The 125,673-nt window shown below is 44.7% G+C and overlaps 4 protein-coding genes and 5 non-coding genes across 18 annotated transcripts in view; 2 read left to right on the top strand and 7 right to left on the bottom strand.

The window, feature by feature from the left end:
• The first annotated feature begins 18,370 nt into the window (after positions 1-18,370).
• Positions 18,371-23,401, top strand: IDH3B (isocitrate dehydrogenase (NAD(+)) 3 non-catalytic subunit beta). 3 transcript variants are annotated; one of them, XM_033094817.1, is made up of 12 exons: positions 18,371-18,506; positions 18,646-18,726; positions 18,850-18,948; positions 19,048-19,168; positions 20,819-20,879; positions 20,956-21,088; positions 21,196-21,329; positions 21,420-21,522; positions 21,605-21,751; positions 21,992-22,086; positions 22,208-22,268; positions 23,270-23,401. In XM_033094817.1, the coding sequence occupies exons 1-12, from the start codon at positions 18,471-18,473 to the stop codon at positions 23,348-23,350; spliced, it is 1,152 nt and encodes a 383-aa protein (XP_032950708.1). In that variant the 5' UTR covers positions 18,371-18,470; the 3' UTR covers positions 23,351-23,401. The 3 variants fall into 3 exon arrangements, with proteins under 3 accessions (XP_032950708.1, XP_032950707.1, XP_032950709.1); XM_033094816.1 differs by having other exon boundaries at positions 22,969-23,401; XM_033094818.1 differs by lacking the exon at positions 23,270-23,401 and adding an exon at positions 22,449-22,538.
• On the bottom strand, positions 23,396-28,950 carry NOP56 (NOP56 ribonucleoprotein). The gene is made up of 12 exons (XM_033094815.1): positions 28,840-28,950; positions 28,596-28,685; positions 28,131-28,245; positions 27,200-27,361; positions 26,828-27,026; positions 26,266-26,453; positions 26,032-26,183; positions 25,740-25,840; positions 25,225-25,373; positions 24,873-24,994; positions 24,552-24,686; positions 23,396-23,866 (listed from the first exon to the last, which is right to left on the bottom strand). The coding sequence occupies exons 1-12, from the start codon at positions 28,840-28,842 to the stop codon at positions 23,492-23,494; spliced, it is 1,791 nt and encodes a 596-aa protein (XP_032950706.1). The 5' UTR covers positions 28,843-28,950; the 3' UTR covers positions 23,396-23,491.
• On the bottom strand, positions 24,757-24,826 carry LOC117016371 (small nucleolar RNA SNORD57). The gene has a single exon (XR_004421894.1). It is a non-coding gene; the product is annotated as a small nucleolar RNA SNORD57 (small nucleolar RNA).
• LOC117016372 (small nucleolar RNA SNORD56) lies at positions 25,085-25,155 on the bottom strand. The gene has a single exon (XR_004421895.1). It is a non-coding gene; the product is annotated as a small nucleolar RNA SNORD56 (small nucleolar RNA).
• On the bottom strand, positions 25,592-25,677 carry LOC117016381 (small nucleolar RNA SNORD86). The gene has a single exon (XR_004421904.1). It is a non-coding gene; the product is annotated as a small nucleolar RNA SNORD86 (small nucleolar RNA).
• LOC117016376 (small nucleolar RNA SNORA51) lies at positions 26,587-26,718 on the bottom strand. Its single transcript, XR_004421899.1, has one exon. It is a non-coding gene; the product is annotated as a small nucleolar RNA SNORA51 (small nucleolar RNA).
• LOC117016382 (small nucleolar RNA SNORD110) lies at positions 27,521-27,588 on the bottom strand. The gene has a single exon (XR_004421905.1). It is a non-coding gene; the product is annotated as a small nucleolar RNA SNORD110 (small nucleolar RNA).
• A 5,737-nt stretch (positions 28,951-34,687) lies between the features above and the next one.
• Positions 34,688-93,195, bottom strand: TMC2 (transmembrane channel like 2). 4 transcript variants are annotated; one of them, XM_033094951.1, is made up of 20 exons: positions 92,994-93,195; positions 92,356-92,403; positions 86,255-86,570; positions 83,694-83,846; positions 76,416-76,506; positions 73,248-73,329; positions 72,802-72,908; positions 65,896-65,994; positions 63,736-63,878; positions 61,811-61,958; positions 58,930-59,118; positions 55,851-56,030; positions 54,261-54,410; positions 52,107-52,235; positions 49,747-49,814; positions 48,671-48,910; positions 41,619-41,744; positions 37,992-38,070; positions 37,036-37,153; positions 34,688-36,164 (listed from the first exon to the last, which is right to left on the bottom strand). In XM_033094951.1, exons 1-20 carry the CDS (start codon positions 93,025-93,027, stop codon positions 35,947-35,949), a joined length of 2,718 nt encoding a protein of 905 aa, XP_032950842.1. In that variant the 5' UTR covers positions 93,028-93,195; the 3' UTR covers positions 34,688-35,946. The 4 variants fall into 4 exon arrangements, with proteins under 4 accessions (XP_032950842.1, XP_032950844.1, XP_032950843.1 ...); XM_033094953.1 differs by having other exon boundaries at positions 92,362-92,403; XM_033094952.1 differs by having other exon boundaries at positions 92,356-92,400.
• A 17,094-nt stretch (positions 93,196-110,289) lies between these two features.
• Positions 110,290-125,673, top strand: part of ZNF343 (zinc finger protein 343) — a 22,426-nt gene continuing 7,042 nt past the window's right edge. Inside the window, exons 1-6 of one of the 5 annotated variants that reach the window (XM_033094227.1) lie at positions 110,290-110,323; positions 114,493-114,618; positions 116,607-116,871; positions 117,042-117,100; positions 120,484-120,610; positions 123,775-125,673. The exon at positions 123,775-125,673 is cut by the window's right edge and continues 1,119 nt beyond it. In XM_033094227.1, coding sequence (XP_032950118.1) covers positions 116,754-116,871; positions 117,042-117,100; positions 120,484-120,610; positions 123,775-125,609 — 2,139 coding nt within the window. In that variant the 5' untranslated portion in view covers positions 110,290-110,323; positions 114,493-114,618; positions 116,607-116,753 and the 3' untranslated portion in view covers positions 125,610-125,673. Of the gene's footprint in view, positions 110,324-114,399; positions 114,619-116,606; positions 116,872-117,041; positions 117,101-120,483; positions 120,611-123,774 lie in introns of those variants that run through there. The other 4 variants (XM_033094228.1, XM_033094232.1, XM_033094229.1 and 1 more) reach the window with 4 other exon arrangements.

The following is a 125,673-nucleotide window of genomic DNA, read 5'->3' as shown; positions in this document are numbered from 1 at the left end:
CTGAGGCCAGAGGAAGTGCAGGCGGGACCAGCCGGGCAAGGGAGGCCCAGGCAGGGAGCAGACGGGGTTGCGCGGTGGGGGAGCACGGCCGGAGGCGCAGGAGCCTGCCACGCTGCGCTCAGAAACCTCCACCACCTCGGGGTCGCCCCAGGACGTAGCTCCTGTTTCTCCACCTCATCTCCCTCTCCTAGGTACCCGCCGTGCTCTTCACTGGTCCTGCACTTGCTGCTTATTTTGAAGCCTCCAGCTTTTACTTTTGATGTTCTCTGCTCGCCCGGCTGTCTTTCCCGCATTTCCCTGGTGAAACTGACCTCGGTTTAACCTCAGCCCAAGACTCAAACCTCTGTCTCTTAGACTGGGCCCCAGAGGCGCTGATCAGCTTCCTTGTACCCTTCATCATCCCTAGTCCCTGTCCCTGGGTTGCCTAAACCTAAAACATTTTGTTTCCAACCTGCGCCTTTCAGAAACCTCTTGATGTTTGATTGCAAGTTGGAGACTTAGGGCTGGGAGTTGGGACACAGAGCCAACTCATTTCCTCTTTTTCCTTAGAGAATCTTTCTTCTCAAATTTAATTCCTCCTTTATTAGTTCCTGGCACAGAAATCATCTTGCCCTTGACCCGGGGGCAGAGCCATTTCTGCCCCTCTCCCCACATTCTGTCCTGGCGAGTTGTGGTCAGGCTTTGTACAAACCCAGAATGAGTCCAGCATTTTCCTACAGAATAGCATGGGGTGGTCTGCCTTGCCTGCTGTGCCACTCTCAGACACCCCTGGAATATCACTTTCCAGCCCCAGCTGACTCCTATCCTCTTTATGGGGGGGAGCCCTCCAAGTGTGTAGCTAGTGGTCTGCCCCACATGGACCCAGATGAGGGGGTCCCAGGGGCACTGTTGGGCCTCCTACCACTGGAGAGGCTTCTCATCTCCTCTCGGGCCTTTTTACCATCCCTTCCTCTCGACGCCTCCACCCTTTACCTGCAGGGTCTGTCACTCCCTCCCAGACTTCTCAAGGCCTCAGCTTTTATCCCAGGTGAGATTGTCAAAGGTAGGTTTCTCCTCAAGGTGAATTCTTTTGCAGGTCTCTTTCTCCTTATCTGGCTCTAAATCCTTGCTCCTCCCAGTGTGGTCCCTGGGCCAGCACCATCAGCATTACATAGGAGCTTGTTAGAAATGCAGAATCTTAGACCTTGCCTTGACTGGCTGAATCAGAACCTGCCTTTCAACAAGATCTCAGGTGATTTGTATACACATTACATTTGGACAGCATTGCACTAGAGAAACCCTCAAAGCTGTTCCATGTGTTCACCCCTTTCTCCAACCGTCAAACCTGCTTCTGGCTTTAAAAATTTCTAGCAGACACTACTTCTTACTTAATGGAGAAGACACTGGGAATCTTGGCAGAATCCTGCTGTCTCTCCGCTGTCCATCTTGTTTGTCCTTTCTCAGTCTCTTCATCCATTCTCTCCTCTCCTTGCACCCCTGAGAAGCATGTGGACTCTGGGACCTCTTTGCTCAGTTTCATCTTCTGCATCTCCTGATGTTGCCCCCTCTGATCTGTTCTTTTCTTGATCCTCCTTTCTTCTGCTCAGACCTCCCCATTTTTAAAAGAACCCTCCCCTTGTTTTTCACCTCCTCCTCCAACTTGTGCCCCTCCTGTTTCTGAGAAAGTCCACAGGTGCACTTCCCCCAAGGATGCCTTGCCAGCCCCCAGCAAGCCACTCCGGAACCCTGATGGTCTGGTTCTCTCCCAGCTCTGCCTTGTGGTCTGGCTCCCTCCCAGCTCTGCCACTGTTTGCTCTTCACTCAGCCTCAGGCCTCTGATCCCACTGCAGCATTGGGCTCCCCACCCACTTGGGAATGCCATCCTGATGACCAGAGCACTCTGTCTCTCCTCATACCCCTTTGGGTGCCCCAGTCTGCTGTGCTTTGCTCTCTTCTCCTAGTCTTCCTCAGAGAACTTAACCTCTTCCACAGTCTCAGAGACCATCTTTGGGAAAATGATCTAGTGTGGGCCTCCATCCTGCTTCTGTCCTGAACAGCAGCTGGTGAGGACAGAGCTGGGCTTGATTCTCTGGAAGGAGGGGGGCACCTGCCTCCATGGAGGGTCCCTATCACAATAGCTCTGCCCCTGGGCCGGGGCTGGAGCTGCTTCATCTCCATATGCTCAGATCACATTGCCCATTCCCTACATACCAGCTCTTCCTCTTGGCTCCCCTGTGTTTGCCCATGGCACCTCCTCCTGATGCCTACCAAGCTTGGGGCTCAGAAGCTCCTCTCTGATACTTTCTTCACCCTGCCCACAGCCACCTCTTTGTCAGGTCTTAAGGATTGTCCCTCCATGTCCTTCTCCTTACCCCAGTGCCCACAGTCTTTAACTATGACACTTACTTGTCCTCCCCTGCAACCTCCCTGGCTTGGAGGAGAAATCTGCCCCAGTCTGATGACAGCTTCCTTTGCTATCTCCGTGACCCCAGCTGCCCGCCCCCAACCACCCTTCATCCTCCTGTCAGTTTTTAAAAGCATGCCATCAACCTACTTAGAAACTCCCAAATGCCTCTTGTGGCTCCCTAGGTAGACATTTAGGGATATTCTTGGCCCGTTGATGCCTGATCCAAATGTCCCTTGCCAGCCTTGCCTCCATTTCCTTGCTGTGGGACCCTTACTTGCCTGATAAGGAAGATCTTGCTAATTCTCAAATACAGGTCCCATACTCTCAGCTCCATGCCTTTACTCTGGTTGTCCCTTATACTTGCAATGCCCTCACTTTTGCAACACTTTTCTTATCTGGGAGGCAACAAGGTCCACATTCCTTTTCATGATGGTTGAAAGGCTTTGGTGTTGCAGACCTTTATGGTTCTAGAAGACTCTTTCCAAGGTAGATTTGGGAGATAGGGGCAGAAAGGCGAATCAGTCAACCCAGGAAAGTGGTACTGAGCTAGAGCCCGTCTGGACATGCTACTGACTTATGTGGGCTTCTAGCCTATTTTAAACACACAGACTAGAAAGAAACCAACCAGGATAGTGTTTGAGGCTTCTCAGGGTGTTAGAGCCACTGAACCAAGGGGCAAGACCTCTGGGTGATGAGGGTATCAACTGGGCCAGCTGGTGGAAGGCCAGTGAGCAAATTCTGGGTCAGCTTTTGGGGTCAGAGATAAGCATCTCTGCTTTAGATCCAGCAAGTCGGTTTCTTGGAACTCTACATGTGTTTTTATTTTGCATTATTATCCTAGTTCCTTTGGCAAATTTCTCCTCTCAAACTGCTGCAGCTTCTCTCTAAGAAAGGGATTTGGGGGCTGCTGTGGTCACAGAAAGCTAGAGGGGTGGTGATGACAGATTAAGGAGGTCGAGTCCAAGCCCGCAGAAAATGCCAGTCCTTTCTGGCCCAGGCAGAGGCTCTTCCCAGACTACCAGCCGAGAGCCTCTGACCTCATCCTCCCCTGTCATGGACATTGTGCTCACATCCATGGGAAGGACTTTTGTCATGTGCCCAGTGCTAGAAAATAAGCAACGACTAAGATACAGGCTGTGCCTTTATGGGCACCACAGTGTGGTAGTGGGGGACTTGTAAATAATCAGTGTGTCTCCAGAGTGACCTGGGCTGTTAAAGATGCAGGGGCAAGTATGGGGACCAGCAGAAGAGCCTGAGCCCGAGAGGAGGCGAAGGGGGTCTTGAGCAGAAGGATCAGCATGCGTAAGACTAGGAGAGCTCAATGAGTGCGTTTGCTGCACTTGCTTTAAGGTAGAAGCTTTTATAACAGCACCTGGAGCATCACGCTCATGCCTAGGATGCCACGCTGAGGAGCTTGGGATTTTTCCTGTACACCTGGGACTAAAACAATATTTAAAAAATCGGTAGAACTCTTCTCTCCCTCCCTCTTTCTTTTTCTACAGAAGGGGGTGCAACACCATGGGAGAGAGATCCAAAGTGGTGCGTCAGGGACAAGTTCCCTTGGACAGGCTATGTGTTGGGCCGTAGCGCCCCCTGGAGGTCGCAGAGTGTCAGTCCGGCACTTGGATTCACTTCATGTCAAGTTCCCTGATGGGAATAAAAATACACAAAGAATAAAAAAGTGAAAGCATGCACTAAATATGGCTGTTCACATAGTTCCATGAAGAAAACAAAAATGGCTAGGGCCATTCCAGAGGTTTCCAGGTGGGTATGCCGAGGTCTTAGCCTTCCTCTCTGTTGACTCCTGAGGTCTCTTCAAAATTTTCAGCACAAAGTCCGCACTACAGGTGTTAGTCTTGCTTTAGGATCCATCCCATTCCCCGCATCTAGGCCGAGTTATTCAATCTTGAATAATAACACAATGAGAGCTATAAAGGTGGATGCTTTGGCGGGGAAGTAGCGCTGCCATCTCCAGTCTCCTGGCTGGAGCAAAGGCTGCATGTCCCCTGAATTTTCCTGCTTTTCCACACCCCTACCAATCACAAACCAGCTCAAGGACAACCAGTCTCAAGCCCCGTTGAGGAATATGAAGGGAAATGTTTTTCCTGGTACAGCAAGATCTGCTCAAGGCTGGCCCCTTTCTTCATCCTCCAGCTTTCAGAGAGAGTCCAGGACCTGCAGGTTCCTAACCTAAAGCTGTATCAGCACCCAGAACTATCCCCGGAGGGCGGCCCCTTAGCTACCCACAGGCAGTGGCAGGAATCTAAAATAAAAGTATATATATAATTTTTACTTATGGGCCAAGATCAACTTCCTTTTCTGAGTGCTGTGGGCTCAATAGGAAAGGAACCTATCACCTCTGAAATGGAGCAGGGTAGGGTAGGGGGTGAGGGGAGTGGAGGGGAAAGGTGGGAGGAACTACTGTTCACATTATCCTGGGTGAAGTGGGGACAGGACCTGGCAGAGGCCGATTATCCAGGAAGCTTATGCTTCAGGGACCCTCATTCATACAGGTCCCTTCCAAGGCCCTTCCAGAGCTCCTTGCAATGTATTTCCATGGTCCTATATTGTGTGTGCATAATGTTTTTATATTTCTATAACATTTTTCTTCTTAAAAAGTCACACCCCAATGTATAAGCTTTAGGACAACTCCCACCCCAATTTAGATCTTCCAATAGGAAGGACCTGGAGTTGGGTAGGAACAGTTCAGGTCAGAGATGATAAAGACCTACATTAAGGCAGGTTAAGCAAAGAGTGAAAGGAACAGAAGATAGAAATGTCTTAATAGAAAAGGGCTGTCACTTACTGGCCTGCAGCTCTTGCAGAAGGTTTTTTTTTTCTTTTCTTCTCTTCCATATCCATAGTGTTCAGAACAGTGCCTAGCACACAAATATTTGTGGAATTAGTACTTGTCTAGGAGGTGTAGGTGAGGAACTCATGACTGATTGGGTATGTGAGCTCCCACAGGGTGACGCAAATAGTTGGGCTTAGCACACCTACTACCTGTCACCTAGCCCTGCTCTGCTTTGTCACCCAGGCCCACTCCTGGGATAGAGAGCGTCAAGGGCTCTCCCTCTTAACCTTCAGTGGCCACTTGACCCGTTGGAGCCAGGTCCTTGGAATGCACCACCTGATGAGAAGGATTTGGGGTCTGGAGCCTTGAGTAGGCAATGTTATTGCCTAATTATTATTATATTTAATATAATCAAATATTATCACCTAATTATCCTCAGCTTCAGTTGCTTCCTGCATAAGCCTGGGGTACTAAGGGTCCAGTGGTATGAGGGTAAGTGTTTAACAACTGCCTCTCAAAAAATAAACCCGATGTGTAGCATTCACTGATTTTCAGGATGTATGTGTTTCCCGCCACGGCTGATTTCAAACTATGTACCAACATGATATCACTGAGCACGTTGGGAAGAGATGGGCAGAATAGGTTCTCCAGAGCCTGTGCAAGCTGACTCTAGCACACCCCAGTGAGGGCCCCAATGACAGAAGTCGCCCCTTATTTGAGCAAGAGTGAAGGATGAAGGGGCCTCGTTCTATGCCAGTCTGTATGTGCGCAGTTCTTTTTACTAGCAAGATCATTTTATGTAGGTGAAATGTAGAGTATGTGATGATCAATCTGATCCAATGCCCAACTTTTGTTTTTTTAATGTTTTTTTTTATTATGACAACACAGTAAATTGCACATGTATATCTTGATAAAATTTTACACACCTATATATCCATATAACCACTGCCCAGATTCAGACACAAGTCATTTCCAACATGCTACCTCTAATACTTCTTTGCAGTCAATTCCTGCCTCTCAGAGGTAACTCCTCTCCTGACTTCCAGCACTGTAAACTGGTTTTCCCCATTCTTGGGGTTCATATAAATGATATCACATACTATGCATTTTTTTTGTGTCTGGCTTATGCTCATCATTATATCTGTGTGATTTATCTAGGTGGTGTGTAAGAGTAGCTCATTTATTTTCATTTCTGTCTAGTATTCCTAGTGAAGACATTTAATAACCTTAACTTAGTAGAAGTTTGTTTTTGTGCTTCTCATGCCTGTTTTTGTCACTCACCTATGAAACTGTGGATCCCAAAGGTTGGCCCTCCTGGCCACATACTCAGTCCCATAAGGCTCTGTTTATTCCTGGCCCTGACTTCCTCTCCCAAAACTTCTGCCATACCCTTCAGAATCCCTTCTCATTATTAGCCAACTTCCTCATATTCTCGACATTTCTTCTAAAGCTTTCTTTCACCCCCAGCCTTAACTGAAACCTGGACGACACCTGTTGTGGACTGAATGTTTATGTCCCCCTGAAATTCATATGTTGAAGCCCCAACAAAACCATTACCGAGTTATCTGAGTCAAGCTGCAGCTGGCAACCTGGCCACTCTGGGTTGGTCATCCTGTCCTCATGCTATAGAAACAGAAGAACTCATGTGGGTGTGGCCATTCCTGAACTATTTGTGCCCTTTGCCATCAATGGCAGCTCTTGAATATGGAACGTCACCCACCCCCATACTTGTATAAACACACCATCCCGCACAACCTTGTTTCAATCTGACCGGCACAAATGCATGTGCTTTTCCTGTCACCTGAATGGCCTTGGTTCATACATGGCAAGCAAGGCTGCAACTGTTTGGTAGCACTGTCCATGTGGCTTAGCCAAACCAGTGTAATGGTGATACAAATCAGATTTAACACCAGATCTTGAACCCCAGTGTGCCTGTGTTTGGAGGTAGGGCCTATGAGGAGGTGATAAAGATTAAATGAGGTCATGAGGACGAGGCCCTAATCTGACAGGGCTAGTGCTCCTGTAAGAAGAGAAAGACGAGAGCGAGCTATCTCTCTCTCTCTCTCTCTCTCTCTCTCTCTCTCTCTCTCTCCACCATGTGAGGACACGGCAAGAAGATGGCCATCTACAAACAGGGAAGAGAGTCCTTACCAGGAACTGAACCATTGGTACCTTGATCTTGGACTTCCAGCCTCCAGCCCTGTAAGAAAATAAATGTTTGTTGTGTAAGCCCCCCAGTCTGTGGCATTTTGTTCTGGCAGCCTGAGCAGACTAAGACAACACCCAAGGACAGCCTTTCTCCTAAGGCCCTTTCTAGCAGTTACCGTTTATTTTCTTTCATCCCACTACATAGAAGTGTTCGGGATTTGATTTTGCCCTGCTTTCAAGCTAATAAATTAACTTGTTATTGTTTCATGGATGTTGGCAGAAGACGTGAGATTCCTGAAACAGAGACAAAGAAGTTTATTACTCACAGCACAGCAAGTAGCAAAAGCATCATGTCTTATGGCCCCACCTTCCCAAGTCCCACAGCGGCAATGTGGAAGAGCCCTGTAGGTGCTGTGCATACAGCGAGTTTATGCTGCATCTGAGTAACACAAGCACTGGGGAACCCACCTCTTTTATAGAAGGCAATAAGCACGGTCTTTGTCCTGGAGAGAGACATTACATCATTCTTCAAGGCTGCTTGCTGCACGCACAACCTTGAGAAGTAGTCCAAACAACAAACAAAACAGAAAGAATCTCATAGATACAGAGAACAAATTGACGGTTACCAAATGGGAAGGAGATTGGGGGCTTAGTGCAAAAGATGAAGGGATTAAGAAGTACAAATTGGCAGTTATAAAAAATAATCATTGGGATGTAAAGTACAGCATAGGGAATATAGTCAGTAATATTGTAATAACTATGTATGGTGTCAGATGTGTACTAGACTTATAGGGGTGGTCACTCTGCAAATTATATAAATATCTAATCACTATGTTGTGTTCTGGAAACTAACAGAATATTGTGTATCAACTGTAGTTGAACATTTTTTTTAATTACAGAAAAAGAAATAGTCCAGGCAGAGTGGTCAGGGCTCTATGATCTCGGCACTCCCAGTAAAACTGAGCAGTAATGCACAGGGCCTATGGCAGCTTGCCTCTCCCAACAATTGGCCCTACATATTCTTGGCTGAACTTGAATATTCACATGGGTAAGTCACTCTATCTGCCACTCTGATTTATCTGATCACCAGAGGCTGAGACCAAATCTGTTCAATCTGTCTCATACAGAATTTAATTAAGGCTACTATCAATAGAACTTCAAGCAGCAAAATGAGGCCAACCTCAAGTGTTGACTTCAACTATGCCACCCAGGGTACCACACAGTCACCTGTGAATAAGTTCCAAAGGGATCAGTAAATCTTATTTCATACAGCCAGGATATAGTCTAAAGCCAGGTTATTTATTATCCATTAAAATTCTCACAAGTGAATTTTAGAGTACTCTGCTGATCTTTGCTGTCATTGCCAATAATTATAGGAGGCAACAGATGGGCCAAAAAGCAATCCCCATCCTTAATGGAGAGACATTTCACGGCCCACATGCAAATAGACACTCTGAAAGGTCACGTACAAACACACTTGTCATTCCAGTTCAAGATCTGGTGTTAAATCTGATTTGTATCACCATTACACTGGTTTGGCTAAGCCACATGGACAGTGTTATCAAACAGTTGCAGCCTTGCTTGCCATATATGAACCAAGGTCATTCAGGTGACAGGAAAAGTACATGCATTTGTACTGGTCAGATTGAAACAAGGTTGTGCTGGATGGTGTGTTTATACAAGTATGGGGGTGGGTGACGTTCCATATTCAAGAGCTGCCATTGATGGCAAAGGGCGCAAATAGTTCAGGAATGGCCATATCCACATGAGTTCTTCTGTTTCTATAGTATGAGGACAGGATGACCAACCCAGAGTGGCCAGGTTGCCAGCTGTAGCTTGATTCAGATGAACTCGGTGATGATTTTGTTGACTATGGTGCTGGATCTGGGGGACAAAGAACATTAACCATCTTCCCTTACTGCACCAACTGGCATCTAAGGTGTGTTCTCACCAGGCCTACACATCCACAAAAGCAGTATATCCCATTCCAGTAGCTATAACTTCACCTTTTCGCCAGCCTTTTCCTAACTCATATCCTGATTTTTCATCTGGAGGGACCAGGTATGAGTGGGACAAAATTTACAGAGACCCATCATATCTCCCACCTTGGCCTGTGTGGACCTGGCAAGCAGTGTGCTCATCCAAGGGCTCATAATTTTATGACCTAGAATCATGTAAATCCATCAGGAGAATCCAGGGGACCAAACCAGAATTAAGTTTGAACCCCGAAGGCTCCCTTTGCCGGGCTAAACCCTGGAGGGTGTACCAACTTGGCTGGCCTGGGGTTATTGTTCGGGTGGAAGAAGTATCATCTCAGAAATAGTCAAAATCCTAAATCTTCAAAATAAATCTCTATACCCTTCCACTTCTTTTGTCCTGATAATTACTCAGGAAATTGCTGAGAGGAGATGATTCTTGTTTGAGGACAGCTGCATTCAATGACCACACTGCCTCACTTGGTGTGTGGATCAAAAGGAGATAAGGAAACTTTTTGAATTTATTTTTGAAGAGGCCATGCCAGTGATCAATAATATGGGATGCCTGGGAGCATGGCACGGCCACCAAATACCTTGACTATTAGCTCATTGTTGGGTGAACTCGGTGATGGTTTTTGCAACAAAGATTACATCATTGTCAGACTGTAGATGGCCTGAAATGCCAAAATCTTGACATGGCTTAGTTACAAGGGCGAAAATGGTGTGGCCAGAGTATCCTGATCAGACTAGTATATAACATTATAACTTGAAAATGTGCTTCCAGCAGTGAGGCACCAATGACAGTCCAAAGAGGGCGTTAAAGGACTGAGGTAGCCAATCATCCAGGAGCAGGTGGGAGCAATGCCTGTGCAATGTGGCCTTTTTAATGTAAGACAAACAGTTCAACTCTCAGGAGGAGTCACAAGTCTGGTATGTAGTGGTAGCTTCTGCACCAGAAACATACAGTTCTTTACTTTGTGCCTAGTCCTTCACGGTGGATGTGTTGCCATGACCAGTGCAATGATCCAGTGGTGGTGGTTATATGGGTGGTGCAGGCTGGATCAGAAGCTTGATTCCAGTTGGTCTTATTAGATGGGATTTTACCACAAGCATCTCCATGAATGACACAGGCTGTCTGATTGGCAGCTGAATTTGTTTCCACAGTTTGCAGCTCCCAAGAAGAATGTCTGCCAACCTTGCAGACAAGACAGATAGGCTATTAAAAACAGCACAAAAGGCAGTAAAAATGTACCAGGTTTCATCAGGGGAAGTGTTGGCCAGGACTATCGGCACTGCCTTGAGTTCTACCCCGTAAGCAGAATGACCATACCTGTTTTTTTGATTCTTCATAGCTGGCGCTGAAGTTGAACGTGGATACCATCGAGTGTCAGCATGGTATCAGGTAGCGAACCAGGCAGGCACACTTACGGGACGCTCTGTAAATTGAGGGCCCCACTGAGCTAGCAGTTTTGCTTCAGGTAATAAAGTGAAGGAATGAAGTTTTCCCCAAATGGATTGCTGCCACTCTTTCTTGTAAGACCCAGATGTTAGGGCTAGGCCAGCTGTGCTCTTGAACATAGCATTTCCATCTGACTAGTAAGGCCTTTTGTACCCTTCCATTGATAACCACCAAATCCAAAATGGGGATGTCAGTTTGAAGAGTCACAGGACCTCCATACGTCAGTAACAAGTTAGGTTCCTTTTAAAAAGGGATGTACTTGGTAACTGTGTCCGGCAGGTGGCGCTGTTGTGCAGGAAAACGGCTTCTGAGTAATTGCGGGCCTTGGAGTCTATCCCTTTTACGTCTCTCCTCTTGCAAGCCTATACGGTTCCTTCTGGACCTTCCCAGAGGGTTCAGGAATCACCTCTGTACACACAGCAGTCTCTGACTGGGCGAATCCCCTCTGACATTTATGGGCATTCACAGTACAAGCCTGTACAAAAACATCAATACCAGTTATGCTTTCAGCAGTGGCAGCCCCAATGACAATACAGTATATTGAATTGGCCCAAAGGACCCACTTACAGGGCCTCTTTCATTTCCCTTTCCCACTGCAAAGTTTGCTCAAAGACCATCAGTTGAAATTGGGTGATTTTCTTACCTTACGGGAAAACACACCAAGGAATTTAGTGTACGCAAATCAGGAGTCATGGCAACAGCTGCAGGAGATCATGCTATTGCGGAGAGGAGAGCAGGGAGAGCTGGGTGGTGGGGGAGGCTAGCTCGCGGGGAGCAGCTGGAAGGCTTTTATTTTCTCTTGGCCTCTGGCTTCAGGGTTGGCATGCCGCTGCTTCCTCCCCTGTGTGCCTCCAGCGTCAGTCCAGACAGCACCCGAGCCCAGGGCTACTGCATTCCTTGATGCCTTCAGCCACCCCTGCCTGAGTCCATCCACAGGACTAGGTAAGATGGTGACATGGGCATTTGGGTCCTACACAGCTATAAACGTTTGAAGCCCTCACCTCCACGAAGTTCCCAGCACACTCCGCTTTTTCATCAAAGCAGCTGAGGGGCGGGGGGGTGGGTGGGGGGGGGTGGGGGGGGTGGGGGGTGGGGGGGGTGGGGGGGGCCGGGGGGCATACGTAGGATGGGGAGATAGAGGGAGAGACCAGGTCTGTGACAGTAAGCAAAGCTTTCGTTCACTTTGGGTTTGAATGGCCAACTGTGGGGCTCAACCCAATAGACTGGGAATGTTTTTGGTTCACCTAAAGCTCTATTTCAAACATCCTGTCTGATACCATTTATTTTAGCTTTCGGGACCCTTTGATTCGGCAGCCACATTCACACGGCCTTTTGGGTGGGGCTGTGGGCCTTGCTGCCTCATTGTCACAGCATCCCGTCCATCTCCTGCACGGAGGAGTGAGCAGGAACAAAGCACCATTCAGGTGGTTTGTTTTCATCCTGCCTCTCACTGCTTGGCCGCGTTAACAGTAGGACAGTGTGAGACCCTCCCACTAGCCACCCTTGCCCTGACACCCACCATTTGGTTGAGAGGTTTCACTAACATGTGCTAGGAATCTTTTCATGTCCCCTGATCTGGCCTACAGGGTCCTGTCCTTCCTCTTCCAGAAAGTCATGTCTCTGTCAGCATCCCGTCCTCATTGCCAAAACTATTAGGGTCTGGCGTTTGAATGTACCCTGCTGACAAGCCTCTTACTATTTCATGGATACTGGCCAAGATGAGACTCCTGGGTCAGAGACAAAGGACTTTTTCCTCACGGCACAGCAAGCAGCATAATGTTTACATTGGCTCCCTTCCCCTCAAGTCCCACAGAAGGCCCAGGAGATGCTGTGCAGGTGGTAGGTTCATGTTGCATCTGAGGAACATGGAGTTTGGAGAACCCGCCTCTTTATAGTAGGAAATAAGCAAGCTTGCTCTTTGTCCTAGAGGGAGATATTACCTCATCCCTCAAGGTTAGTCACTGCAAATACAAGTCTGAGAAATGGTGTGGGCAAAGAGAAGCTAGGGCCTTGCATTCTTGGCACATCCAACAAACCAAATAAATACATAATATGATATCTAGTAGTGACAAATATCATTGAGAAAATAAAAAGCTGGGTGAGTATTATGCTAAGCAAAATAAGTCAGACAGAAAAAGTCGAGAGCCATATGATTTCACTGATGTGTGGTATATAAAACTGAAAACAACAAAAGAACAAGACAAACAAATGAGGAAAAAAACCTCATAGACACAGACAATAGTTTAGTGATTAACAGAGAGTAAGGAGGGAGGTGGGTGGGAGATGAGGGTAAAGGAGATCCAATGTATTGTGATGGAAAGAGAACTGACTCTGGGTGGTGAACCATAATGTGATATATAGATGATGTGATACAGAATTGTACACCTGAAACCTATGTAACTTTGCTAACAATTGTCACCCCTATAAACTTTAATTAAAAAAATAAAAATAAAAAGCTGGGTGAGGTGATATATATCAGCAGTTTCACATGGTTTGATCTAATAAATACATGAGAATTTAATATTTGCTAAAGGTAGAATTTCTTATCTGGGCATAAGATAATAAATGATACTGCAGCAATTAGCTAAGCTTTTGAAAAAATAAAGTTAGGTATTTATCTTTCCCCTTTTACAAAAAACTAAACTATGTCTCATATATATTAATGGCCTAAACCATACAAACACACAAAACCATTAGAAAAATATATTGGAGAATATGCTTATCATCTTAAGGGAGAGGAGGCCTTCTAAAAAGAGAGCTAGAGCTTTGAATAAAAAGGTTGACATATTTCTGTATCACATGGGATGTAAGCAGAAATGGTGTGTGTAACTTCCAGGAAGTGCCATTAAAGGGCTGAGGGCCTCTGCTCTTTTCCTTCCCTGTCCTTCTTGCTGGTTGGAATACATATACGATGGCTGGAACTGGAACACCTGTCTTCGATCTTGAATGAACTTGGGAATGGAGGCTTTGCAAGGTAGACCAGCAAGATAACAGAATCTGAGCCTCTGACACTGGAGGACCAGTCCAGCCCTGAGCTGACTATCACTGAACTTTTATGTGAGCAGGAAATGAATCCCTCTCGTTAGGTCTGTGGTTATGTTGTACGGTGTCACTCACCAATCCTAACTGATACACCTGCGCAGCTGCAGGTGAAGGATTATGATTGGTATACGCTACTGGTTCTCACTTTCAGAGTCGTCCAGGGAGCTTTTAAAGAACACTAGTATCTGGGCCCACCCCAGACAAATCACATAAAAAATCAAAATCTCTGGTGGTAGGGGCCATACCTATGTATTTTTAAAAACTCCCCAAGTGAACCTAATGTGCAGCCAGAGTATGAAGAATTAGTTTAAGCCAATCAAGACAAACCTCTTCCCATCTTTTCCAGTTTCCCTTATGGTAGGAGTGGTCATGGACCTATTTCTGGTCGGTGACACCTAAGTGGAAATCTGCTGAGAGTGTTTCTGAGAAAGTTTTTACATTTCTGATAAGAAGGAGCAGATGTGGCTGGGCTGTTCTTTCTCTCCCTTTCCAGTTCTCAATGCAGAAGTGATATCCAGACCTGCAGCAGCCACATGGTGCATAGGAGGCACCAAGGATGGGGATCTCAGACCACACGCTAAGGCTGGCAGAATGGAAAGTTAGAGAGCATCTCAGGAGGCATCTCCAAGCATCTAAGCCAATCCCAGTAACTCCTTACCTTCGGGAGTGAGGGAAAAAAACTTAACAACCCTTATTGGTTTAATGATTTTTCTGTTTATTGCAGCAGAACACATTCATAACTGAAATACACACATGAGCACAGGTTCTTTGGGGGCATTTTTTAACATGTATCTTGTGTACAAAGAAAATCGCACAAGGATATACACAGCAATATTGCTGGGAATGACCCAAACTAGAACCCACCTAAGTATCCATCCACGTGAGAGAGGCTCAATAAATTCATCAAAGTCACATTATAAAGTACTATGCAGCAAAATAAAACAACGAGTCTGCTCATTCTTTAAGACAGGGTATCTTAGATCTCTAAGACAGTGTTGAGTGAAAAAATTATAGAACAGTAAGTATATAGAGTATGAAACTATATATTCTGAAGCACATACCCACACACTAAAAATAATATTATATATTCTGTTTGTGTGTGTGTGTGTGTGGGGGGGTGTACACGCATAGCATAGAGTTTTTGAAGGAGACAACTCCTCTGGGACTGCCTCTGGGGCTTGGGAGCTGTGGTTGGGGTGGTAAGAAACCGTGGCCTTATTTATAATATATAGCATTTTTTAAAAAAGAGGAATGTAATCACTTACTTACTGTCTAATTAAAAATACCCAAGCAAAATTTTATATTCAAACTAGCAGAAAAGGGAGGTTCTACTTTTGGGGGGCTCCTCCCAGTCACGGGTATCACCTTTCTCAATCTCTGAGCTCCTGGTCTCTCCTGCTCACCGAGAGAAGGATCCTAGCCCTGGATGTAAGCCTGGCACCTGGATCCTAGCCTTTCTTCTGCCTCAGCTGATGACACTATCTTTGGTGACTCCCATGGTGACACATTTGTGACCCATCTAATACTGTGGGTCTGAGTCCTCCTCTGCAGGTGTCTCCTCGAGGTCTCTTTGGCACCCACTCTCATAGCCCCATTTGGGGCTTCATCATCATTGGCCTCCACAACTGCTGGTGGAGACACCCTCCTCTCCTTCTATCTTACTTGCTCAATGGATCCCACGAGCACTACTCTTTGAATACTTTGGGACCTTTGAGCCTTTTCTCACCTGCCTACCCATCTCTTCTGACTGCCTTCACTTCCCTCCCGATCCCATTTTGCCAACACTTTCACCTCTCTCTAGCAAAATACTACTTTTGGATGAACCCAAGTGTTGGCTTTTCCCATAAAATCACATACAATTACATCATGACAACCATCCCAACAGGGTCCTTAGTATTGCTCTGCTCATAAATCCCTCTCCATTTCTCTCAGTCCTAGAACTTGCACCAGTCTTACTCACTACTCCTCACTGTACCTCACCTTCTCAAATACACCTGCTCTCCTCACTGTGTCCCAGTACACCATGTTCCTTCTCACCTCCACAGGGTAGTAGCTGCCTCAGCCACACGCTCTTTGCCAGCTGGTGCATCCATTCCCCCAACTGCTTCAGGTGTTGGTTAATTGTTCAGTCACCCACTTCTCTGCAGGATTGTCCATGGCCAGATGGAGCCTCCAAGAGCCAGAGATGCCTGGAAGATTAGACCATGCAGGGCTGAAGCAAGGTTATTAAATCTTGCCTCAAATTGAGACAACCCTGAGACGGCATTCATGCTCCAGAGCTCCCCAGATAAAGCTGAGGCCAAATCTTGCCGAGTTCCTTTCCCTGTCCTCTTCTTAGGAAAGGCTTTTAAATGCATAAAATAAAACAAATAGTATTATAAAGGAAACTCATTATATTGACATATAATACTAATAAGTAACCTTGTAACGTAGTACTATGTGTGCTGCTTTGTTAATGCATTAAATAACAAAATCTAGCATTGGGTCAAACAATATCAAAGTGGGGATGAGAGTAAATGACATTTCAGGATATCTGCCTAAACTGAAATGTGGTATGAAATATTATTTCTATTGTGACAAAGTCAAGGGTACTACAGGTAGCACTGTAATTTCATTCTACATTTATAATGAAAGGAAAGGCTAAATTTCAGTTAGAAGTTAGTGAGAATAAAGATACAGCTTTTGAATATTTTCATTCAAATCATGATACTGATTTTGTATTTATGGACACCTGGAAGCTCTGTGGACCCCAAGTTAGGACTCCTGTACTAGAGGATTTGTAGGCCTCGGACACTGACATTCAATCCACTCAGCCTGACACTGAACACTCATATATGCTCCACAACAGTTAGAAGGAACAAAATGGTTTAACCTCCCTCCCCTGCCCAAGAGACTGATTAAAGAACTTCCCCATTCTCAGGCAGTATCAGTGAGAGATGCTTTCATGGGAGCTCAAAGGCCAGGAGAGCTCGCCAAGCTCGCAGGGATAACACAATGGCCTTCAGACAACAATGGTGTCATCTTTTCGGCTTGAGTCAATTAGCCCCCTTTATTAGTTCTGAACGGTGAACATACTGATGAGAGCTACAAACCATTACATCAGTTAGCAGATATTGTTTGTCATCTGTACATAGGTCTGTGCCGAGTTTCAGTATAGAAATAGTGTTGTAGTTACCCTCAAGAAAATTAACATTTTCTGGTATAAAATTAGATTATTACCAAAGAATGGATTAAGGTGGCACATCTCTTTTCATTCCCACTCTAAATTTCCTAAAGTAACAGAAAATATAGTCTTTAAAAAGAATAAATTTCCCACTTTTTCTTCATCAGACCGAGTGATATTTGGAGGAGAAAAATGGTGGACGGCAATAATACTGTGGAAGTTGGGACTAGGGAATCTATGGAAACAAGATGATGATACTCTCTGGTTTTGATTTGTTTCATGGGCTATATGAGTGGAGATGGAGGAGTATGTTATATTAATATTATACATTAATAAATTATATTAACTATAATATTTATAATAGCCTTACAGTTACACAACACTCCTTATTTGTTCAAGACTCTTACAAATTTATTATCTAATCTTTAAATCTAGAAATCTCTCCATTCCACTAATGTAGAGAATACCCTGCCTAAAGGAATGCAGAGACAGAGGCACAAAGCCGGTGCTTGGGTCCCCAAGATTAGAACCACTGCATTCTCTCCCTTGGGCTGGGAGAGTGCCCTGCACCTTTTTGAGTGAATGAGATATACAAATCAGAGAACCTAGCTAGTGGTTCTTAAATTTCAATGTGTTATCATCTGGGGGAGCCCATTAAATATGTATTTTATGGGGCCCCTATCCTGAGATTCAGATTTGGGGTGGGACTTAAGCCTGGGGTGGGACTCTTAAGTCTGCATTTTTAAACAAGTTCCCGTGGTCCAAAACCATACTTCCAGAATACTGGCTTAGGCAAATCCTCCTGTCATTTTGTTTTTAGGCGTGTCACTTATAAACAGCATGTGACTAGAATTTTAGAAACCAGTCTGAAATTCTCCTTTAGTCACACTTACATGCTGGAAGTAAGTTCTGTCTCCATTTATGGTCCTTGCTCAGGGGAGTTCAAGCCTGGGACACTGTCTTAAGAGAAACAAGTGTCCGAGCAAAAAACAAGAGCACACAGGAAAAAACAATGAGGAAACTTGAATAATACTGAGTAACTGGCAGGGCTAGATTGAAGGAGAAACCAGGCACACACCTTCTTCCATTGACTGTGTTCATTAACACCTTTAAAGCCTGCAATATGGTCAGCGAGTACTGGTTGAAAGAAAAACATGTAGACACAGAAACATTAAGATAAATTCCCCAGTTTGTGTCTCAATTGTTATTACACTCAGGTCTTCGTCTGATAAACATGAAATCTCATATTCTCCTTTACTGTTATTTTGAAATTTCAACATAAATTAAATATGGTGACTGTAAAGAAAGCAACAGACAAAATGGTTGTATGTCCCGTGAGCCGCCAGGGTGAATAGAAGAGGTTGAAAGAGAAGGAGGAAGAGCAGTGGGCGCGGGTGTTGGTTGAAAGAAGAGAACCATCCTGCATCCCAGGAAGGACCGGAAGTCAGGGTGCCGGCTGCTCGGCCTCAGCGTCACTTCCCTCGCGACTTCCTGCGGAGAACATGGCGGCTCTCAGCTGTACCCGCTGGTTGACCCGAGTGAGGCCCGGGGGCAGGCCAGGCCGGGCCGGGCCGGGGGCGGGCAGGGGAGCAGCGGGTTTGTACCGGGCTCGCTGTAGTATTTGGGGTCTGGAGATTCCAGACCCGACCTCACAGGCTTGTGTGTCTCCTGCCGCAGGCGCTGGTCACCGCCCCGAACCCCAGGGCATGGAGGAGCCTTTGTACCTCGGCGGTGGCGCACGCCGCCCCGCGGAACCAGGTAAGTAAGCGCAAGCTCGCTGGAGTCTCACCCACCCCCCATTTCCCTTCTCCCCCACCCGTCGCCGGACCCCCAAGACCCCTGCGTCCACCCCAGCTCTAGCTCTAACGGCTCCGGTCACAGGCCGAGGACGTGCCGGTGGAGGGCGCCTTTCCTGTGACCATGCTGCCAGGAGACGGCGTGGGACCTGAGCTGATGCACGCTGTCAAAGAGGTGTTCAAGGCAAGTGGCCTGGGGGAACCAGCCAGCAGGGACGATGGGGTGGGTTGGAAAGGCCTTACTTGATCCTGACCATATAATTTTTTGGACCTGTCCCTGAAGGCTGCCAGTGTCCCAGTGGAGTTCCAGGAGCATTACTTGAGCGAGGTGCAGAATATGGCCTCTGAGGAGAAGTTGGAGCAAGTGCTGAGTTCCATGAAGGAGAATAAGGTGGCCATCATTGGTATGTGTGCCCCCTTGCTACCCTGCCCATGTGTCATTTAAAATTAAATGAACAAATGTTCATTAAACTTCCCTTCACACATACTAACATATTAACTCCCCCAAGCTCCCCCCAGATTCATAGCCATTTGTTCCTTCCGGTTGGGACCACTAGTTGAGAGATCATGTGAGCTGTCTGCCGGAAGGCTCCCAGGGTTTGAAGTCTGTCATGGGGCTACACCAGGTCATCAAGTCTTATTAATTGTGTTTCTAGAATGCCACTTCTAGCCGCCTCTTTTCTGTCTACCCTCTGCTTTCCTACTTGACTATCCTCATTTGATTTTTTGGCTTTCAGTTCTGCCCCCGCAGTCCATCGTCTACATCTCTTCTCTTGGAAAGACCAGCATGACTTTGCTTTAGCATAGGAAAGTAAGTTCTTTCTATGGTGACCCTCAGCTTTTCTGCCTTTGTTTTTACAACACTTGTTCTGTGCTTTGGTCACACTAGGCTATGTTAGTTTTCAAATACATGTACTACTATCTTGACTTACGCTGTTCCTTCTGCCCAGAATGTTCTGATGCTACCTGTCAGAATCCTCCTCACTCACTGTATTAGTTTCCTAGGGCTGCTGTAACCAGTTAACATACACTGGTGGCTTAAAATAACAGAAATTTATTCTTTCAGTTCTGGAGGCCAGAATTTCGAAATTAAGGTGTTGGCAGGGCTCCTTCTGAAAGCTTAGGGGAGAAACTTTCCTTGGCTCTTCCAGCTACTAGTGGTTCCTGGCGGCTCCCGTCATTCCGTGGTGTTTCTTGGCTTGTAGATGCATCACTCCAATCTCTGCCTCTGTCTTCACATGGCTTTCTCCTCTCTGTGCCTGTGTATCTGTTTCTTCTTTTCTTGTATGAGTACTTGGATTTTGGGACTACCCTAATCCAGGTTGATTTCAGCTCAAGATCCTTAATTATATCTGCAAACACTAGTTTCCTAAATAAGATTACATTTACATGTTCTGGGGTTTAGGGCATGGACATATAATTTTAAGGGTCACTGTTCAACCTCCTACACTCACTAAACCTAAGATCTGGCTGAATGTCAGCTGTTCAGACATTTCCTGATATTACCAGAGGGAATTTCCTTTCTGTGTTTTTATGTATGTCATTAATCATGTATTTTATATTATCTGTTTATCCCACTGCATTATTTGCCCCTTAGGAACAGGAGTTGTGTGTGGTGTTTTTGGTTGGTATCTCTAGTACCTTACACATGGTTGATATTCAGTAATTGTTGGTTGAAAAAATGTCACATACATAGACACACAGAAATATCAAGAAAGGTCACAGATCCCCTAGTGTTGTTTCTCAACATATTAGACCCAGGCTCTTTGATACCGTGAAAAGAATCTTCTGTCCTCCTTTTAGCTCATGTTGAGGTTTCAACATAAATTAAATATGGTGACTAAAAATAAAAACAGTAGACAAAACGTCTCTGGTTTTAACTGCATTGTTCTTTGCCCCCTGCCTCCAGAGGAATTTAAGGGTCACTGATTTGGGAGTTGGAGATGGGAGTCTGGGTTGCGTTATGTCACTGAGGGGATTAGACACCGATTTGGGTTTCTTTGGGCTTGGCCTGTGCCTGACATTTCCCTGCCCCTGCAACTTTGTTTATGCAGGAAAGATCCACACTCCGATGGAGTATAAGGGGGAACTAGCCTCCTACGATATGCGACTGAGGTAGGTGGTGAGGGTCTTGGGTCAGAGGGGTACGGGGGCACCAGGCACAGTTCCGATGGCTCTGCTCCACCCCTAGGCGTAAGTTGGACTTGTTTGCCAATGTAGTCCATGTGAAGTCACTTCCTGGGTACATGACTCGACACAACAATCTAGATCTGGTGATCATTCGAGAACAGACAGAAGGGGAGTACAGCTCTCTGGAACATGAGGTGAGGCCCTAGAAATTGAGGAGGGCAAGGGTGAAGGTGGGAGAGAGACATAGCTCCTTCTTCCCTTCTTTCTAGTGTCACTCAGCTGTTTCTCTTTTCTTACCCAGAGTGCGAGGGGCGTGATTGAGTGCTTGAAGATTGTCACTCGAACCAAATCTCAGCGGATTGCAAAGTTCGCCTTCGACTATGCCACTAAGAAGGGGCGGGACAAGGTCACGGCTGTCCACAAGGCCAATATCATGTGAGGAAAGTGGTTTTGTGGTGTAGGTTCCTGGGAAGGTAGTCCCCTGCACTCTCTTGGCTGAATCTGTTTTCTTTGGTCCATGGGCAGGAAACTTGGGGATGGGTTGTTCCTGCAGTGCTGTGAGGAAGTTGCTGAACTGTATCCCAAAATCAAGTTTGAGACAATGATCATAGACAACTGCTGCATGCAGGTAAGGCCCCGCTCATGTCTGTACTCTCACAGTGCTGAGGGAAGGCAGGGAGTGGAACTGACTTCTCTTCTCCCCGCCCCAGCTGGTGCAGAATCCTTACCAGTTTGATGTGCTGGTGATGCCCAATCTCTATGGAAACATTATTGACAATCTGGCTGCTGGCCTGGTTGGGGGAGCTGGTGTGGTCCCTGGTGAAAGCTACAGTGCAGAGTATGCAGTCTTTGAAATGGTGAGTGAGGTCACCTCCTCTCATAGCCCTCTTGTGGCCTTCTTCTGACCTCAGGGCCCCCGTGTTAATTTTCCCTAAATGTGACCCCCTCCTAAGTGACCCTGGCCTGCTTCTGCCCCCTCCCTCCATGCCTCTTCTCAGTGTGCCTGGCCTGACCTCTCTCTGCCCTAATGCCTTCCCCTGACTCTAACCTCTGCATAACCTGCTCCCAGTGACTCTGGCCTGCCCCTCTCTCCACAGGGCGCCCGGCACCCATTTGCCCAGGCAGTGGGTAGGAATATAGCCAACCCCACAGCCATGCTGCTGTCAGCCTCCAACATGTTACGGCACCTCAAGTAGGTTGTGGGTAGGTTGTGGCGGGCTGGGGGAGGAGGCGGGTGTTGTAAAGGGAGCACAGATGGGGAAATGGGCGCCGACGAGCGGGGTATCTCAGTTTCTTCCTGTCCACATTGACAGTCTAGAATATCACTCCAACATGATTGCAGATGCAGTGAAGAAGGTCATCAAAGTGGGCAAGGTGAGTTTAGAAAGGCTGTGGGGTTCAAGGCCTCGGCTCTGCTCTCTGGGTAACCTGAATTGGGGCCTCCTTTCTCTCTAGGTCCCCAGAACATCTGCTCTCTGATCTTCCCCCACCCCTCTCAGGGCTACTCTTCACCTTTCTCTTGGCTGTCTCATCATGAGCTCCTTTGCCTCTTAGTTGTCATCTGCTATTCCTTCTTTCCTGCTCCATCCATTGGCTCTTTTATGGGCCATCTTAATGCTGAACTTGTAGCTCTCTCTGGGGGGAGAGCATGGGGGATGGACGGGCAGAGGGAGATAGCAGGCAGGATGAGGCTTGGGGGGTGTCAGTCACCTCCACACTGGAAGCCCATCCTCATTTGCATTCCCTGCCTGTTTCTTTCCTCCCACTTGGTCTGTCTCCTTATTTCCTCCAACGCATCCTCATCCTGTCTTTGATCTGCATTTGCCACCTGACTTCGTACTCAGCCTCCCATTCATTCTGTTCAGGCCACAGCATAGCTCTAATAGTGGCTCTGGCCCTCAGATGAGTGGACTTGCCCATGCTCTTCCAACCTGGCCACCTCCTTGCATCTCTGCTGCATTGTCTACTGGCCTTGTCACCCCTTCTTGGACTCCCATTCCATCACACTGCCCTACCCCTTCTTCATGGGCTCTCTTCTCTTCTTCCCCACGGCTGTTGCCGGTGGTGGCTGTAGGTGCGGACAAGAGACATGGGCGGCTACAGCACCACAACCGACTTCATCAAGTCTGTCATCGGCCACCTGCACCCCTATGGGGGCTAGAGCCCTTTATTCCCTCCAACCTCATGAGGACCATACCACCTACACCTCCCTTCAGTACAGTGGACCAGACAAGAGCCCTTAAACCTGTAGACCATAATTATCTTCTGGGCAGAGCCTAGGTTGTCCTGGGGCTGGCTTCCTTAAGGGACTGTTATGTTAGGGGAGGGTTAGGGATGGGCCCAGGCCACAGGATGATGACAATTCTCCCCCACAGGTTCGAACTCCTGACATGGGTGGCTATGCCACCTGCCGAGACTTCACTGAGGCTGTCATTGATGCCCTGTCCCACCCATAGGTCCCACCCACACCCGTGTAAAGGTGTCCAATAAAACACGTTATATCATTACTTTTGTGAATTTGTTTTTATTGTCGGGAATGGGTCGGGATGTGTCACTATGGGTTAGGGTTATACCCCAACAGTGTACTAGTGTCCATTCTAATCTTCCTGGGCCAGCTTTTGGAGCTTTTTCTTTTTCTTGGAGCTGCTGTTCTTGGTGCCAGCAGTCTCTTCAGGTCCACTGCTGAGGGGGTCCTCTTTGGAAGAGAATTTCCTCTTTTTCTTGGGGACACTCCTATTTCCTGCCTCTTCAGGGTCAATGACTGATTCCTCTTTGGGGAAAGATTTCTTTTTCTTGGGAAGACTTCCACTGCCACCTGTTTCCTCAAGATCACTACTAACCACCTCCTCCTTGGAAAAAGATTTTTTTTTCTTGGGTTTGGGTAAAGAGACAGGTGGGTCTTCCATTCCATTTTCCTGAGGAACCTCCTGGAACTTTTGCTTTTTCTTCTTTTTGGGTCTTTCACTTGTCTCCTAGAAGGGAAAATAACATGAAACAGTGTCACTCGTCGTACAAACACTGCCCCCTCCCCATTAAAGTGCCAGCAATTAAGTAGGGCGGAAAGATGTGGAAATGCTGTTCAACTACACAAGGTTTCTGGGATGATTTTTAATTGCGTAAATAAAACTGGAAATCCACCCCAAAGATGACTACCACTTAGAAGGTGAGAACATGTAATTATTTAAACCCATTAAATAACTTACAGAAAAACCCACCATGCTAGTCACAATAGAACTGTCATGCCAGCTTCCAGAGGGGACCCTGAAACACTACTGGGCAAATGGGGCATTAAAATCCCAGGGAGGATCCTAACCTACAGCACATTGGATACCTCCCTGCTCCCATCCTCACTACAAAATGCTACCACCTCTACCTCCGAACACACCGCGGAGAACAAACAGCAGGAATTCACACTACCCCCGTTGAGGACTCCTGGGAGGCAGCCGAGGACAACACACTTGCCCAGGGAACCAGTGCTACAACCAGCTCTCTGGGCTCTCAGCACCTATCTCCTTCCTATAGAATCAAGAGGCAGTTTTAGCTATTTCAGCCTTGACTCTGGACTAAAGACCATGGCTCTGAGGCCACAGATCCTTTGTTCTGCTGTTGAAAACCATACAACCCGGCTCTTCACATAGGGCCAATCTGCCTACTGACCTCACACTCCTCCGGCGTACTACTATTTTCTGAAGATGCGAGGGCAATTGCAGCCAACCGTTTCTTTTCCTTCTTCAAGCGTTTTTTCTCCTGTTTCTCCAGCTTCCTAGTAATCTCGGCAGCCGCTTCCTCAGCCTGGCCAAAGAAAAGTGCTGAAAAGGCTCTGAAGAGCTCTGGCCCTCCAGACCTCCCACCTGGCTTTTTTGGATCAGGCTCATTAAATCAGTTTTTTGCCTCCACCTACAAGGTCAGGCTAAGATAGTTCATCACCTCCAACAGTCAGCTATGGTTCTCCCCCAACCTAGCAAAGCCTGAACTGACCTGAACCATTGCCTCCTTCATGACCTCCAGATTCTTTCGTGGAATATCTCCAGTCTCATAGAAGGACAGCCGTTCCTCAACTTGTTCTCGAAGCTTCTCCCCAAAGACACTTGTGGGCACCTCTGGATGTTATGTGTGTGGGTAAACAAAACCTGTCAGCTCCTAAAGAGACAAACTACTCCCCACCCCGAGTACTTCCTTTACCCTCAGCTTCACTCAGACCCAAAATATCAACACTCACTAGGTGAACTGCTGTTGACGAAAAATGTTACCATCATTGTAGAAGCTACGGTATTCAGCCTCCCCTCCCTCCAAGCCCCTTTCTCACAAATGCCAACTCCTCCACCCATACCAGAAAAGCAATCAATTCGTGAGGCAATACTGCATTTGTTTGCCAGGTATCGGGAGATGCGGCCTTTGTTCTTGGCAGCTGCTCGGCCAATGAAGGTGGAATGGAAAATGAGTCCGTATTTTGGAGTGTTACCCCTTGTCTTCAGGGCCCTGGGAGAAGAATATTCAGTGGACAGTTTAAGATCAGAAATTTCAACCCTATTCGCCAAGGCAGCGCCTCCCCTCCCCTTTGCTCTCAGTCTCCAGAGTGAGCCTCAGGCTGGGCTGGGTCTCTGTCCCATCTCTTGCCAACCCACAGCTCCCAGAGGCAAAGGGAAGGCATCCAATGTCGCTGACCTGGAAACTTGGTCCCTTTGCTGGGCCCTGGGAATCACTCAGACACCAGGACTGGCCATCACCCCCATAGCAGAGGCCTGCATAGGTCAGGAAGCCCTGGTCAGCCATCATTGTGATCCCCAAACAAGCAGTGGGCACCAGAAGTGGCACCTGAGTGTGGGCAGGTGCCCTCACTGGTACCTGAACAGGGCCTTTTCAGCCCCAAGGATCTGCACTGTGGATGCTGGATACTTGGCCAGGTTGGTGAGGCTGCCAGCATGAGCAATGAGACGTGCGCCTACCTAGAGAAGGATTCAAGGAATCAGTCACAGAAGCTGGAATGGCCAACCTGCCAACTGCACAATCCTGCTTCACCTCCCCCTGACCCCCCTTCAAGGGCAACCGTGGAAGACATGGCAGGTCAGGAAATACAGCAGTACAGATATACATGGTAACATTGCTCAATCCCGTTTTTTCATTCTCCACGACGCACCGCTTCCCCAATTAGGGCCGACAGGCTGGGGGCTACTTGGCTCATCTTGGATCGCAGGTAAGTGTGCAGGCTCTGGCGGTACTCTGACAAAGACACCACACGACTGGAGAAGCTCTCGATGTTTATCAAGTCGATGGCTGATATGTCCATGCCTGAAGGACACCAAATGTGAATGCAGGAGCCAGATATTCAGAGCCCTGTATCTTACTTTGGCCGCCAGGCTTTGGTACTGACCCATGGAGGACCGCGAGGCATCCAGAATAGCTTTAGCTTTGGCCCCATCCATCGTCAGCTCTTCCAGCTTCTCCAACTTTTCTTCATTCAACTCTTTTCGGTTCCCAATGAACTGAGCAACGCGGCAGTAGGTAGCGTTGTCACTGATGATCTTCACCAGCTCGGGAAAGTGATATCCATACCACTCCCTGCAAAGAGCCCAATCTCTCCCTCACCCAGCTGCCATGTCTCAAATAAATAAAGCCACAGCCTCAGTTGTTTTCACAACTACTCTTTGCCGGGAGGAAGTGGGAACAAGTCAGATCCCAAACCTCCTCAACTCCATGTCTCCCCATTCACAATACAGACCAGGTAAAGGGCCTGGGCTGAGGTGTATATGAGGTGGGTTTATTCTGCCTCCTCTTTCTGTACAGTCAGTGTAAAAACACAGCCTGTGGTAAGCACCGGGAGGCCCAGCCCCACCCCACAGTTCTACCCATAGGAGCCAGTCCTCATCTCACGATTCAAAACTAGCTAAACCACAGGCCACAGCCCCGTTCTCAAGGGTTGCCCCGTACTTTACCTGACACGCATGGAGAAGGTGTTGATGTCCTTATCTAGCTGGTCCAGGAGGCTAATGGACTGGATAATCATATTGTCCACCCGGTTCACATTAAACTTAACTTTGGCACGAGAATAGCTGTGTCCCAGCCCCAGCTGGGCTTTACAAGCAGACAGATCGGTCAGCCCCTTCACCAGGTTGTGGAAGTGCAGACGAACTCCTGGAGGAGGGCAAGACTATGAGCAACGAAGGGCTCTGAGCTAGCTCCTGCACCCATGCGCACCAGCCAAGCAGGAGGACTTACCAGAAGCAACTTTAAGCTCCCTAATATGTTTCCGGAACCCCCTCAAAGATGTCAAGAATGGCATGAATGTTAACAGATAATTGTCTCACCTCGAAGGATTTCGGCTATCACGCCTCCAGTCTGGCAGTTGTACCCTAACTCTTCTTGTATAGCAGCACCAATCTTGGGGTCCCCAACCCCCAAGAGTACTTTCTTCTTTTTGGATGGCAAGTGAGTCTCCAAGAGCAGGCGGAGGTCCTCATGAACAACACCTCAGGGCAAAAAACAGAGCTCCCACTAACAGATTGAAGGATGCTTAAACCATAAAAGGGATCCCGTGTCCTCAACTGCTGATTAAGTGACAGACTGTTCTTACATTGGTCCAGCAGAGCATGCTGGGAAGGCATGCCTAGACCCCTCCCCTTCAGGCTTTGCTCAGAGACATGGAGACATCAGTGATTGCACTCAGGGGATTGACAGACTCAAGTCATCACTGCAAAGCGTGAATGGGTCACGGGAAGAACAGGACTCAGGTCCAATAGTACAAGGTGAAACGCATAACTGAAAGCTCAAAGCACACCCCTGAGCACCATCAACTACTAAAGTATTTAGCTCCAGATTTGCCTTCTGGGACCAAACCTTTTTCTTGGCTTTCATGTATGAAAAATGCTCTTTCCAATCAATTAAACCAAATAGTAGAGAACCACTTGTAAAGGTTTAGCACTGAACCAGTACCACCCCCCCCCCCCCCCCCCCCCCCCCGCCATTGCATTTGAGAATCATTTATCACTAGAGTTCACAGGGTAAGACTGCATGCTGGATTGTGTGCTTTAAATATAACATTCAGACCAGGAGCTCTGAAAGACTATTTTAAATCACATCCTGTACACATCAAATACCATCCAAAACATAATCAGATTTAGAATAAATTAGCCGAATAAAGGCAAATACTATCATCAACTCCCTAGGAGAAGAACTATACAGTAGGAGGAACTATATCTCTGCTTAAATCTCTGCAATACTTGGAGGTGGCCGACTCACCTTCAGACACAGCGTTGGCATTTTCCAAGGCAATCTGGGACGAGGCAAAGGGACTAAAGGCCACGAGACGAACGAGGTTGTGGAACTTGCCTAAGTTGAGCACGCACTCCTCCACCTGGGGGTAGAAAAAGGATGGGAGGTTCCTTCCCGCGCTGTCGCCTCTAGGGCGCAGTAAAGCAACGGTTCTCAGCCCTGGACGTATATAAGAACCAACTGAACACTTGAAGAATGAACCGATCGATTATTTGGCCCTAAATCCCGGTTCTTCTTCTTGGATACTGAGTGGAGGGCCGGACGCTTACTTCTAAATGGTCCTAACGCGATTCTAGTCTCGAATGCAGGTAAGGAACCCCTGCTCTGGAGCTTTCAGGCTCAGCGCACCCACAACGCGAGCGGCCGGCCACGTGGGAGCGCGCAGTGCATGCTGGGGACCGTGTGGCCCGCAAGCCCACCGCTTCCACCCACCTGCGGCAGCAGCAGGCTGATCTCCTCCACCTCCTTCAGCGCCAGCAGCGCGTAGCCAACCGCGTGCTCGAACAGCACGTGCAGCAGCACCTGGAACGGGAGTCAGGGCGCCAGCGTCAGCGTCAGCGCGGTCCCCGCGTTCATCTGGCCCCGCTCCCAGGGCAGGCTCCGGCCCTGGCTCTGGTCCGAACCCAGGCCCAAACCGCGGCCTTCTCCTCTCCCGCACCCCACAACCACTCCTCACCATGGCGCCCGCTCCTGGCCCGGCTCGCAATGCGGCGAGTGGGCTCTGGCGCGCAGAACCAGGCTCCGGAGGCCACGCCCCCGCGCCGCCGGCCAATCAGAGGCTGGGGACGATACCTTTCCGGCTGTTCGGAGGGGTCCGCGGGATGGTATCGCCTTAGCTTGGATGGCAGTGGAGGTGGCGCGAGCGCGGGCAGGGTGGCCTTTTCCGGCCTCAGCAGCGGCGCGAACTGACGCAGTTGCCGCGGACGCGCGGGCCGGGGCCGGGCCCTGCAGGCCGCAAGACTGGACGGTTTGGAAAAACGCTTTTCTGGATGATAGTGCAGGCCCTAATTTTTTTCATGATATAAATTCCGGGCCGCAAGGCTAAGGTGACATCGGTCTGGAGGCCCCGCGCTAGTCGCGGCCTCCGTTCCCAGATAAACTTGCCGAGCCCGCTTTCCGCGGCGCCGGTGACCTCAGGCTCCAGACCCCCCCGGCTCCCCGCATCCCCCAAAACCCCTTTCTTCCCGCCACTTGGGGACAACCCTCCCAGAGCCCCATGGCCGCGCGCCTTTTCCTCCTCTTGGGGGACGGAAGCGGGACCTGGGGTGCGCTGACGCAGTCACTCCTCGTGGCTGATTTTGTGTTTTTAAGTTGTATGTTATGTATTATTTTTTAAAAATGATGGTGGCAGGCGATAAAATAGAAAAGAAAGACGATTCCACGTCTTCTAGGTCAGTTTCTCCTTCCTCTTGAATAGAACCCAGCTCCTTTGCCGGGACCATGTGTTGCTCATCCTGTTGAAGGGCCCTTAAATCTGAACACCCGGTTCTCTCCGAGTGAACTGGAGCTGCTGCCTTGTGCACGAGGGTGGCTTTTGGAAACGCAGGCGACTTTCGAAATTACCTTTGCTTTAATAATTAATATTGAAACCTGGTTATCCTAAAGTAGTATGTATGCTGGTAAATTTAAAACAATCTTTAAGGGGATTTTTATAACTTAAATTCCTATAACTAAAGTACACTTACAAATGTAATATATTCTTTCTTTTTAAGCAAGTCAGTTACTTGACAAAAATCCGAGTACTGAGCTCACTCTTAAAACCCAACATATTAAACTTAAAAATATGTTGGTAAATCTTAAAATCTCATAATCTCAATATTGCTTGCAAACATGGTTAAATTCTGTTATATATATATCCACTTACAATTATGAGTCTGAATCAGTTCATTTCACATTTAAAAATGGAATTGCAAAAATAATCTGTAATGTTAAATTCTCTTAAACATTATAAATACCAAATTAAATAGTTGGCTCCTCAAATATATGGTGATGGAAGGAGAACTGACTCTGGGTGGTGAACACACAATGGGATTTATAGATACTGTCATACAGAATTGTACACCTGAAATCTACATAACTTTACTAACAATTACCCCAATAAACTTGAATTAAAAAAAAAAATAGGTGGTTCCAAAATGTGATGGAGAATATTAATGCTATGCCTTTGATTTACTTCATTATTTCTATACTTAATCCTAAATATTCCCGGAGTTACCAGTGCGTATCTACTAAGGTAGGAGTTTTCAAAGAAGTCAGAGTCCTTTAGGGGATTGCAGAATTAATTTAGACATTCTTGGCCAGCATTAAAAAAAAACACAGGATGAATGAGAATAGGAAATAATAGTACGTCACATAGAGTAAGGGTATTGATTTGTAAAAGTTTTGTCTCGGGTAAACATACACATACACATATGTATATAAATATACACATAGTATGTGCATGTAGAAACATGTACACACACATATATACATGTATATACATATATATATGTATATATACATAATGAAACACATTTCTGTGGATTAAATACAAAAAGCCGGAGGAGTCACTGAGCTGAAAGCTAACCAAGTCATATTTTAGATAAATGAGCATCTGAGTCTAAGCATAAGAACCAGGAGGGCTGATGTCCAAGGGGCGAAGATGGATGTCTCAGCTCAAGCAGAGATAGAACCAATCTGCCCTCCCTTCTTCACCTTTTGTTCTGTTCTGGCACTCAAAGTATTGGATGATGCCCACTCACATTTGGGCAGGCCAGCTGTTTTACTCAGTTCACCAATTTAAATACCTATTGCATGCCAGTTATCTTTCTAGGTGTAGGGATACAGTAGTAAACCAACAAGTCACTGCCATCATGGAGAGTACATTCTGTGGGGAGATGGAAAATCAAGTAAATATGTCATGTATCAGGTATTGATAAGTGTTAAGGAATCTTGCATTGTTTCACAGAGGTCCTCAGTGAAGAGGTGACATTTGAGCAGAGATCTTAAGCAAGGGAGTAAGCAATGCGGAGATCTAGGGAAATAATAAAGACAATGGTAATACTAACTCTTGACCTCTGACTTCAGAGATTTTGTAATCCAGGGAGACGGAACATAACCAAGTGCTGAAATGTAGTAGTATGGGAGGCTGACTGGAAGACACTTTGGGGGGAGCCTGGGCTCCTGAGGAAGACTTCAGGGCCAGAAGGGGTTTTACCCTGTTTCCCCAAAAATAAGACCTAGCCGGACAATCAGCTCTAATGTATCTTTTGGAGCAAAAATTAATACAAGACTGAGTTTTATATTTATATTATATTAGTGTTATATTAAAGACCCAGTCTTATTTTACTATAAGACTTATTTTACTATAAGACTGGGTCTTAAATTAATTTTTGCTCTAAAAGATGTATTATAGCTGATTGTCTGGCTAGGTCTTATTTTCAGGGAAACAACGGTAGGTATTTATGGAAGAGTGTGTAGGTCATTAAGATTGATGGAGGAAGGAGAGTGGAAGCAAAAACCAGAAATAACCTGCTAGAGGTGTAAGGTTCATCCTGGTCAGTAGTTGGACAAAGAACATGAAGGATCTAACATGTAAGACGCAGAACATAGGAAGCCTTGAATGAAGGCCAGGATGAGTGACTTGGGTCTGATGAGAGTCTTATTTTCCATCAAGCATTGGTTGATTAGAGATTAGTTTGGAGGTGATGTACAAGACAGATTTCCCAAAAAGTTCCAGCTGAGAAAATGACCTGCACGTGCAGCAGAGCTGAGGGGGAGCTGTGGGTTTCCCAGGCCTGTTCCAGACTCAAACTTTAAAGCCATGTGGCACCTGGGGCCTTTTCTTTCTCGGTAGATAGGACTATTCACCTATTGGGAAGGATCATACAGACACGGTAGCATCTATTCCTCTTTTATTTAGCCCCGTCTATGGCTCACTGTGTTATTTTGGTGTAAATTAACTCAGAATTTTTACTCTGAGCAATGGGCAACGCTAATGGAGACCTATAGAAACGGAATGTGCTACAGTCATGTGCCACATAAGGACAAACCTTATATATGATATGATGTGGTATACCAGATAGCGTAGGCTATACCATCTAGTTTGTGTAAGTGCACTCTCTGATGTTTGCACAATGATCAAATTGCCTAAAATTGCTTAATGACGCATTTCTCAGAACATATCCCCATCTTTAAACTGAGTATGATTGTGTTTAAACGCCAGTACTGGGCAGAGTTTCAGGAAAGGAAATTGCATGAAATAACCACAAGATGGCGGCACTTCATCCTCATTTTGCAAATGAGAAAACCGATCAAATTTGAAAGGCTCCTAGCAATTCCTCAGCCCTTTTCTCAAATGTGGAAAGAAACCCTGCAACAGTCTTTGGTAATGAGTTATACATATAGGCAACATTTCTTTCCATAGACACACAAGAATGAAAAGCATCCGAGGAATACCATCTAGGCCAGCGTTCCTTGTCTTTTTGGTTGCAGCTAACCACAGTCATGTTTTGGTTATGACTCTGAAGCCCAGAGTTGATTAGGATTATAGTGTAAAAGTTTTGTTTAGTTGATGCTGTTTGTGTTCATAACCGGAGGCTGAGGATGTTTGATCTTATCCATGCCTGTGATAATGTCTGTTATTTACCGATCACTTAGCATAATGCTTGGTTGGCACTTTGGGTGGGGCTCTATAGAGCATATCTGAAGTGACTTGACTAAATTAAGAATCACCAGTGTAGTGAATGCTGTTGGTACCCTGCCCAGGTCCCCTTACTGGCTGGTGCATCACTCTCAAGTTTCTGTGAGTGTACAAGTCATGGGGAGATCAGGGGTCCCCCTTGATCTTCACCGAAAGTGTGTTCCTGCTTATGTGAGTCTGTATGAAATGGAGCTCTTTATTAACACTGAGCATGTAGATTATCAGAAATGAAAGGATCCACCTGCAAAAATAGCTTCCGAAAGATAAAATTCAGTGTCTGTTTTATTTCCCCACAGTAAGGAGTATACAAACAAACTAGGGTAATATTAGTAAGACACCAGTTGTAATTCTCCGGATAAATTGTTAAATAGACTCCCTAGTTTAAATCATTCTTGGGTGACCTGAGGAAATAAAGAGAAAGGGTGAGGGGAGGAAGGAAAGTAAGAAGGAAGGAAAGAAGGAAGGAATGAAGGAAGGAATGAAGGTAGGAAGGAAGGAAAGCAGGAAGGAAGGAATGAAGGAAGGAATGAAGGTAGGAAGGAAGGAAAGAAGGAAGAAAGGAAGGTAGGAAGGAAGGAAGGGAGGAAAGATGATGGTCTTCATGCCTGATGGCCCCTGGACAGGCTGAATAGTGAAGTTTTAAGATGGAATGACCTGGAATGTCAAACCCAAGAACGCAGAGATGATAAACTTTAGACTGCTCTCTAATAACCTGTCCTAAAGCCGTACCACCCTTCCTCTCTTACCTCTACCCATCTCCCTAGCTCACTGGAAGTTTCCTGTTGATTGAGGCTCCTGGGAGCCACCATTAACTAATCCTCCGATGGACGTCTCTCAAAAAAAGCTTTAGAGTTGTCTTGATAGAGATCTTGTAACTATTTGAATTAGGAAATCTCCTGTTAAAATCTATCCAAAAATTGTTTGATAACCACTCCTTTCCAGGGATAAAAGCTAATCTCTTTCCCTTTGAGTGTGGGCTAAACTTCGTGACTCAGTTCTAATGACTAAAAAGTGGTAGAATTGATGGTGTAACGTCTGAGACTAGGTTTTAAAAGGCATTGTGGCTTCCTTCCTCCTTGCTCTCTCTCTAGGATCACTTGCTCTGGGGGAAACCAGCTATGTTCTGAAGACACCCCAGAAGCCCTATGGAGAGGTTCACATGGGAGTTAATCAGTCTCCTATTAATAGCCAGCAAGGAACTGAAGCCTCCTGCCAACAGCCATATGTGTGAGCCACCTTGCAAACAGATCTTCCTGCCCTAGTCAAGTATCCCGATGACGATAGCCCTGCCTGAGACCTGACTACAGTGTTCAGAACCACAACTGCCCAGTGAAGCCAGTCGCAAGTTCGCGATCCACAGAAATGGTGTGAGATAATAAATGTTTATTGTTTTCAGTTGTTAAATTTGGGGGACAGTTTGTTATACAGCAATAGATAGCAAATATATTCCCTCACATAAAATTATGCATCATCAAAACAGGATACTTTGTGTGTGTTTATGGTGGGTGTATTGATAGCCGTCAGAAGTAATCACTAGGAGGCTGATGACTTAGGCCTTTCTTGTTCGCTTTCCCAGGGGCTGGCCTCCCCAGGCAGGACTTGAAGGCCAGGTGTCGGTGTGGTGGCCATCTTTCCGGCCTTCCAGTCCTGATTGGTTGGGTTAGATCTGGATTCTCCTGTTGAGGTCTCAGGGGGTTAGCTCAGGGCCAGGCTGTGTCCTCCCAGAAGGAGGCATATGATGCACAAACATTTTTGGATTTGGGGGTTGGATCTCCGTTCCATGGAGACGAGGCATCAGCTACATCTTTAGCTTTGCCTGGAGATGGATGGGGGTAAAATAATTTCCCTGTCACATGTCCCCATTCTCACTCCATTCAGGTTGTGTTTGAAGTTTCAGCACCGGGTTGGGAAGGGGAAAGAATTGGAAGGGAAGTTAGAAATTATTCTAATTGTATAGCTTCTGAAATCCCTGTAAAATCTCCACCAGGACTTTGCCTGACTTCCAGGGTGTGGGGAATTCTCCTGTGAAGCCCTGGGAACATGGTTGGGTGGTGACTGTGAGAGCAAACATGCAAAGACAAAGGTGAGATGGTCCCTTGATCTTGAAGCACATGCTCACCTGGGTCTGTGAGCGCTGAGTAGAGGAAAGAAAGAGTCTGCCTGCAAGATTCCTGGGCTGCCGAAGAGTCCTAGACCGTGACTGTGCTGAGCCTTTGCCCTTCCTGGCAAAGCCTTCTCAATGGTCTGGCCTCCTCAGCTTATGCCCCTTAGCAGTCATTCTGAACAGAACCACAGATGACACTAAATGAACATAGAATCGCCAGAGACAAGGCTTTGCATCCTTTGCCAAACTCCGGAAAGAAACCATCTTCAACATCCCTTACAGCATCAGCAGACTATCAAAGTCCTTTTAGAATTTGGTGCATGAGAAAGACTTTTCTGCCCTGAGCAATCTTCTAAGTTTCCTTCATTCAGCTAAGAAGTGCTATGCTACTCACTCGCTCCTTGTCTTGCTGCTGGGAGGCTCCAGTGCATTTTTGGTGCTTAATTGCATCAGCTCCCCTCAGACTGGATTCTGGGGTATCGCCGTCTTCCGACTCACCATGGCTGGATTTGGTTCATTTACTTTTATTTTCATTGGCTTCTTGACCACCTCCCTTCCTTTGGATAGAGGTGATGGTCAGGAATGTGGGCCCCTCTGCACCCTCCTCCCGGTTGGTAGAGCTGGTGGAAACCTGTGTTCCAACATGGGTGCCATGAGAAAAGTCTATGATGGTGGTCACGGCCCTGCTCCCTCCTCCCAAAGTCTGGAGCCAAGGGCAACCACCATAAGTACAAGGTCCAGAGCTACCTGAACCAAGATAGTGGGAAGGAAAGTTATGGGGAGGCAGGAGGCTCAGCGCCCCTAAAGGCAGATGAAGCCGTTGTCCTCCCATTTTCGTAGCCACAAGGACCTGAGATTAAGTAATCAAAGTTCAGTAAGAGGAGAGAGAATGTGCACGTGTGTGAGAGGAGAAAGGAAAAGAGCACACTGGTTTGGGCATGGGAGCTGTTGGGGCCAGAGGATCAGCCCCAGGATGGAGTTCCTGAGAGTCCCAACTGTCAGTGGGAAGGTCTCTGAGTACTCTTTCTAGAGGCTGACCTCCCAGCATGAGTCTGAGGCCGGGCTTGGCCAGAATCTGGTCTGTTGCTAGGAGGCCGAGATACCAGGAGGTGCCTTGAGGTGGGCAGCGCGGTCCTGCTCGTAGAACTGGAGGTCCCAGGGCCCGGGGCCTTCATGTCCAGGGTCTGGATTTGGCTGGCAGAGTGAGGCATGGTCCCTGGAAAAAGAACCAAGACAAGAATGAGGATGTGGGAGATTTTGCTGGAATGGATTAAGTTTTCCTTGTGGATGGGTGTGGCCCATGGCTAGTCCAGGCTCTGATGTGGAGCATTTCCAGGTGTGACCTCTCGGCTCTTCCCCTTGCACTAGCTGGATGCAGGCGGAGTCACAGGATGGAAGGAGCCAGGGTCCCTGAATCATCACTCGCCAAGAAAGTGACCATCAAGTGGAAATATCCAATTTGGACTTTATGTTGAGTGAGATGTAAACTTTTATTGTGTTTGAGCCATTAGCTATTTGGGGTTCCTGAAGTATTTACTTTCAAGAAGAGAAGCTAAGTAAGGGCTGCAATAGAGGCTGTTGGAATTTTCCAGACTAAAGGTTGACCATCTTCCTAAACTCTCCCCTGCACCCTAGTTCCACTGATGTGTTCAGATAACATTTTCACTTAAAAAAAAAATCAAATATTGCAGTACTGATTTAATCAGTAAAAAATTGAAAGAGCTTTAAATCTGTAATAAAAACTAAAAATTGCAGAAGGGCAAACTTTAAAACAGCAGCCAATAGAGAGAGGAGGGGAAAGGAATGGGTGAGGTGGGTAGGCACATTAGGACCCTGGGGACATGAACTGACCACTGTCAAACCAGTGTAAGTTTCTTGGTTTCTCATGGAAAACATTTTGTACACCTATTTTCTTCCTTCCATACTTAAGTCCGTCAGCATCCAAACACATCATTCCATTATTTGTCCGTTTCAATAATCATCGAAATTCTCATTCTAATCCCAGATCTGTCTGATTTCACAACATATACTCTTTACACCTTTCCATGTGGACTTGTGAAAAGTAATCATCGTAAAATAGAATTTACCCGCTTTGGTGAGTTGGAGCTGGGTGGCATTTTTGGAGCTGTCTTTAGCTGTGTCCTCTGAATCTCTGGCTGTGGCTCTGCCTTTGACAGATTTGTGGCTCTTTTCAACTTCACGGAGCTGCAGGAAAAAAATAGCGGTTGGTCCTGGCCGGGGAAATGGGTGTTTGAGGCTCAGGCTGGTGAGATCTAGAAGGCAAGGACTCTGTCTTCAGTTCTTGGGAACTACCTTAAATTGCCTGTAATTAGTCCTCACCACTGACAGGGCAGCCTGAGACTCAGGTTTGCAGGACATTTGAGGGAGCATCTGGCCAGGGGTCCTCCAATCCTCTCAGTCAATGGTTTTCTTTATCTGGGCAGGAGCTCAGTAAGATTAAGGAAGTGGGCTGGGGACCGGGAACTGGCCAAGGCAGATGAGATTACTTCCAGAAGAGGCATGGAAGAAGCGAGGAGGACAGGGCTTAGAGATAGTTGGGTCTACACTTTACCTTGAGTAGGAGGCAGGGTGGGGGCTGGGAGAGCGGAAGAGAGCAGTCGGAAGTCAGCTGATATTGAGAGAGGCTTAAAAGACTTGTTAGGCCATGGAGCACAAGCCATATGTTCCATGTGCTCCAAAATAACATTATTTTCTTTACTGTTTATAGTATTAGTTTTAATGTGTAGAAATTAGTGTGGGTACTCGTTTTATTATGTATGAACATTGGTTAAATCCATTGAATTTCTCCTGTTTTTCATCAGCCTCTCAAAATTTAAGTCATTGTTATATACCCCCAAATATCCTCAGAATATAAATGCATGCTGTGGAATCTCATAAGGCTGCTTCCGATCGTACAGATATTTTTGGATTAGGTTTAGAAGAATGCCATTTAGAACATACAACTGGGTTCACAAAGCAAATCAGCAAAAAAAAAATCATGACATCTTTTTACCTTCCAGAATGAAACTTGTGATAGACTCACCGCTTGGATTTTCTTCCTCAGCTGGGCATTAGCTCGGGAAAGGCTTTTAGAAACTGAGTTCAGGTAGTAGATGGCCAGGCTGCAAGAGAAAAGCATGACTCCTGTGGTACTGCAATCTTGGAAAATGACAAGAGCTGGGCACCTTTCCCGAGGAATCAAGGCCTGCTTCCTGGAACAGTTGCCAAGGCTTTGCGTCTGGGCAGGGTGCAGGGAGATTCTGCCATCCTAAATTCCCCACTTACCCTGGAGAAGTTCTGGGACATCTCTGTTCTTTCTCTATTTGACTGAACGTAGAAATGACCTACACATTTCTAGCTCTCAGAGTGCTCAGTAAAGGTTGGCTAAAGGAATCATCCCTCTTCTGGGAAACCTGAAGAGGTGGGGGAGTGGCAGGGCTTCTTGTCTGCACCAGAAGCTACTTTGTTTCCTGGGCACCTGCCCTGTGCCAGGCTCTGTGTCATGTGCATCCCACCCCACATCTCACTCGTTTTGATGAAACCCCATGAAACAGAAAGGATGACTCCCATCTTTACAGATCAGTACCCTGGAATTCAGAGAGGTTAAGAAATCTGCCCAAGGTCACCCCATCTATTAGTATTCCTTAGAGCCCACATTTTAAGCCAAAGCCCTTTTCACAATCTCCAAGCGCTGAAGAGACAGAGGTGCTAAGTAGCTCCAGGTTTGCCTAGGAGCACAGCTGCAGGTGCCCTGGAGGTCCCCTGCTCAGGGTGCACTGATGGGAAGGTCTGTTCTGGGCTGGCGACTTTCGAGTCCGACCCGCACTGGCTGACTTCACGACTGGGTGGCCTTTGAGGCTGTAGCTTGGGCATCCCGTTCATAGGACCTACAGTCTGGGGCTATGACCTGGGCTGCACCACTTGAGAACGGACGGGTCACAAAAGGCAGGTGCTACCCGGATTGGATGCCCTGCCAGCCTGTCGCTTGGGAGATTTTTAGGTTCATCCTAATTGTCACTTTTCTCCACGAATTTCAAGGCCTTAGCTACTCTAGCTTGGGTCTTCTCCTCAGGGTGGGGCCACCCAGAGCCACCTGAGTAGAGTCTACAAGCTCTCTCCACACAGAGAAGAGGAATCACATTGTCTTTGGGGCAGAGTATGGGTCAGGGCTGTCATGGGAACCTCCTGGAGCAAAGAGTCAGAGGACTGTGGGTGAAGAGAGGAGTGAAGGGAGGACAGGCAAGGGACCACTATCCATTTTGGCACCGACTCTGCACCAGGCTTTGCCCTCTCTAATTAGCAACTCATTTGTTAGGGAGGAACCGGAGGTCAGAGAGGATAAAGTGTTTATGGGTGGCTGCCATCCTCCAGAGGCTGTTTCCAAATTTCGCACTTCCCCTAGCTGCCTGCAAGAGTCAGGTTTGGTGTCTGCGTTCCAGAATTTCCTCAGGTGGTCATGGGGCAGTCCAGGTGGTCGTATCCCGTCAGCCCTCGCTCATGCCAGGACTAGAAAGCAGAGGATGTTTGAAATCGAGGATGTGAGGAAATACACCTATTTTAGAAAGCAATTCAGTACTATCTAAAAAGAATGAAGAAACACATACCTATGACCCAGCAGTTCCACTTGTAGAGGTCTATCTTAGAGAAAGTCTCACATTTGCACAAGGAGACATATATACAAGCAGCACATTTGCAACAGCAAAAAAGTGGAAAGAACTTAAGTAGGCCTATGCAGAGAAATGAATAAAGTGTGGTTTATTCATTCATACAATGAAACAGAAGAGACACATTAAAATCTGTGCTCATGTATCCACATGGATAAGTCCCCCAAACATAATGTTGAATGAGGAAAGCTATGTAGTGCTAACCATTCATGAAAATTTTAAAACTGAGAAAATAATAGCACATACACATGTGATAAAAGTAGCGAACTATGCATGGAAGTGATTAAAACTAATCCAAATAGTGGTTACCTTTGGAGAGAGAGGAAGAGAGAAGGATTGGGTAGGGCTTGAAGTGAATCCATAACATTTTATTTCTCTTAACAAGAGAGATCTGAAGCAAATATTGCTAAACGTTAGCATCTGTTTAACCTTGTGATCATGTACATGGTTGTCTGTCATTTTCTGGAGTTTATGAATATTTCATAATTTGAATAAAATCATGCCAAAATAGGTATTTATAAAGAAAGAAACCTAATATTTTCACTAGTACATTTTTGATGACAGTAATTCAAATTTACGACTCGCTTCCTGCCTTCTTTTTCTTCTTTCTTTCCTCACTCCTTCCTTGAGCATTCATGGTTTGTTTCCTAGTCCCAAAGCACAGGGCTGGTGTTGAGGATACAGAAATCAGCAGACCCACCCAGTATCCTGAGGGGCTTCAGTCTCTGAGAGGCGTAGTGAAGAATGGACGAATCAGCTGTTCCAGTGCACAGGGTGCTCTGTGGAGAAGTCCCACGGGCCCAGCCAGCCACAGGCTCACTCAGCCCCTCACCTCTCTCAGAGACTCAGAGCCCCGAGATCTTTGATATTTCTCATGAACATTTAGGAGGGTGTTGCAGATACTCTCATCCTCCGTCCATATTTGTTGGCCCCTATCTTTCAATGTGCTCCCTAAAAGACTTGCAACTGCCAGCACCTTCACCTCTGTGCCTGAAGCTTTCCCTGCAGCTCGCCCCCATCCCCCACCCCCTCCCCAGAGAAAGCATTCTATCCAGGAACACAGCCGGCCCTAATTGCTAGGCAATGAATGGACGCCTCTCTCCTCCAGCGTCTATCAGCATCACTCCACCGGTGATTGACGGGAGCTTGTATACACATGTCCCAGACCCCTCACTCTTGAGTGGGGTATGTCTGAGGCACACTTTTTCCAGAGTTCCCCAGCAGGACTAAAGTCATCCCACTGGTAATAAAGCACCTTACTGACCCTTCTGTCTGTCTTCCATATCCTCCTCCCCAACAAACAACTACTTGCATTTGAAACTTTGTCTCAGGATCTGCTTCTGGGAAATCCAGACTAAGAGGGCAAGAAGGAAGTAATATAGGCAAAGGGCATGAGGACTATTTTTACAAAAGGATGTTGGATTCCAAGCCTGCTGCCTACGTGCTGAAAGACAGAGAACTCAGGCAGATGTTAATCAATCTCACAGAATAAACCATCTGAAGGCTATTAAGCAAAGAGATTCCATTATGGCCTTTCTTGTAGTTAAGCTTACTACAAAACAAGCCACAGGTTGTGCCTTACAAAAGTTAAAGATAAACCTATTCTTCTTGCACCTTACAGAAGTTAAAGATAAACTTATCATTGTTCTTCTTTCATCCTTTCCCCCATACTAAGAAATTTTCCATGGGAACAGAAAACACACATAAACCCTAGCAGGTGGATAGAGGGCGTCTCTCTTCCACTAGCAATTAGAGACCACCACTCTGTCTGTGAGGTGGCCTTTCTTTTCTTACTCTTTGCTAAATAAACTTACTTTCACTTTAAGCTCTATATCTTCTCATATTTGAATTCTACCCTATGTGAGGCCAAGCACCTTCTTAGGCCAGGGCTTGAGTCTCCACTCCGGGGGATTCGCCCCACTGGCATCAGAAGGACCAGCTACAGAAGTCTCAACTGCAAGGGGGAGGTTTCCCTGAGGCAGAGCCCGGGGCCCTGGCCAACTTACAACATCAGCAGGATGGCTGGAATGATCAGGCCCGGGTTGGCGAGGAAAGCGAAGACCTTGCCAAGGAAAGTTGGGAAATCATTTTCAACTGTCTCTTGGATGACATCATACATTCTGTTTTTCCCACTGGAAAGAGAAGAGGACATGTTACAGCATACTGCAAAGCTCACATAGCACACACGACTTTGTGTATGCCCCCGCTCCCCAGGTCCAAAGCTGCCACTCACCATTGCTTTCCTGGAAGAACCAGAGCTCTGCTCCAAATGTACTGTAAGTAAAAAAAAAAAAAAAAATGTCCCAAGAAGGGCTGCCATTTGGGCTAGGGATTGTACCTGGGACAGCACCCTGGCTCACCAGCTTCATGTTCTTGGTGTCTCACAACTTCTCGAACTATATTGATTTGCTGTGTCTGACATCTGCCTCAGCAAGATGAAAAATGGGTTTTCACGTATACTCTCATGGGAGAAAATTGCCTGTGATGTAGTTAGATGACCGCTACAGAGTTTCCTCTGGGACCCCTGCATGGCAATAGTTCTCCGGAGGCTGATGTGATAACTTCATGGTGCCTCTCAAAAATACCTACAATTAGTTTTTATAATTCTAGGAGATTGGATTGGCAGCCCCGGATCAACACTTTACATAAGAGAATCATGGAGCTTCTAGCTGTGACATTTTGGAGGGCACTTATAATTTGACAGCCCCACACTCAATGTTTTACATAAATTCATAATAATCTCCTGGATAGTTACAACCTTAATTTTTATTTTCTTTGAATACCTAAGAACCATTATGCCGACTTACTTCCACAAATATCTGCCCAGAGATTACTGGCCATTGCTGGCTTTTGGTTGGTAGTTTTGATGCGAAGAACTGGACTTTTGGGTTTGAAATTCCTAGTTCAAATCTTTGCTCCTCCATTTATTAACTGTGGAACACCATGGACAATTTACTTTTTCTCTTTCTGCCTGTATTCTCACCCTTGCTCTTCCCACTAGAGCGGTACTGTCAATGTGTTTATTAAAAATAAAAATTAAAAAATTAGTTTCTTTGTCACATATTTCAAGTGTTCAATAGTCATGTGACTAGTAGCTACTCTATTTGAAGAGCAGAGATGGAATTTTTTCATCATATAGAAAATTCTATTAGTGCTGCAGAAGTTTGATATCTTTGGGCAAGATACTGAAATTTTCTTGGTCTCAGTGGCTGCATCTGTATAATAAGGTATTATAAGTATAATAATAGTATTTGTCTTAGAAGATTGTTATGGATTCATATAAAACATTTGATTATGGGCTGTCAAATTATAAGTGCCTTCTAAAATGTCACAGCTAGAAGCTTCATTTTTCTCTTATGCAAAGTTGATCAGGGGTTGGCAAATAATGGCCCATGGACCAAATTTGGCTTGCCACCTGCTTTTACATGGCATGTGAGCTAAGAATGGTTTTTATGTTTTTAGATGGTTGAAAAAATGTAAAAAGTAGAATATTTTGTGACACATAAAAATTAAAGTATGCAATTCAAACTTCAGTGTCTGTAAGTAAAGTGTTATTGAAACACAGCCATGCCCATTTATTTACGCATTGTCTATGGTTGTTTTTGTCCTATAATGGCAGATGAATTGTTGTGTCAGAGACCATTTGTGGCCTTTGCAATGCTTAGCACTGTTGCACAGCACACTACAAATTGCAATGCTAACACGGTAGCATTTCATGTGCCATGCATATCCCTATATTACGACATTTTTTTTTTATTACCAGTGCATACTCATCATGTAAAAATAAGAAAAGTAAAGTGGACTTCAAATGTTATGCTTTTAAGTCACAGTAGACTACAGATTATTTTGTCATTGGATTACGATATATTAGTTTTCAGTGCCTGCTGTAATAAATTACTACATTGGTGGTTTAAAAATAACACAAGTTATTCTTATAGTTTTAGAGGCCAAAAATCTGAAATGGTCTTACTGGACCGAAACCAAGGTGTTGTCAGGGCTGCTGTCCTTTCAGAGGGAGGCTCTAGGGAAGAATGTTTCCTTGCCTTTTTTCAGCTTCTAGAGCTTCATTCCTTGGCTCATGGCTCCTTCCTTCTTCCATCTTCAAAGCCAGCAGCCTAGATTCTTCAAAATCTTTCTCTGCTTCTATGGTCACATTATTTTCTGCTCTCCTTTAAGAACACTTATAAGGACACTTGTGATTTAGGGCCTACCTGGATAATCCCCATCTCAAGATCCTTAACTTAATCACACTGACAAAGTACCTTTTGCTATATAAGGTAACATCCACGTTAGGACCTAGATAACTCTGGGAGCCATTATCAGCCCACTACAGTCCACTCTCTGGCCCCCAAAGATTCACCTTCGTCCCACCTGAAAAATACATTCACTGCCATCCCTACATCCCCCAGAGTCTCAATCCATTACAGCATCAACTCAAAGTCCAAAATGTCATCTAAGTATCATCAGCTCAAAAATCTCAGATTTCATGATCTAAATCAGGTATAGCTGAGACTCTGAGTAGAATCTTGGGGCAAAATTCTGTGCACCGTGAAACTAAAAGAACTAGTTACTTACTCCCATAATACAGTGATGGGAAAGCCATAGGATAACAGTTATGGATGTTTCAATTCCCAAAGGGAGAAAATGGAAAGAAAAAAGGAATCACCAGTTCCCAGCAATTTTGGAATCCAGTTAGCCAAAGTCCATTAGGTTTTAACGGCCTGCGAATAATCCTCTGGGCTCTTGGCTCCACCCTCTGTGCCTGCAGCTCTACCCTCCAGGCCCAAGACTCTGCCCTCAGAGTCATCCTTTCTTTTCCTTGAAGAGTAGCAGGTGTTTCAACTGAACAGATTTTATCAGCCTGTTTGTTTACTGTCTGCAGAAATTTTGGAGTCCAACAGCTTTCCTTCATTTTGTGTCTTTTCTGTCCCTTTCAGTCCAAGGCACTGGTGGTGTTGCTGCTCACATATCATTTTCAAATACCTGGTAAGTCTTTCATGTATGTCATGGGAATTCAGTTCATTAGACAAGAAGGTCCTACACAGATCTTTCCAGGATAAATCTGTATCTCTGGCTTCTGCTGAGACGGTTGAGAGGATCTGAGTCACATGCTTAAAAGAATCCTCTGTGTGAATTCAGATCTTTTGATTCTTTAAAAGCACTAGCAAAAGGTTGTCCAGTCTCCCCTCTGGTTTTCTTTTTAGAGCATGTGTTCCTGACAATGACTGTTTTTAAATATCTTTTGCAATCTGGATAGGCTGAGAATTTCCAAAATCATTAAGCCCTGGTACTTATTTGCTTATCAGTTCTTCCCTCAATTTACCTCTTTCTTCTCATATTTTAGTATAAACAGCAAGAAACCAGACTGCACCTTCAACACTTTGCTTAGAAATCTCCTCAGCGACATATCCATGTTCCTCATTTACAAATGAAGCTTTCCACACAACTGTAGGACACAATTCAGCTAAGCTCTCTGTCTGTATAACAAGGATCCCCTTTCCTCTCGTTTCCAAAGATCATGTTCCTCATTGAACAGTAGTGAAGTAATTAAATTGTGTTTGAAGGCAGGAGCTGAATAAGTGTATCCAGAGAACAAAATAAACATGTTTAACACTTTTAGAATTTCCCACAAGAGCACCCACTTGAAGAGTTGAGGACATTGGGAGTAATGTCCTGCTCAAAAACAAGGCAAAACATTTCAAGTGGTTTCCCTTGTGATAAAACACTGAATGGTACTGACACTGCTCAGTTGTCTATATGAGGAGTTAATTCCAAGTCTGAAGTGACTAAGGAATTAACTTCTATGAACATTCTGTGTGGAACAAATATGGGTGAGACTTTCTCAAAGAAGTTGGGAAAACACTAATTCAGTGCAACTGAATGGAATGAAATTCAGTACCACTGAACAAAGTGGCATTGGCCATGACGTGTTACAACTGAAAATGGTTAACATCTATGTAGAACAGAAGACGGCTTAGCTGCACAAAGCTTGTGAAATTGCAGACTACAATTATTCTTCAGTCTTATTCATCAGTTAGGTAATTTGCAGAAAATATTTGAATCTATCATGTGCAATTGGACCAATAGTGTCCACAGTGAACTTCATTTGCTTGTAAATTTATGTCAGAAATAGAAGGTGTATATCCTGACTTGTCCTACCACACAGCAGTTCAGTGATTTAGCAGTAGTAAAATTAAATGGCAATTTTTTTTCTATAGTAGTAGATGTATTGCTGTCTGGTATAACGATGGATCCAGGCAGCAAAGGTGGCAATCTGGACAGCACAATTGGTCTTTGATGACAGGGAACAGTAACTTTGAACCTCTATCATGTCAAATATTAGCACCCCTCCTCCCAAAAAAATATTAGCACCCCTCCCTACCATTCTTCTCATTGGTAGACCTGGCTTACAAAACATTATGCTCTACTATTATCATATTTTGAATTTTGTCAATAGAAACGTTGTGGGCATTTGTTTCTTGTTATATAAGTACCTACATAATATCATTGATTTTACCGCTTGATCCCCAAAGCCTAAAATATTTATTATCAAGCTCTTTACAGACAAGGCTAGCTGATCCCTGGTGCAGATAATGCTTCTCATTTCATAGCATCGCTGTGAATACGAGCTACCCCCAACTTGGCAGGACTCAGGCCTAACAAACTAGTATATAGGACCTCCTATGGATTAGCACTCTCCTCTAAGTACTTTACAAATAACAACATACTAAATCCTCAAAACAACCCTATAAGGTAGGCACTATAGTTATTTCCATCTTATAGGCAATGAATTTGTGGTGTAGGGAGCTAAGTAACTTGACGAAGATGACCCCGCTGGTGAGTGAAAGAGCTGGCTCCAGAGTCTATGCTCTAAATCAGGGGGTGGGCAAATTTTTTTTTTTTCTGAAAAAGGCTAGATAATAAAGATTTTAGGCTTTGTGAGACAGATGGTCTCTGTTAGAACTGCTCAATCCTGCTGTTGTAACAAGCAGCCACAGATTATATGTAAGCAAGTGGGCATGGCTGTGTTCTAATAAAACTTTATTTACAAAAACAAGTGGTGGTCCAAGGGCTATAGTTTACCAACATTTACTTTTAACTATATGTTATGCAAAGCGGTCCATCTCATTCATTTATGTTGCCTGTCTGGATCTGGTCCAAACCTTAAGTCTCTCCCTGTAAAGTGAATTTCTATGAGGTGAAGGGTCTAGTTTGAGCACTGACCACAAACCAGGTGTTCTCTTCTAGACAGTGGGTAGAAAGCAATGAGAAAGGAAGCAAAAATCACACCCTTATGGAGCTTATGTCCTGGTGGGGGAGACAGACAACAAACAAGATAAATAAGCAAAAGGAATGGCACAGTAGATGTTGATAAGGAGATATAATAAACAGAAACAATAAGAAGAGTGAGTGTGTGTGTGTGTGTGTGAGTGTGTGACATTTTAGTTAGGGTCTCCAGGGAAGGCCTCACTGAAAAGGTGACCTTTGTGTGAAGATCTGAAGCAAGTGAGAGGACAGCTGTGAAAATTCCAGCTGTTGGTGGGTTTTGATCAGAAGAGTCACAGGAAAGAGATGACAGCCATGTTTCCTTCTGACTTCCATTTATAGGTCCTTTCTCTTGCTATCTGGGTGTAGGCTGTCAGGGCCTCTCAGGGTAACAGATGAAGCAAGGGGGGAGGCAGATGGTGAGGGCCAGGCATGGTGCAGACCCATTCACTCGTCTCCTCCCTGCAGGTAGGTGGGCAGCCTGAGCAAAGAGGCAGTGGTATTTGTACCCAGAGCCCAGTCCTCCAAACCTTGCTCAGTAAGAAGCCCAAAGAGGCTTCCACCACTCGTACCATGTGATTTTCCCTTAGCCTGGTGTCCCAGGTCTTCTACAGCTCAGCATGTCCTTCCAGTCTAGATCTAGCTCCACTTTTCCTTCTGTCTGAACCCGTTCAGCCAGGTCACATTCTGCTGTGAGCACTCCTGCTAATGTCTGCTCTGAGATTCCATGGCACTCCCTGTGAGGCACCAGCCACAGGGTTTTATCTAAGTAAGTCCCTTATAAACTGAGAAGTACCAGATCAGCATCCCCCAAAGTGTGTTGGTCCACATTGGTAAGCAGAACCAGGACTAGAGTGAGGTTGGTGAGGCCCCTGGGGCGCACAATTTAAGGAAGTACTCACTTTGAGGGTCATGCCAGTGCCTTACTTGCCTCACTCTACTCCTGGCCCTGGATGGCTGTTCCATGAAGAAAAGGTCTACGGTCAATAAGGTTGGAAACATTGGCTTGCAACTTTATTGCACGATTCTCCGAGCTTTTAATAAAGGAGTGTGCATTGAGCATTTCTAAGTGAGAAGGTGGCAGATAAAAGGGGCTGCGTGTTGCAAACTGCTTGAACCGCAGAACCCTTTTTAATGGAGTAGAGAGAGGGCTTTGTTTCCAGAGGGTCTCCCACTTAGAAAGAAAGCAGTAGATGCACAATGTTTCTCCGTCTACCTCCTTTCATAATTACTTATCTCTTTATACAATGTGCAGTCTCCTAAACTAGTCTGACTTATACCCTGAACCCACAGTGCTGGCAAAATGCTCCACAGATCGTGGGGACTCGGTCAAGAGTCTCAGTAGCTGCTTCCCATTTGAATGGCACTTGTCAATGCATGGTCACGTCATCTTCAGAATACCCTGTTACTCATCCCATGGTAAGGTAATCCAGAGCAGTAGACTATCCATATGTTAAAAGGTTAGAACTGCGCTGTTCAATATGGTAGCCATTTGCCCTGTGTGGTTATTTTAATAAAAATTAATTAAGATGAGAGAAAGTTAGAAATTCAATTTCTCGGTCCTCATTTCAAGTGATCGCAGCCCCATGTGGCTGTTGGCTACCATATTGGATAGCGCCGACGTTGACCATTTCCACCCTGCAAAAAACTGTTCAACAGCACAAATGATTTGCTCAAAGCAACATGGCCTTTCACAGGCTGATGTGACACCAGAACTGGAATTCTGAGCCAGTGTTCTCTGAGCAGACTACCTCTAAAGGGGAGTTTCTCTTATGCAACCAAGACTGTGCACCTGAATGGCCCGCAGTCAAAGGAGGGCGGGAGGGACATGATGGTGTAGGCCACTGGCAGGAGGCTGAGGAAGAGCACCAACAGCAGGAGGCCCATGTAGAAGTTGTTGGATCGGGAGGCTTTGAACACGCGTTCGTGGGGGACGTTGCTGCTCATCACTGCCCAGCACTGGAAGTACATGGAGGTCAGCAGGCGCAGCACGTTCACGCCCACCAGGCCCGGAGCGTAGAAGGAGCCCATCCTGGAAGGGCAGAAACCGCACACCTGGTTGGCTCAGGAGCAGGAGAGGCCAGGAAGGATGACAAGGAAATGGGATGGATGGGTTAGGGGCAAGAGGCCTCACTGCGTTCTCCACAGGTCCCGAGGGAAGGGGCCTCCCATTTAATCAGGACATTTATCACCAAACCATAGCCCTCCAGGATCAGAGAAACACTCCAAGCATTACTGGCTTGGGTTCTGGCCAGAATTTAACCACTGACTCACCTCCAAGCACCTAGTAAATTACACGGCCTCCTGTCTGGTTCTCCATGGTCTCCCTAAAACAGCTCTGTTGCTCAGAAAAGTATTTCAAAAGTCCTTAAATTAAGAGAATTGGACATTGGCTTGCAGTGAGCTCTTGGTCTCGAAAGTCTTAGGCTGAAGTTATGCAGCCGCCTTTAACTCCCTTCTCAGAAGAGGAAGTTTCTTAGTTCATTTACCTCCCTCCTTCTCTCCCTCCCTCCTCTTTTCTCCTCTTTCCCTCATCTCTCTCCCATTCTTTCTTCTCCTTCTTTCCTCCCTACTTTTTACTTTCTTCCTTCTTCTCTCTCTCCTCCCTCTTTTCCTCCCTCTTTCTTTTCTTTTTTTTTCATTGTCTTTCCACCTCTTCTCTCCTTCCCTTTCTATGTCCACGATAGCACAGGGAAGGACCAGACACTGTCCTGGTTCTCATCTAGTCCTGCCCTCCATTTGTCATGTGAAAGGAGGAAGCCAGATGATTTGTCCAGCCTCTCCACAGCTGGTTGAGAGACAAAGCCTGGGATGTCAGTTTTTTGGCTCCCCAAACGCGGTGATCCCCAGATGAAATGGATTACTCACCAGATCATTCCTTGGTTGAAGATCAATCCCAGCACATTTCCACTAATATCAAACTCAGCATATGAAGGCTAGAGAGAGAGAGAGAACACGGTAGGCGGTATGTCAGCCACTTGCCAACTGGCCAAGCCAGGGCCACTCCTTCCCAAAGAGCCTGCTCTGCTGACCACAGAGGAACTTTAGATGAAAAGTTCTGCTTCTTTAACATGTTTTCACCTTTTAAAGAAAAGTTTTGAAGTTCTCAAAGTTGAAACATTTTTCAATGTCTTTTGCAAGAAAAACATATGAGAGTTTTTACCTTTTAGGGCCTATGGGCTCACAGTGTGCTCTTGGGAGGACCTTGGCCCCTAAGAGAACACTTTATAAATTCTCTAGTCAGAAATGTACCTTGAAATGATAATCAAGGGGTAATGCAAATAAAGCATGAAATGCAAATAATTAAATGAGAAGTCAGATAATGAGAAAGCTTAAAAAACAAACAAAAATAAATAAATCACTCCTCCAACTCTCTTTTCTCTTTCTCATCTTCCTCTAGCCTGAGAGCCTTCATGGAAAAGAAAGAGCTCAGCCAGATACATATTTTCAGCCTGACTCTGATTTTCAGAGTTTGGGATATTTGCAAATATTTGAAAGAATACAAAGTTTGTGAGCACTGGGGAGTCAGGGGTCCTCATGAAGCATGCTTAAACCTACTTCCCGATTTGTCTTCGAGAAATGGAAATAAAGGGTGACAGGAATGAGGAAAGGAGGAATGAGAAGTTAGGAGAGAGAAAAAGGAAGGTCAGGCAAGCATGGATCAAGGAAGAAGCATGTACAATCCATGAGGGTCAAATCTTGGGAATTTAAAATTTAACATTTTAAAATATTAAAAAAAATCTTTTTATCTACTGGGTTTTGTGTCCTGCTTAGAAACATCTGCCTCTCTCCAAGATTATAAGTTCTACATTATATATACTTTCTTTTAGAATTTATGATTTCATTTTTTGACATGTAAAACTTTGATTCACCTGCAATTTATTTATTTAGGTGAAACGAATGAGAGCTATAGCTCCCCTTCCAATGGTTAACCAGTTTTGACCCATTTGTAATAGAATCCTTTATTTTTCCATTGGTTTGAAAGGCTCCTTTTGTCATAAACTAAATTTCCATGTAAATCATACCTAATTCTGGACTTTCTAGTTTGTTCCACTAAGTTTGTTTACTCTCTAATACCAGTTTTAGTTATTATAGCTTTATAATATGTTTTAACATAAGGTTAACTGCAGTCTATTTCATTCTGCTGTCTTAAAAATTTTCCTGGCTATTTCCACAAGCTTATATTTTCAATGAACTTTAGTATTATTTTGGGATCTTGTTGAACTTATAAATTAATGTGAGGGCAATGACATCTCAGCAATGTCATGATATAAAGATACCATCTTCTTTGAGCATAAGGTTCTTGCATCCTTATTCTCAGATAAGATTATGAAGTTTTCCTGGTTGCTGAGGAGTTGAGTAGGCCTGTGTAAAACTATAGCTGGTGACTAAAAGAAAAAAAATATGACAGAGACCTGTACTGAATCCCTTACCTGGGCCAGGTACCCTGCTGCAGGCCAGGATGAGGATGACGCAGGTAAACAACACATGGAACTCAGTTAAGAAGGGAGTCCAACCCCCCACCCCCCCGCTATCAGTGACTCCTGGGTGGGTAAAGGAGATGGTGTGGGAGAGACACACAGAGGACAGATGAGGCCAGAGGTCCTGCCAGATCTAGAAGGCCACTACAGAGAGCAAATGACACACAGGTAGAATGAGCAATTTCCTGGGTAGGTGGCTCAGAGGAGTATCCCAGGTGGAGGGAATGAGTCAAATGAGGTTTCTCAAAGTGTAATCCAGAAGACAGGACCAGTGGTTATTGTGTTCTTGATGTGTTCCAGAACTTTCTGAAACAGTCACATCCACATTTGCCCTGCCCCCTCCAGGGTTTAATTAATCTCAAACACCAAGAGCTACCATTTCCCCTTATCACTTTCACTCAGTACCTGTAGCTTGCAGTGTGGGCTTCGAAGCCTAGTGTTCTTTGCCTTCCCTAATGAGAGTTGATGCTGGTTTAACATTTCTCTACCAGCCATCTGCTTAGCACTGAAGTGCGTGGTCCACCTTTCCTAAGGCCGAACACCTTCATTTCCCAGATAAGCAGGTCCCATTGTTAATTGCATTGGGAAAAGGCAGATAGGGCACTTAAAGTAAATACACATTAAATACTTAATGCTGAGCAGAGACAACATTAAGCATCGAAAGAAATGCACAAGAATGCATCTGACTCTATCAAGGAGGATGGTTGAAACAACTTTCTGCAGAATAGCTGTGAAATGGTGACCTACAAATCCAGCTTCTAGGTCCCAGCACCAGCAGTAGTTCATGAACCGGACAAAACAAGCCCGTAGGAAGTCCCCCAGCAGGATGGTGATGTACGTTACCAGCATGTCGGACACCGTTAGCCTCATGAATTCCTGCAAGGAGGAACACAGAAAAGGGGGTAGTCAGGGTTGGACCTTGCCCACTTGTCCCAACCGACTGCAACCACACAAACTCTCCCCCACCCTCCTGAATTCTTCTCTGGGACCCTATGATTCTTGGTGGCAGTGTGGTGATGGTGCAGAGCAAGGACCCCAGGCTCTGGAAAAAGCCTAATATTTGTCTCACCTCTACAAGTTACTAATTGTATTGCTTTGGAATAGTCTCTGAACCTTTTGACGTTGATAATATTAATCTTGCAGGGTTAGTAAGAAGCTTAGTGATTATGTATGCAAATTGCCTGCCATGCTGGCAATACGCAGTTCTTGGTAGTTATCAGCACTCTTGCACAGATATAGGATGTGAAGGCTCACCCAGATTGTTTCTTCCACCTGCTCTGAAGTGCCTGCAGCCCCAGCTAAGACAATGTGACCAATGTCACTGGGGACCACAGCTGGCTTTCTTTATCTCCTGCTAATTGGATTTTTTTCTTGGTACATAAAGAAAATAAAGCAGGTTTTTTTTAGAGGCACATAGCTGAAGATCCAAAACAAAGGAATAAAGATTGTTCTACTTTGTAGAGTATGTATAATTTATTACTTTTTCTTTCTGAAAAATTAAAAGATCTACCAGATCTCATCATAACCTTTGAGATATCTAATAGACTTGGAATTCCTAGGGGGCAGAGGGTCTGCTTTATTCATTTTATACCCTCCATGATGATTAATAAATGTTTGCTGGATGAGCTGATGAGTGTTCAGGGTTATTCCTCAATAAGAATTCAGGTTAATGCCCCCACTTAATAAACAACCCAACGTGTCTCAGGTCTCCGCTCTGTTCAGGGTGACGCTCTGGGACTTGGGGCAGAAGTGATGGAGGACACAGGTAAGCAGGACATAAGCCTCAAACCCATCATTACCAACAAGCTCGGAAAGAAAGAAGCTTTCATCAGTGATGGGAACAGTGAGGGGCATTCAGGAAGGAGGGCAAGAGAGATGCCTCCCAAGGATGTGAGGCAGGAAATGAGAAATTCTATGGCAGAATATGCCAAAGGAATCGCATAGGTCATGAACTCTCTTCTGTGTTCTAAAAAGATGGGCTTTATTGATTTGAAGATTCTTTCTCTGCTACACATTGTGATGGGTTGAGAAATGTGGGAGCTGGGGAAGCTGAGTGGCTCTGCACATTGAAGATGAGGAGGGTTTGAAGAGTATTGGGAATCTGGACCGGAGGAGGCAAGAAATGGTGAGTCTGAGCTCACCATGAAGGAAGTGGGGAGAAAAAGCCCCCAGGACCACATGGGAAAGAACAGGCATTTTTTTCCTACAGGACTTGCAGGTGGTGTAGGCAGTGTTCAATGGAGTGTGTGATGTAATTCCCCTCCTCCCCCGTACTTCATCATACTCGGCTAAACTCTGTTGTCTAAGGCTCTACATGCATGGATTCTTTAGGGGACCCATGAAAAACTAATAAGCGCTGCACCTCACTGGGGTGGGTGATGAATAGAAACCCCCAAAGTGATGGAGTTGAGGAAAAGAGGGCAGCTGATGCCTATGTTACTCGTGAATACTTCAAGTTTCTGCCTACGAAGGCTTTGAAGTCCACACTGTGCAAGGTACAGGAACGGTGGTGAATGTAGATAAGGGGAAATGGTAGTTGTTAATTTTTGAGACTCTAGTGAAAACCATGAATTCTCTTTACATAAAAATACACACATGCATGTACACACAAAATCCTGCATCCAATTTTTAGGAGTGTTTATTCGTGACTTCCAGGTGGAGAACCCCAGCCTTTCTGTAAAATTTGCAGTAAAACTAATAAATCCAAGTGGTATTAGGTTCATAAATGGAGCATATAGAGAAATATGTGGGACACTGGAAAAAAATGGGAAAGTGAAAAGGTGGAGCTTTCCTAAGAAATACTGGCTGGACATTTTGGTGGCTTAAAAATGGAAACATCAAGGAAGGAATAACAAGAACTGAGAACAGGGATAACCTTTTCAGGAGAGCACAGCTACTCACAATGCCCACGGCTGTCTCCCAGCAAGAACCCCGGGGCACATCAGCAGGGTGCAGGGGTGGCCGGGGCACACTCTCATTCCAACCCGAGGAGTTGTAATAGTTAAACAGAGTCCAATGAGTGATGTTCTTTATTGTCTCTTCATTAGAAAGCTGGAACGCAAGATGGAGATGTGGGTTTGGAAGGAGCCAGGGATGGTACAACCGTTTCCACAGGAACAACAATTAAAGCCAGCACATGCCACAAACTTACCACCTAAACTCTGCCCTACCCTTCAACAGAGTCTCCCCAAAAATCTAAATGGAAGAGGGAGACAGTTGGCTGAAGTCCTTGGGTCTTTCCCATGAAGTTATCCTCTCTAAGTTATCATCCATTCATCCATCCATCCATCCATCCAATTATTCATTCTTCTTTTGAGCATAATTTATCCAGGGTCTATTCTGGATGTATAAGGCAATGGTGACACAGGAGTGAACAAGAGAGATGGAGCATTCCTCAGAAAATTCATAGTCTAGTAAGTGACAGACATGAACAGACAGACAATTACAGAAGAGTGATAAGGGCTATGGGAAATTTTATCTGGGGATTGAGAAAATCCACATCAGACAATGGGGGTGCCACAGAAAAATTCCTGGAGGCAAAGAGATCTGAGCCAAAACCTCAGGGAGGATTAGTTAACTAGTCAAACATGGGGAGAAGGGTGGAGAGAGAATTTTGCCCTTGGAAGAAATGTGAAGCTCAGCAGGATAGAACAGGGTAGGAGGGAAGCCAGAGATGAAGTTGGAGGGGTGGGCAAGGGCCAGATCCAGTCATTTCCATGCTTAGAACCTTCTAATAGCTTTCCTGTTAATCACGGAAAAGTTCATGCAGCTCAATAATGAGGAGGGAGAGGTGGGAAAGAGGAGCGTCATCATCTGGCCCTTCCCCCAGTTTCATTTTCCACTTCTGTCCCTCTACTCTGTTGTTCAGCCATCCTGCAGTTCTCTGTTTGCTCCAGCTGCTCCCTCTGCTTTTCCCTCTGCAATTAAGATTCCCCAGGGGGTTCTGGAACCACCTCCTGGGCACTGCCATTCTGCCCTGGGCTTACCCCCACTGAAACATATCCTGCAGCATGCTGTAATGAATGAGTCTGTCTCCCAGCTCAGTGTGAACACCCTTGGATCAGGACTGTGTTTGGCTCTAGGCTGTACCCCCAGGGCCTGACAGAGTGGGTGCTCCATAAGCATCTGGGGAGAAGTGATGAAAGGTTAAGTCAACTATGACATACCATCTCAGTGGACACTTACTTAGCTGGTAAACATTTATGGCAGCTATGAAACAATATGGGAAAGGCTGTACATAAAATATTAAGGGTATCAAGTGACATGGATATGATGTGAAAAAAGACAACCTAAGAAAAATACAGCAAAGAACTGCAGCAAAATGTTAGCAATGGTTGTCTTTAGGTCATAACCTGGTGATATTTTTTCTTGATTTTACTTTTTGAACTTTCCAAAATTTATTTAATTAATATGAATTATGCATAAAGAGATTATGATATTTAAAATATGATGGGCAATAGGGACTGGGGGATGTTTGTGGTTGGTCTTTACCTTGAGGTGGACATCATCCATCAGGGCCAAGAGAAATGTGTAGAGGTTCCCCAGAAAGAGCGCAAAGATACGTCCCAGCTGCCACTTCAGTCCAATGCGCGGGTGGTAATTCTCCAGGGCAGCGATGGTTTCAAACAGAGGGGGACAAAACATCCCAAGCAGGGACATCACAATTTCTACCTGAGAAGTCAGGAAAGCCTGGGTTACTTGTGTCATCAATATCACTTGGTTGGTCACCATCTCTGCACCCCCAGGGCCATACATCTCTGTCTCCTTTTTGACCCCTCCTCTGCCTCTGGAGATGCCCTGGGTCTCCAAAACTTGCTGTGTGACCCTGGAGAAGGCATCAACATGCCCTGAGCGGTCAGCATATGTCCCACACATCATAATTGCTCTGTGACTGGTTGCTCTCATGATTGTTGCTATTAGTATTGATAAAAACAGCAAACTTTCTTTGAGAAGTAAAAGAGTTAGCCTATGGGACAATGCTTTGTGTTCTGTAAAGTTGTGAGCTAGGGAAGGGACACCGTGACAGCCCTCATTTCAGGAACAGGGTAGAGAGGAAGCTCAGATTACAGACAGGAGCTAACAGTAAAGGGAGGTGGTCGAGAGTACGGCATTGGGATTCGAGCCCCAGCTCTATCACTTGCTGGCTTTGGAGTTTAGGAAAAGTTACCTAACTTCTCAGGACTTTGTGTACCTTCATGTGTAACATAGTGAGGACAGTCCTTGTTGTGAGAGTCAGAAGAGATCGTGAGCACGGATCTCCAGTTCAGAGCCTGGTAAGAGGGAAGCACTCAATTTCGCCTCCAGTTTCGGGAGAATCCTGACTATAACTGAACCTGACCACAGTTGAACATTCTCTCTGCAACTAAAACTGCTCACCCAGTGGAGGGTAAATCCTTGAGCGGCTGACCAAATTGCAGGTTGATCGACACTTCTGGGCTGGTCCTGACTCCCCCTCTTTCTCTCACACTGACTTGGCCTGGCTTCTCATCACCTTCATTCCTGCACACCTGCTCACACCAGTTCTTCCCACTGGGAGAGCCATCTGTTTACCACGTCCACTGCTGCCCTTCTTTACATGTTTGCCTAATGCTCAGCCTAATTCCTGCCTTCGCCACAAAATCCCCCCGTCTCTCCAGCTCACATGGACGTTTCCACCTGTAACCCAAACATCTTATTTGATCACGTTATTCCTGCCTACTGCTGTTTGTGCTTTGGTTTGTTCTTGTTAGGCCTGCTTCCTACCTAAAAAAACTGCAGTCGCTTAAGGACAGAATCCATTTGGGCAACTTTTGTACTCCTTCATAGCTTAGTGACTTGATATTTTAGATGAATTAATTGTAAATAGCATGTATCTTTTTAAAAAAATTCAATCTGATTATTATTGACTTTAAACTGTAGCTTTAATCCATTTATATTTACGAGGTTGGACAATTAAGTTTGTGAACTCATCCTAGAAAAAGTGCTACATACCTCATTGCTGAATATCACTATGGTCACCTTCGAAGTACTCCCCTTGGGAAGCTATGCACTGATAGCGCCTAGTCCACCCTTCAAAGCAATTTTAGAACTCTTTTTCTGGAATGGTCATCAGAGCTGTCATCGTATTACCCTTAATGTCCTGAATGTCATCAAAATGTCTTCCTTTCAATATTTCCTTTATCTTCGGGTAAAGAAAGAAGTCATTGGGGGTCAGATCAATGAGTAGGGAGGGTGCTCCAATACAGTTATTTGTTTACTGGCTAAAAACTCCCTAACAGATAGTGCCATGTGAGCTGGTGCATTGTCGTGATGCAAGAGCCATGAATTGTTGGTGAAAAGTTCAGCTCATCTGTTTTTCATGCAGCCTTTTCAGCACTTCCAAATAGTAAACTTGGTTAACTGTTTGTGCAGTTGGTACAAATTCATAATGAATAATCCCTCTGATATCAAAAAAAGATTAGCAACAGCTTTGCAACAAGTTCACGAACTTAATTGTCAGACCTCGTATTGTAATCACTGATACAGATTTAAATCTATCTGATTTTGTGCTTTATATTTGTCCTACCAGTTCCTTTTTTGTCCTTTCTTTCTTTGTGGAGGAAGATGGATTTTTTTTCTTATTATTTATTTAGCTTGTGATTCTCTGGGTCAGTATTTGTTTCTCGGCTTAGCTAGGTGGTTCTTCTGCTGGTCTCATTTGTATTCATTCATGAATCTATGGTGAGCTGATGGTTGATGGCTTCATTCACATGTCTGGGGGTTGACTGGCTATCACCTGGGGTGATGAGGTAACTGGGCCATGTCTCTCATCATTCAGCTAGTCAGGGAGTGCTCACATGGTGAAGGTCTCAGGGTTCCCAAGAGACCAAGTTCCAATATACAAGCACTTTATATTACGGTTACTACTGTCCCATTGGCTAAAGCAAGTCACATGACCAAGCCCAGCTGGATTCAAGGGATGGGGAAACAGATTCCACCTCATCATGTGAGCAGCTAAAATACCACATTGCAAAGAAATGTGCATACAAGCATGGGAAGAATTTGTTGCCATTTTTGCCAACTACAACAGATGTGAAACTCCCAAAAGAAATTCAAGGATTCAATATAATCATAATAAAACCTTAATGTGTTTTATGGTGGATCTCGATAAGAAAACTCATTCTACCAGAGAGCAAGACATACTATAAAGCCATAGTTAATGAGTGTGTCATTAGTGCAGAAATAGACAAATAGACGAATGGAATAGAAAAGGGAGCTCAGCATCACAGCCATGAAATAGTAGACACTTGACTTATGATATATGATACTGTAGAGCTGTGAGGAAAAGATCCCCTTATTAATAATTGGTGACGCAACTGGCTATCCAGTTGACTGACATGCTAATTAAACCCACCTTTATCTAGCTGCAAAAGCGTAGTAACAGGTGACCCTTTGGTTCAAGACGTTCATACTACTTTACTGGGGATGGAATTTCATTTTTTAAAATAAGTCCTATAATCCAGACTTTCAATTATTCAGCTGAATGGCACAGGGACCAGTGTAATTTCAGTATTTGCCCCTAATATTCACTTCTGCAGAATGCCCTTCTTACCTCATTCCTTTCATACCAGCTCACATTCTGCATTTTGGAGAATTCCTGGGATCGCTTCACCACAAAGTAAATGAGATACCCACTGCCACACAAACAGCAGATGATCAGGAAGTTGGCCAGGACACGGAGAAATCTTGTCAGGTGGATATTTTCTTCTTTGCTACTCTCTTGTTCATCCACTATTGATTCCTTCATTTGTGAAAATGAGATGTGAATAATGTCAGTCCAGGACCCAACAGGAACTGTGGTTGCTGGGTTCTTCAGATGACTATTTTCTATATTTCCATAAATGAAGTAACACAGAGGGGCGGCATAAAGTACTGTCGTCCTATAGAGAATTAGTTCTTTCCTTTATGAAAACATATTTTGTTGTTATTGTCACTGGTACATTAAATAACAAAAGTTTAGATTTATTGAATATTTACTATGTACCAGATGTGGTGCTAAACACTTCCCATACAGTATCCCTCTTAATCCTCACAACAAACCAATAAAGCAGTTATTATTATTACCCATATCACAGATACTAAGTATTGCGCGGGGCGGCCTGTGGGGTCTCAAATCCCGCTCCCCACATAAGAACGCAGGATGTGGCGAGGCCAAAAAGGAACACCTACGGAGCCATAGATAAGGGAGTCATACCACTATTGTCTCACTGGAGGCTGGATTCACACGACGTGCCACCTGCTGTTCGCTTTTCTGCCAAATGACTGACTCCCCTCCCCAGCGCAGCCGCGGCAGTTATATCAATGGCCAATTGGCTAACTGGTTACAGCTGACGGCCAACTAGCCACAGCCCATGGCCATCTACTACCTGAGCCAGCACGTTTCCACGTGAGGCCAAGAGCCTGAAAACTGCTTTCCGGGGCTTTGTCCCCACACTAAGGACCAGAGAAATTTCAGTAACTGATGAGGATTGTTTTACATCTATAGATCAAATGGATTAACATCAAATCTCATTATTGGGTCTTCTAATCCAGTGGCCGGCCTTTTCTATAAAAAAGTTCTGGCCAAACCTTTTCCAGAAAAAGCCAGATGGTACATATTTTTGGCTTTGCAGACCATGTGGTCTCTCTCACAACTACTCAACTATGCCACTGTAGCATGAAAGTAACCAAATAGAATATATAAATAAATGGGCATAGCTTTGCTTCAATAAAACTTATTTACAAAAACAGGCAGCAGGCTGAATTTGGACCCTGGGCCACAGTTTGGTGACTCCTGTTCTAATCCATGAGCATAGTATATCTCTCCATTTATTTAGAGTTTCTTAATTTCTTTTAGCAATGTTTTGTACTTTTGATGTAGCAATCTTGCACATTTTTTTTGGTTAAATCTATTCTTAGGAATTTTTTTGTAATTTATGTCATTTTATTGTAAATGGAATCAAAAATTATTTTCAAATTGTTTGCTGCTATTGTATAAAAATACAATAGATTTTTTTTATTGTTAATAAAATGTCTCCTGCATCAGTAACTCTATGAAGACACAATTAGTATGTGGCAGACCGGGGTGGAAAGCGAGGTCTCTTGGAAACCAAAGTACTTGGAAGGAGACTGCTAATCAATTAACAGTTACCGTGTTCAGGTTCAGGTTTAACTAATTCATCAGGCAGTTAATATATATCAACACACACAATTCTCACATGTGCCCCGTTATGTAAGTGTATTATCTTGGTTTTTAATAGACTCAGAGGAGAAGCCTTCTCCTTCCCAGATAGTCAAAGTGCTTCATAGATATTAACCTTTTTGTCTCTCTCTGATAGGCCTGGAGGAAGAGTCAAAGCCCCTGTTGACTCTTATCCTACCCTTGGATGCTCCATCAGAGGCTCCCCATTGCTGTGGGGAGAAGGGGAGGAGAACTGAGTCAGCTCCCTGCTCCACCCACTGCCAAGCTGACAGCACTCTAGGGCTCATGGAACCCACGTAGGTGAGTTGCTGAGCCCACGCCCTGTCCATGTACCTGCTGTCGGTAGGCATTGGTTAGTGGGCAGGAGATCACTTCTCTTCCCAGGAAGGGCTAGGACAGAGGAGAAGAAAGAAGACACAACCAAGTACAGTTGTGTTGTATCTCTGACCTCTGACAGGTCCTGGGAGAAAGTCTGACAGATCAGACAGGAAAAATACTAAACTATCAAGAATTCTGAACGGTTTTTACAGTCATGGAGGAAAAAATAAGATGTGCCGTGTTTCAGTGTCACAGCTTTGGCCTTCACTAATTTGCTTACCCACCAGTTTGTTTTTATTAGGTTGGTGCACAAGTAATTAAGGTTTAAAAGGTTAAAAATAATTGCAAAAACCGTAATTACTTTTGCACCAACCTAATAGATTATAAAATGAGATGTGCAGGTCGCCTCACATCTCTTTTGTGAACAAATTAATGCGATAATTAAGTGTGGAGTTGCATACTTAATTGATTCTTTTATTCCCACAGCCCGAACCAGGGTTCTCAACTCTTTCTTTGTGTTCTAATCATTTGAGGAGCTTTTTAAAAAATCCAACGCCAGGACCTCATCCCACAGCAATTACACCAGAATCTCTAGGAGTGGGAACAAGAAGATTTTTAAATCTCCTTAGGTGATTCAAACTGCTGCCCCAAATGCATCCTTTCATATCCTCCAACAGAAAACGTTTCCATAAGGAAATAGGCAGGAGCAGGTCCCAGCATCCATGATTCTGTGCCATATTAAGAAACAGATGGTAGGTACCAGTTGCAAGCATTTTTTCTTGAATTATTGTAAGCTGGGCTCCTGATTCTGGTAAAGCTCTTGCCACAGATTACTTGGCAATCTTATTTCCCACGCCCCAGCTGGGAGAAGTCTCCCAATGACCAGAGGGACCCAAAGTTCCACCACGAAGTAGGCACTACCCTGGGTGGCTACCTTGAAGCTAGTGGTGATGGAGGCATATTTGTTGTCAGCCGTCTCTGAATTCCCGATCAGGTAGTCCCAGCTGGTGAACATCTTGAAGCTGAATGTGAAGTTGTCACTCTCCCCATCGCTCGTGCTGCCCTGGGTGTTGCTGGCCATTCTGTAGGGTGCATAGCCCTGTTGTTATGTCAGCCCAAGGGAACCTCAGCCTGTGCCAATCTTGGGCACAGGTAGCAGACATCCAATGAAGGGAATGAACCATGCAGGGACATGGGTCAAGACAGATTTGATACAGGCCTCCTTCCCCCCAATTCAGAGTCCCCTGCGAACACACATGATGTCAGTTGGGAAAGAAGAAGCCAGCAGGATACGGGGCACTTAGCCATGTTTTCTACCCTGATGTCTGATTTCCTGTGGCTTGACTTGCCTGCAAATGTTTTAGAACTCTTTATTATCACAGGAGAGCATCCCTTTCTACTTATTTTCTTGGATAGAAAAAAATATTTTTGTTCTGATATAAAATCCAGTAAGCCTGAGGCAGTTGTTACTGCACCAGGTAACATGCATGTTCTTTTCTGAAGCAAACTTGGTTGAAAGTACCTTGAACTTGCCTTGTTACCCACCCATTTCATCCTATCTATCCTCATCCTCTCTTTGTGCTTTGTGGAGTTCAGCCCTGTGGGAATCAGAATTACAAGCAGGGGCTCTATCAGACACAACGGCGAGGGGTGGAGGGGTGAGGGGGTGAGTTGCGTTCCCCTCTAACTCTATCTTATCTATTGGCTTTTGGGATTTGCTGTTCCAGGGGCTTGGCAGGCTTAGTTAGCTCTTTGGTTCATCAAGGAAACATTCCATATCTCTGTACGTACCTGGGATAATAGTAGGGAAAAATGTAACAACATGAAGGCTAAGAATAAAACCAAGCCCATTTCCTTGTTTTTTTCTTTTTGTTTGGTAGAGCTGGACACCCACATGTCACCTCATGGTCACTATTGCTTGCCAGGTAGGCTTTTGTGAACAGCAGCATTTCCCGCTGAGATGATGTGATAGAAAGCCAAGCTGGACCTACACATGACCCTCTCAGGGCTTCTAACCAGGCTTCGAGAGTTCTCTACTCCTCTCCGGCAGACACAGCTACCCCTTCTCTTCTGAGAGAAGTGACCCCTTGTGGCCCTGCTGAAGGGTGGTGGGCTCTGGTAGTCAGGTGTGTGCAGGAGACTGTGCCACCCATCCTGCGCCAGCCTTTGCTGACTGGGGTCCCCTGACTTAGAAGAAAGTGAGTCATGGGTTGGGCCAAATTTCTCTTTAGAGAATATGAATTAAGCACCACAAACATAATTAAGACACAATTAAGAACCAAGTCCACTTCTGACTGCAGGGACAGGTAGAATTGGGGCCAGAGAGGACACCATGATTAATCACATACATTCATTTAGGCTTATTGTTTATATTTTTGCAAGTACTGGGGTAGGTTCTCATATGCAAGCTAGAGTTATAGAGGAACAGAAGAGTTTTTCTGAGAAAGCTGAGCTTTGGAGTAAGCAAAACCAGGTCTTGCAGACTTCCCCAGCCTTACCTTACCAGGTACCAGGCTTCCCCTCAAACCACACTGGCCTTTTGACAGTTTCTGGAACTCACTAGGATATTTGCTGCCTCAGAGCCTTTGCACATTCTCCTTCTTTATCTGAAGTGCTGTGCCTCAGACTTTCAGTATGGCTGGCTGTTCTCAGTATCATGTAAAGGAGTTTCTGTCCCATTTCACAGAACTTCCCACATTACCATGTTTGTTTTTTATAGTCATATGACAATCTGCTTTTTCTCTTTTTTTCCTCTCTCTAAATCCCCCACAAGAAGGTAAGTAGGCACAGAGTGGCTATGAGAGTGGGCTGTTTGTGTGAAGAAAATTAAAAGCGTGCAAATAACATGGTCATACTTACGATCTAATGACAATCATCAGGCTATATCCAAACACGCTGATCCCCACCATAAAGTAAGCCATGGGCAATCTGTACCTCAGCCACCCAATGGTCCTCTGGTCATTGTAGTAGCCGTAGAAGAGAGCAGAATATTTCATGTAGCCCTGTGGGACAGCAAATCCGAATGCTCTGGATTTGTAAGTTCAGTGCAGTCATCAGACACTTCCATTCTACCAGGCATTTCTTTCTCAGGGATTCAGTGGGAGTCTGAGGGGATGAAGGAAGAGTTCTGGATGTCCTTGTACTTCCCTTCACTTCCTGCACTTCCCCCAGTTGCTCCTGAGTCTATCCATGTCTCCACGTCTCCCTTTCTTTCCTTTCTTCATTCTCTTTATTTCTCCATTATACAGAGTGCATAGAGATACAGGGTGGAGAGGAGAATGTTGTTAACACTCAGGATAAAATTAAGGTTAAGGGTATGTGTGTGTGTGTGTGTGTGAACGAACATGCACAAATGACTCCAATTTCTTAACCGCCCTCCCCATTCCCAGGGTCTTAAATTTAGCACTCCGGAAGTAGATGGGAGCCTGGGAACTTGCTCAGTATTTCAAAATTTCTAAAGAAAACTATTTCTGATAAGTCTCACAGTCTAACCTGAAATTCAAGTTTTGTTTTGGTTTTAGTTTTTAGGTATAATTGGCTTTAGGTATAGTTAGTACATTTTTTAGGTGTAATTATTTAGGTATAATATTAACTTAGAATTTTAGTATTTCTTTTATGTCTTTGCTGAACATACTATGGGATTATTGTTGAATAAATCCAGTTTGTTTTGGGTAGATAGAATGTTTCAACAGGGGTCCTTGGGTAAAATAAAGAACAAAGGAAATCCTTAGCAGTAGTACATAGAGGAGGAGGAGGAGTAGTAGTATATCATCTTTAGCAGGGGTATATTGTAATAGTACTATATCATCCTTAGTAGTATAGTCATTATTTGGAACACCCCTGTTCCAAATGACTTGGGAAAATACTCCAACTCACTTTCACACATTTCTGAGGCATCTTGAATCTGACCCTGAGAGAGAAGGATGGCAACAGCAACAACCTGTTGTTTGAAGCATCACAGCCAGGACTCCCAGACTCAGAAACTCTGTAGAGCCTGCAGACCAAGCCCCACAGAGGTATGGGGGTGTAGGGATTCCAAAAGGAGGGAAGGGCATTCCAGGCACAGGACTCTGAGCAAAGGCAGGGAGGCACTAAAAGTGTGTGATGCATTCACAGACTTCTCCCACACTTGGTAATATTGGGGCATAAAGTGTGAGGTCTTAGGTAGACAAGGGACTGGAGAGGTCAGGAACAGCCAGGTCATGAACAGTTCTTTTGTAAACCCAATTCAGAACACTGGATTTTATTCCATTTGAGAATGGGAATAAGTGAACATCAGAAGTAGGGGATGACAAGGTCAGGTTTGCGTTTTAGAAAGATCAGTCAGGTAGCAGAGGGAATGGAGATTGTAGGAGCAAAGCCAAGGAAGAGAGCAGAGGTAGTCAATTCTGACAACGGTCCTGATACAGTGGGGGCATATTAAAAGGAGAGGTAAGAGGGATGGAGAAAAGGGGACCAATTCAAGAAATGTTTAGTAGGCAGGCTCAGACTTAGTGACTGATTGGATGTGGGGGGTGGTGGGGAAGAGGAAACATAGGATAACTTCCAGGTTTCAGACTTGGATGATTGGATGAATGGTGATTCCAATAAAGGAGATGGGATAAATATGTGGGTTTGGTTGGACAGATGTTGGAATTTGAGGAGCAAGCAGTAAGACATTCACTTGAAGATGCCATGTGACATTTGGGGGAAGGCTGGAGTAGTAATATACTTGAGGTCTTTATGTGGGTATGGAGAGAAACCCATATTGTAAGATCAGCTTACATTGACCTGGCAGAATGAGGCGAGCGCTATCTTCATGGGGACTCATATCCATCAGGATGTGTGCCTGGAGAGAGGAACCTATGAAGGGGACCTAGGAGGACATAGTTGGTTGGCTCATTTTGCATAGTGTTGGGATTCTATTCATTTAAAGCACTGGTCTTTCAATAGTTAAATGCAACATTTCACACATATCCATGCAATCGTTAGCACACACAATCACAAAATAGAAGTGCATTGGCATGTTGGCAATGGTACCTCAAAATCCCAGAGGACAGAAAAATCCATGGCTTTTTCTTCCTCAGCCCGAGGCACTGTCTTCCTGGGTATACTTCCATATGGCATGCCCATCAGTACCTAGTGTAAGGACAGAATGACACAATTATATGTGGAGAAAATACAAATGCATGGAGACATTCAAATACTGGGTTAGAGATTTTCCTTCTCAGAATCAGATATACCTATTTTCTTCTTTAAATGACATTAATCACATTCCTGATTTTAAAAGTGCCACACACTCATTGTAGAAAATGTGAAAAAGTACAGAAGAGCATTTAAAGATTTACCTATCACCTTCCCATCCCAAAGATAATGATTGTTAGATAGTCATGTGATTCCTTTCCATTGTTTCCGAGTTTTATATATATTGAAGTCTGGTTATTTTATGACTAGTTCCTTATGTTATATGATATTCTCAAAATAAAAATCTTTTCCATCTCTTTACTTTCTGTCTGTGGGTCTTTCAATCTGAAGTGATTCTCTTGTAGGCTGCATGTGTAAGGATTTTGTTTTCTTATCCATTCAGCCCTCCCATCTTTTGATTAGAGCGTTTAACTCACTTATATTCAAAGTAATTGTTGATAGATATGTTGCTATTGTCACTTTATTATTCATAAAGATACTGCTTGTCTGGGGTTTGTGAACCTTTGAACAATTTTAGGAAAGTCCATAGCATGAGCATGAGCCAAGATAGGCCATTTGTATGGAATAGTCACTGGAAGCAGTTTGGGTGGGCTCGTAAGTTGTGTGGGGCAGGGTGTCAGGATAACTAGAGCAGGGCAAATGGTGTTAGCCAGACTAATGGAGACTCAGATATGAAGGCCCCCTGTGTCATCATGCTGGGTGTGGGGAGGGCTCAACAAAGGAACAATGCCTTCTGCCAGAACTTCTGTCTGGGAGAACTTCAGCCCTTGCTCTGAAGCCAGAAAAATCAGTTCCTCCTAGTTTGTCCCTAGCGCCTTTTGAACTGCTGCCTCAGCACTGGAGCTCGAAGTGAGTGAATTTGTCATCAAGTTAAGTCCTATGCAGGCCCTTTAAGAGGAATGCCTCGGACTCCAGCAGCCCTCCATTGCACTCAGCTGCACTCTCTACTTCACAGAAGTTGTGCGGACTTTGCTCCCTGGCCCTGGAACCCTGGGCTTGGAGCCTGGTGTGGCGCTGAGACCCCTTTCTCCTCAGGAGGTACCTCTGCAGCTGAGATATCCCTCCTGATTTTTAACTGCCACATGTGGGTTTGAGACCAGCCTGTTCTGCGTCTCTACCCTTCCTACCAGTATCAATGTGGCTTCTTCTGTATATCCTTAGTTACAGGACTTCTTTTCAGCTAGACTTCAGGTGATTCTCAATGTTGGTTGTTGTGTAGTTTAGTTGTAATTTTGATGTGGTCAAGAGAGGAGGCGAGCACAGTGTTTACCTACTCCGCCATCTTGACCGGAAGCTGTAAGTGTGAGAATTTTAAATTTTATTTCAAACAGGATATTGAGTGTGTAGAAAACGCCACTGATGTTTGTTTATTTAAAATGACTCCAGCCATCTCAATACACTATTCATTAATTCAAGTAACTTTTGGTAGACTCATTGGGAGCTTTTTTTTGATATATAATAATATCACCTGCAAACTAAAGTGATTTTGTATTTTTTGTACCAAATGCATAAGTTTAATTTTCTTGACTTACTGTGTTAGGTAGAAATTTCAAAATAATGTTGAAAAGTAGTTGGGATGGGGCATACAATGTTGCTGTTGATTTTCAGTAACACAGACTTTGGTATTTCACCATTTAATGTAACATTTCTTTTGTTTTTCATTTAGTTTATAATTTTTAGGTAATTCCCTATTTATTTTTGATTGTTTATAAGTTGATTGTTTATATTCTTATTGGGAACTATGTTGTATATATAGTAGTATAGATATATCATATATGTGTAGTTGATCATACATAACAAAAAGAAAATTAACTACCATGTATCACTGTTACTAGTTTAAGAAACAGAACATCACCAGGCCTTTATAACAAACACCCTGGGTATGCCCCTCCTGATCCACAGAAACTGTGAGATAATAAAAGCTTGTTTGCTCAGCAAAAAAATTTGGGGTGGGTGGCCCTGTGGCTCAGGCGGTTGGAGCTCCATGCTCCTAACTCCGAAGGCTGCCGGTTCGATTCCCACATGGGCCAGTGGGCTCTCAACCACAAGGTTGCCAGTTCAATTCCTCGAGTCCCACAAGGGATGGTGGGCAGTGCCCCCTGCGACTAAGATTGAACACGGCACCTTAAGCTGAGCTGCCACTGAGCTCGCAGATGGCTCAGTTGGTTGGAGCGCGTCCTCTCAACCACAAGGTTGCCGGTTCGACTCCTGCAAGGGATGGTGGGCCCTGCAACTAGCAACGGCAACTGGACCTGGAGCTGAGCTGCACCCTCCACAACTAAGACTGAAAGGACAACAACTTGAAGCTGGGTGGTTCCCTCCACAACTGGGATTGAAAGGACAACAACTTGACTTGGAAAAAAAGTCCTGGAAGTACACACTGTTCCCCGGTAAAGTCCTGTTCCCCTTCCCCAATAAAAAAATCTTAAAAAAAAAAAAAAAAAAAAAGAAAAGAAAAAATTTGGGGTATTTTTTACGACACAGCAATAGATAACTAATACACACCCAAATATCAGGAAAGAAATATGATGATAAAAAATTAATTATGTAGAAAATGATGATACAAAGACCTGAATGTGAATATTTACAGTCACTTTATATATAATAGCCTCAAACTGGCAAAAACTGAAATGTCCGTGAACTGGTCTATAGACAATTGTAACAAACTATGGTACATTCATACAATGGAATATTACCCAGCAGTATAGGAACAAACTATTGATACATGCAACAACATGGATGAATCTCAAAGACATTGTGTTAAGTGAGAGAGGCCAGACATAAAAAATTATATACTGCATAATTCTATTTATATGCTATTCTGAAAAAGGCAAAACTTAAGGAACAGAAATCAGATCGTTGCTTGTCAAAGACTGGAGATAAGGAGAGATTTTGCTTGTAAAGGAGGCACAAAGGAACTTTTTGCGGTGACAGAAATATTCTATATCTCCATTGTGGTGATTGTTATCTGATTGTATATATTTGTCATAACTCATTGAACTGTACACCTTAAAAGAGTTAACTTTACAGTACGTAAATTATGTCCCAAGAAAACCTGAATTAAAAGAAAGATATATCAGAAAGAATCAACAAGGTGAAAGTTGTTTCTTTAATAAAATAACTAAAAGGGACAAAGCTTTGATGCAAATGAGAAAAATATTACACTGTAATGCAAAAGGGGATATAACTTCAGATACATGAGTGATTTTAGAAAACAAGAAATGACTGTGTTTAACTTTAAGCCAATATATTTTAAAATATATTGCTGAATTTGAAAGTGCAGGAGAGTGACTACATGTGAGAGTTATGTAGGTAATAAAATTGGGAGAAGTAGTTAGAGGACTTTAGTGTATATATAATTTTTTATTTTTAAACCTAATAGTAGGCAAATTAAAGATCCTTCTTTAATCCTTTCCATGTGTCTGAAATATTTTAATAGTTATTTTTAGAGGAAGTATCTATATGAGGCATACTGAGTGCTGTCTAAGTGATCCCTTGAGCAGAGATCATAAGGTTTTAGTTAATTAAATTAATTAATGTACACCAGCAATTGTCAATCTTGGCTGTATATTACAATCACCTGGGGACTTGTATGAGTCAACTATTGTTATATAACAAATTACCTTAACACTTAGCAGTTTAAAACAACCACATTTATATCTTGAAGTTTCTGTGGGTCAGGAATCTGTGTGTGGCTTAGCTGGGTCTTCTGCTTAGGGTCTCTCACAAGTGCAGTCAAGTGTCTGCAGGGCTGGGGTCTCATCTGAAAGTTTGGCTGGGGAAGGATCTGACTCTAAATGTACTCACGTGGTTGCTGGCAAGATTTAGTTTCTCATGGATTGTTAGACTGAGGGTCTCAGTACCTTGCTGGCTGTCTGAAGGCCATACTAAGTTCCTTGCCGTGGGCCTCTCGAGTCTGGAAGGTTGCTTCATCAAAGCATGCAAGTCAAGAAGGGAGTCAAAAGAGAATACCAGCAAGATGAAAATCAGTCTTTTATAACCTAATCATGTAAGGGACAGCCTTTGGTTATAGTTTGTTAAAAGCAAGTCACTAGATTTAGGCTATATTCAAAGGCAGGGGATTATACAAGGACTTGATACCAGGAGGTGGAGATCATTGGGGGCAATCTTAGATATCTGCCTACCACAGGAGCTTTTAAAATAGGGATGTTACAACCACAGTCTCAGAGATTCAGATTCAATTGATTGGGGTGGGCCTAAGACCTAGTCTTTTTCAAAACTCCCCAAGTGATTTTCACATGCAGCCAATGTTGAGATGAGGAGTACATGAACTCATCATCCAGGATGGCCTTGACAGCCAGCTCCTGCGGCATGACTAAGGGTTTCCCCGGCATCACGTAAGCATCCTGGGCTCTGCGGGCAATCGTCATAAAAGCTGAACAAGATTCATTCTAGCATTCAGAGCTGTTTAATTCCATTAAAATGGTGTTAATGATTTGTGGCAAAGAGAGACGAATATGAGGAGGAATTCTGTTAAAGTTGCATAACATTTGAGGATGTCAATATTCTTATTCCCAGACCCTCTGATTCATCATAGTTAGCCTTAAGATGTCCATAGTTACCCTGGGGATATCTGTTCATTAGGCTTATGCTGAGAACCCTTGGGCCCTGAAGTTATTTGTGTCTTTGACCAACAGGACAATTTTCAGTGAGTTTAGATGTGTGTGATTCCCATGTGGCCCATTTCCCATTATGCTAACTAGGAAGGCATCTTGGGACACTGACATCCTCAACTGCTGTTATCCAACCTGTCATCAAGTCTTGTCTGTTCTGCTTCTCTCTAATTCTTCTCTTTTAATCCATTCCCATTGGTAATACCCTGATCTGGGATTGAGCTATTGTATTAGGCTCTTAACTTGTCTTTGCCTCTCCTACCGTGTTTCCCTGAAAATAAGACCTAGCCGGACAATCAGCTCTAATGCGTCTTTTGGAGCAAAAATTAATATAAGACCTGGTCTTATATTATGTTATATAAGTCTTATAGTAAAATAAGACCCAGTTCTTATATTAATTTGATTGTCTGGCTAGGTCTTATTTTCGGGGAAACATGACAGTTGTCCCTCCTCTCCACCCAGGGCTCCTCATTCCAGCCAGCCGCACCCCTCTCTCCTTTCCCCCACCCTACTCCCACATGACTTTCCCAATCATCATCCAATCAAGTCCTCTTGCTTAGACAGTTTCAGTCTTGGCTGCTTCGTTGAAATACACCAATCATTAGATTTTCATTGTCCCAAACAAATGTCCTCCTTGATATGAAGTATTTATAAATTATACCAACTTATATACATTACATAAAATTTAATGTTTCCTTTAAGAAAACAAAAACAAAACTCAGTGTCCTTAAAATTATTCAACTTCCCCAAAAGATTGCCTTTCTGAACCACTGTGTCACAAAATTCCAGCAATGTCTCAAAGGCCTACAGCATTTTAACGTGCTCTCTTCTCATGGAAATAAATCCATTTGGAATAAAAACTCCCCGGAAGAAAGCAAAGGCTCTGTAAAGGTAAATTTCCTCAATGGCTACTGGGGAAACTGACACTTCCTTGGCTATGGGGGGAAGAAGTGATACTTCTAGTTAGCTTCTGACAATATTTTCCCCTTGGGGAGAACCAGGCTTAGTGTAAGTGCGATTGTACACACTTGCTGGAAGATTTAAAATCCTTATCTCTAAATTAGAGAGTGGTAATGACTTAAGAGTATACATAGGACTAAGTGGAATCATAACCCTGGATTTCCAGGTGTGTATATAAAGGAGTATAAAGACTAGTTAATGACACATTTGTAAGCCCACTTGTTAAGTAATGTAGGAAAGAATTCAATGGTTTTATAAATAATGTAATACTTCTTTGCCATCAAGTGCTACTATAATATACCATCAACCTCTTCCAACTAATCTGATTTAATTCACACTACATGGAAGCCTTTTAATTTCCTGAGAAACAGACATGCAGAAACATTTCCCAAGGATGTAACTATGGTTAGAATTGACTCCAATATGCTCATGGAACTGTTTAAAATAACATAGGAATCAGTAAACTATCACAGAACCAATTTATAAACCTAGAAGGAAGAAAATACTAAACATAGAGTACTGCTTCCAGAAAATTTTTTGAAGTAAATCCACTTGTGTACCCAGACCCAGCACCAAGCAGCTCAGCCAGGACTATAGCAATTTGTGTGCTCAGTGCTTAATGAACCAGAGGTGTCCTTGGAAGATCCTAGGCCAATACTCTGGAGACCTGGAATCTCATTCACCACAAATTTACTGTATAACTTTGCACAAGTCGCTTATTCCGTTTTTATCTCTCAATTGCTCATTTATAGGTAAGGATCTATCTATATCCAGAATAGGATTATTTTGAAAGAACAGCGAGGAGCGCTATTCAAATGCAATGTTTTTTGGTAATAAATTATGATACAATGAATTCTACCCCTACCTTTTTTTCAGGGTAAAAGGAAAAAACAACTCACTGAGATATTAATTCTCCACTGATCTTAAAGTAAAATAAGAGGTAGAATAATGTAGGGTCCACCTCTTAATTCACAAATATTTTGTTTCCATATTTTTGTACTGAGATATCTGAGTAATTGATGTGAGTATAGAATTTAAAAATGAATGACTGACATTTTTGTAAAATAGAAAGTATTTAATATAAATGAAGATGGTGGTAATGATAAGCCTTAACACTATTCAAAGATACAGGAAGTTCTTTTCTTACCTCTGGGATTATGACTAGACCAAATATTAAGCCAAAAAGGACAAGGTTAACTCCATACATCCATCGGAGAAAGATGAAATATGATGCCACTGAAGAACCAAAGTGACCTGGAGAAGAAAAGGAGGAAGTTAATGCTACCGAGCGTTTTACATGTGTGATGGATCCGGTTTTCACATCGGTCTGTGGAATGGACATCCTGATCTCCATTTTCTTTTTTCAGATAAATAACCTGAGGCTCTATGGGCTTAGCTGATTTGCCCAAGCTCCCACAATCAGAAGGTGAGGAAGCACAATTTAAATCTTTGCCTAACTAGTCCAAAGCTCATTCTTTTTTCTAATACAACAGGACCTACAAAATAATCTAATCAGAGGGTCAAGAGCATAATCCCAGTCCTTGGAAAAAACTTCAGTAAATCAGCTAAAAACAGTGGCACCAAAATACTCACTTTCAATGTCCTTGATCTTCATTTCCCAGGGAATACATTGATTCTTGAAATTATCAAAGTCTCTCTTAAACTTGATCCATTTCTGAAATTAAACAGGTAATACTCTCAGTTCATTAACATGCTGCCTTGGGGCCCGGAGGGGCATGTTGGAGGTGCATGCTGACGTGGATGTGTCAACATGAGGTCTACATGTGGGTGAAGCTGCCATCTTGGAGTTGTTGAGCCCACGATGTTAAAAGGTGGATGTTAAACCTTCACTTTCTAAAGTCAGGTGTGGAGTGAGAGAGAAACCAGGGCAACACAATACCTTGTAGTTATCTACAGTGCTGATAAAATTTCAGGTTTGGATAGTTTATATATGAACTTAGAAATTCTGTGTGTAATTTCTGGTTTGGGAGATCAAATTGGGTTAGCAAGGTCTGATACAACTTCCTTGACTTTAAAACAAACATTCAAGGGAAAAAGAAATCTCACAATTCTCACAGCATGTTTGGCAGATAGCCAAGTGCTTAAATCTGAAAGTTGTTACTAAGTTATGACACTGGTGGAACTGGTAGAGGCCTCAGTCCATAGCTTCCCATTTTTCTCCTGGTGAAACAGAAGCCCGGTTTTATTCTAAAACGAGTTGGAAGCCTTCATGCCCCTTTCCACAGTCTGTTCCCAGCTCTAAGATTCAGAGTTCGTGCCAATCAGTAACCTGAGTGGCTGCCTGTCTGCTGGCTGGGTGAAATTTTGTCTACTCCTGAAGGGGCTGCTCTCCAGCAATTCCATCCCCTGGAAATAAGTCCATTTGGAATTTTAAAAACTCATAGAAAAGAGCAAAGAGGCAGTAGGGAGAAGATCCTAAGATCAGTTTCTATTACAAAGGTCTCCTAATAACTTGTTCATGAAGGACATAAGATTGTTCCTTATAAATTCACTAAAGGACAAAAGGGAAATTTTATCTGAAGGAATAAGACAGGCTTCCAGACCTGAAGGCTTTGACCATATCCTGATTGGGTGATTAGTATATAAGGAGGGAAACCACTTGTTAGAAGAAGGAGATGGTCACAGATGCAAAGGAGAAGAAGGACCCATAAGCAAAATACTGGTTGATAATAACGGCAAAGATATCCCTAAGACAGGAAGGGAGGGAGGTGGGGGACGGTGGGGTGGCAGCCATTGCGTACTCTGGTCCCAATGCTTCATCTACTTTTCTGAGTTCTGATTCTTTGCTCAAAATCATCTTTGGCTTATTTGGCTTCCTGTGTAGGTCTGTCTGTAAGGAAAACATTTGCCCATCACCTGTGCTCTGAGTATTTTAGTTTCTATGGCAGTGATTTTTCACTGCAAATTAATAGATTGGAATTGGGACTATGGTTTAGCTTCCCCTTATAACTAATTCTACTAAAAATAAAAGGCACTACTGACGTGGACTTCCATTTTCCGGTTCTTGCATCAGTTATATATCTCCTTGTAAATTAATGATCCGGCATCTGGTTTTATATGTCAGTCTCATTAGCTTTTATTAATGTGAGTCCTTCCTTGAGAGATGGATCTCCTGTCAGGATGCTGATAAAATCAGTACAAAATATAAGCTTGCAAGGTGGAGGGCCAACAGGGGTAAGGAACATTGCCAAGTGAGGCCTATGAGACACAGCGTGGCAGTTAATCACTTGGCAACCATCTGACAGTTCCTAAAGGCTGTGGGCATTTGGGCCTGAAAAGTGATGCCATGGAGGTGGGGCAGAGGCAGAAGGAAGTCTGGGAGAAGAGCTGCGTGGAAGCACTTATTCTTTATTGGTTTAGAGAACCAGAAAACTGGGCTGGGGCGTGGGCCGGAGAAGACCCCCACACGCTTCCTCAGGCTGTGTGTGATGGTAGCTGCTGCCCCAGGACTGGGTTATTAATTGTGCATGTTGTCTTGCTCTCCAGCTACATACAGGAAAAAAGATTTTAAATAGTGGTTGAATAAGACACAGGCAAGCTATACATCCTGTGTGTGGATGAAATCCGGATATGAATGACGGAAAACAACCAGTGAGGCCTGAGAGATAATACTGCAGAACAAGGAAAACGGGACACCACTCTGAAATTTTTGAAAAGTATTTCCTCTAGGATATATAAATAAAATTTGACTAATGGTTTTGTGTTCTGAATTAGATACAAGAAATATGGCTTCTAGAGTAAAGGATACAAATTTGAGGTTTAGAATCTGAAGTGTGGAAGGATTACAAAGTAGCTAAAAGTTCAGTAATAGAATGAAAATAAACATTATACAATAATTGAGACAGAAGAAAATTGATTAAGTGATATTGAGAATAAACCTGAGAAATGTCTGAGCAGAGAGAGAGCGCGAGAGAGCGCGCGCGAGAGAGAGAGAGAGAGAGAGAGAGAGAGAGAGAGAGAGAGAGAGAGAGAGAAGAATTAATAACAATGAGGGAAAGTAAATAGAGGGCAGACATCCTTTTCCTAAAGAAGAAATTAGAAATATTTGAATAGAAACATGATTGAACAAAATCATTTATCAAAGATATTTGAAGAGCACACTTCTCAGCTGGAAAAAAAGATCTGAGTGTGCAGTTGGTAATTGGTAAATAGTTCCTTGATAAAATTAATAGAATGACTCATAGATAGTTGTGAGGCAATTAAAACTGAAAAAGAAAAAAAAATAATATTAGGAATAAAAAAGATTCAAACCAAATACATAAAGTAATTACAAAACTTATGGGACCACCATCTGCAACTTTCTAGTAATACATATGAAAATCTTAATGAAATGATCAAGTTTGGGGAAAGATATGAAATATCAAAATGGCCCCAAGAACAAGTTAAAACTCAAATACACCAATAACCAGGGAATACATGAAAAATGATTCCAGTATTCTATAAAAATAAATGATTCATCAAACAATATTTAGGGTTTGGAAAATAATATCCCAGTGGTTTTAACATCATTAATTTTGAGAGTTTAGTTCTTCAGCGGAGAGAAAACAAGTGTCAAATATATCGAAACCCTCACATGTAAAGCAATGGACAGGATACAGTTGGTTACCATTCCTGGATGCATTGGAATGGTCAACTGGACCTCTCGCTCAGGATTCTGGGGGAGCTGGACACAAATGGGGAGGCTGGGAGGTGCCTGTGATGGTCACCCAGATTCCGCAGTTTGCAGCCTCTGCACCCCACCTTAGTCATCTGCATCCTATAGGCGTAGAGTCTCTTGCCTTTTCCTTTTCCCAAGGCTCCTTCATATTTCTCCACAAACTCTTGGGCCTCCCTGGTTACGGAAAAAAACGGGGGGGGGGGGGGAGGGGCAGGAATTCAATTAACACCCAACCAAACGAAATCTGAACTATGAGCCTATCTCTGTGGCTAGAAAGCCTTTTATACGCCAAGTTGAGTATAATATTCCCATGAAGGAAGGGCATTTTGTCTGCTTTGTTCCTCAATTTTCCCAAGGCAAGTGTAGTGCTTGCTACAGGGTAGGTACCTACAGGCAGAATTTTGCCACCCCCCCCCCATGACATTCGCCCCCTGGTGGTACACTCATGAATGGCAAACGGGACTTGGCAAATGGACTAAGATTGCTCACTTTAAAATAGGGAGATTATTTTGGATTATCTGGAAGGGCCCAATGTAATCACATGATCCCTTAAAAAGAGAAGAGGAAGGCAGAAGAGTCAGAGAGAGATGTGGCAGAGTGGAAAATCAGGGAAGTTAGAAGCAGGAGAATTCTTGACCCTCTATTGCTCGGGCTCCTCTGGAAGATGACACATGGAAAATAAGAGAAGAAAACGAATTCTGCCAAACACCAGTGAGTTTGGAAGGGAACCCAGAGCCCCAGATGGGAACGGGAGCCCTGCCGATACCTTGATTTTAGTCCAGTGAGACCCTGAGCAGAGAATCCAGCCACACGATGCTGGACTTTTGACCGACAGAGCTATGAGCTAACAAGTGAGTGTTGTCTTAACCTGTTAAGCTTGTGGGAATTTGTTACGGCAGCAGTAGAAAATGAAGACAGCATTCAGTAGATATTTGTAGATTGCATGAATGTTGAATGAGTGAGTGAACATCCAAAGAAGGTTGGGCGAGAAACACACGAATCAATTAAATATCCTCGGGCGGAGTGGCAGAGCTGGTGAGGACGGGCTCCCGAGAACCTACTGTTACTATCCAGGAACTTGGCTGACCAGTTGTTGAATTGTTGGTAGCTTGAAATTGACCATGGCGGGAGCATTTAGACCATGGAAATCAGCAAATGTTACAAAGCAGGACTCCCGCATCTCATCCCCCAGAGAACCAATTTATCAGCACCCATGGGATAAACCCAAACAAGTGGATGAAGAATGAAGACCATCTCAGGGTAGGTGGAAGGGGCGTGGTACTGCTGTGTCTCACTGTTACTGCTACCGCCCCCACTGCTCCTTACACAATACCTACACCACCTCCAAAGTATAAGTGCGGGCCGTGCACATGTGTCCAAGTCACATTCTGACCTGGGGTCAATCCAGGGGCTGGCTTTATTAGGATGTTTCAATACCCTGTTTCCCTGAAAATAAGGCTTAGCTGGACAATTAGCTCTAATGCGTCTTTTGGAGCAAAAATCAATATAAGACCCAATGTTATGTTATGTTACGTTACGTTACGTTACGTTACGTTATGTTATATAGGACCCGGTCTTATAGTAAAATAAGACCGGGCCTTATATTAATTTTTGCTCCAAAAGATGAATTAGAGCTGATTGTCCGGCTAGGTCTTATTTTCGGGAAACATGGTATTAGTGAGGCCGACTGTCTAGGTCCTGAGCCCAGGCTTACAGCTGGGCGCATGGGATTAAGGCTTCATAATGGGACCAGCTCCCTGTTCCCCATCTAGGTAGGACATGTCCTGGCAGTGACTACCAACGAGACACCAAAGAATGTTTTCATGAAACTCATACTTTTGTCCTCTTTCTGTATCTTATGAGTGGGCAGGGACTTATAATCTCACGGAGTTTGTGAGTTTACATGTGCCAGCTTTTAAGATTTGGGGACTTCAGATGAGAATTCTCAAAAGTAAAGGCTACTCTGGTGCCTGAGCTGCAAATAAATACTTCACTTCTCAATGCCCAGACTCTGGGTCCAGACCCCCAGAGCCCTCAGGAGAAGAGAGGGCCCTGCCCAGCAATGGGTACAAACTCCAAGGACCATTCACTGTGAAGAGACCACCCGGTTGAAGAATTTCGATGGACACAGCAAACTGTTTTGGATCCAGGGAAGGCATATAAATAATAGCAATTAACCTTTTTACATCAAAGTCCTTTAAATATGCTACCTGTGATCCAGACTTTCATGTCAGTCTTTACCAGAGATAGTATTTGGTTTATGGAAACACTGGGTCCTGCCCTTCCCAATTGTTGCAGATCTTACTTCTGCAAGGTGCTTCTGTCCCCTGCTTGTCAGAAGTGTCCTTTCAAACGAAGGACAAAAGCCAAATTTGAGAAATTTTCAGTCATTATTTCTTTGAAGACTTTCCGTGCACCCTCTTTACTTTCTGGGACTCTGTTTTCCTCCTTCACATCCAGGGCAAGCAATTTGGAGAAGACTCTAATGTTAGGTCATCTATTATAGCTTCACGGGTCCCTGAGGCTCTGTTCCCTTTTTCCCCCCAGACTATCTTCTCTCTATTGTTCAGATTGGGTAATTTCTCTTGTTCTACCTTCAACTTCACTGTTTCTTTATGCTGTTCTCTCCATTCTGCTGTTGAGCCCATTCACTGAGTTTTTTAAATTTTCAGTTACTGTATTTTTTTACTTCTAAAGTTTCTAGTTGTTCTTCTTTATATCTTCTTTTCTTAGACTTTTTACTTTTTTCATTTGTTTCATGATTTCATAATTGCTTAGTGAAGCATTTTTTTAAATGACGGTTTTTAAAAAATCTTTGTAGATAGATCTGTAATGTCTGTCAGATAATTCTGACATTTATTTCATCTTGGTGTTGGCATCTGTTGATTATCTTTTTTATTTTTCAGGTTGAGATCTTCCTGGTTTTTGGTATGATGAGTGATTTTCTACGGAAGCCTGGACATTTGGGATATTATGCTATGAGACTCTGGATCTTATTTGAATCCTGTGTTTTAGCAGGCATCTTCTGCCACTGCTCCAGTGGGTGAAAGGGGATGCTGCCTGGTTACTTCTAGGTGGAAATCCAGGTTCTTCACTTGGCCTCCTTTGAGAACCAGGGCTGGGCAGGAGCTCCTTGTTACTCCTGAGCAAGGATGGGAGTTCAGGCTTACTGCCAGGTTTCCACTCACATCACCCTAACTAGGAGGGACACCTTGCTACTGCCAGGTGGTGGTGAAAGTCCAGACTCTGCACATGGCCTCCACTGATGCCATGGGGAGAGGGAAGGCTCGTTACTGCCTAGTGGGGATGAAAATCCCTGCTTTCCACTCAATCTTCTCTGACTCAACCCTGGTTGGGGGTGTTGGGAGCACTATGTTATAACCTGGCAAAGGAACCTAATCTAGGCTTCTCCACTTGGCTTTTTCTGCTGGAGAGTGGGGCTGCTGTTTTGTTTGTGAGGTTTGGCTGGAAGAGGGGTGTTATTGTCTGAAAGTTTTCTGTCTTGCCAGGCTGTCCCTTTCCTGGTCCTTGGGCCAGAGAAAGCAGACTTTTATTCAGGAATTTTTTTGTCTATGCTTGTTGGTGTTTCTAGGTTGGCAGCTTCTCTAGTCTGGGATCCGTGGGCAAAAAGAAAAACAAACCCCGGAACTCAATGCCCATCATTCCTTTTATCCTGAGGTTCTTAGCTAGTCTGCCTTCTTCTCTCTACCTTCTGAGTCTTCTTATATTTACTTTGTATGTAATGTCCCAGGTTTAGTTGTAATTAGTGGGCGTGTCTACTCCACCTTCCTGGAAATGGAATTCTTCATCTCTCAGAAGAAAGCAAGCAGTTTGGATACTTTTCTAATCATCAGGCTTCTGACAAAGCTGAAGGACACACCTGATTAATTCTACGATTAAAGCAAACATCCCCGACTCATCAGCACTAGAAGCTCTTTGCCAACATCATAGCCCACCTTGTGTCATTATTAATAATGTCCATCAATAATGTCTTTTCTGATTCATCTTTGTTCCCCATCTTCATCTCTCAGTGATCAACATAGTGTCGGGCACAAAAGACGTTCGCACTATAATAATAGCAAAGACTATCATTTGCCAATTGCATATTACATGTTGGGCATTGAATAAAAATATTTTGAATTTGTCCGAACAGCTCTAGGAAGTAGGTATTATTATTATTATTATTTTTTTTGTTTGTTTGTTTTTTATTATTTTTTAAATTTATTGGGGTGACAATTGTTAGTAAAATTACATAGATTTCAGGTGTGCAATTCTGTATCACATCATCTATAAATTACATTGTGTGTTCACCACCCAGAGTCAGTTAGGAAGTAGGTATTATTATTGCTGTTTTACAAATGAGGAGTATGAGGCTCAGAGAGGTTAGGGGAAGGAAACCAGACTGAGAGGGATTAAATAGCCAGCCAAAGCCACTCAGATGTGGCAGAAGTGTGAAAGCAGGCTTGCTCCAATTCACTTCTGTTGCTCTTTATGCATTGCCATCCTTCTATTGTCTATAACAACTGCGCCCAGGTCAACCAGCTGCCTGAGTGGACCTGAGACTGGGTCCCCACACCATTGCTTCTAAAAAAGGAGGAGGTAGTCTGGGGATACTATCTGCTGTTGAAGACTTTACCGCCAGAAGAGGAAATTACCGTATTCTCCCCAAAATAAGACTGGGTCTTATATTAATTTTTGCTCCAAAAGACACATTAGGGCGTATTTTCAGGGGATGTCTTATTTTTTCATGTACAACAATCTACATTTATTCAAATACAGTCATGTCATCTTCTTTTGGAACTTTGTCATAATGTACTAAATACATCTGTCTGGCTGATGATCTTAACTGGGGCTTATTTTCGGGGTAGGTCTTATTTTCGGGGAAACACGGTATACAGAAGGCACAGGGGTGCAGTCTAGAATGTCTAGTAATTCTGGAGAGGTAATTACAAATTAAGAGGGCAGGTTCTGGAGCCAGGATTCCTGAGTTCAAATCCTGGCCATGCCACTTAACTCATTGTGTGAGCTTGGGCAAATTACTTAATTGCTCTGTGCCTCTGTTTGCTCATCAGTAAAATGGGGACAGCAATAATAGTACCTACGCCACAGGGTGGTTATGAGGATTAAATGAATTGTTATACATACAACACTGAGAACAGTGCCTGACACATAGGGAGCGCTCAGCTATATACCAAAAGGAAAGAACAATAGAATATGAATAAGACATGGTTCGGTAGACAAGAGCACCTAGTCAGGTGAGGGGACAGTGCCTTGGGGATGAGAGGGGCAGTAAGTAACTCAGCCTGAATGTGGAGAGGGGCAAAGGGGACTTCCCTGCAAAGGGGGTGTAGGAAGTAGCCAGGTAGGCTGGCAGAAAGGAGACACCTTCTAGGAAGAGACACAAGCTGGAATGGAGACCCAGAGGCAGGACAGCCTTAGACTTGAGTCTGGGAAAAGGAGTCTCGAGAGTGAAGAGGAAGGAGGAAGGTCCGGAGGGAGGAGACCACTGTTTGCCAGGGAGGCCTGCCCTGCGCCAGTGAGCCAGTGACAGAGACAAGTCTTTTCAGTGACCCAGCCACTTCCCACTCCCACCAAGGGAGGAACTCCATTCCTCAGGCCTGGAGGGGATTCAGACTTCTCCTCTGAGGGATTTTCATGCTTCCTGAGACTTCCAGCCAGCTGGAGATCTCATTTCCATAAGCATCAAGGTTGCTCTTTTTCCACTGTTAATAAAAGATGTGTTCAGGTGACACCTGAGTGGGAGTGAGGCTCTGTTAGAGTGACAGATGACAGTTCTGCTTTGGCTAATAGGAGGAAGAAGCAGGCCCTGAGGGGGTAGGGAGAGGAGACTCAGACAAAGGGAAGACAGCCACTGCCTGCAGTAGTACCTGCAGCTCAAACTGTAGCCATTTAATGCAATATATTTAAAAGATTATAATTTCAACATGTAATCAATATAAAAATTACTAATGAGAGATTTTTACATTCTTTCTGTACTGTCTTCAGAAGCCAGAGTTTATCTGGCGCCACAGGTGATGATTTAAATTTAAATAAATAAAAATAAAAATTCAGTAGCAAGTCACATCAACGACTTTTCAAGGGCTCAGTAGCCACATGTGGCTATTGGCTTCTCTAGTAGTACAGATTTAGAGCATTTCCATCATCCCAGAAAGTTCTGTGGATCAGCACGGGCCTGGAGGCACGGCAGGGAGGCAGTTCTCACAGCAGCCGAGTAGGAAACAATGTAATAATTTGTGGGGCAGTGGAGTAAGCTCTGCCTGATCCCTTGTCAGGGTCTGCACTGTGTTTGTGCACCCAGCATCTTTGCTGTGCCTCTTGGGGGCAAATGTGAGGTCCAACATAGGGCCGCCAAATTGTTCTATGAAAGGAAGAGGGAGGTGTTTGACTGGAGCAATGAGGAAACTCAGGTGTGAGAGAAGCCAGGGAAAATGGATTTATAGAGAGTAAAGGGGGAAAGGAGTGTCACCCCCACCCTGTGGCAGAAACACCGAGGGAAGACTGAGGGGAGACTCAAGAATCATAAAATGCTTAGTGTGCCAGCCTTTTATATGGAAATCAGAGAAGCGACTGAGTTGAAAATACCAGTCAGGGGCCTGGGTACGAGGCTGGAGCAATATTCACAGAGCATCCTTGTAAGCTTGGCTCTGTGTTAGGCATTTGGGACACAAGAGTAACAGACAGATTCTCTCTCTGCTTTCCACAACCGGGAGTGTGCTACACATAGATTTTGTGTTCTTAAAGAACACAAGAGAGGTCTGAACTGGCTGAGGGAGGGGGTTGTAGAAAGCTCCTGAGGAAGGCTTGTCTGTGTTGGGTGATGAGGAAGGTGCAGAAGCCACCAGATGAGGTAGGGCGTGACCCAGAAGGAGTGGCCAGGCAGGGGAAGGGTCGAACGGAGGCTGGAGCACCTTTGTCCTGTGCCTCCCGCCTGACCTTGCTCGCTGGCCAACAGCAGGGCCTCAGTCAACAGTCCTGGCTCACGCTTGTCTTGGCTGTAACAGCAACCCTCCCGCAGCAATCCACCTCCCCGCATGTGTGGCTGGTGGCTAGTGTGTTGGACACTAGTCCTCTGACAGCAGCAGAGGACTTCCAGCGGGAAACCCTGTCCTGTGATGACCCTCAGCATGTCACAGACAAGACTGTGTGCTCAGCTGCGACAAAATTCAAGTTCTTGTGTGCGCTCCGCAGCTGGTGCTGGGGACAGAGGGGGACCAACGCAGAGTGGGAGGGTGAATCCCCCTTCCTGTCGAGCCCCCTTGGGGCAGAGAGGAGGAGAGGACTACTATGCCCAAAAGAAGGAGTGAACAGCAAGAGGACCCGGCTGACCACCACCTGCTCACCTGAGCTCCGTGAGCTTCTTCGCCATGGGCCAGGGCTTGTTGCGCATGGTGGTAATGAGCTTTTTCTTCTCTTCCACCTGCTCCAGGATCTTGGCCAGTTCCTCCTCAGACAGAGACTCCCCTCCAGAGGTGCTGGAGGCTAAGGAAGGCAATCTGGAAGAGAGCCAGGGTGAGCAGGGGAGAGTGAAAAGGTGGTGAGTTTGGAATGCGCAGGAGCCCGCAGGGAGGCAGGTGGGCTGTGCTCCCAAGCTCACAGCTCTGACCACCCCTCGCAGCCTGCGCCTCGGTTACTCCCACCGCCTGTCAGAGGAGGCCACAACTCTGTCCAGTAGCCCAAGGCACTGGGAAGGCTGCTTCCGCAAACTGGATTTCTTTGGGTGCTCCCCACATATCACACTCCAGTACAGTGCGGCCCAAGAGAAATATAATGTGAACCACATACTGTAATTTAAAATGTTCTAATAGTCACATTAAAATGGTGAAAGGAAATGGGTAAAATTAATTTTAATAATGCCTTTCATTTAATCCAATATATTAAAAATTATAATTTAAAAATGTAATCAATATAGAAATTATTAATGAGATATTTTACGTTCTTTTTGTACTGTCTTTAAAATTCGGGGTTCATCTTACATTCACAGTGTGTGTCAATTCAGACATCAAATTTTCAGTGAATGTATTTGATCTGTATTTGAATTTCATAAAATTTATAGTTGAAAAAGTAGATGCACATACTCCAATTGTTTGAGACATACTGAAAGGTTTCCTGATAGGCGCCCGACTACCAGTGCCATGGTAGGTAGGCAGGATAAAAAAATAAAAAGTTTCCTGATACGTGACTCGAATAGCAGAATATCATTTTCCTTTGACATTTTGGCACCTGCATTGACAAAATCAGTTTGTCTTTTTTTTTTTTTTAGAAGAAATGCTTTGGTTTCAAAGTAAAATTGATTTCAAAACTACATCTGTCTATTCACGTTAAGTAAATTCACTAACTCTTGTGTCAACGCAATAATATTAACATCGAATTAAAATTAAATTAGAAATTCAGTTTCCTGGTCACATTAGCCGCATTTCAAGTGCCCGAGGTGTGGCTGGTGGCTACTGTGTTGGACAGCACGGCTGCAGAGGACTCCCAGCAGGAAACCCTGTCCTGTGATGACCCTCAGCTTCTCACAGACAAGACTGTGCTCAGCTGCCACAAAATTCAAGCTCTTGTGTGTGCTTCTCACAGCCTCCTTCACTCAGAAGAATGGAGACTCTCAGCTGAGCTGACAGCAGCTGGGGATTGGAGGGTGGTGAGAAGGGGCTGGAGGAGGGTTGTGCCAGGGCCGCCTTCTCAGCATGGATCATAAATGGAAATATCGGGATGTGGGCTTGGTTACCGCAGGTGGTAGAGACCAGTTTGCAGCAGCTCCATGAGCTTTAACTTCTGATGAACTCTTGAGGAGCGAAGGAGAAATCATAGGAAGGAGGTGGAGAGGAGGGGGCCTAGAGCACAGGGATGTTTTTGCCCCACCTCATGCACACCCCATGGTATCTGCCTTTGAGTCTTTGCATAGGGTGTTCCCTCAGTCTGGGGGTCATTCGGTCATTGCTTGTTCAAATTCCACCTGTGCTTTACAAGTCGCACTGCAATGCTTCTCTTCATGCAGGAACGCTGGTGTCCAGCACCCCGTCAAATCCTTTCTCATACGCGTGTTGCCTCCCGCCTTGTCTTAGGCTTTATCTCCCCTGATAGACTGTACGCATCTGCGGAACAGGGTTGAATCTTTTTCATCTCTCTGTGCCCTGCCATGGCATCAGCCGAAAATAGCATGAAGGAGTCCTTGACCCTACCCCTTATTTTACATCCACCATCCAGACACTTGTGGTCCATTTAGGATGGTGCAGCTTCCCTCTAAAATTCAGGACACCCTGGGACCCATCAAAGGTGCATCCAAGTTCTCTTTAAATTACTAAGGGCACTATGCATCCTTTACCTTGTTAGCTCATGTCCAGGGACAAACAGACAGCAGGCAAAAGCCCTAACAAGTCAGGGAGGGCTGGCATGGGTGACAGAAGAAATCCGTGGCCCCATCTGTCTGGGTAAAGGTGGAGAGGTACAGTGGGCAATGACTGAGGATTTGTTGGAACCCAGAAGGAATTTCAACTTCACCATCATCCTTATACCTCCAACTGTTTCAAAAGCCTCATTGTTCATTTCCCTCAGCTCCTTTGCAAGAGCTGTGGTGAGTCACCTGCTGGAATTCAGGAGACTTCCATTCAGTCCCTCCCTGCTGCCATGTCACCTCCCCAGTTGGAGCTTCTGCTTGCACTGGTTTGACATGAAGCTTTGGAACCGAGAGTGCCCAGGAACTTCTCCACCTGGATGGCCGTGACCCTCCTCCTGGTTCTGCCCCAGGTGAGGAGAGCTGGGAGATGGTAAAGGCAGGTGAAAAAAGAGCAGGGGCCGCCTAGTCATGAGGGAAGGGACATGGGCGCCTCATCAGAGGAAGGAGAAGGGCTGACAGGAGAGGGAGAGCATGATTGAAAACACACCTGAGTCAGTCAAAACACACCTGTGTTTCTTCCGCTGCTTCTGTGTCTCCTTCTTCGACACCTCCTTTTCCTTCTTTGGGGGTGTTCTCTGCTCCTTGAGGGAAGTCCTTCCATTTCTCTTCCTCCTCCCCTCTCGGGTCCTCTCCACAGTGCTCCGCTCCTGTACCCCCAGCTCCTCTCGGTGTCTCCTGCTTTCCACCTGCTTTCTCCGGGGGGAGCCTGCTCTTGGGCTGCCCCTGGCCTGCTCCTTCTGGCCAGGCAGGGCTCCGCGCCTGCCTGCTGCACCTTCGGCTTTGGGGGCCTGCTTCCTGGAGAGTCTCCTCTCAGACCTGTCATCTGCAGGGGCAGAAAATGGACAATTCTGGCCTCACTGGACTCAACCCCAGGAAAGTGCCCCTAGCTGTGAGAAATCAGATGTTCAAGACGTTTCCTAGAACTTGTTGGCTCCAAGGGCCACCTCTTTTGGAGTCTCTGGTCTGGGATGAAAATTAGTGTCTCCCTCCTTTGACTGGTTGGCATTCCCACACTTTGTCTAACCTGAGGTAAGAGGTCTAGGCACATGCCTGTCCTCTTCTTGGGTTACAGCCCCTTGGGGTCAGAGCTGAGTCATCTCTTGACCCCCAGGGTCAAGGCCAAGCATGGGCCTCTGGACTATAAGGCTGGACCACTGAGAGAGGAAGGGCCTGGCTGGCTCCACTCTCCAGGGGCTGCCCCCTCGTGTGCCCTGGGCTGGCATGAGGGAAGGGATAGAAGGTAAGAGCAGTAGAGCCAGTTCAGGTTCTGTTCCTCCAAACTCCGCAGGGCCACAGGTTCAGTCAAGAGGCAGAAGGAGAAAGGGACAATGTGGGCAAGAGCCTTTATTGTAGTTTCGGAGGGAAGGAATCGGTGAGGTGAGCAGGCTTAGGGTGGGCTGGTTTGAATAATTTCGAAAAGACCCAGAATAGCTAACATAATATTGAAGGAGAACAACAAAGATGGAAGATGGACACTGTCCAACTTTAAGACTTACTATAGAGCTATAGTAATCAAGACAGTGTGGCATTAGTGAAACAATAGACAAATAAATCAATGGACTAGAGTAGACAGCCCAGAAATAGACCCACATAAACATAGCCAACTAAGCTTTGACAAAAAAGCAAAGGCAATTCAACAGAGATAGTCTGTTTCACAAAATGGTGCTGGAACAATTGGACATCACATCACATGCAAAATAAATAAATAAATAAATAAATAAATACATACATACATACATACATACATACATACATACATATCTAGACACAGACCTCAGAGCTTTCACAAAAATTAACTCAAAATGGATCATAGATCTAAATATAAAATGCACAACTATAAAACTCTTAGAAGATAATATAAGAGAAAATTTAGGTGACCTTGGGTTTTGCTCAAGATTTTTGACCCTCAGATCTTGGGTTTTTGACATTTTGGATACAATACCAAAAGCATGATCCATGAAAGGAAAAACTGGTAAGTTGGACTTCATTAAAATTAAAAAGTACTGCTCTGCAAAAGACACTGTCAAGAAAATGAAAAGACAAGCCCCAGGCTGGAAGAAAATATTTGCAAAACACATATCTGACAAAGGATCTGTATCCAAAGTATACAAAGGACAAGTAAAACTCAACAATAAGAAAATAACTCAATTTAAAATGGGTGAAAAATCTGAAAAGATACCTCATGCATTTGTCAAAATTCATACACAATACACAAAGAGTGAGCCCTAATGTAAACTGTGGACTTTAGCTAATAATAATGCTTGAATATTGGTTCATCAGTTGTAACAAATGCACAGTGTCGTGCTCGCTTCAGCAGCACATATACAAATGAACAGTGTTAATTATAGGAGAAGCTGTGGGGCAGGAGAGAGGGAAAGAAAGAAGATTGTATATGGTAATTCTCTGTGGTTTCTGCGTAATTTTTCTGTACATCTATCTAAAACTGTTCAGCTTGGCCTGAAGAATGACCACAAGGGCAAGCTGAGAACTGAAACCATCTACTCTGCACTCAACTTGGACGTGGAGAACCCAAACTACACTTTAGTGTCTATGTTAAGATGACTTTGTGCTATGCTTCTGTCTTCATTAGCGTGATTATTTTTCCAGGAGTCTCCTGCCCAAGCAAATGGCTTAATTGTTCATTATTGGATTTTCCCAAAGACCCATCAACTCTTCAATGAAAAGCATCACAAACAGTGTGCACCCTAAGATTCTTTGAATGTTTTGCCTCCAAATCCTGGCCTTGCTGTTTACTGTAGACTGTTATTGTGATTCTTACCCAATCCTAATCAAGTCCCCTCCTCCTTACACTTTGAAAGAGCTGCCTTAAATCAAACTTTCAATTCTCAATCAATTCTGACCTTACCTTCCCCTCTATGAGACTGCCGAAGCCTTGCCTGTAAGCTATAAATCAGCTTCGTCTTATAAACACGTTGTGTTCTTGATAATTTAGGGAGCCATCTTTTGACAATAACTTAGATGAATGTATTTTGTTTTAAAAAAGAAGGACTAAATGCGGACTAAAGAAAAAAGACCATGGAAACAAGAGAGCAATGAATTATAACTGGGATGGTTAGAAATGTTTCACAAAGAACTAATGTTTACTCTGAATCTTGAAGGGTAAACAGGAGTTTCCCGAGAGAAGAAAGGGGTTGAGCTAGAGAAGGGGTGATGGTAATCACAAGGTGGGGGGATTCTGGGTAGAAGCAGGGGATTGAGAGTCCCCATGGAAATGCCAAGGGTCTGGGGCATGGGTGACAAAAGCAGAGCTGGGTCTCGTGTACCATCTGGTGCTGGGGCAGGGAGTGTGGAAAGAGGAGGTTGTCCAGAGAGCAGTACGTGCCCATGGGGAGTTGGGTTGACATCTAGAGGGCGAGGGTGTGATCCTGGAGCATGTTTTGCAGGATGTGGTCTGCATCAATGGATCACGCTAGTAGGACTGAAGAGGCTGTCATGGGGTGGGGACACAGGTTCCCAGTCACAAAGTACTGGGGCAAGCCCCGTGAGCATGTTTGCTATGGTTGCTTCACTGCTGTGAAGGAAAGAAGAGGCACCAGTCAGAGGACTGACTTCACCACTAACCATCTCCATGTCTTTGGGACTCAGTTTCCAATTGCTGCAATTACTGCAGGAACTGATGAGATAACTGATATAAGCACTTAGAAAAGTATTGAGTGCTATTTACAGATTCAAAAACAGATAATCCTATGTGTGACAAGACAGGTTTTCTTTATCCAGTCCTGCCCTAACCTCTTTCTTCTCCTTTTCACCTCCTATGGGAAAAGGGTTTTTGGTAAGACAATGTAGAGAAAGATTATTTAAACATAATAATAACTCATCAAAGTTAGGAAGCTGGTCAGTATCAGACACTGAGAGATGGGTTTGTCTTGTAAATGCTTTTCCCCATGGCTCTGGAAGGCTTCGGCCCCTCTTTGAGGAGAGATGTCCAGAAACAAAGCCACTCCCTCCAAAGACCTGGGATCGTGTGTGAGAAAGTGTGTGTCACTGCAGCTGTGACCCTTGGGAGAGCCCTAGAACCGAGCTGAGCTCTCAAAGAGCACAGAGGAGTAGAGGGAATGGGTGAGGGGTTAAGGAGAAGAGTCTCTGGGCCTTTGTCCAAGACCCAGCTCCATATTGCTTGAAAAGACTGGATAAGAAAGTCAACATATGTTTTCATCCTCTTCTAAACTCTAGGGATCCTCCTCAGTCAGCTAATAAAATGTTTTCTTTTTGGTAACAAACTGTACCAAGAACTCTTGGTATAGTTAACTACACAGAAAACTTGGAGGGTTCATACATTTTCCCCCAAGCTACAATTCCTGTTGTCATCTCATTTCACAACTGAACAAAATTCATGTGGAATATGGAAAGCAAGCCTGAATTTGCCCTTCAATCTTCCCCAACCTCTCCTGAACAGAAAACTAGCTGCTGTTTTAGTTGTTGTTGTTTTATAGTCAGTTTTGAATAGACTCCACAAAATGCATAATTTAGGAGCTAGAAAGACAGCTAGCTGCCACATTAGGAAGACCTCCGGGCCCAGCATGCTCTCTCTTACATGTAGCAGGAGAAGCTGCAAGGCCCAGGAGGTGCAGCTCACCCTCTGACTCGGGATCTTAATAGTCAAGTGCATTTACAAAATGATACAGGAGAAGGGAGAGTTCTGACCCTCCTTTTCAACTAATGGAATAGCAAAATGTTTTTATTTTGAGAAAAAGCCCTTTGCCTTCTCAGAGATTTTTTTTTCTCCTTGTAGAACTTAAGTTAAAAGAATAGGATATCAGGTCCCTTCATTGGTGATGCCAGAGATTTTTAAGCAGAAATCTTTGTGCAATTGGGTTTCAGTTCATGGAGTCCCATTACTTAACTTCACTGCATCCTTCGACCATTGGGATCCCTGAAGTGAAAAGTCTGACCCATTTCCTCTTTTCTTTGGGGAAGGCAAAATGGCAAAGGGCGAGGTGTGTGTGTGTGTGTGTGTGTGTGTGTGTGTGTGCGCGCGTGTGTGATATTTCAGCAGGACAGTTTGTGCTTTAGGCAAAACAACTTTCCATTTCAGTCCTGCCCAAGGACCATTTGCCCACAGGCGACCCCCACAAGGCCAGCTCCTTCAGCTGAGGTAGAGGGGGAGCCAGGATGGGTGCAAAAGGGACAGGGACTAGAGGACAACAGGGGGGATGGAATGTGGAGAACCAGGCCCAAGCATTCTGCAAACTGTCACCAAGAGAGGTGACCTTCCATGAGGACTGGTTTCGCATCTGGCCACACAGAGGCACATTTTTCTCACCCTAGCTTACATGTCCCTGGAGCGGGAAGTAAGGACTGGATGGGGGTGGGGGGAAGGAGGTGGGACGGGGGTGGGGGGTGGATAGAGAGGTAGAGATTGTGACCAAGGGGCAGTTGGAGTGTTGAATCGCCAGTGGTGCCTCCCTCCTGCCCACGGCCCTGGCTCCTCTACATGACCTGCTCTTGGATCTCCCCCCTTGTCACAGAGCTGCCTCCCCAAGGACTCAGGCCCCCCGGCAGTGGGGGAGCAGTGGGTGACAAGAGGGAAGGGCTTGGTAGAGAAGGCAGATGAGGTGGATCCTAGAGCCAGCTCCTCACACACCTCATGCCAGGACAAGTCCCTTCCCCTCAGAATGGGGGAGGAGGTGGGGGGGGTCCTGCTGAAATATCACTCACACACACACACACACACACACACACCTCGCCCTTTGCCATTTTGCCTTCCCCATAGAAAAGAGGAAATGGGTCAGACTTTTCACTTCAGGGATCCCAATGGTCAAAGGATGCAGTGAAGTTAAGTAATGGGACTCCATGAACTGAAACCCAATTGCACTAAGATTTCTGTTTAAAAATCTCTGGCGTCACCACTGAAGGGACCTGCTATCCCATTCTTTTAACTTAAGTTCTACAAGGAGAAAAAAATCTCTTCCAACCCCCTCTCCCCGAAGTCCATCACTCCCGGAGATTCTGCTTCCTCGTCGACCATGGGGCCCTGCCTGGGATTCGAGGAGGAGAAAATGGCGACAGACACACAACATGTCTCGTGACAGGAAGTGTAGGCTACTCATCCTGTGGGTGCGGCTTCTGCCTTCTTAATGGCAGGGAGGGTCTTCGCTCCTGCCTACGACTTCCTTTGGCTTTTCCTGGGGCAGGTCAGCCCCTCTCCAGGTCAAGCCCTCACCAGCTCACAGAAGAGCTGTGGCCACAGTCCTGATGGGCAGGAGGTCAAGCACCCACTACTGCTGCTACTTTGTGGAGGTTAAGAGTGTGCCATCTGGAGTCAGGTGGCCGGGGTGTGAGTCCTGGCTCTGCCACCTACCCGCTGCCTGGATCTTGCATCCCTGCCCCCAGGCTGGTAAGTGTTTACTGCTTCCCGAGACTCATCTCAAAGTGGCACTGACTCTGGACGCCTCCCCTGACAGCCAGGGCTGAAGGCAGGCCCTCCGTGTGCAGCATCCGCCCCTTCCCCAATTAAACCTCCTGCTTGGGAGGGTTCCTTACAGAGAGAGGGAGGGAGGAGGGAGGAGGAAGGGAAGACATGGTGGCTGGACTACCAGCCTGAGCTGGCATTGCAGGCTCCCCAGGAACGCGTCACGCCGTCTCACCTGTACCTGGAGAGCCGCTCCTCGAGCTTCCTCTCACTGCACCTCCTGCTGCAAGAGATGGACAGGGATGAATGACTGGTCTCTGGAAAGTCCCCCCCCACCCCCCTGTACCACCCCATTTCACTGTGGGAATCCTCCACTGGTTTACAGCTACCTCAGACGGGAACCTGGTTTCCATTATTTTACTAACAAGCTCCAGAGTCCCTGGTCTTGACATTTCTCTAACACCCTGGCAAAGTCATGAGGTCAGAACATCCCCACAACTCCCTGCCAGAGACAGACAGACAGACAGACAAATCAACTGAAGGCATTGCTAAGGAAAGGTGATTCTAACCCAGGCAGCCAGAGGCTGAAAGACCCTGGTGGCTCTGACAGCCTCTGCCCTCAACATTCATGCAGGCACTTTGTACACATTGTTTTTAATCCCTCCAAAGGCCCTGCAAGGAACCATGGCTGCCTTCATCTCGCGAGGCAAGAAGAGGTTGGATAACCAGACTGAGGTGGCTCAGGGGGCAAGTGGGAGGACCTGCACTCAAAGCCGGGTCCCTGTGCCTCTTAAGACCCCTTCTGCTTCCCTGTCTCGGGCTGCTGCTCAGTAACTCTAAGGGTGGGCCCTGCAGAGATGGGGACCGATTTACCTTCCTCCCCCAGGCCCTTTAGTTGACGGCTCATGGTCGGTAGGACTGGCTCGGCCCCCACGTGGACTCACGCGGCTTGCTGGAACACACGAACCTTCAGCCTGGCGTGCTTTCCGGCCCTCATGGTGGCTGGCCTCCCTTCCGAGCTGCCAGCAGCCAGGGCTCCGTGGCTTGTTTGAGATTGAATGCAGGTGTGAGTGAAGTGTGGGGACAGACAGGAAGGAGGTGAGGCGATGAGTTCCCAGTCCTGCAATCCGGCTGCACACTCCTCAGCTCAGGTTTCCCTGCAGAGAGGCTGGTGTGGCTTCATGTTTCAGGGATCACTTACAGCGGCGGGGCCCCGAGGGGCCAGGAGCTGCCAGCTCATCTCCACTTGCACCCGGGCCAGGCGAGGTGTGAGGAGCATCCCAGGGCCCCTTCCCTCTGTCTTGTCCTTGGTTGGGACAAGGCACCAGGGAAGTTTTAGAAGTTATCACCAGGGTCTGTTTAAAATGTGGATTCCCAGGATTACCACTGGGCATTCTAATCAGTAGGTGTAGGCAGGGGCCCCGGACTCTGCACTCTGAACCCCGATGTAGGAGCCCTGAGCCCACGCTGATGAAGTGTTCCAGCTCCTGCTGCCTGCTCCCTTTTGGAAGCTCTGCCACTGCTGCCGGCTTCAAAAAGGACACCTTTGGCTGCTTTGAAAACCATGGCCAGAGTTTCAAAGTTGACCATCTAGAAGGCAGTCAGGCCCCGGAGGGTGGGGTTCTTAACGTGGGGGAAAATAGCATATTTTTATTTTTCCTAGCCTTTAAGTGAAATTTAGCATTTCCCTAAAAAGGTGTGATTTTTGTCCCCAGTAGAAGTCATAGATCTTTTCACAGCACAGTAAGCTGTTGGGGATATCTCAAAATATCAGTTATGCTGCCACTAGATCTTATTAATTATTAGGAAGCACACGTGTCATTATGTGACACGTTTTCAAAACTATTTTGATACGTATTTCAGGATCTTAGGCCTCCTTTGTAACCCCAGTATTTATCTTATGGGTTTTAAATTAACGTTCTAAGAAGAGGTCTATGGATGTCATCAGGATTCTGGGACACTATAGGATTAAGAACCTGCCCCAAGGTAAGTCTCACGTAGGTGTCCAGACAGACTCAGCCTTGGACCCTCTGGCAACTTTGGCGAAGGGAAGGAGCAAAATAACCCCGACGTGTTTTGTCTAAAATGCATACATGGCAGTTCAGCTCAAGCTTTAAGATGTCACCTCATCTCTCTGATCTGATGGTTCCTGCTGCACCTTCCTAACCCCAGAGTACAAGGGCAGTGAGGGGACCCTCAGTTGTATTCTCTGTCCTTCAGCTCTAGCATTCGGGCCCTGGGGTGCCTGCAGCTAGCCCCTTTCCTAGCAGGGGTGATCCCACTGCAGGGCCCCACCCCCACCTGCGTGCTGACTGGGCAGCAACAGGCTACCTGCCCAGAGAAAAGAGGGTCAGCTCCCAGCTCTCCCACCCTTTCGCTGTCCCCTTATGAGTGAGGGCCCTCACAGCAGCCCTTTGCCCTCCCTTCCTGGTTCTCTTTTGTCAGGGGAAGAAGGCTTTCTATCTTACTTTCATCTCCCGAGGGATCCCCTCATGTTCCAGCACCTGTCCTGTCTTCAAACTGGAATACACCACTTCTCTCCTTCCCACAGAGAACAAAGAGCACCACAGGGCCAGACTCGGTTCCAGACACCGGGGACCCATCAGTGAGTAAAGCAGAAACCCCTGATTAATTTCTGCCATCGGAGGTGGCTAGGCTTAGTCTGTGGTGTCTGAAGGGGCCATCTGGGAATTTAGAAATTTCTTCTCACTCACAACAAAGCCTGTGACAATTATTGCTATGGAATTCCAAATCCAAGTCTAGGAGTCAAACGCTGAACACAGAGTATTTTGCTTTATTCGTGCACACCACTTATATCAACTCCAGTGCTTCCTGAGATACATACACCTTCAGGGAATAGTGAGAAGGTCTCTGCACAAAGGAGGAAGGTGAGTTGGTCCTATCTCTGTGGGACCCACCCACTGGGTAGCAGCAGAGGACAGAGAAAGCAGATGGGGTCTTGCAAGGCACAGAGACCCGGGTCTGAGCCACTTGTTCAAGGACTGAGAAAAACACAATGACACTGATATTTAAAAACTCTGGAAGAGAAGTGACTCTGGGTGGTGAACACACAATGTGATATATAAGTGATATATTACAGAATTGTACACCTGAGATCTATGTAACTTTACTAACAATTGTCACCCCAATAAACTTTAATTAGAAAAACAACAACAACAGGACCAGCCCAGTGACTCAGGTTGTTGGAATGCGGTGCTCCTCACGCCGAGGTCGCCAGTTCGATTCCCACATGGGCCAGTGAGCTGCACCTCTACAGCTAAGATTGTGAAAAATGGCTCTCCCTGGAGCTGGGCTGCTGTGAGCAGCCAGAGGTTGGTGTGAGCTGCTGCAGGCTACTGAGTGCTGCCGCGGGCTACTGTGTGCTGCCAGGAGCGGCCGATGGCTGGCAGCCAGTGTGAGCGGCGGCAGGCGGCAAGAACTGCCATGAGCTGCTGTGAGCGGCTGACAGGAAACCGGCAACCGACTTCCTCAGCCGGTGGGGAGCGCAAGGCTCCTAATACCAGCATGGGCCAGGGAGCTGTGTCCTACACAACTAGACTGAGAAACAGCGGCTTGAACCAGAGTGGGTGGGGGGAAGGCGGAAGAAGAGGGGAAAAACAAAAACAACTCTTATCCACGTTGTACATGTGTTGTACACCGCTCTGTGCTAGATCCTGCCTGGGAGCTCACGGGAAGACCTCCTTATTCCTTTCTGTTAAGCACTTGTCAAGCCCTTGAAATGACTTATGTAATCACCACAACAACCATTTGAGGCAGACAGTCTCTCTGTCTCTCTCTGTCTCTCTGTCTCTCTGTCTCTCTCTCTGTCTCTCTCTGTCTCTCTCTGTCTCTCTCTGTCTCTCTCTCTCTCTGTCTCTCTCTGTCTCTCTCTGTCTCTCTCTGTCTCTCTCTCTCTCTCTGTCTCTCTCTCTCTCTCTCTCTGTCTCTCTCTCTCTCTCTCTCTATATATATATATATATATATATATATATATGTTACTGATGAGAAAACTGAGGCTGAGATAAGTCTCCACAGTCCCCAGAGGCAGGGATAACCCTGTTTGTTGGCTGCTCTCACTCCAGGACCCAGCCTTTTATTCTTTACGCTCTTCTGACCTCTTGGGAAACATCTAGACCACACCATTTCCTCCTTCCCAAAAGTCCCTGCATTTGCTTCCCACTAGGGCACCTGGCTTCTGGTCCTGGGCCTTTAGTCTCTCCCACACGACAGTCCCAGGAGCCCCTGAGCAGAAGTCGGATCTCATCTCTCCTCTACTTCAAGCCCTTCCATGGAACCCCGTGATGTCAGGATAAAAGTCAGACTGTGGCTTCTAAGGCCCCCGAGGGCTCCAGGCCTCTTCAGCCCCTGCTTGCCTCTCCATTTCAGTCCAGCCATTCCAACCTACTAATGCAACTTGCTTTCACTTTGGTACTGTTATTTTCCTTTGTTTTTTGTTTGTTGTCTTCTTTACCTGGGGCACAACTCTGTAGGATGCTGTGGTCATGACTTGTGGCAGAGCCTTGGGCACACTGGCCATGAAACATTAAAAAATATGTTTTGGAATGATGTTTCCCAAAAGAGTTTGCTGGGCTCTCAGCAAGGGCAGCCTATAGAAGCAATTTAAAACATGAGCTTGGAAATCAGAGTCTAGTTTGACCTTATTCATTGACCTTATTCATGACCTTATTCATGTTACTTATTTTTCCTGAGCCTCTGTTTCCTCATCTGGAAAATGAAGATAGGAGGATCCTCTTCGGGACTTGTGAGGAATAAATGGAAAGGAAACTGCACAGGCCAGAGAACACCATAAATGGAGAGTGTATCCCACTGTCCACCCTTGGGAGGTGCCAGCTGCATGTTCTGGGTCTTTCTGGACCTCATTTATCTCCACTCACTCTATGTTCCCTATCTATGCCTCTGTGTGCAAAGAGGCCTTGTCTCTTCTTTGTCCCAGAGAGATTCCCAAGGCCAGTGTTGTGCCAGCCAAGCTTACTTGTCCACAGGGAAGCATCTGGACTCAACCCAAGACAGACTTCAAGAATAGTTTCTCCTGAAAGCTGCAGCTGGGCAGCTGAGCCCATCCAGATTGGCTTTTCTGTTCTGAAATGATATTTTTTAAGATTTTGGGTAATATCCTTCCAAACCAGGGGAGAATCTCATCTGAGAGGCGTGTCTTGGGGACACCTGCAGTCCCAAAAGAAACCTTTTGTTTCTCTTGCTGCAGTGGTTTCACATCCCTCATAGTGTGTTGACTTCTTCTCTACCTCCTACCAGAGGACTGTGGGGCTCTCACCAACATGAGTCCACTACCTGCAGGGTTGGGGTGCTTACTTCCTCTTTAAGCTGCGCTTTTCATTGACACACACATTGGATTTTGGGATAGTTCATGCTGGTGCCTATTTATGAAAGATTGACTGGCACAGAAAACTCATCATTGGAAGCTTCTAGAGCCCTCATCCCCGGATGGCCAGGCACACACACGGTTTGGTTGTTTGGATCCATGGAGCCCAAACCATCCCTCAACTCACTTCCTGTGACTTCTTGATTGTGTTGACCACACTTGATACCTTGAATCTCTCTCCCCCTCCCCTGTGTTCCTTCAAGTGTGAGACAGGCCTTGGCCCTCCACAATGCCAGGAAAAGGAGGTGCCCAGTGCTCTGTGTGGAGGGGTCAGAAGAGACCTCCCCAAAGCAATGTGCTGAGTTGAGTTTTAAAAGATGAGGAGAAGAGGCAAGAGGAGGGCATCTCGGGCTGAAGTAATAGCAGGAACAGGGCAAGAAATCTGACCTGTGTCCTTTGGTGCTGCTGGTGGGTAAGCGTGAGGTGAGGCGCGGAGCAGGGTGACGTCAGTGGGCAGGCTGGGCAGATTGTGGCGGAGACTTGCAATTGTCATTCAAGGATATAGAACCCTTGATCCTTGAAGGATACAAATCATCTTGCAAGGATAAAAAACCCTGAAGGCTTTTGAACCAGGGCACAATAGGTGTGAAGCAGGTGAGTCATAACCTCAGTGATACTGAGTCATTGAATCCTAAAGGTTTTGCTGTCTTTGAGGAATTCCAGTCATTGGATATGGAGTGTCAGAAAATAATATCGAACTCCAACCACCTGCGGGAGAGAACAAGTATCCCGCCTGGTGGCCCCCGGTGGTTCCAGGGCAGGTGGGCAGCCACAGCTGTGGAAGACATTTCCACGTGGCTGGCTTGACTATCATAGTTATATCGATGTCCATATTATTTATATTCCTTTCTTGTGGAGTTTCTGAACCCACCTGGGATAAAGCCAGCACTTCTCCAAATATCTGATTCTGGCTTATATTCTCTTGAATCATGGCTGTCTGCTCTAGGCTGAGGGGATACACAAAGACTCAGACATACAACTTCACCAGGGGCGGATGGCAGATTTCTTTCAGAGGATGAGGAGGTGGCGTACCTGAGTCCATCATAAGACTTCCATGAGAAGAGAAGCTCTGCTCCTGATTGGGGGAGATGCAGCAAGGTCAATAGTTTGTCCCTGAGAATAAACTATATCCCAAATAATTGTCAGGTGGGGCCTGGTGTCTGTGGAAATCATTCAAGCCTCTGGGACGTTTCCTTCTCTGCCGTGCCCTCGAGTTTTGCCTCATCAAGCTTTGCCTTTTTTTTGTGATGATTTCACCACGTCTGTAATGTGAAACCTCTTGACTTCATGTACAGAAGGTGCCAAAAAAATGTATATATACTTTATTAAGGAAAAAACTATTAAAATTGTAATATTCAATAAACACCAATAACAAAAGAAGAATACAAGTCACGTTTGACTTCTGCAATTACAAGAGGTGCTCAAAGTGGTCACCATCAGTGTACAGGCACTTCTGATTACGGCAAACTACTGCTTGAGCAACGTTGACGTAAGTGTCCACTTGTGTACATTTTTTTGGCATCCCCGGTATTTGCAAGTTTTAACAAAACGTAATCTAGTTTGAGGACAGTGAAACCAAATTAGGTGGCACAAAAACACATCTTTTAACTTTTCATAAAATATTTTTTTTCATTCTGCTTAACACAGGCTTTAGCTAATTAATACTTGATTTACATTTATTGGGTGTTCAATCCAACATAAATAAACATTGCTCCAAAGAGTAATAATATCAGAGTGGTGTGCTCTTAATATTTTATCAGGATGGTGAACATTTCTATTGCTAGGGTTGAAGATGGTAAACTGTAGTAATTCTCTTTCATGGGTGTGGCTTGATCTGAGAAAGTAAAACCCTAAAATTCAATATGACGACAAAATAACACATGCAATTTCAACTAAAAGTTGTAGGGCATCCAAATCCACTGGTGCTTTTGTCTAAAAACCCCTTGTTAATGGGGAAGCTTCTTGGGCCATCTTGTTAATTTATCTCTCCAATTAAAAATACATATATATAATTAGCTATGTGTATCTGCTTACAAAACATCCAGTGTCGCTCACAGAACCTTGTAAACCAGCACAATGGAGAGGATCCTGTGACAGAAGGTAACACACTAGCTGGATAACACGAGCTGCTGTTGTGACCAGGCCGCTGCCCATCACCTACTAGCCTGTACCAAAGAGCTCACTGCTGGGGCGGTGTGTGGTGCAGGGAGGCAGAGTGGCCATGAGTTCTGGATGGCAGCCACGTGTCCCCCGCAAGCCCTGGGGGTGTGTATTATGAATAGGGTATTTCTAAGGCTCCTTAGTGCCTCAACTTTGTCTCCATCATTATTGAAGCTGGAGCAGAGAGTCTTGTTTGCAAGGAACTGCTGGCGTTGTCTCTGCCATTTCGGCTCTTAGTTAGGGAGACCCACACCCAGGTATTTGGGACCTGAGGGAGCATTATCACCAGGGCAGGGGGCAGCTCCTGCCAGAGATAAGCCAGACCAAGAGACCTGGCTGGCCATATCCTAAACAGCCCACGAGGAAAACTGCAGCTGGGGGGTGTCTACAGGCCATGGTTTTATGAGTCTACTTCTACCCCCTCCGTCCCAGGAGGCAGTATGGGAAAAGGGGCTGGGAGCAAGGATTCTGTTCCTTCTTCCCATAGGGGATAAGGACAATTGATAACTTAGTGCTCCTCACAAGCTCATGTGTTAAACGAGTAAAGTCAAGCCACATTTATAGATGTCACCTGAATCAGACAGGTGACAAATCCTTCTTCAGCTCCCCACTATGTATGGGCCATAAGCAAGATACTGAAAACTTCTATGCCTCCATTTCTTCACCTGCTTGGTGGATGGAGGTCCTTCTGCTCTGACTCCTAAAAGGGTCCTTTGGGAATTGAGGGAGATAATGCGGTTATATGGGAACACCCGAAGGCCTGCAGAGTTCAGAGGGGTCTCTGTGGAATTCCTGTTTACTGTCACTTGCTCACAGTCCTGGCCTGGGGCCTGTGGTACATCTCAGGCTTCACTTTAACCAGGGCACAGACCAGCCCCTTTTCCTCTGCTCCTCCACACAGCTGTCACCAAGCTCTTCATGGTGTGTAATTGCTTCACCCCGGTGTGGCCACATGGTGGTGGTGGTGGGGGACAAACTCACCCTGTTGCTGCCCCACCTCTGGCATCTACTGTGCTGTCTAGGAGAGCAGCTTCTAGTCCATTCCACAGAGCAACACGAATCCCCTGCTGTGGTGTGCAATCACTTGCCATCAATAGTTTGTGGGTAACCCAGTGTGACTGTAGTAGAGCCCAGGGCAAGAAACCCCAAACAGGGACAACTTAACACCTTGAAGTTCCTTGGCAATTTCTGCCACAAGACACTCCCCGCCCCAGCCCCCCAGCCCATGTTTTGGATTTACCTGCTGCTTTGTTTCTAGCACTATTCCTACCAAGACACTACTCATCCCATAAAGTAGAATACTCGTATCAGGATAATCATGCACAGTTTGGAGGGGTGAAAAATACCTTAACTGAGCTGTCAATCCCCCTGTTTTAAGACCGCTGGGAAACCACCAGACCTGTGGTTGGAACTCTGCCCCGTAAGCGTGGACCACCACAATGGAAGCTGGGAAGGATGCAGGGGACTTCACTTACTGAGATGTGTATATCTGTCAGGGACAATATTTACCTCCCTCAGTCACCTTTCATCAGTCATCACTCTTTTGACATTTGTTTTTATTTTCTGGGGGTCTCAGGAGTGAAAGGTCGGGACTTAGGCCTTGGGTCAAAAATTCTGGATTCAGCTTCTGGGGTGAACAATTCGGGACTCATGAGGGAACAGTCGGGTCTTAGTCCCTGGGGTGAGAGGGGGCACGAAACATCTGTGTGGGCATCCGGGATCCAGGTAGACTCTGAGAGAGGAACTCAGCTTCTGAACGGAGAACAGGGAATTTGGCCTCTGGGGCCAGCTGTGCAGAGGATCCCTTGTAAATGGCCTCATGTGTTCCATGGATGCCCCCAAGGCTCGCATGTCAGACCTGCAGCTTTCCATCCTCCCCACCTTAGAACTGGGGCCAGGAAGGGACCAGGTGGCAGAGGGTGCTGGCCTGTTGCTGTCAGTGGGACCTGGTGCTTCCTGCCTGATAGGCCACACACCCTCTGCATAAGCCCCTGGGGCCTTCCCTGTGGCTCCCACAGCTGTCCCCACAACTGTCTCACCCCCAAACCCCTAACTTGAGAAATTGTGCAGGGAAGCTTGCTTGCCTGCCCTGGTCCTGAAACCAGAGGCCAAACCAGTCTGGGACTCCTGCTGCCTGCATCACTCAGCCGATAGACAAACACAGGAGTTGGGTCATAGAATAAGTGGTTATTATCAGAGCACCGGTGGTCTGAGAAGGCAGTGGGTTAACACCTCCAAAAACTGCCTTAATATTCCCAGACCAGCTTGGGGTTTTTAAGGGAAAACCTGGGTATTCCTCCAGAGGCAGTGGGTTAACACCTCCAAAAACTGCCTTAATATTCCCAGACCAGCTTGGGGTTTTTAAGGGAAAACCTGGGTGTTCCTCCAGAGGCTATGTGATGGTTCCGGAGGTCTGCATGGAGCCTCCCCTCTGGCGATGTGGTCTCCCACGTGGTCACCAACCCAGGAGCAGTGATGACAGTAACCTGGAAAAAATGCCCGGCCATAAAGATTGTAATCGGCAAGCACGGAGGGGGTGGGGAGGGGCTGAGGGGGAGCGGGATTTGGGGGGCATTGTGACTAGTAAGCAAGCTAAGTTTCAGGATAATTACCTAAAGCAGAGAACTGGGACAGGGGACATCCTAAGCTCAGGAACTGGGACAGGGGACATTCCAAGCTCAAGCCGCAGGGGTTAAGCTCTAGGGCAGGGAGAGGCGAGGCCTCTTTTGTGGGGGTCCCAACCAGGACCTGTTTCAGTCCTGGCGGTTGGGGCCAGCAGGCCTTGTCTGCCAAATCGGTACTTGGCCACTAAGGCAAACCCAACAGCAACAACAACAACAACAACAAGAACAACAACAAATAACAGAAACCTCAAATCACACGTTCTTTGCCAAGATAAGTGTTTTTGTGAGTGAGAGCAACTTTACATGAATCTGAACGGTATCATTAAAACAGGCTCAGATCCTTGATCTCAAAAGTAACTTCTTATTGTGAGTTAGAGCAAATATACATGTAATTAAGCAGTTAAAATGAAAACTAAGCTATATTGACTCCTTATGGTGAGCTAGAGCATGTTAGCTCAGAAAAGCAAATTAACAAATTAATTCAAAAAGACACATCTCACATACATCTAAATGTCTTGTTGCGAGTTAGAGCAAATTAAGATAAATCTAAGAAGTAGTCCTAAACCTAACTTCACATGGGAAAGTAGAACAAATCGATTTTATGTGAAATCAAGCTCAAAATGACTCATTTAAAGTAAAATGTATGAGCGTTAAAGTGCTATAGAAATTTTTTATGTGCAAATGAAGTAGGAATATGTCTCTGTGAGTCCCCAAATGATGTAGGGAATTTTGGAGTGTGTGAGTGAGCACCCGGATCCTGTCTCATAAGAACGAAGAATGGAAACACGGACCCAGGAGAGGCAAAGAGTTTTAAAAAGAGCATAGTTTATTGAAAGCAAAGGGTCAGAGCTCCCGAGAAGCAGGGGTCCGGAATGGGGGTGCCCAGTGACTGAGGCAAAAGCTCTTACTTTTATACCTTCCCTTGTCTGTCTGGGGAAGGGCAACTGTTTGAAGAAGGGAACTGGCGCCTTCTAATGAAATGCGTCTACCAGGATTGTTCTGCTTGGCCATCGTGGAGGAATTAGCAAAATAACCCACTCTTATCAGCTCTGCTCCGTTTGTCAGGCCAAAGGGAATTTTATGATTAACCTCAAGGCCTTGTTATATTATGTCCTGGAGCGAAGGAGTGATTTCAAACCCTGGAGTTTTAGGATATGGCTGTCTTTGTTTATTCCACCAGGGACCTCCCTGTCTACCTAGGGACCTGCTAGCTAACCTGTCTCACAAACAAGCTCAGAAACAGTTAACTCAAAAATACTCTTGTAATGCAAATTAGAGCAAATTAAGAAGGTTAAGTAAAAACAGTGTCACATCACACGTTAATATTAAGGTAAGTTAAAAGCACCTTATTATTTGAGTTAGTGACAATGAAGATGAAACTAAATTATGTATACAAACAAGCGGTATGTTTACAAACAAGCAGTATATTTGTAAACAAGCTAAGAATCAGACATTTCCCTCTAAGAAAACTTCTAGTGTGAGAAAGAGCAAATGAAAATGATTTAGAACCAATTTAGATAAATCTAATCAGTATCAGGGCATATGGCATTATTCCGTAATCTACCTTGTTATGAGAAATTAGAGTAAATATAGTCAATACTAAGCATTGTAGGTGAAATCAAGCTCAAAATCACTCACCCATTTTAAATGAAACTTCTTATTACTCCTTAAAGATAATACATATGTAACGGTATTAAAACAAGAGCAGACTCAAGCATTCTCAAAAGGACCTTCCCATTGAGACAGGTTAGTTAGCATTCTTTCTTCATGAAAGAATAAAGTTTCAGGTCTATCAACCATGAGTAGGATGTAATAACTAAACGTCAAACAACGTTCAGTACAACTAAGCTAACACCTTGGCCGCAGTTACATTTCAGTTCTGGACTCACGAGAGCAGAATGGTCCCACAGACCACATCCCCTGGAAATCTGACTGAACAATTGTGGGACAGAGCCCTGTAGAGCAGTTTCCAGGCTCTTGGCCTCACGTGGAAAAGTGCTGGCTCGGGTAGTAGTTGGCCTTCAGCTGTAGCCGTTAGCCAATTGGCCACTGATATAACTGCCGCACCCGCACTGGGGCGGGAGAGTCGGTCGGTTGGCAGAAAAGCGGACAGCAGGTCGCAGGTGGTGTGAATCCAGCCTCCAGTGAGACCATAGTGATATGACTCCCCTAGCTATGGCTCCGTGAGTGTTCCTTTTTGGCCTTGCCACATCCTGCGTTCTTATGTGGGGAGCGGGAGCTGAGATCCCGCAGGCTGCCTGGCACGACAACAATGCTGACTGGCGTCAGAACCTGAAGCCAGGATCTATTGCTCCCTGCCTTAGCCCCGACCAATCCGTAGAGCCCCCCACTCCAGTTCCCATAGAAACCATGATTAATGATTTTTCCCCTTATATAATGTAGCCACTAGAGGTCATCTGGGAGCCAGGTTTTTAAGAGCATTAGCTCACCTGTGTTTCAGGACTGGGCACCAACTCCTTAAATTAATCTTTACTTTCTTTGCTGTGAACTCCTGCTCGTGTTTTCTTTTGACTTGGATGGGCACAGACAAGCGGACCCCTTTTGAGTCTGCGGTAACAATTTTAACAAGAAAAAAGAGATTGGAGTCTGAGTGCTTTTGAACACTTTTTTTTATAAATTTGGGAGCACTTTCTCCCCAAAGAAAACTTCTGAGATCTTTGAAGTTTTGAGGACTTTCAAGTATTTCTGAGTCCTTTCAAAGGTTCATTTGAGAACATGAGTCAAGCTCATGTTCAGAAACTCCGTGTAGCTGCATGTAGTTTGGTCTTATTCGCAGGCAGCAAGTGCAGTTGAGGAAAATGTGTGTTCCTCTGATTTTTAGCTCAGGTCTTTTCTGAACATGTATCCTGTCCTGGGCATATGCTTGGTTTTTGAAATTACCCAGTATCCAGAGGAGCTGTTTAATATTAGCCCTAGTTTCCCAAAGAAATTCTCTCCTCAGCTTCTCCCAGGCTTCCAGCACTCTGTCGTTTGCCTCAGCTGTAATCTTTTCCCCAGATGGCAGCTGCTTGCTCATTTGCCGTCCAGTGCTTGAGGGGAACGCTCTCTGTATAACTCCTTTTCTGTTCTGAGTGAGTTCCTTAGGTGGAACAAAGACAGGAGCCCTGTGTGAGTCCTTCAGGTAGTCTCCATACCGGTTAGGACAGAAGCCTTGGAGAATTCATGTTTCGGTTAGAATTCTGTAAGAATAAGTTCCGCTCTGCTTATTCTAGAAGCTGAGACCAGGGTTCTACACTTTGAATGCGGGCTACCATCTTCCAGACCATCACTGAGCCAGGGAAGGGAATGGGCCATGGGGCAAGTAAAACCTCTGCAAAGCTTTCCTACCATTTTTGCTTCTTTATTTAAAAAATAGACTTTTTATTTTTAAAGAGCAGTTTTAGGTTCACAGCAAAACTGAGGGGAAGGTCCAGCGAGTTCCCATATACCTTTTGCCCCCACACATGCATAGCCTCCCCTGTTATTAAAATCCTGCACCAGCGTGGTACATTTGTTACAGTCAATGAGTCTACGTTGATACGTCATTATCACCCAAAGTCTATAGTTTACATTAATATTCACTCTTGGAGTACATTCATTCTATGTGTTTAGACAAATGTATAATGACATGTATCCATTCATCTATGAGGTGACAATTAAGTTTACGAACTTGTTGCTAAACTTTTTTGATATCAGAGGCATTATTTGTTATGAATTTGTACCACCTGGACACAGTTAACCAAGTTTACTATTTGGAAGTGCTGAAAATGCTGCGTGAAAAGTTAGACGACCTGAACATCACGCCAACAAGTCATGGCTCTTGCATCATGACAATGCACCAGCTCACACGGCACTGTCTGTGAGGGAGTTTTTAGCCAGTAAACAAATAACTGTATTGGAATACCCTCCCTACTCACCTGATCTGGCCCCCAGGGACTTCTTTCTTTACCCAAAGATAAAGGACATATTGAAAGGATGACATTCAGGACATCAAGGGTAATACGACGACAGCTCTGATAGCCATTCCAGAAAGAGTTCCAAAATTGCTTTGAAGGGTGGACTAGGTGCTGGTGTCGGTGCATAGCTTCCCAAGGGGAGTATTTCAAAGGTGACCATAGTGATATTCAGCAATGAGGTATGGAGCACTTTTTCTAGGATGAGTTTGCGAACTTCATTATCCTACCTTGTATACTATCATACAGAATAGTTTCACTGCCCTAAAAAAATCCTCTGTGTTCTGCCTATTCATACCTCCTTCCCCCCAAACCCTGATGACCATTGAGTCTTTTACTATCTCCATAGTTTTGCTTTTTACAGAATGTCACATAGCTGGAATCATACAGTATGTAGCCTTTTAGATTGGCTTCTTTCATTTAATAATACGCATCTAAGATTACTCCATATCTTTTCATGGCTTGATAATTCATTTATTTTTAGTTAATATCCCATTACTTGGATGCACCACAGTTTATTTATCACCTACTGAAGGACATCTTGGTTGCTTCTGAGTTTTGGCAATTATGAATAGAGCTTCTATAAAAATCTATGTGCAGGTTTTTGTGTGGACATAATTTTCAATTCTTTTGGGTAAATACCAAGAACCATTGCCGGATCCTATGGTAAGAGTACATTTAGTTTTGTAAGAAACTGCCAAAATGTTTTCCAAAGTGCCTGTACTGTAACTGAATCCAAGTTTGTACTGCTTGCTGCATGACAGCCAATGAGTCGAGTGACAAGTTGTTGGGGTAAGGAAAGCAAGTTTATTTGGAAAACCAGCAAGCCAAGAAGATGGTGGACTAGCATCCTAAAAAAAAATCTTAAGAAAGTGCAGAATTCAGGCTTCTTTTATATCAAGAGAAGGGGGAAATGGGAACGGCAAGAGGTGATTGATGACTGTAGATATCTGGACACCAGCAGGGGTTTGAGGAAGATTATGAAACTTCTTTGTTCTTAGTCTGTTGACTCTAGTTGATGTGAGTTTGGTCACAAGGTTCCTGCAAATCTTTGGTAAACAATCATTATTTTTGTACATACTTCCCTATCTTGAGACTTGGGAGAGGCAGTTTCTGGTAAGGGGCTGTTTTGTACAACTCCAGCTGCAAGCAGAATTCGCTAATGAATAACATGTCTATATACATGACTAAGCAGAAGCTATTCATGTGACGGCCATGGGAACAAAGCAGGCGTGAACAAGATGGAGTCAGAGAGGTTAAGCATTTTACTCTGTTATAATACCATTTGGCATCCCCACCAGCAGTGAATGAGCGCTCCTGTTGCTTCACATCCTCTCTAGCATTTGGTGTTTGTCAGTGTTTTGCATTTTGGCCATTCTAACAGGTGTGTAGTGATATCTCACTGTTGTTTTAATTTGCAATTCCCTAATGACATATGGTGTTCAGCACCTTTTCATGTGCTTATTTGCCATCTGCATGTCTTCTCTGGTGAGGTATGTGTTCAGATTTTTTTGCCAACTTTTTAATTGGGTTGATAGTTTTCTTTTATCTTTAAAATTTGAATTAATTAATTAAAAAATTTTTTTTGGGGTTGATAGATTTCTTATTGTTGAGTTTTCAGAGTTCTTTGTATATTTTGGATGACAGTACTTTATCGAATAGGTGTTTTGCAAATATTTTCTCCCAGTTTTCCTACCATTACAGTTGACATTTTCTTCATTCAATATTCACTTGATTTCTGTGAACATTTGACTATTTTCCAGAGTTCTGACAAAATTGATTCTGATGGGTTTTGCTTAATTTTTCATGTTTTGTGGAGAGATCAGTCTTTGGAGCTATCTACCTATTTTCATTGACATCATCTCTTTCTATTTTTGTTTGAACTGATCCTTGTATGTTCTTCACATGATGAATAACAGTCACAATAGGATATAGAGAGTTGCTGAGGGAGGCATTGAGATCCAGGGCAAGATTCTGCTTAGTACTACCAGTAACATAGCAGTTTCCAAGACAACAGAAGGGAATGAGTCTATTCTGCAATAACCAGACCAGAATTTCAGGAAAGTCTTATCTCTGTCCTGGCTCACAGTTGTCTTGTGGCCATTTCCTCTGTCTCCTGAGCACTAGAGAAGTCTCAGAAGGCTGGTATAGGGAAGACGAAGAGAAATGAGAGAGTGGAAGGAGAGATGGTATTGGAAAAAATTAAAAATAAAATCTTCCGCCAACCTAGAAAATCCTCTCTACAAATGTAGAGGAGAAAGAAAATTTTATTTTATTAGTATTATTATCGAATAAGTATTAAACCAGACTGCGAAATGCGTTATAGGCAATCTACTAATGAGATTGCAAAGACTAAAAGAAATACTACTTTTTATATTGTTGAGTAGACACAAGTCATCACAAACATGTTCTTGATATTAATGGTAATGTGCTCTCTTCTAAGAAGATTTGACAACCTTGTTTGCTGTACATTTTTTCATAGTTCATCCTAAATTCACCTGGTAATTGGGGTAGCCCCCTGTGCTAGTTAATTGCTTTTATTTGAAAGAAAATAAAACTCCTCTATCTCTGTGACAAGCAGATGGTTACAGTTTGGAGCTCCACATCTAAACTAAACTCCATCAGTGACAGGAGGATAGGGACAATATCTCCCCTAATGTTTATGTTTCAAAGAGATGGTCTTTAAGAAAAACACTCCTAGATTGTAAAGCTGGCAAGAAAATTTTTTTGCCTTTAAAAAGATTTACATATATATCAAAGGGGCACGTTTACAAATAGATTTCTCAAGGAAATGTTGTAAGACAAGAGAGGGAGGAACTAGTCTATTTCCTTTTTGACAATGGTGAAAATTTAAATTTTTACAGTACAATATAAACAAACTAAATTTAACTTTTACAGTACAATATAAACAAACGCTCATCCGATGAGCTGAAATAGGTCTGCTTTGCAGAGCCTGTTAAAAAATACAACAGGCCCCAAAAGAAGTCACTTGTGCTAAGCCGACATTACCAAATAAACAGTTAATGTCTAATTTAGTTTCAACCTTTCCCAGAAATGGACTCTTAAACCAGTCAGTCTGGAATTAACTTGTTGGCATTAGTGAGGTAATCCCCCATAGACCCCTGCCTCCCTGCCCTTAGGGAAGGCGACTTCACCTGAAACCGTCCACTCTTTGTTAGTGGCTTCCTTGGCCCCCCCCACTTTTGCCTATAGAGCTCTCCCATTTTGTACAGATTCTCAGAGCTCCTTTCTATCTACTAGATGGGGATACTGCTCAAGTAGTTGAATGAAGCCAATTAGGTCTTCAAATTTCCTCAGTTGCATTTGGTTTCTTAACACCTGGGTCCTAGATAAAGGCCAGAGAGCTAGGCTCCAGCTTGAAGTGGGACTTCCATACTCCAGGCACTGGATGAGAGTTTGTCACTAAGTTTGAGAACATGGACAAGGGCATCCAAAGGGGAACGATGTAGTTCAGGGTAAGGGCTCAACTGAGATTTTGGCAGGCTGCTTTTTGCCTTCCTGGTTTGTTTCTTCTGCCAGTAAAGTGGGGATGCCCACAAGGGTGCATGGGCAGCACGACGCTACACTTAGATGGAGCTCACGGAAGGTGGCGTATATGTTATACTGCCTAAGCCCAGGGAATTTAGCTTGGTTAAGGGCGGAAAAAAAGCCCAAACACAGAATAGCCATGCAGCCTACACACTGAACCAGCCAGACACGACAAACGGAAACGCCTTAGGCACATAGACGCCGCTGACCCAGGGGCCGGATGCGGAAACTATATGCAGAAGAAGGTGTCGAGGAGGTTTCTGGGGATTGTAGTCTTTCCGGCGAGTGGGACGAGGGAACAGATTTCACTCTGGAATCACTACTTGTTTTATGCATGGGTGTCTTAAGAAAAGACACGGGTAGGGCTGTCACTACAGCAGACATTGTTCAGCTCAATTAACCTCGCGGCCCAGAAGCCGCTCCCAGGGAGGCCAATGGGAGGCGGGGCCTAAGGGGATTCTGGGAATTGTAGTTCTGAGTGGCGGAAGGCTGGATGGGTTTATAGTGCCTGTTCTGGTGAGCCAGGCACGCCCGGGTCCTTTACAGCGCTGGAAGGAGAGTCGGGAAAGGCTGGGCCTAGGGTTAGGGAACTGCGTAGAGTGAGGCCGGCGGGTTGGGGAGGTTTCATTTTTGAAGAAGTGGGTACGGCCCGAGACGCGCATTTGGGGCAGGGAAATGGGATGAGACTCAGCCAGCTGGGAATCCTTGAGTTGCTGGACGCTACTCGGATCTTCCTTCTTCGGCTGGGGCAAGTGACCGGGAACTTAATTTCTTTTTGAAGGAGGTGGGATTATTCTGGGCCAAACAATTTCCGAGTAGGGAGGTGGCTGCAGTCATGCATCCTGGGGATCATGTGGGCTGTGGGAATGAGTTCAGCCAGGGTCAAATAGATAAGACATGCCCTGTGATGGGGGTGGGAGCGCGGCTCCGGGTCTGTATCCCAGGGTGTTTCTAGCAAAAGAGTACTTAATTGGTTCCTGCGTCTTCGAAAGGTTGTGAGAACCCAGGATTGATCGTGAATGTCAAGTTTTGTTTCTGTTTGTTTGTTTTGGTGGAGTTGAATATGGCCCAAATGGTGATTGGGAGGAGGGCTGTAGGGGGAACCATCTAAGGCTCTGCTGTGCCTTGGTTTGTTAGGGATGGGTGGGTGGAGGTGAGTTTGATATGGGCAGAATATCCCCAGGGGGTTGTGGGGGAATGTCTTGGGTCTGGAGTCCCTGTAGCTTTTAGGGGGTGGGAGAGGTTTTGGCCTCGGACAGACATCTGGTGGTGGGCTGCACCACTAGGACCTGCATATAGGCAGTTTTTAGAGGGGGGCGAGTCTGCTTCTTTGGAACCTGTTGTCCCAGGGTTTGTTGCGAGGCAGGGGCTCACTCTGCTTTGTGGCAAAGATCCCACGTTTGGCTGATTCTCCCTTTACTTGTCTGCTTTTCCCTCATGTGTTGGAGTCAAAACTCTGGTTTGGGGCTTAGGGAATTAGGTCGGGTGGGCACCTCTGAGGGCTATTGGTGGACTGTCCAAATCACTTCCTGCGTCTGGTGGGGTCCAACTATTAGGACTTTAATTTTTAATTTTTTGGTATGGACAAATCTTAAGCCTACCCAGTAGAATAGTACACTGAACCCCCATGGATCTGTCACCAGCTACATTTATTAATTCACGGCCAATCTTGTTTCATATACATCCCCTCCACCCTATGTGTGGGTACACCTTGAGAATTGTCATACCCCACAGGGATTGGTCAGTACTGACATTACCACTGACTCAACTGGCTAAGGGCATGGCAACCCCATAGCTAGAGTTCAAATCTAGGCAACTCTAGCTCATCAGCTTTGACAAGATTCATAACTCTGCCTCAGTTTATCATCAAACCTAACTTATGGGGTCTTTAGGAGGTAAAAGTTGTACAGTGCCTGGTATATAGTAAGAGTTTTGAGTAGTTGTTAACTATTACTAATAATGTTACAACTTGAGGCCCATCGGCACTGATGGAGTTCAGAACATGCCTCCCCAAGATGTGCCACTGGCATGTGAATTATTTTGAGCTGAAGGCGAGACCCTGCAAGCTCACGAGAAACTTTAACCTCTTCCTTAAAGAATTTAAATGTGGGGACTTGCCCATAATAAGAGTTATTACCAGAGATAACTTTTTATGACCGATGTTATAGGGCAGGAAAAACATCTAATTACTTAACATCTGTTCTTATTATGATCCTGCAAGTGACCTTCCTCCTCTCTGAAGCCCCAAGGCACCTTACTTTGTGCTTAGCTCAGAATGCCATATATACCTCAATTTTCCCTTTCTGTCTCTGAACTGCTCATGTGTGTGGGGTTCCCATATGTACGTATGTGATTAAATTTGGTTATTTTCTCTTGTTAACCTAATCTGTCTCATGTAGACTTAATTGTTAGACCAGGCAGAAGAACATATAAAGGTAGAGGAAAGTTTCTTTCTCCCCTACAGCACAAAAAGGGTGGATTCCTTACTTAATAATAGCATGTCAGAGCAGGCTGTGCTCTGATGCCCATACTTGACTCTGTCCCCAGAAGCTGTATACTTACTTCTTTGACAGATCTGATGCTCTTTTTTTTTTTTTTTTTTAAAGGATGAGGAGCACTCCTCATTTTAAACTTGGGGATTTCTAGCCTGATATTTGGGGGCTGAGAGACAGTCGTGAATCTGTGACACTGCCTGTTCCGTCTTCAGGTCCACTTTCTCGTGTCCCTGTCTCTGTAGGACTGTGTAGAGACAGTGAGCTCCTGGAAGCCCACTTTACGGTGGGTACCGCTCACCGTTCACATTCCTTCAGTGTTTTCTGTGCTCCGAACCAGGGGTGAATTTCCTTTGCTCATCTTGACATCTGGTGTTCTGAAATGTCCCATTTGAGGCTTTCTGAATCTTGTGAAGGCTACATTTTTTAAAATTTTTATATTCTCATGTGGCCCTTGGTTAAGCCATAAAAAGGCTTATTGGTTTGAGTTACTATTAAGATCCTACTTGTCAAGGCCAGATGACAGATTCTCTGAATTGGAAAAACGTCTAAATTGAAATATATATACTTTTTTTTAAAAGAGAGCTCTCATTTTGTTATAATGGCTAGTCATTAAGATTCCTTCAATAAGATGGAAGGACAGAAATGAGAACAAAAATCAAACTCCACTCAAACCCTTCTTGTTTGCCTTCAGCCGTTTAAAGATATTGTAAAAAATCAGGACATTGGAAGTACAATTGTCCTGTACTTAAGTAGAAAGAGGAAAGAAAAAAATGGTAAATGTTACTAAAGACTAAAAATTTTATATCCTAAGAGCTCATCTTGGTAACTGTCAGGTTGGAAGCTTCAAAATATGGCCAGACAGAAATGTGGGCTAAACTCCATTTATGGCTAGGGTCCTACCAAACTGCTGCCAGCCCTTAAGAAAATTATAACCTAAAATTACAATGGCAATTATGAGGAATGTTCCAATTAGATTAGGTCATTTAAAAGTGTACTTAAAGACAAGGGCTTCCAAATCAAATATACAGTATGAGATACCTATTTTTAATTGGTATGCAAGAGCCTCCATTAGGCTTCAAAAATTCTAAAAGTTTCATTAAAAGATTTGTTGTAATAGGCTAATGAAAAAATAAAGAAATAAAACAAAAGACTATAAAACTGATGTTATCTCTTACAGGCGGTTGTCCTCAGATATCTTTTGCTCCTTGGTCTAAGGCCAAATAAAGGCCATTATTAGGGAATTTCTTAAACTCAGGGAGGATCCTCAGAAGTTTTTGTAAATGAATTACCTCCTGATCCAGTGAGAAAGGGAAATAAAATTTCATGTTGTTCCTTCTCAAATCCAGACCAATTGTTTATTTATCCTCTTTCTCCCAAGGATAGCTATTGTCTCTATCCTAAGAGCTTGGCTTGGCTTTCTGCCTACCTGGGACATGCAGGCTGTCAGTTCTTTTCTTTGGCTATCAGAGGGAATGACTCTGAAAGTTCATTTGAACCCTCTGAAAAGCCTTTGCACCCTCTTGAGTCCATGGAATCATTTAATACTGCTAGAAATATTTACTGTTTGCCCTGGCTGAAACCTGACAAAATATTTGAAAGGATTTAATAACTTTTTGATCAGAAATTTGGTAAAATTGGAAGCTGAAGATTCAGAGCCTGATAGAAAAAATTGTAAAGGCCTCCTCCCCTAAGCTAAAATAAAACTGTAATCAGAGGGAAAGAAGCAAATTAGGGATGATGTGGTTGGACAGGTAGGTCAACCTATGACATCATTTGAGAAATTGAGGGCAATTGTCCATATCTTAACAAATCTTTGCAAAACCAGAAATGCAGCTGTAGAAGCAGTTCAAAATCTACCTATCTTCACCATCCTCAATTACTAAGATTGAAGGAAAAAAATGGGAGATGAGGGTGTTTTTGAAAATACTGCTTCTCTGGCTCCAAGGCTCCCTTGCTAAGTACAAATACAAATCTTAATTGTCTTCTCCAATAAGAAAACGCCTTAACCATGTGAGTGGTCTCCCCCTGTAAGAATGTGCCCCGACCCTATTGACTTCAAAAGTCACCACATGACTTGATTTGCGTATGTGGGTGTGGTCAGAAGTGTCACTTTAGGTAGAATATTTAAGAGCCTGAATATAGTTCTCCATCTTTCATTTCCCTCTATCACTCCCTCTACCACTTGTACAGGCCATGTTCTGAATAGACGCTACACTGTTAGCCTCAGTCCTGTGGTGAAGATGACTTTGAGCCCAATTCCAGTTGACACGTGACAGACATGGAACTGGATTGAGAAATAAACTTTCATGACTTTACGTAAGTCACTTGATTTTGGGGGGAGTATTTGTTACTACAGAATAACTTGGCCCATCTTGACACAGACCCCTTTCTCCACTTCACCCTAACCCCTAACCCTAACCCCTAACCCCTAACCCTAACCCCTAACCCCTAACCCTAACTGTAACCCCTAACCCAAACCCTAACTCTGAGGGTCTTGTGTTTTTCAGTTTGAACTTTGAACGCTACGGACATCTGCTCACTCTGCTTTTTCATTTAAGCATTATCTTACGCAATGGCAAAGAAAAAGCGCTTTGGAATGAGAATTTTGAATTCTAGGCTTGGCTCTGACACTTGGTAGTTGTGTGATCTTAAGACAGATAACATCTTACATCTTAGTTTCTTCCTCTGTGAGGCAGAAAGGATAGCAGTGTCTACCTCCTGGCTGTGTTGTAAAGAGTCCTGGACCTGTGCTTAGTACACGACCTGCTTTATACATGTTAGCTATCAATACTGGCGTTAGTAGGTGGAAGAAGGCTGTATTTATCCGCATTTATCAGCGTAGGCTAAGCTGTACTGCAGTAACATGACTCCCAAATCTCAGTGACCCACACAAACAATCTAACATTACTCCCAGTCTTATTCTTCCTCCTTTGTTGGTTGGCTTTAGCTCAGCACCATGAGTTTTTTTTTTTTTTTTAATTTAATTTTTATTGGGGAATATTGGGGAACAGTATGTTTTTCCAGGACTCATCAGCTCCAAGTCAAGTTGTTTTCAATCTAGCTGTGGAGCTCACTGGCCTATGTCAGAACTGAACCGGCGATGTCGGTGTTATGAGCACTGCGCGCTTACCAACTGAGCCAACTGGCCGCCCCAGCACCATGACTTTTTACGATAGAATGAAGGCCCCTTCTTGGGAACATACTGCTCTCAGAACGTGAGAGATGGACTCATGCAATCCTTAGAAGTGGCACGTCACTTTCACTCACATCTCATTGTCCGAGGCAAGGCCTGATGTCAGGGGGCAAGAAAGTACAATCTTTTTATAGAGAAACAAATAATTGGGAACAATGATAAAAACCTACCACAAAAACCTATTTTATCCTAATTGCTAGGATTAGCAAAACAACTGTGATGCATTTTTTTTCTTACAAGAAGCTCTCATTCTAGTAAAGATAGTCATGTACATAGAAGAATTGCAGTATGGTGCGATTAAGGTGAGATGCCCAGATTGGACAGAAGAGAGCGTGACTATCTCTGCCTATGGTGTTAGGGTCTGAGTCATAAGAGCTTCTTAGAGGAACTCTAGCTAGTCTCAAAAGGGAATTTGGCAACAGTAGGACTGCAATCATTTGGGCTGAGATCCTGGACAGGGTGTCTGGGTTGCTTCTGAAGGTGGTATAGCTCCTAATACTGCTTGCCTTCTTTGGGACCACGTGAGTGGAGGACTTTAGCTTGGGCCCATCAGGAGACACAAATGCACATCTCTGATAAGGCCACGTGACATACACATACAGAAAAGGAAGGTGGGGTCTTATCTTTACAGAATCATTGTGAGTCCTGGAGCTCTACCTAAACTAAGAAGGACTCAGATTAGACTCCCCAAACTCCTCAGAGTACAGGGACATAGGGGGATCGAACACTGCTGGAACTCTGGGCCAGGGAGGTCAGGAGCTGAGTTCTGAATACCCCAGTTGTTCTGGAAGGAGATCGTCCAAGGCTCTTTTTCCGCAGGCATTATGCTATGTCTTCTCTCTGACTCAGGCTCCATGTGGCAGATATTGATACGAGACATGGAGTTTGTACCTGAGATGCAGTGGTGGGAGGGAATTGTAAATTTTGTCATATAAGGGAGAGTAGCATGTGACAGACTTGAGGGCCTACAGTCTGGAAAGGAATGAGGGAAAAAATCCAAGGAGACACCATAGACTGAGGAGAGGGCAGGATCCCTGCTGAGGAGGCGGGCGTAGGCTTCGGGCCTGCAGTAGAGGTCCTGGCAATGTCAAATTGCTTCTCCATTCCGCAGACCCTGGTTTCATGGAAACAAGATGTACTTTTACCATAAGGTTCAGAGAAGTCACCCCAGGCAGCGGAAATCGATCTTGAGATGAAATAACTTCTACCTGGCCTCCTGGCAGAATTTCAACACAAACACTGGGCTGACTCAGGGGCTATGACGTTGCCTGATCCTTCTGCCTGGGGAGAACAGGAGTGGGAGGAGATTTTGCCTTTGGAGAACAGGGAAGATATGGAGACCATGAAGAAACTGACCCAAAATCATACGGCAAAAGGTGAGAGTTGTTGAAGGGCTGGAGAGCTGAAGAGGGGGTGCAAGGCTGAGAATGTTCTAGTGACCACCACGGAGTACAGGGACTACTTCCTCCATCACACGGCTTAGAGGAGCTACTTGGGGAGAATTATGGGAGGCCTGGTTTCTCACAGCTTTCTTTTTCTTCCCCAGGTTTGCCTTCGAACCATACTGACTGCCTCCAAGAAAAGGCAGGGAAGCCCGAGATACTGGTGAGTAGGGGTTGTATTTATTTTTCCCTGAAGGCTGGCCCATTTTCCAGAGAATAGGCATACTGTGTCTTCTCTTTCTTGGGAAGGGAAAAGGCAATCAACATTTAGGCAGTTCACGTCTGTGTGAGGCACTGTATTAGTCACTTCATAATGATTCCTGCGTTTCTATGTTTTATTTTCTTTGTTGAAAAATATACCCAAGATTAATAGTAAGAGTCCAGGAAACAGTATAACATAAGGGATATTTTTGAAAAACTGAGATTATTTAAAATTTTAAATATACTACTGAATTTCACTTCACATCTACACTACCTAAAGATATTATCTTTTGCACTAGACACTTTTTTTTACTTTTTCACTATTGAAATTTTTGAGCATATATGGCAGTAGAGAACGTAGTAATAATTGAGCCTCAGATACCATCGTCCAACTTTAACAATCGTCTACAATGGCCAGTCTTGTTTCATTTCTACCCCTCCCCTGTCCCTCATTGGATTATGTTAGACAAATCTCAGACGTCATGACATTTTCTCCCTAATTCTTTATTTTTTTCCCCCATAATTCGTAAAAACAGCTGTAAGAGGGTAGTGGTGGCAGTAATACTATTTATTCCAGAGAGAGAAAGTCTGGTTTAGAGGGCTTTGTGATTTGTGTATGGCCATACTCATCTAGTCTCTGGTAGAGACAAGGATTTGAACTCCATTTTCTTTGACTCTCAAGCTCCTGCATCTTCTATTGTATTTTATTGCCTTCTGGACTCTTTCAGCCACATAAATCCCCATCTAGAAATATGGGAACGTGTTTTCCAACCCTAGGGAATGGGCCTGCATTATTTGATGAAAGAATCATATAGAATGCTCTTTAGATGCAGTGCCTCATTCCTCCTCTCTCATCCCCATTCTCTTCTTTACCAGAAATTTGATGTATTCTTTCATGTGAACGGTGTGTGTGAGATTCCGCAAGCCAAACCAATTGGTTTATAAGTAGACCATCCTTTCCTCAAGGAGCCTACAAGTTCTTTGGAAAAATAATGTATAAAAACAAGAAATGATGATAATAATAGTAATTTTTACTCTAATGGTTGAAATGGTTACATAATGGTACAGTAAGAGTTGTCACAAAGTGACTAGACTAAAGCTTTCAAACCAATGTCCAGCCGCTCACAGTTTGTTGATAAAGAAACTAATAGGACAGAGGAGGAGCACTTCTGGAATGGTGGCATGAGGGGCTCCACAGGCCGTCTCCCCAGCGAAACAACCAAAATGATTTAACAAACTCATTAAACCCAACTATTTAAAGCCTCTGGGAATTGTCCTAAGGACGTTTCCATGTTTCCCCGTCAATAAGACCTAGCTGGGCCATCAGCTCTAATGCGTCTTTTGGAGCAAAAAATATAAGACCCGGTCTTATTTTAATATAATGTAAGACCTGGTCTTATATAATATGATATGATATGATATGACATGACATAACATAACATAAAGACTGGGTCTTATATAATATAAGACTGGGTCTTATATTAATTTTTGCTCCAAAGGACGCATTAGAACTGATAGTCCGGCTAGGTCTTATTTTTGGGGAAACACAGTAGCACGTGGAGAAACATTTATTCAAGAACATTTACTCAGTCTCAGTGAGAACAGCAAGAGTTCATAGCATTTGGCCCATAACTTGCTCACTTCTGCCCACCTTTCAGCTCAGTGTAATGGAAGCTCTTCTCCAAGTTGGTACAGCCAAAGAGAAGGGGCGCCTTCTCTTCCCAGTTTCCAGGCTAGGACTTCGCTTTTTCCTTGGGAGGGACAGGCCACCAGCAGTTCTCCTTCCTCTTAGCTCAGTGTTGCAGGCAAGCTATCCAAGAGGTCTGGGGTGTTTCACTAGCCCCTATTTGTAGGATAGGAGCTCTGTCCTAGACACATGAGGGCCCTGATTGCCTTCTCCCCAGCTTGCCTGCAGGGCAGAGATTCCATGCCAGGAGAGGCAAGGTGAGAGGACAGGAGCTGCCACTCCCGCCCAGTGCCCTGCTCTTAGAGCAGGGGTGTCACTCTGAGAGAAGTGGCTGCTGATCCTGCCCCAGCTTTGAGCAGTGAGCAGAGGTCCTGCCCAGGAGGAGAGGCCGGTTGGAAGAACAGAGTCCAGTATAGTGCTCGCTAAGGGCACTGGCTTTATTTGAAACAGAGCATAGGGAAGTTGAAGCCTAAGGGTGCTCTTGAAAACAAGGGAGATTTTGGTGGTGAGCAATCAAGAGGAAGCTGGCAGGTCCATGATAGCAACAAGCAAAATGGCAGATCAGCTAGGAGTTTTAACAGAGAGAACCAGGGAAAGATAGCTGAGAAGAACCTTCCTGGGGTCTCAAATACTGGCCTCAAAACTACCCCTGCAAAAGGGCTTGACTTTAGTTGGATCAGACTGTGGAGCCATTTCTATCCTAAGATGTTGAAAACAAGTAGAGCAATCAGCTAGTGATTGATGGAGGCCAACAGCTGGGTGTGATACCAACAAAGGCAGACCAGATAGAACCTTAACAGGGACATCAGGGAGAGACACAAAGAGAACCCTGTTAAAAGGACTGACATTTCTGGAGGGGGAAGGAAGGTCAGAGTGACGTGTGTGTGTTCAAGGCTGCACCTGCTGATAAGCCATATCTTGAGGGGCAGTAGCCTTTATTGAACTGGTTCAGACAAGTCACAAAACATGAACAAGGGACCACAGCAACAGCCCGGGGAGGGGGCAGGTTTGGTATGCAGAGCTGCTACAGTCTTTTACCTAAAATGTTCAGTATGCAAAAAAAAAAAATTACATAGGTAGATAGATAGGGAGAGAGAGAGGCAGGGAGAGAAAGATAAAGGATATATGAATATGAGAATGAGAGAAAGCCTGAAATTTTCCTGGTCTGTAAAGTGAAAATAACTTTTCAGTGCTATGTGTTAAATTGTAATCTCACTGGATTGTAAATTCATCCTCCCTTTATTGGTTATGAACTGTGCGTTGTAAGAAACACTGTGGACACAAATTTCCCTTTAAATGGGAGTTCTCCCGCCCGTCCTCAACTCTTCCATCTCAGAATTCCTCCATTACAAAGCCTCAGAGTCACTTTCCTGAGCACAGCTTGAGGTTTTCAAATTGATTCATAAATCATTTCTCCAGTGAAATCGTAAGTGTCAATGGCCAGGAGTGTGTTGTATGTATCAGTTATGCTCCCCTCAGATTTTAACACTAAGCCATAGTAATGCCCAGAAGAATTTGATGTGGAGAACTGGGTATTCTGGAAAACGAACTAGACCAACATCTTGCATATCCAGACTCTCCAGCGCCACCAGATATGCTCCTCACGTTGGGAAAATTGATGGTGACTTGCTGTCTATTAACTGATGGCTTGTTTATAGGTCCCAGTTACATTCAGAGATGTGGCTGTGGTCTTCACAGAGGCAGAATGGAAGAGACTGAGCTCTGAGCAGAGGAACTTATACAAAGAAGTGATGCTGGAGAATTACAGGAATCTGCTGTCACTGGGTGAGGCTGTGTTCTTTCCTTCATTAATTCAGTGGAGATTTATTTACCACCTACTCGTATGTGCCAGAAAATGTTATAAACACTTAGAACCCATTCACGAATGAAATAGTAACCCCTGCCCATGAGGGCTTACTTTTTCTGGTGTATGGAGACAGACACCAAACAAAAACTTTCACATATGGGGATATTATGATATGATGAGGTATGTTAGAAGGTGATTAGCACTACCTAGTAAAAAATAATTGTAAAAAATGGAGCAGGATAAAGGAGTATTGGGAGTGAATGGTGGCTGGCTGAATTTTGAAATTGGGTATTTGAAATCAATGAGGAGGTAACATTTGACCAGAGACATAATGTGGTTAGAGCTCTAGGTATCTAGAGTAAGAGCATATCAGGTGGAGGGACTCACTGGTGCTATGATCTTAAGGAAGGGATGTGCCTGCTGGGTGTAAGGAATTGCAAGGAGGCCAGTGAGACTGGAAGCACAGTTTGCAAGGGGGAGAGTAGTGAGAAATGCCTTCTGCGATAGAAGTTAAAATTAAATGTCAAAGTTTGTATGGCTTTCGGGTTTCATAAACCTTTGTTTTTCTTTTTCATTTATTTAAAAGCATACATTGATTCTGTAAATCTAGGTTGATAAATACTTTTGATTGCTGCACTCTGATACAGGGATTGGCCCCCTTTTTTGTAAAGGGCCAGATAGTGACTGTTTTAGGTTTTGTAGGTGATATGGTCTCTGTAACCACTCTCAATTCTGCCCTTGTAGTGCTACAGTAGCCACAGACAATATGTAAATGAATGAGTGTGGCTATATTCCGATCAGACTTTGTTTGTGGACACTGAATTTTGAATTTCATATAATCTTTATGTATCATGAAATATTACTCTTTTGACTGATTTCCACCTCTTTAAAAATTTACAAACCATTCTTAGCTTGTAGACGGTACCGAAACAGAGGGCCAGATTTAGCTTGAAGGCCATAGTTTTCCCACCCTTTGTTCTAGATCGGTGCCGTCCAGTATAAATAAAATGTGATCTATGTGGGTAATTTCAAATTTCCTAGTAACCACATTTAAAAAAATAGAAATACATGAGTGAAATTAATTTTAATAATATATCTTATTTAACCCAATGTATCAAAATGTTATCATTTCAACATGCGATCAATATAAAAAATTAATTAGATATTTTTTCTTGTACTAAGTGTTCACAATTTTGTGTGTATTTTACTCTCAGAGCCAATCTTAGTTCAGCATAGCTATATTTCAAGTGTTCAATAAACAGGTATGGCTAGTGGTTACCATATTGGATAATGCAGTTCTAGCTATTCCTATATTTCTAGATGCTATAAAAAGAAGAGTCACATTTTTGGAGATAGAAACTAGTTTCAGGCAGGCGTTTCTTCAGGAGTTTCCTTCAAATGGCATGGCTGTTTCCCTGATGCCAATTAATCCGATTTTCTTTCTTCCATTTTCATCTTCTTTGATGTGTTTTGATCTGATTCCATCTAGTTTGAGCTCCTGCTAATTAAGTGTGGATTCATCCATTTCAATCTGTTCTGTGTTTTGATTTGGCCTGAGCTAGTCCATCTAACTAGATTTTGTTTATATTTTTATTTTCCTCCGGTCATATTATGCTCTTTTTCTATGTTAATACATTGAATGGGTTCAGAGGAAAATGTTAAAATGACCTGGTTCAAATTAGTCTCGATAGGGACAGCCTGGACCCTTGCATTTCTTGAAACTGTTTCTTTTGTCTTGCTCGATACCACACTATTCTGCAGTTCTCCAGCTTCTCGTGTCTCTCTTCTTGGCTTTTCTCTTTTCTTTGGACTGTAGACATCCATAGGACTGGTGTCACATACTCTTTTTTTTCTGGGCCTTTGTGAACAATTTGTGAACTTTAATGATTTTACCCATCACTTATTATGACGAACCTATTTTTTCTGTCACTGTCTCACCTGTGCTTCATCCTCACATTTCTATTTGGTTATAAGACAGTACAAGTTTATTCTCAAACTTATCAAAAATTGAGATCATACTATTTTCCCTCCTAAACCAGTTTCTTTTCTCTAATTCTTCACATATTCATGTTACAATGTCTCTTTTTTAAGGGTACTGTTAGAAATACATGGGCCATTTTCCCCTGAAATAATCTTTAAAGCTTTCATAGAGGAGATATTTCAGTTAGCATAGGCTAGGTAATGCTGTGATAACAAACAACTTCAAATTTTGGTGGCTTATAATAGCAAATGTTCATTTTTCACTTTTATTACTTGTGTACTAGTAATTACTAGTTCAGATGGGGTTCAGCTCTATTGGTTCTGGAATCTGGGCAAAAGGACCAGCCTCTGTCTGGGTCATGGGATTCTTAAAGAAGAGGGGAAAAGAGCAACGAAGGAACCACAGTTTGGCTTTTAAAGCCAGTTTGAAAGTGGCCCTGATTTTTCACTAACCTTCACTGGCCAAAGCAAATCCCATGGCCAGGTCTGATGTCATTTTGATGGGATCGGTTTGGGCACAAGGTGCCAGAATCCTGAACTTATGGACCGTGTCTATCTTGTCTGCTGCTGAATCCACAATACTTAGTAGAGAGCCCAGCACTTAGAAATTTCTAAGTGTTTGCGATGGGCAACCTGAAATTCAGACTTATCCTGTACACAATCTCTTTAATTACTGTTTCATACACTGTCTCCTACATTTGGAAGCTCTACAGACCGAGTGACTTTTTATGTGTATCAGTCTTTTTTTGTAATAAGAAAAGTCATGAAGGAGATTTTCATGTGGCTCATAGAGACTATTACCTCTAAGTAGAACAGAGTTGTGGACAGTATACTTGTATATCAATGTGAGTGTCAATGGGTTAGATGATTTATTAGAAAGAAAAGGCTGACTGTGTAGAAGCTGTTTACAAAGCAGAATGCTTACTTGAAAGGCTCCTTGGCTCTTTGACATGTAGAAGATGTTTTTAGTGTGGATTTATTGGATTGCAATAGAAAATGGAATTTCTGTGGAATGTAAAGGAATGATTGCTGGGAAACAAATCATGTACATAATTTATCAATAACAGATATGGCAGGAAAATACTCTCTGTCCTAAGACAAGGTGGAACAGCCAGCAGCCCCACTTAGGGCTTCTCTAACTGAACACTCTCTTTCTCTCCAGCAGAATCAAAGCCAGAAACAGACCCCTGTTCCTCTTGCCTTCTGGCCCCCTGGCAGCCACTCCTCAGCCAACATGTGCTTCAGAGCTTCTCGGGCTTACGTGACTTCCATCCAAGGGATTCTGGCCCAGGGCATCAGGAGCAGGAGTGTTTGTCTCGAAGCTGCTGGAGTGAAAACACAGAAAGTCAAGAGATAGAAGGTGACTGCAGACCTTGGTGTGTGAACACAGAGGAGAGAGAGACCTCAAGTGCATTCCGCAGCCCACCCCGAGGACAGTCAGCAAGTCCTAGCGAAGGAGGCCTGGTGGTGGAAATAGAGTCCAACTCAGCCCAAATGGTAAGCCCTGTGCAAACGGACAAAGGAGTAAAGGAATTAGAAACCCTGAGACTTGGAGCAGTCAGCTGTAACAAGCATGAACTAGACCGTAGTCTGAAATCAAACTTTATTACAAACCAGGTGACCCTCTTAGGGGAGAAGCCTTATGTTTGCAGGGAGTGTGGGCGAGGCTTTAAAGATAAGTCAAACCTCATCAGACACCATCGCACACACTCAATGGAGAAGCCTTATGTGTGCGTTGAGTGTGGCCGAGGCTTCAGCCTGATGGCAATCCTTATTAATCACCAGAGGACACATTCAGGAGAGAAGCCGTATGTGTGCACAGAGTGTGGGCGAGGCTTTAGCCAGAAGTCCAATCTCAAGAGACACACGAGAACACATTCAGAAGAGAAGCCTTATTTGTGCAAGGAGTGTGGGCAGAGCTTTAGAAATAATTCAGTCCTCATTAGACATCAGTGGACTCACTCTGGGGAGAAGCCCTATGTTTGTCAGGAGTGTGGGCAAGGCTTCAGTGAGAAGTCATACTTCATCAGACACCAGAGGACTCACTCAGGGGAGAAACCCTATGTGTGCCTGGAGTGTGGACGGGGATTCGGTGATAAATCAACTCTCAGAAAACACCATAGGGTTCACTCTGGGGAGAAGCCCTATGTTTGCCAGGAGTGTGGGCGAGGCTTCAGCGAGAAGTCATCCTTCATCAGACACCAAAGGACACACTCAGGGGAGAAACCCTATGTGTGCTTGGAGTGTCGACGGGGATTTGGTGATAAGTCAACCCTCAGAAAACACCAGAGGATTCATTCAGGGGAGAAGCCCCATATTTGCCAGGAGTGTGGGCGAAGCTTCAGCGAGAAGTCATCCTTCATCAGACACCAGAGGACACACTCAGGGGAGAAGCCCTATGTGTGTCTGCAGTGTGGACGAGGATTTGGTGATAAGTCAACCCTCAGAAAACACCAGAGGACACACTCGGGGGAGAAGCCTTATGTCTGCGGTGAGTGTGGCCGAGGCTTTAGCCGGAAATCATTCCTCCTTATTCATCAGGGGACACACTCGGAGGAGAAGCATGTTTGCAGGGAGTGTGGGCGAAGCTTTAACTACAAGTCGAATCTCATCAGACACCAGAAGACACACGCAGGCGAGAAGCCTTATATATGCAGGGAGTGTGGGCGAGGCTTTTTTGATAAGTCGACCCTCATCATCCACGAGAGGACACACTCGGGGGAGAAGCCTTATGTGTGTGGTGAGTGTGGCCGGGGCTTTAGCCGGAAATCACTCCTCCTTATTCACCAGAGGACACACTTGGGGAGAAGCATGTTTGAAGGGAGTGTGGGCGAGGCTTTAGCTACAAGTCAAATGTCATCAGACACCAGAGGACACATTGAGAGGAGAAGCCTCGTGTATGCAGGGAGTGTGGGCAAGCCTTTAGCAATCAGTCAAACCTCATCTTACACCCGAGAGACACCTGGGGAGTTGTCCCTCTGTGTGTGTGGAGTGTGAATGAAGCTTCAGAGATGCGTCAACTCTTACCAGGTACTGAGGACACATTTAGGAGGCAGGAGCC

Source organism: Rhinolophus ferrumequinum, chromosome 23 (assembly GCF_004115265.2).
Source record: "Rhinolophus ferrumequinum isolate MPI-CBG mRhiFer1 chromosome 23, mRhiFer1_v1.p, whole genome shotgun sequence".
Classification (NCBI taxonomy): domain Eukaryota; kingdom Metazoa; phylum Chordata; class Mammalia; order Chiroptera; family Rhinolophidae; genus Rhinolophus; species Rhinolophus ferrumequinum.
The sequence above is the reverse complement of the archived record's forward strand: the minus strand, read 5'-3'. Positions and strand labels throughout refer to the sequence as shown.

Excerpts from the sequence above, each read along its gene's own strand:
- IDH3B (XM_033094816.1), top strand. The coding sequence starts at position 18,471 with ATGGCGGCTCTCAGCTGTACCCGCTGGTTGACCCGA. Across the intron at positions 18,507-18,645 it reads GTACCCGCTGGTTGACCCGA|GCGCTGGTCACCGCCCCGAA; the intron begins GTGAGGCCCGGG and ends CTCCTGCCGCAG. Across the intron at positions 21,752-21,991 it reads AGTATGCAGTCTTTGAAATG|GGCGCCCGGCACCCATTTGC; the intron begins GTGAGTGAGGTC and ends CTCTCTCCACAG.
- NOP56 (XM_033094815.1), bottom strand. Across the intron at positions 25,374-25,739 it reads GCTGAAAAGGCCCTGTTCAG|GGCCCTGAAGACAAGGGGTA; the intron begins GTACCAGTGAGG and ends TTCTTCTCCCAG. Across the intron at positions 24,687-24,872 it reads TGAAGGAGGCAATGGTTCAG|GCTGAGGAAGCGGCTGCCGA; the intron begins GTCAGTTCAGGC and ends TTCTTTGGCCAG.
- TMC2 (XM_033094951.1), bottom strand. The coding sequence starts at position 93,027 with ATGAGCCGTCAACTAAAGGGCCTGGGGGAGGAAG. Across the intron at positions 49,815-52,106 it reads GGGACCTAGAAGCTGGATTT|CCTTCATATGCTGAGTTTGA; the intron begins GTAGGTCACCAT and ends CTCTCTCTCTAG. Across the intron at positions 37,154-37,991 it reads TGAGGAAGAAAATCCAAGCG|CTCCGTGAAGTTGAAAAGAG; the intron begins GTGAGTCTATCA and ends TTTTTCCTGCAG.